At 44.2% G+C, this 118,698-nt stretch overlaps 2 protein-coding genes across 2 annotated transcripts; both read right to left on the bottom strand.

The window, feature by feature from the left end:
* Nucleotides 1–40,798: 40,798 nt before the first annotated feature.
* SOX7 (SRY-box transcription factor 7) lies at nt 40,799–43,692 on the bottom strand. The gene is made up of 2 exons (XM_086624215.1): nt 43,467–43,692; nt 40,799–41,697 (listed from the first exon to the last, which is right to left on the bottom strand). Exons 1-2 carry the CDS (start codon nt 43,690–43,692, stop codon nt 40,799–40,801), a joined length of 1,125 nt encoding a protein of 374 aa, XP_086480341.1.
* A 7,364-nt stretch (nt 43,693–51,056) lies between these two features.
* PINX1 (PIN2 (TERF1) interacting telomerase inhibitor 1) lies at nt 51,057–117,264 on the bottom strand. Its single transcript, XM_086624207.1, has 7 exons — nt 117,243–117,264; nt 111,987–112,096; nt 109,163–109,255; nt 108,343–108,421; nt 104,614–104,703; nt 101,821–101,897; nt 51,057–52,669 (listed from the first exon to the last, which is right to left on the bottom strand). The coding sequence occupies exons 1-7, from the start codon at nt 117,259–117,261 to the stop codon at nt 52,064–52,066; spliced, it is 1,074 nt and encodes a 357-aa protein (XP_086480333.1). The 5' UTR covers nt 117,262–117,264; the 3' UTR covers nt 51,057–52,063.
* Between the last annotated feature and the right edge of the window lie 1,434 nt (nt 117,265–118,698).

The raw sequence follows: 118,698 nt of genomic DNA, 5'->3' as shown, positions 1-118,698 counted from the left end.
TGTATACTCTTTCTCTCTCAGTTTTTCAGTATGTTTGTGAATCTGTTCAACAATGTATCTTCTAAAATCCTTTGAAATAATTTTCCACAGATAAATCTGATAAACAGTAGAAGCAGTCAAGTTTCTTTGGCATTGTGCATTTTGGCCTTTTGTCTACAATTCTTGTGTCATACAGCTGTATACTTATTTCTGCCTTAACATTTGTTCCATTATATCAGAAGACACAATGTCTCACCTGGGGTGACTCTCTCCTTTTGGCTTGGAGCAGTAGGGGAAAAAAAATCGGGGATATTATTCCAGCCTTTTCTTCTTTATTCATCCCAGTTAGCACCAGTTGCCTTTGGGAAGCGATACAGTTGGTTTCTCAATTCATTCTCTAATGTCCAATGTGCCAACATGATCAGCAAAGCTGATCTGTGTGCTTTCCAAATTTTTCAAGGATTCCTCCGTTTGTTCTTTATCAATTAATTTTATTTTTTTTTTAATATAGTTACTTCCTTCCTCACTTTAAATCCTGTCCAAACTACTCTCCTATAGTTTTCTTCTTCAGGAGAGATTTTTTTTTTTTTAAAGACATTAAGTAACTCAGCCAGTTTTGAATCATTGTCTTCTTTTTATTTATTAATGATCCTGCTTTTCCGCTACTTTTGCTCTACCCTCAAAATTTACATCATTATAATTTTACTTATCTTGATTTTAATTCATGTCAGCAGAACCTTGACCTCTCATCAAGGGTAGCATTGCCTACACTTTTAACACAATAAACGTTTCTTTTCTCCATCTATTGAATTGCAGTGCCACATTCTCAGATCAGATGAGCCAGCAGGACTCACTGGAACTCATGAGATCTCTTGGGACTAGCCCTTGCCAAACACCTGCTCCTTTTGGGCACTGTGCAGGAGCATAAGGGATAATGGTTTCTCTCCACCACCAGCTGTGTGACAATGGTGGGTATTTACTACATGTGTGTCTTTTCCCAGATGTGTTGGAGCCGTTCTGGAAGAACAAAGTGTTGTGGCGGGGTAGTATGATTGGGTGGCTTCAAAACTGCTCAACCTCAAACAGGGTTGGAGAGATCTTGTGCAATCAGGGAGCAGAGACAAGGATCAGTCAATGCCTGGGCACCATGGGACAAATATATCCTAGCCAGGCAGGATACTTTGGGCTGGATGTGGATATCTGTAATGTCTCTACTTGAGGCAGTCGTTCCAGGCTTCCTTCAGAGTCACCAGAAAGATGTGTGTCTTTTAGGGCATGTTCATCTCATCCTGAACTGGATGCTTCAGATGAACTCTATCTCAAAACTATTGTTTCTCTCCGCTGTCTGGAAAAGAAATTCAAGGTGATGAATACAGATGGTGACAATAAGGGTGTTTCATCAGATGCGTATCATTCCTTGTGTCCTGTCTCTAAGCTACCAGAAATGAATACTTGAAATGCTAACAAAGGAGGAGGAGCAGGGAGATTCTCCTTAGCTGAAGCTGATACTTCAAAGAACATTTTTAAAAATATTTTTTAAAAAATTGAATGGAAAAGAATGATCATAAATTAATACCTGAAATACTGAGGAAAAGAAAAGAAAGTATTTTCTCCTGGGCTGACCCTTCAAATGGTGTTCCTCTGATATTTTTGAGAGATGAGAAGGTAAAAAAGCTATTTTAAGTTAAACAAAAAAATTTTGCTTGCCTTTTTTTTTCCTTTTTCAAAGCAGCTGAAAGATTGTTTTTAAAAAATGGAAGAAAAACAGAAATTTCAAATTGAAACATTCAAAACTTCGTGAACAGAATGGTTTGAGTCCTTTAAAAGACTCCATATTTTAATCTGACATTAAAAAAAACAGCTAAAAAATCCAGCTGCTGCCTCTCCTCTGCTTGAGCTGCAATCGAGATCCAGCTTCCCTGCATAGCAATGGACACCACGATTGCTGGCCTCAGTCTGCTTTGTGAGAGACTGTGCATTTTCTGCTGCCTTCCCTCCACACGTTCTCTGAATGCCCTGGTACTTCTTCCTCATCCTCGTTCTCTCTCTTGTCATTGTGCTCCCTGTGATGTCAGCTGGTGATATCATTCTCCACATTCTGGAGAATGGGAATGGGTCGTGGCAATCCCAGGCACAAATACAGACTGGGCGGAGAATGGATCGAGAGCAGCCCTGAAGAGAAGGACTTGGGAGTACTGGTGGACGAGAAGCTCAATATGAGCCGGCAATGTGCTCTTGCGGCCCAGAAGGCCAACCGCGTCCTGGGCTGCATCAAGAGGAGCGTGGCCAGCAGGTCGAGGGAGGTGATTCTTCCCCTCTACTCTGCCCTCGTGAGACCTCACTTGGAGTATTGTGTCCAGTTCTGGAGTCCCCAACATAAGAAGGACATGGACCAGTTGGAGAGGGTCCAGAGGAGGGCCACGAAGATGATAAGAGGGCTGGAGCACCTTTCCTATGAGGACAGGCTGAAAGAGTTGGGGCTGTTCAGCCTGGAGAAGAGGAGGCTCCGGGGTGACCTTATAGCGGTCTTCCAGTATCTCAAGGGGGCCTACAAGAAAGATGGGGAGAGGCTGTTCAGGAGGGCCAGTTGTGATAGGACAAGGGGCAATGGTTTTAAAATAGAGGGAGGTAGATTCAGGTTGGATATTAGGAAAAAATTTTTTACCATGAGAGTTGTAGAACACTGGAACAGGTTGCCCAGAGAGGTGGTGGATGCTCCATCCCTGGAGACGTTCAAGGCCAGGTTGGACGAGGCCCTGAGCAACCTGATCTAGTTGGAGATATCCCTGTTCCTTGCAGGGGGGTTGGACTAGATGGCCTTTGAAGGTCCCTTCCAGCCCTAACCATTCTATGATTCTATGATTCATGGTAGCAGGTGTAACTCTCCACTGCTGGGTCTCTCCTACTCTTCCTCCGAGCTCTTTCCCAGATGTGGGGCTGCCAGCTCTGTCATCGCAGTTAAAAGAACACCTCCTTATCTTTCACCACAAACTCCCAGCCCTCCTTGCTGGGAATAACCTGCACTCTTATGACACTCAAAACTCACCACCTCTGTGTCGTGTTCAACACCTACATCTCCTTCACACCAAGCACTCATCCCTGGATTGCTGCCAAATCCTACAGATTCTTGACTGTAATCTCTCCAAAATCTCCTGCCATCCCTTCCTGCTAAAACACCTATCGGTTTCTGAGTTAGCTTATCTCAACCTTCATAAACTTCACCAGCTTTCACAATATTATGCAAGGTCTTCAAAATCCTGCCTGTAAAACTCTTCACTCCCACAACCGGTGGTTTCTCTCTGTTTTTCCATGTTTTTACATTTGCCCTTACCACCCTTAGCAGCTCTGAAGATCTTCACCTTCTCCTTTCTTGCTTCTGCTACTCCTGAAGATTGCCAGGGTTGGCCAATTCAGCTCACACCTTGCAATCCACGGAGCAGTAAGTGTTCAGATATTATGGTAACAGGTGACATGTGAAAGCGTAGGCAGAAATGTAGCCCTCCTTGCTGCTGTACACCTCACTTCCCTGGCCTCATATCCATCCTAAAACCACGTCTTCTAAAACACATGGGAGTTAATGCAAAGCTCATACAACACCGCAGTCATCACTCGGCTCTTCATCACTGCCATTTCCCAGCCTACATCTGATCCTGACCTGGATTCAGATGTGAACACTGTCCCATTTGCCCTGTCTCTCACTCAAAGGCAGATGTGATAAGAAATAGCAAGATTATTTATTAAGAGGCTTTGTGTGCCTTTGAGGAAGCTTAAAGTTATAGCGTGTTGAAGTGGGCAAATGAATCCTCAACAAAAAGGGAAGAGGGCTGGAAAAGTACTGCAAAATATCCCTAGGATTATTTGTGCTGATTTTTTTCCATGGATTGGCCAAATGCCACATTTTTCCTACTTCAGTGTTCACTCTGCCCAAACTTTAATGGTAAGGACACCTGCCAAATGTGCTTATGGGCTTGCTGAGGTGTTCATGGAGGACAAGTCAGAACTACCTCCCTGCAAGACCTCATGGCCAGATCTCAGTGACACAAGATTGGCTTGTGCAGTCAAGAAGCAAGGATGGCACCAGGTGACTAAGCCTGGTCAGCTAATGCAGAAAGAATGCAAATATGAAGAAATCGAGCCACTGAGAAAAAGAAACCTGTGAGCTGTTTGCATGGGATAATTACCGAATAAACTTTGATGCAGCAGTGAATGTTCCTTCAAGTAGGACCCAAAAAAATATTCCACCAAACTGTTTTAATTTATTGAGTCAACTGTAGTGACTGTCAGTTACCTCTTAAGTTTAGGAAATATCTCGTTATTCTTAGGTGCAGTTTTAGTACTAAAAGTTGCTGCAAATGTGTTTCTTCCTACTAACTCCAGATCAAACATCCTAAATTTGCAGTTCAGTAAGTTATTCTTATTACCTACTAGAGTCTTGTTGCTTTGAGACGCACGCTCTGCTCTTCTGTCACTCCCAGTGCCACCCCGTGCAACCCAGCACAGCAGCTGGAGGTTCACAGGCACCTGTACATATGTCTCCATAAGGCAGCAAAGAAGCCATTTCTCACTCTCACAGCTTTACTGATGGCTAATAAAGTCTAAAAACACGTGTTTGTTTAAGGAGTAGAACTGGCACAACGTGACTCTGGGACGTGCATTGGGTCTGTTGAGTAAGCAGATATCATTTCTACAGATTTATTGCTTTGTTGGATTCCAGCAACGCTCCAAGGCTGCTGTTGAGATGGCTGATGGTATTTTGCATGTGTTAGGATATCCACACCACCAGCCAGCACGGGCCCAGGCTTGCTGTCAGGAACAGACTTGCCCACCACCACGCTGTGATCAAGCATGTGTGCACAAAGAGGTCACCTCTGCTCTCTGGGTGCTGTAATGAGAGCCAATCTCTTTTTACCGGGCAATATCGAGGTGCTCCTGCATATGCTATCACCAGAGACCCAAGCCTGGCTCCTTCCAAGCGTGTTCTGGATGCTGATACCCAGTTGAAGCCCAGCACATAGCATGGGTACAAAGCAGGCAGCTTAGGGAGCCTGCAGTGCTTAGGGTTTCTCTCTGTCTCAGAGCTGCATAGATAGACATGATCATGAGTGACGTTCACGGTTCCCAGGGCATCAAAGACAATGGCTAAAAGGGAAACTGAGGTACTGACAGACCAAGTGATTTGCCCAGTAACACTTGCATGGAATCATAGAATGGTTTGGGTTGAAAGGGATCTTAAAGAACAGCCAGTTCTAACCCCCTGCCATGGGCAGGGACACCTTCCACAAGGTGGAAGCCTCATCCAACCTGGCTTTGGTCACCTCCAGGGATCGGGCATCCACAACTTCTATGGGCAACCTGTTCCAGTGTTTCACCATCATCAGAGTGAAGAGCATCTTCCTTAGATCTAATCTAAATCTCCCTTCTTTCAGTTTAAAGCCATTGCCCCTTGTCCTATCACTACACACCGTTGTTAAGAGCCCCTCTCCAGCTTTCACGTAGGCCCTTTAGGTACTGGAAGGCCACGCGAAGGTCTCCCCAGAGTCTTCTCTTCTCCAGGCTGAACAACCCCAGCCGTCTCAGCCTCTGCTCATAGCAGAGGTGCTCCAGCCCTTGGATCATCTTTGTGGCTCTCCTCTGGATTTGCTCCAACACTAAGAACACAACCTTCATCTCCTTGGTCCCAATACAGTGATTGACGTTACCTCATTAAGGCAAAGAGAAAGAGATAAAGCAAATTTCCAAGAAAAGTGCATTGTTTCCCGATGAGCTGTTCTGAAACAAGTGTGGAAGGATTTGCATTGCTATCTTGGTCACCCACCTCCCCTGCTAAGCCTTTAAGTATGTGCAGAACTCTTCTCAAAATCTAGGGCACAAACATCAGTGGAAACTGATGTTGCCTTACCTAAGAAAGTAAGGCAACAAACTTAACCTCCGTGCTCTGCAGGAGGAAGACTGAGGATAACATTGGACAGCCACAAGCCTGCAGGATGCCGACAATTTTGAGATGTTTTGGAGAAAAGCAACAAAATGATTTAGGGGTTGGTTAAATGAAGGAGGGGAAGAAAAAAAAATTGAAAGCGCTAAATATACATTGCTTGGCCAGCTAATGCCCAAGGGAAAATAAAAGAGCTGGCAGGCAGGAGGGATCTGAGAGCCAAGGAAGAAGTAGGATCTCCATTGTGAAGAGCTCTCAGCCCTTGTAAGCGAACAATGAGGAATGACTGCGTGCTGTAAGCCAGGAGATAAGTTAGGCTGAGGGGAAGCTGATGAGTGTAGGCACTACACAAATAGATGAAATCAAGTCCTTTCTGAAGCAACATTTTTGGCACTAGCTGCACCTGGGTCTTGATTTTCCCCTGTGTTTTTCATTCTCTATGTGGTCAAAATGTTAAGGTGTTAATTCTTCCCAGGCATGCAGAGGAACTGCTTAATGTAGAGCAAGAGGGTATAAATAGATGTGATGGGATAAAACTGAGAAAAGGGCAAGTGAGGTCATTTAGATTGGAATGATCTTCAAACGAAGTAGTGGAAGCCCCTTCTCACAAGTGATTTAAAACTACACTGGGGAAAAAAAAATTGTTTTCTGTTTTTAAGTGATAGTAGACTTGGGGTGGGTGGGGTAGGGGGGGGAGAATTGCACTGTGAAGGGAAGAGATTAAGAGATCCATTGTCTATCTCTCCAAAGTGATCTACCTAAGTTGTATAAGTGATATTCTACACTTGAATGTGCAGTTTGTCCCTCTGTTATATTAATGGGCACAAATTAATAACTACAATTTATAGCAATAAAACTCTCTTATTGGCCAATGATTCATGTTTCTCCAAAGCATGATAAGACGACAGTCGTGATTACAAGGAAATAAACTAAAGACATGAGAAAAAAAAAAAAACTATTAAAGCTCCAAAATAGAGCCAAGGGAGATCCAGTGAAGCAGGGGGATGAGGGGAGGGACAAAAAACCAACAAAACAAAAAAAACACAGCAAGAGTTGGAAACATTATCTTGTGCCCTCAGTTGCTGTAAGGAGCAATTTGAGGGAGTAGATGATGTAGAAGATAAATACCAATCAATCATCATCACAAGCAATAATTCATAGTGATTAAAGAGAGGCCAAGAACATACTTAGTTTCAGATGTTCAAAACCAAATACAAATCTTGGTCCCAATCTTACACGAAGAGTCACAGAGATGCAGAAATTTGCAGATCAGGAGTATGAGCCTCTCTTCAAAGGCTCAATGGGTTGCTGACCTCTGACCTCCTGGTAAATTCATATCAATACTCTTCTTCCCTTCCGTGTTAATTCAGCCTGTGGTCCTGACATTACGAGTTTTCTAATACGATGTATAAAGGCCATAAATGAAAGGCCAGGAGCTACGAAATGAAATTCAGTGTCCTGTACTATTCAAGGGGTGAAATTTGATGTTCTAAATGACTCTGAAGTCATCAACTATAACAACTTCTTTTCAGCCTAAGAAATTAATTCTTTTTTTTTAATAGTAATTCACTGAAGAACTGTCAAGGGTTAATGACCTGAGGCTTGTATTAGCCAAAAAACACCAGGCCACTCTTTCAGCTTTTAGTTAGAGAGACTGAGGGGTTGTCAACGAAAGAAAAAGAAAGAAGAAAAATAAAAAAAAAGAAAGGCCTTGCGGGCTATTCAGATCTTACAGAGAGAATCAGAGTAGAAGTTCTGGTTTAAACTCCAGTTGTGATTGTGGTGAAAGTCACAATGTCTCCCATCAGGGAGCGGTGTCGGAGCAAGCCTACGACCAGCCTGGCTCCCTGCCCAGGCAGCACCACTTAAAACGGACGGGAGTCCCCTCTCCGTGCACAGGAGCCCGTACCTTCTCATGGGCTTGATCCACTCAATCTCCTGCTGTCCCTGAATAGCAGCAGAGACTTTGAGCGGCTGCAGCGAGTTATATCAGGAAAACTGAAATCCAGCTCTGGTCAGAAAAGAGACCTGTTTGCTTGGGAAATACCTCAGTAAATATGGAGGCAGAGCCCACTGCGAAGCTTACCAGGAAAGCACAAAAACGGCCTTTGGAAATCTTTCAGGGATAACATCTGCATTGCTCAACAGAGCAAAATGCAGCCACCAGCTATGGCTTGATCACATCAGCAACCTTCCCCCAGAAGCATAACTCTTATTTATCACGGGCATCTATTTCTCCCACACAAACATCAGCCACATCTCACTTTCCTAGTAAGAAACAAAGATGTAAGAAAAAAGGACAAAAGAGCTACTGAAAAAGGCAATCAGTACTACCATCAGACCTCCTGCTGCTGCCTGCTCTCCATCGCTCCGGCATCTTCCTTGTTGCTTCTTTTCCCTGTATTGATTCACCAGCGTATAGAGGGACAGATAGGCAGATTCAACTCACCGCAGCGAAGGTAATCCAGGTACATAGCTTTGCTCGAGTCAATAATCCATCCCAGATCAGGCCTCCCTCAAGCTCTCACAACAGAGATCAAAAAGCCAGGCAGAGAAATCTCCCAGGTTTACGCTTCTCAGTCCTACAAATGAAAGATGGAGCACTTCTCACTCGATGCCTATGCAGGGGGACAGGACCCCACCTTCCTTCCTAAAGTTTTACATCTCTCACCTTCTCACAGCTCTCCCCACCGCCATGTGCTCCTGTGCTCAACCACTTCTCCAGATAAAAAAAACAAACAAGCTCTTCTGCCTCAGGTAGTCACTTGGAATGGGATTAAGACGAGCGGAAAGGAGCTTACAGCTGGGCACCATCTGCAGTGACGGTAATTCATTAATGAGGTTTTAAAGATTTTTTTTTTCTTTCTTGTTCCTCATACAGGTCTGATGACTGAGAAATTTGCATCACTGTGTGCATCGTGGTCTCTGTTGCTTGACTAGCCTGACCCAATGCCGCCTTCTCCTCTGTACACATGTATTTGACTCATGGGCTTGAACGCAGGGGAAAAACTGGCTCCTGGTAGCAAAGGCTTTCTTGCCTTTTCTGATCACAAAACCCATGTTTTAACTCTCCAGTCTGTGATATGTAGCAAATAAATCAGATTAAATGATTGAAAAGGTCTTCCCAGCCTGGAAAAAAACTCATGAATGGCAAAAAGGAAAACTCAGAATCCAGGACAAAGTTTTATATATTCCATAGGAGGATCTTAAAGGGCACCTATAAATGACATGGAATGACAAAAATCACAACCCCACAGAAGCGAGGAGAAACATTATTATTATCATTCATCAGTGGGAAAGAGGCATCTTCAAATTCTGGTAGTTTTTCCACAGTCAGACTAGGTGCAGACCCCAAACGTTCTAACGTCTAGCTCAATACCTTCACTTTAGACCATGCTTCCTTGCCGAAAGACCCTTATGTTTTCTTATATAAAAATGCTGCCTGGTTTGCAAATCTGGTGTTCTGTGCAGTCCCTGTTAATAATAATTCACTCAAAATCTTTCCAGCTCACACTGAGGCCCCATTCCCAGTTCCTTATCCGGGCTTCTTTTGGGTTGGACCAAGAGCATGCAGAGAAGATGGTGCATGGTTAAGCGTCACCTCAACCTTGTACTGGGACACAGCATGGGTGGAAACTACCTGACCGAATATAGGTGTCTACACTACAGACCCTGTGAGATAGCAGCCTACACTCCCTGCTCAGCATGCTCCTCGGGGCACAATTCCTCACACGCTATAGATGATGTCAAAAACAGGTCAGCTGATTCACCCTCGAAAGTGCCTCATTCTCTCCAGGGAATAAACGAAGTCTAAGATGTTAGCTCAGATACTGACCTCTACCTCATAGACATCTAGAGTTAAATGAGATGGGTGTCCACTCTCAGCCTGCCCAGTCATACAGAGCACATGAGGATAAGCACTTTCTGAAAACTCTCTGTATTCCAGAGAGAAAACAGTTAGCTAACTGCAGTACTGAGTAACTATCATCCAGTAATTGCTACTATTCTTTCAGTGGTGGATCATGAATCCTATTTGCAAATATGGCTTCTGTTATGTTTTACCAACAAAAACTTTGGTGATTCCTGTCTAAGTACCTTCTCATTCCACTTTAGATGCAGATCAGCTTCAGCCAGCAAATCTCTAAGAGGGGTTCAATGCTCTGTTAGAACCGAGCCTAAAGACACTCTATGGATGCCTGTGAAATAAGTTAGATTTGCATTGAACTAAGAAATAGTACTGACCTCCATGGAAGTTGGTGTATTTTTTTTTTTTCGCTTGGGGAGGGAAAAATTAGAGAATAAACCTGCAAATTTTGGAATTTCCCCTGGGGGAAGACAGACTCCTCTGAGTCCACTGCTTTAGAATGAGCTGAACCATTTTCCATTGATCACATCTCTTCTAGGAGGAACACCACCATATGCAAAACACATACATATAAGCATAAAGAGTTCAATGTCTGAGTTTATACAAGCAATCCCATCCTTACCCCACATGAGCTGTGGCTGTAAATAAGTAGTCCCAGCAATTACCACCTACCTTCATGTGCTTCTGTTTCTTCTAGGTGAAGGGAGAGAGGGAGAGCCCTCAGCCAGCTCTGGATTACCTTTACAAGTGACTATTGCCCCAGTGACGACAGAGCAGAGGCTGCTTGCAATGTATTATTCAATGGGTGTAACTAGAGCAGAGTCTAATTCTGCATGGTTTGCCCCAAATAATACTCCAAAGGACAAGGTCTCGAGAATAGCTATGTAAAAAATATTTTCTTTTTGTGTGTTATGCTCCTGTCTCCTTCACCCTGTCCCATCTGAAACTTAAATCTGCAGTGATGTTCAAAATAGAGAGGAAAACAGGGCTCGATTCACTTGAGGACTCCACATGTTGCAGGCTGTAACTTCAAGCAGGTGTCATGTTAAATCTCTCAAGGGATTGATTGCTGTGTATCATCAGAATGAGGGGAATCTCTCCAGCTTTAGCCTGCACGATGGCTTCGCAAATTAAAGCTGCACATGATCAGCTTGACCTTATGCTGGAGTTGTTGACTCGGGTTTTTTCCAAAAGAAGATTACACGGTGAGTTACTTGGAGTGGCATTTCCAGCACTTGTCTCCTTTGAGATTGTCTTAATAATTAATTGTTTATTATCATTAATTGCATATTAGCAGCCTCCCTGGCCTATTTTACCTGTAAATCTCCATGCAACTTCAAGGCATTAATGAATATGGACTCACCTGCAGAGGTGGCTGAGGATTTTTTTTATTAAATGTTAAGGAAGAATTCAGGGGAGAAAAGACATTTTGGAAAACTCATTAGGTTTGAGAAAACTCCTGCTGGGAACATTTCTCAAATTCAGGGCTGAACCCTAGTCAAATCTACAGGGGAGAGAAAGCACCCAGGGTGGACAGCTATTAACCCAGATTCAAGCCTTTTTAATAAACTAAGAATCACACTGTAGGTCCCAGCTCCACACCACAGTGGCTGTCCTGACCCTGTCTCCTCTCCAAATAAAGAGTCCTATAAGGTCTTGAGCCCAAGAAAAAGCCACGATGCTCACCTGCATTGAGAGTGAGAGAAAGGCAGACGAAATAACACGTTGAATGTGATGCAGCAGCAGGTCACGCAACAAACCCAGGGGTTCCCTTTTCTAATCCCCTTCCTCTGTTAATAAACTTCTCTTGCCTCACAACAAGAAATTTGGCAAAGGACAGGAGAAATTTGCTGAGTGAGAAACAGGGAGAACCTAAGCTCTTTGACTCTCCTAAAACCCTCCTTACGTTTGGATATAATTAGCACCTGTTTCTAATCCATTATTTAAAGGTTTTACGCTTAACAGCTGAAATTGCCAACGGTGCAGTACAATTGGGGTTACTTTAGGTAAACCACTTACTCCCTGTTCATGAGGGAATATAAGCCAGCACTTCATTTCCAGTTGGTGTTTAGCTTCCTTCTGGGTTGTTCTCTGTTGAATAGGGTTGTGTTTTTTCTATATTGCATTATTTTTACATATAGTAAAAGGAGCTCTGTCCTGGCTTCCTAGAGATATTCATCAAAAGGTAATTGCACTACACAGCAGAAGAGAGGGAGCATAGACCTCTCTGTCTCACTTATCACTTGCTGCTCTCTACCAAAATAATTCCCAGAACTAATAATGCTCATTACAGTTCCTGTGCATATGGTGATATGTCAATATTGTATAATTTTAGACAGACTGCACTTAAGGACTAGTTTGCTCAGATGATCCCAACTGCGAATGACCAACTTCTAGGAGGACCACAAAGCCTAGGTGTTATCAAGACTATATGAGGACCTCTGGAGAGTCTAGAAACTTAGGAAAGAGCTGCTGGCAGACCTCTGTCCTAGCTATAGCATACTGCTCTTTCCCATTGAGACTAAATTTATTTCTTCATCAAATGTCCCCTCCTCCCTCACCAAACACACATCCTGCTTCAACATTGCCGGGTCACTTGAAAAAGCTTTTCATTCACTCCGGTGTTTTATAAAAACAGCAACACCTGAAAACCAAACAAACCAGAAAACCTAGTTTTGCCCTGAAATGCAGTCGTATAAATGCATTAAACCATCGGGGTCAGCATGAGTGAAAATGAAGCTACTCACTTGCCCTCCACTCACTTTCATAAAATGGCTCTGGAGTTGTGCTGCTAGAGGTGATGGAGGAAATTAGCCTTCAGCATCTGAAGGGATTGTCATGTTAGTAATTCAAGACAGGGACAGAAAAAATTAAATTGTTAAAAGGACACAAAGTCAAGCTCATTGGACAACATTTATTACAAGGGTGTTGCTGCTCTTTTTGAACCCAGCTAGTTGGCTTTTCTGAGCTAGGCCACAGGCCATGGCCATGCTGTGTTCTGCTGCCCAACAACACCAAAAAGACTAGAAACATCAAGGTGGATAACGGGGAGGTCAAAACCACAGGTCTCAAAATGCCGATTGCCTTGGAGGTGTTTGACTGTGAGATTACCTTGCTTTGGTCGGTTACAGAGATAAAAGATGGCTGTGGGATGCTCAGGCATTTCCCCAGATCTCACCTTCTGCCTGGGCCCCTCTCTAAGACCAACCCCAGGCTCCCGGTGGGGCCGTGACCACAGTGGGAGGTCTGAGCAGGACCCTCCATCATCAGCAACTCTTCTGGGTGAACCAGAAGGAGAGCTGGAGTTTTGCCAGGCTCTTGCTGGGCTTATCTCATCTCGGCTGGAGCGCAGCCTCTGACATATCTTCACAGCTTCATCTCTTGGGGCTGTGACACAACCGGAAGGAGCCTACCGGCAGATGCATAGGGTGATATCGCTGCCTCAGTCCAACACCCCTGCCCTTACCACGCTCTCTGTGTGGTGGGCTCTGAGATTAGGATCTCAGGTCGGCATTGGGAGGCAGCTGAGGTACCACAACCCGTGTTGGTCTGAGGCGAAGGTCTCTGGTCTTACGGCAGTTACATCTGCAGTGGGTAATGGTGAGGGTTTTCAGGACTGTGTTTATTCACCCTCCAAGGTGCTGTCTCTTGCAATGGACTGTACAATGCAGAGAGGGATGGGTGCAATGCAGAACACAAGGGCAAGAGATGACAGACCTTTCCTACTAATCATCTTGTACCCAAAATCTGTATAAGAGAGAACTGCCTAATATGCTAAGGCATTAACGTATTAGTGCTAAGAGCATTAGGGACTTCATTAGTAACCTCCACGCCCCCACCCACTACGTGACCATGCTTTAAAGGGCTCCATCCTTGCCTGGTCCTTGTCCCTTCCAGCAATCGTGCACCTTCTGCAGCTATAGTAAAATACAGCCATGTGTCAGCAACAAGCTTGATGTCTCCTGTTCTCCTTAGAAGATGCAAGCTCCTAGCAGGAATTAGCTGCTTTGCCATACCATAGCGCTTCCACTTTGAGATCTTGCTTTCAGTCCAAAGACAGTTTCTGCAAAACAGAGATTTTCATGGCTAGGTTTTTTTTTCCACAATTTCAGTTGCATCGGCCTGAATTCAGCCAGCCAAGCTGTAGGCATTCACAGAATGAATGAAGATCTTCCTGAAGGGCTACTTTTGCTGGGAAGAATTCAGGCCATGCAGAGGAGGTGGGGGTAGGAGGCATTGTATGTGGAAAGCTCCTGTATTCTAAGGAGCGATGCATCTTTCTCTAAATCTGAACCTGCAGATTTGACCCCAGTCATATCAGCACACAGGGAAATCTTTCCCACGCATCCCAGGAGCTGCTTGCTACTTTGAAGACTTTGAACTCCAAAAGTGGTGATGGAAATTATATTGCTGAGTAGAACACCAAAAATCTCTGGTGCTCTGCCAGCTGTGTCGCAAAGTCTGAAAGCTCTGGCACATGTCCTTCGACTGGGACACAAACTCTTACTTCAGCTCACCTGATCGGCAGCCAAAGTTAACTAGAGGATGTAGAACTTGAATGCACCAGGCAGCCTTTGGGTAAATGGATCTTCTTGTGCTGGAGAAAATCCTGTGTCCTCTGGGACGTACACACAAATGACCACAGGAGCAGCTATTCTGATAAATATAGGGACTGGGAAGGGAGAGGCATAGGAGGGCAGATAATCTCAGATTTCAGACAAAACCACCACTGAGTCTTTGGTCTAGAGAGGAGGGGTAATGATAAACATGATTTACTCGCTCCAACATTTTCATGGATCAATTTTGGAGATGCAATACTGACACAGAACAGGAAGATGACATCTCTACTAGGAAACTAAGTGGTGCTTGTAGTCATTTTCTCATCCTGAGGCCAATTGTCAGAGATGGCAACGTCCACAGTATTAAATTTCCACCAAAATAAGTTGAGTGCTCCCTAACTGTATGGGAACAGAGACGGCCTTTGGCCCATGCTGTCGCCCAGTCTGAGCCTGGGACTTACTTGGCCAAGACCAAAGCCAGACCTGGGACTGTGCTGCGAATGGTGTATGTAGACAAGTTATTCCATTGCCTGTGCCCTACTGCTAATTAATTTCCCATTCTCAGCATAACCACTTTGCTGGATGCAGAGAGAAGAAAAAGCTGACGCGTAAGAGGAAAGTGAGGAACATGAGGAAGAGGCTGGAGAGGGCTGAACCTCAAGGAAGAGGAAAGATGACTATGGTCAGGCTCTCAAGTGCCAGAGCGGGTGTGAACCAGTGCAGAAATGCCTCCTCAAACAAATCTTGCAGGGGGGATCTTTGCCTACCCACCCTCCAAACTTGATCCTCTTGGAAAAAGTTTTAAGGGGAGAGATTTATTCACAACTCTGGTACTGGGGACATTCCACACATCCAAGAGAAGTGACCTAGATTTCTCCTGGCTGCGTTGGAGAGGGAAATGCCTTAAAACTCCCCAACACAACAACATTACAAGATACACCATATGTCCTTTTGGGATTCAAAATCCAACCCACCAGCTACTTCACTGAACCTCTGCTCTTCTCAGATGCTCTCTCTTTTTTTTCTCCCTCCTATTTTGCTTTACACCATCAAGGACAAGTTTGAATTGATTCTTTTTCCTCTGGAAATAGCCACTAATGGGAGTCAGTAGTTTTCTAACAGGGCACCAGATCTTGGATCTAGATTCCCAAAGCCTCCTGCAGAGCCCAAAGATCCTTCATGACCACAAAAGGAGCCACTGCAGAGGGATGAGGTACAAGCTTTTGCTCGAGCTCCCGGGATGGGAGTACTGCAACTGAGTTTGAGATCTACAGGACATTGCCTGCCTGGATGTCATCTAAAGCAGTGGTGGGGAAGATGGAGGAGCTCCTCAAGGAGATGGAAGGAAATGGAGGGCTGAGCTTGTGTGGTCCAGGATGAGCCGTTTGCCCATTGCGTCTTCCCAGGGTGGGGGAAGCTGAGAGGAAACCAGCACTCCAAGACCAGCAAGCAGGAGAAGAAGTAACCCAAAATGTGCGTTTTTGATGTACAATTTTCATTTGAGCATTCAGTGATTTGTTACACCCATAGTGTGGTGGCTAGTGGGCCAGATTCAGACCATGGGACAGCCTCAGCTCAGGCCCTTTTTGGGTGAGGCAATAGGGGATGCCTTTAGCCCAGTACATGAAACCCACTCTCCCAGCCTATGCATAGCCCAGCACTGACAGCCTCCTCCAACCCATCACAAGTCCCGCACCTGGACTCCCTGCAAAGCACCATCTGACCTCTGCAGCCTGGTCATCCCCAGGTTCATCCCACATACACTTAAGACCTTTCCAAGGTGTCTAAGTAAGGCGTGTCGCAATCTTTGGGTCTTCCCTGCCAATGGAAAGCAAAAGACGCCTCCAGAAAGGTTTTACGTAAAGAATGTGGGATGGTTAGCTCAAAATCCAGGCCATAGCAGGCAGACATTGTTTCAGAGAGGGAGTGCAATCTGTATAGTGTGTAAATACAGGCAGAAAAGTCCATGGTGGTCTGAGAACTGCCCCAGGCTGAGAAAAGCGCAGAAGTGAAGGGTTCGTTAGAGCTGTGGTTGCTGGGGACACCAGGAGCAGTCACGCTCTGCTATGCTCTGGGCACAATGTCTGGGACTGCAGCCCAGCAGAACAAGTCTGGTAGGGTTGCTGGCACGTTCATACCGGTGTGATCGGTATGAAATCATGCCCTCACCCTACCTCCCAGTGAGCTGCTGAAGAGCTTCCCTGTTTTGTAATAAGGATGACAACATCACTCCATCCCCTGCCAAACAGGGATCTGAGTGCACATCCCTGAGTTCCCCAGAGGCCAGCAGGCAAGAGGGGGTCCTGCCCGCGGCTCCTGCCCATGTGGGGTGAAACTGTGCTCACCCCTACTCGTGCCTGTGGCTCGCTGCAGCAAACAACTTTACGCAACACACTCGTACTTGCAGTGCCGAGGTGTGTGAGGATTTGCTCCTTCGTAGGACTGGCTCAAAGGACAGCTATTCAGCTCAGGTGACATGGCTCTGGGCTCTGGCCTCAGGTCTCAGGTTCTGTCCAGACACTTGCCTTGTGACGTCTTTGCCCCAGTCTTTTCAAAGTATCTTTACACCACGTCGGAAGTGAAAAGTTAAGTAAACAACTGAGACTTTGCATGACAGCAAAAAATATTGCTACTGATTTTACTTGTATCTTACGTTGCTTCGAACTTACACATGTTCTTGGGCATCAGGTCTAGGTATCAATTCTCCATCATAATAGATTTAATCTAGAGTTATGAGATTATAGTTGAAGGAGCTACTATGGTTTTACACAATTGAAAATAATCCAGAATTCAACTCCTCACTTGACCCTACGCATTATAATTATGTTGGGTATCACAGTTTGGTCATGAGTGAGAAATTGGCTCTGCAGCTTTGCAGAAACCTGGCTGTGCCACTGCTGCAAACCCCGGTGCAGATGGGTTCTTCCCAGTGAACAAGGGCAGCCTTTACACTTTTCTTCTTCTGAAACCACTGTCTCTGTTAATCCTCCATCTCTGCTACTGTAGGTATGTCACCACCTTGGCCAGCTCTGACTCTTCACTGAAGTGGCCTCATCAACTCTTTAATGAGAGATGTGAAGATTCTTAATAGGGCATTTTATACCCACTTCCAGTAGTGGAGTTCCCTGAGGATCACCAGGAATGCACAGGTGAATATAAGGAGTGAACCCTAAAGCATGTCTGAGTGTGTGTACAGATGACCAGACCACTTACTTGAGTCACCTGCAACTTTGGCTACTAGTACAACTGATGTCAAATTCCTGACATGATTTCTGCACGACCTTGCACCACTCTCACAAACAATTTCCAGGCGTGGATCAGGAGTTCGTACAGGACCACTCTGTTTTGAAGGCTGAATTTGATGGCATGGACCAACTTTATCAGGTGGACCAAAGCCCAGAGAATGGACAAGGCACTGTTTGATTTACAGATATTGCAATAAACTTTTTATGTTGTCTCCGTTGGTTGTGGCTTTGTTGGATATGAATATATTGGTATCTTCAGGGCTTTAACCTGCAACAGCCCCAGCTTGCATTGTCTTAGTGGTTTGGAGCAGGTAAAACCACTCAGTACTTCAGTACTTTGAAGTATCTGCATTGTTATGGCCATTTATAAACATCATCAGGCAGTTTGTTTCTTTCTCACCCCCACTTGCTGCCAAGAAATAAATTAGAGCTAATACTTCCCTTGTTTGCCTATGTCACTTCACACCGTTGGGTGTGTCCATGTGTACTCAGCACAGCTCAGAGCAGTGATGGGCAGTCACCCACTTTAACGGTGGAGCTTGGTGTGAACTTGCTTAAAGCTTCCCTTACACCCAGTGTTGGGAACAGCACCTGCAGCTGGGGGCTTGGCCTGGGCTCTTCACCAATTCACAGAGTGATGCAGTTCAGAAGGGACCTTGGGAGGTCTCTGGTCCAACCCCCCATTCAAAGCAGGGTAAGTCTGAAGTTAGATCTAACTCCGAAGTTATAACATATTGCCCAGGATCATACTCAACTACGTTTTGAGTGTCTCCAAGGGTGGAGATCCCCCAACATCTCTGGGTACTTCCTCCAATTTTTTATTGTCTTCATGGTGGATTTCTCCCACCCTACCCCCTAATGTCTAACTGGGATTTCTGTTCTTGCAATCAAAGTCCATTGGCTCTTTTCCTTTCAGAGTGGACATCCAAGGAGAATTTGACTCTACCTTCTCTATACCCTCCCATTACATACCTGAAGACAGCAATAAGATCCCCCTTAGATATCTCTGCTTAAGGATGAACAAACTCAGTTCTCTCAGCCTCTGCTTGTAAATCCTGTGCTTTGTCCTCGCTAGCCATGTTGATGACCTTCTGCCTGACTTTCTCCATGTCGTCAATCTCCTCCTTGTGGAAAAGGCCAAAACTGGGAAGTCCAAAACCAGATACAGTCTTCTGAATGTGTCTTACAAGTACCAAATACTTCCATACAAAGGAATGTAGGTCTTCTGTTACACTCTATCACACTCCATAAGGTGTCTGAAGGACTATTCTCCTCTTGGCCTGGTTTTCTATCCATCTCCTTCATATTTTAAAGTCTTTCTTAGTCGAACTGATACATGTAAGGCAGGAATCAGACCTAAGCTAAGCGAAGGTGAGGATGATCCCCTTCTCCTTCATGCCTCCAGAGTAAGAAGGATGGAGCAAGTGATGTGAGAAAACAGCAGTAAAGCTGTATCAACGCAGTTCAGCAGGAGATGTCCACCTAACCAGTTGGGTGAAAAAACAGTTATCTGCATATCTCCTGCACTGGATGGAAAGAGGAGACAGAACGCTACTATGGCACCATGTTTTTTTGCATGATATGCTGGTTGGTTTCCGATCTCACTCATCTTTTGGAGGTGTTCCATTTCCACTACACAGGCAAAGAGAGACAACAGGGCTTTGTCCTGATGTCAGAGTAAACCTGTTTGCCCACTGAGGTTTTTCAGGATACCTATGAAATAAAACTATGATGACACCAATGCATAACTCAACACAGAGCTGATGCCTGTGCCTAAACAGTACTTTGATCCTCTCCCTCGCCAAGCCCTAAGCATCATACTGAAGGTGCAGAGCAGAGCTGAAGAGAAGGTAATAATCTACTCTGGATTAGACCCTGCACAGGGAAGCCTGAGCGATTAGATATTTCGATGTTTACAGAGCTGTTTAATCATAAGATAATGCCCAGCCTGTTCACACAAATTAGGGTGGGTCCTGTTTGCATAATGTTGATTTCAGAGGCAAATTAATCTCACAGACAACTTGTTTCTGCTGTAGATTTTATCCATTCAGCACATTTGATATGGGATCAGATCTCGGTCTGATGTAACTGTTGCAGGGTGGATTTTGAGGGGAAGGAAGGAGGAAAAGGGAAGCTCAACCAGAAAGGGAGCTGGACTTTACTGTATAATTGTTCCTGGCTTCCTAGGTGTAGGCAGAACTTAGCCAGGGCTGTAACTTGAAGGAGATCTTTGCTTCTTACTGACCCTTCTGATCAGAGGATGTTTAATAATAATTCATTCTTTATTTGTTTTGCAAGTAATACAACTTCAGTTATGGATCAAACATCCACCCCCAACCCTCCTGTGCTTCTTGCCTCACCGATCTTACCATCTGACTACATATGCATCCATTTATTACTTGCCCAACATTACACAGGATCAGAGCACCAATTTTCAAACATTCCTTTAGAAATAAAAATCTATTCAGGACATCCACCGCTTCTTAACAAATTAATTAAATTTTAATTAAACATCGCTAAGAAATTAAATTTCCCTTTGCAGTCAGCTGGGTCAGGAAGGGCCATGGGGCATTCTGACAAAGTTGCAGCTTTTCTCAGCTTTCAAAAGGGAGGGATCTGTGCAGATTCATTCATAATCAGCCCACTGAATAATGCATGGGATGCTAATGACAGTCCAAAGTCCTCAGAAGGAACCGGAATGTACTTCCACAACTCTTTTGGTTTTGAGAGGAGGAGTGGAGAGGGGAATAATGAAAATAAATTCATTTCAGTTTAAGAAGCTGGGATGGAAAACACAGCTTTCAGGACTTTGTCAGATCCTGACAAATATTTGGTGGAATATTTTTTTTGATATTTCAGAAACTGTCTTCTGGGCTCTCTATTACTACATTTTCTCCCATCTCTCACTGTAGAAGAAGTACTAATACTCAAAAATAAGTCCTGAAATAGCTTGTGCTCTCACACAACCCCCACGAACACAGGGAGCAACGAAGGAGGCAATCAGAAATGTGGGCTACTGAGAGAGGGGGAGGACGCTATGAGGGATCAGGAGCAATGAGACATTGGGAGTTGTAGGGCTCCGAAGAGGACTTGCTCTCGTGTTACCTCTACAAGTCTAGAAATTGTCCCTGATTAGAAGGGGGTTTTTAACAGAAACCCTGAGGCTAATGCCTGGAAACATGGCATATGGCTTTGGTTAAAATGTAGTTCTAAGCCACTGCAATTACTTCATATTCAGAAAGACGAAAGGCTCCTCCTGCCTTAACCTGGTGCAGGACATCTCCAGTGTGAGGGGCTGGAGAAGCAAAGCCAGCTGAAACGCAAGATCTAAACTTGGCAGCAGCCAATGTCTAGATGGATTGGAATGAGAAAGCAAGTGTTCAAGTAGTGGAAACACAACCTTTCTGGTTCATTCTCTGACCTTTACTGTCTTTTTGTGAAGAAAAGGCAAGACAGTACATTTCTGGGATGAAGCTCATTTTAACTGAAGGTTAGAAGAAAGAGGTGAAGGTGTGGCGTTAGGTGAGGCTGTGCTCTCCCTCTCACTCTACCCAAGCCTTGGGAGCAGTGAATGGAGGTGGCAGCAAAACATTGGGTGGTCGGTGGCGCAGAGCGGAGAACGGAGGCAAGTGCAGAGGTCTATGCTGTGAATGGCCAGGACATCAAGAAAGAGGGAATCTGAACAAGACCCACAAAAGTACGTGAAGACCATTTGGCCTGAGAGCAAAATTCTGGTGAGGGAGAAGTGGGGTCAGATGTGTCCTGCAAGTGAAACGTCTTTGGTGGAGAAGCAGGAGGGATTGAGGAGAGCTTGGAGTGTGGGAGAGAAAAGGATGCTTGTGACCACCAGCAAGAGCGACCTATCAAAATCTTCTCTTGAAAAGTGAGTCCTCTCCTCACAATTAAATAGTAGTTGTAATCTTTGGCAAAGTTTTCGGTCTGAGCCATTTAACGCACCTCAACTAATTCCCAGGTTCAGGTCAGAAGTCAACACGGATCAAAAACCATTCCTAAGAGACAGTTTGAGTGGGGCTACCTGATTTTGGAGGCTGGATCATAGAATCGTAGACTCATAGAATCATAGAATGGTTGGGCAATTCCTGTGCACATTTTGGGAGTTCGCATTGATCAGGGCGACTCCCAATAGGCAATGTAGATGAACCACTCTAAAAAGAAGTTTAATATTATGATTATTTGGGCATGGAATGGGCATAATAGTATTTAGATAAGTAATGGAGATATAATTTTGAGTGCATAAGTTTAGGGGGGATAAATAGCAGCCAGTATTTTTTCTGTGGTCCTAAGAGGGTTATCCTGCCATTTTCACTACAAGTGCATTGGCCAATGCTGTGAACAGGGTTGTGTCTAAATTAGAAGCAGGGGATGAATCTCTGGCCTTCAGTTCCCCTGAAATAATATTAGCAATAATGACGACAATGATAAACGGCGGTGACAAATTCTTTCTCCTCTTTCGTCCCCAGATGTTGTGCCTGTTTCAGTGTGGAGCACTGCAGACCTAGTGTTGTACAGGCTTACATTGCACTGCGCACCTCGAACAAATACTGTTCCCAAGACTAGCTGACGCTTGTGTGTCACTGCAATGTTGATAACACACACATTTCATGTCCTCCTTGTTCTACTGAGAAATGTGTGCAAAGCTGCAGGATTTGGGGACTTACTTATATATTAAATGTTTTTTCCTGTAGAATTGCACAAAGGGTGTAGACTCCTCTTTTACGTATTAAGGTATATTTGCAAAAGGTTGGTGTGGCAGTCTGGCACTTTGCACAATAATAGCCTGTTCCTGTTCATCCCACAGGATCCCTGAAGGATTTTCATGCCTAGGCAGGATGAGATGTGCGTAGTCAATTCCTGGTCTCATCCCCCCTAACACCATTCTCATGACATAACTCATTTTTGGACATCCAGCCTGAAGAAAGTCCAGGAGATGTGCCCCCAAGTGAAATCAGTGGGTATCAGGCTCCTGCATCCTTATGTAATTAAGCTCTTTCAGATACTTCCCATCAAAAAGCATTGAGGGAATGATGTACTTAATCACCACATCAGTTTATTCAACACTGCCTCTCTTCAGGTCCCCAATGGGCTTGTCTGTGCTTTTGCCATGAGTTACTGTGGATCTTCCTTCCTAGCCAAACATTTTCATGCTAACAATTTTATCTCCCAAGGCCCAGCCTATTACTACAGTCATTTCTCCCAAAAGATACCAATCTCTCTCCAACTCATTACTGTCACCTTGGAGGAAACTAATAACAGCATGTGTTCACCAGCTTCACAGGATTTTGCAGAGAATAACGGATGGTCCCGGTTTCCTTAAAGGAGGAATTATCGTTCTAGTGCTTCAGACAGGTTAGCCAGAGCTCATTGAGGTTAAGAGACTTGACAAAGGGCATATAGTGATTTGGTGGCAGAAGCAAGACTGTAATTCCAGAATCCTGACTAACTCCATTCATGATTATTGTTTGCCATTAACAAACTCAGACTGCAGAGTTAGGGAGCAGACTCCTGTTTCCCTCCAGCCTCCAAACACATGTAACTCCCACAATTGATTTTTAGAAATATTCCCTAATTCCATAGATGTCATTTTGCAGCTTCTCTGAAACATCCAGCCAAGGCAGCAATAAAGGATTGGACAATATGAGTCATTCTCTCAGTTTAGGTTTTCAGAGTTCATTCTTCAACAAAAAGCTGCTTTTATGAAGGATAAAAAAAATGTTCTTGTAAAAATCTTCATTTTTTTAATTGCAAAACATGTCTTTTCTGATACAGTTTTGCGTTGTTTAATTGAAAACAGTGATCTATCATCAATCTTATATGTTTAGGGAAAATCTCATATTTTTAGTCAATAAAAAAGTTGTTCACCTGAACATAGTAAATGTGTAAATACAGAGTGCTTAAAGAGCCTTTATAATCTTAGAACAGTTTGGGTTGGAAAGGACCTCAAAGATCATCTAGTTCCAACTCCCCTGCCATGGGCAGGGACACCTTCCACTACACCAGGTTGCTCAAAGCCTCATCCAACCTGGCCTTGCACACTTCCAGGGATGAGGCATCCACAACTTCTCTGGGCAACCTGTGCCAGTGCCTCACCACCCTCAGAGGGATGAATTTCTTCCTTACGTCTAATCAAAATGTACCCTCTTTCAGTTTAAAATCATTGCCTCTTGTCCTGTCGCTACAGACCTTGGTAAAAAGTCTCCCACCATATTTCTTATAAGCCCCTTTATATATTGAAAGGCTGCAATAAGGTCTCCCCGAAGCCCTCTGATGGTTTTTGCCTCCAGTTACCTCTTCACAGACTGGGAAAGGATTGTGTGACAGAAACCCCATCTGTTCCCGGCTCTGTCACTGTGATCCTACATCTCGAAACACTATCGGGTTTTAAGGCTCGGAGTATTTTTTATTTAATTTCTTCTCACTCCCCTCAAATATTTCCTATTCAGACAGATGTCATAGGATCATTCTTCAATATTAGAAAACAATCCTGTAAGAAATGTTGGAGTGGGGTATGATCATTTGATATCAAACAGTTTATGAAACAGATGTCCCGGTATTACCCTTTTCTCTATTGTCCATAGAGCCTAACTCTCAAGCCAATGTCTGCTTTATAGACATTAGAGATGAAACTCAACTTACCTACCTTTAGCTGTCTCCGCTGAGATCAAATCCCACACCCAAACTTGGGGAGATAAATAACCTACCCGTTCAAGTTCTTTCCTTCCTCCCAAATAATTCCAATCCTTTAACCTTGTAACATCTTTCAGTGCAGAAAGCATCTCCAGTTTATAGGCTGAGAAACGAGGATAAAAGGAATGCTATGATTTGCCCAGAGTCCTGCAGCAGGTTATGGCATGACCAGGGAGCAGCACCTGAGAGCCTGGCCCATCCTGAGGAATTCTGCGTCATGCAGATGTCATCCTGCGAGGATCTCACCTCAAAGCTCATCTTGCAGATGGGGCATTTCTAATATATCTTGCACACGTAGATGCTCTGGTGTCCAGCTGTATAGTTGTGTGCACACTGTGGCTGTAAGCTCAGAAAGAAGTATTATAGGTGTCTGAATTCAATGAATATAATGGAAAATATCTGAGCTTCACATCTTTGGGACTTCTTCCATGCCTTCAGATTGGATCGATTTAGACAGCCAAAATAGCAGAGAAGGGGGCAATAGATGCAGATAAACAATGTGATTGCAAAGGTCACATTTCCATATCACTTTAGGCTTTTTCTACTTTTTAAAAGCTGAGAGTTTTTGTTAAACCAGAAAGGCTCAGAGTTGGGTGTTTTATATTTTCATTATGTTCTCTGTAATCTACTAAAACTAAATAGACCTTCAAACTGGTAGAATCTGATGATGAGAATGAAGACTAACTTGATCAATAAACTGTTAATTACAGCTAATGGAAAGAAATAAGTACAGTGCATGGAAAAAAATATTCTATTTTCTATGGATATTCTGGAGGAGCTTGGGTATTGTTATGAAAAATCTTATTTTTTAAAATATATGCGTCAGGTCTTTTTAAAAAAATCAGTCAATCTCACTCTGATTTGTCACTCATCATTTTTATTTTTCCTTTATGTACATGGGTCATTAAAGGGGGGAAAAAAGTGAAAAAGTTGTGTAAAATACGTTTTCTTTTTAAGTGTGTTTAAGGAAAACTAAGCTAAACCTAGAATTTTCTTTAAGTTTCATATTTTTCTTTTCCTTAGAAGGATGTTTTCTGCAAGGAAATCATCAATGGAAAATGTTTGACCAGCTGTACTCTTATCTTCAGATCTGGAAACACATGCAATACATGGAAATCCCCACCTCACTTGAAGTTTCAAGGAGGTGACTGGATTTTGCATTCATACTTCTTTTGATATGAGTAAGTGTTTCAGTATTTGCTTTTGTTTGCTACCCATCCACTCCAGTCCAAGGAAAAATACAGGAAAGTTTCCCCTTTTGCCATTAAAGTGCATGATCACCATGCAGGGATCTGCAAAGTCCATGCCTGTTGATTTTTTTACAGTCCCTTGAACAAGGCCTCGGTCTTGGCTCCTTCTTTCGTCTTCAGGGAGTTTTAATCTGGAGATTAACTTCCAGCTGGTAGGAAATAACAGAGACGACCTGGATATATCTCGATATGACTGACCATCAGAGATCAGTCATTTACACTGCTGTTAGCATAGTCCTTGGCTTGGTTTTGGCCTGAACCTGCTGGGCTGGACTCAGATGATCACCAGCTATACGTCAGGAGTTAGTATAGTCCAAGAATCATTTCTGGTAGGTTGTTTAGATGCAGCCACTTTGCTATGGAGCGTGTTTAGCTATATGGACTTCACCAGACTAGGCTACCAAGGCAGAGCAAGGGCACTGGCCCTCGTTAGTCTGCCTGTAAGCAACTCTTTGGGTTCATCATGGACTGGCTTGCTTTCTCTGAGGTTAATGATTCAAGTGCATCTTTGTACCATGGAACAAAGTAGCAGAAGAGTCTTGTTCTCTGGAGAACGTTGTCCTACCAAAAGCCTTGTCCATCTACTTTACTTTTCAAAATCCTATAGACAGAGGGTACGAGGTTATCCTGGACAATCCTTAAACAAGAACTGGTTTAACAGTTCTTTGGAAACAGTAATGTCCCATCCTTTCTCCAGTTTGGGTAGGAATTGCAGGAAATAAAATAATAGTAATAAAGAGTAAGAGGAGATTAAGTTACATTTTCCAGGTGAGTGAACTTCAATTGATGCTAATAGCTACTTTTTTTTCCCCAAAAAAAACAAAGTACCATAATAATGTGTGTTGATAACTGCAGGATTGTTGCAGGGTCATTTAGGCCTGCATTCACTCACCTTCGGGATCATAGCTAAGGTTCCTAAAGTATTTTAGCTGACTAGTCTCTCTCTGGAGTCCATGGAAAGAAGTGGCCTTCTCTGGAAAGCTAGGAAGACCTCAAAGCAGGAGTATCACCCCTTGAAAGAATCTGTTTCTCTTCACTGGGCTGAATCCAAGCCTCAGGAGCCATTAGAATATCTTTCTAGGTCTAGCCATCTCCAAAACCTCCAAGTCTTCCAGGACGTAGTCTCAGCCTGTGAGCTGAAGCTGAGACCGCTCAAGACGAGCATCTTGTGTGATTACTTTCTCAATGTGTACTTCAAACATTTCCACCCCTCTAACAATTCTTGCTGTGCCACAAGAGAGCTGTGGTGGCAGAGCTACACCAGCCTGGAGGTCTGTGTGCCTCTATCTGCCATTCCATTGGAGGATGGAATAGATGTAGAAGTTGAAAAACACCATTAGCACTTTGCTGCCCTGTTGGACATCAGACCCAAAAATGCACCTATGTGCTGCTTCTGCAAAAGACGGTGAGGCTGGACAAGGATAGTATCCTGGAGAAAGTATACATAACACTGGAAGACCCAAGAAAGAAGCTGAACATAGCAGCAAACCCTGCTGCAGTTCAAGTGCAGTACTTGAACCAGACGAAGGGGATTGGAGATGGCTCCAGCCCTCTGCCACCAATTTGCTCTCTACTTTTCTACCTCTTCAATTTTCACCTATGAGACTAAGGGTGAGGATAAGATATGAGACTTGCCTTTGATGCAGAGAAATCTGGCTGTTTTGTTTGCTATCCAAAGCTGTTGAATTTGGAATTCCTGTGTCCCTCTGGTTTTTTTGACAAGTGTCCGTAGTGGGAACTAATCTGCTTGAGGACGAATTCTAATTCCTGGTCACTGCCCCTCCTGCCTATGTCCTGCAATGAGATCATAGTGCAAAATCCTGCTGTTCTTCCAGGAGAACAGCACTTTCAGCAGGAGTGGTGGGCATGGAAAGTCTGTAAGATTTGGGTTTTCTTCATACAGTCTGGACTGGATTGCCACCTCTGGTTTTATTTCATACCTCAGCCATGAAGTGTAGGAAAAATAATAATCACATGTGCAAATAACAATAAAAAAAGAAACCCCAAAGCCTCAGACATACACACATACATACACATGCAGACCTGCTTTGGCTTGCATTACAGGTTCTCAGCCCGGGAGCAAATCACTTGGGAAATTTAATTAAACTTTAATGAGGTACTTTGATTGTTGGGCCGTACGCCTAGTGGAATTAATGTACAATGAAGGGCCGTCTCGTCATGCTGCTGGCAATAGCTGGCAAGTTCATGTAGAGCAGAGCATGCCATCCTCAATCACCTTTTGAACTCAGGTAAGCAGCAGGGAAGAACAACCAGGAAGCTCTAACGGGTCATTTAATTACAGCAGATTCTGTACATGTGAGTCCCATCACAGAATCATAGAACGGTTTGGGTTGGAAGGGACCTTTTAAGATCACCTAGCTCAACCACACTGCCATGGGCAGAGACACCTTTCACTGTTTCAATGCCTCACCACCCTCAGAGGAAAGAATTTCTTCCTTAGATCCATACCTTGAAGAAACTCCCTCTGAGTCGCTTTCGGGACTTTTCAGAAGGTTGAAGAATGGAAAGCAGGCCGAGTGGTGGTCTGTGTTGTGGGTTTCCTCCTCTTCTTTCCCTTGAGTAGGCAGGAGCCTGGATTGGAGGGAGCTCTGGCATAGGAGACCCTGGGAGAGCTGGGTGGTGAACAGGGACCTCCATGGATCCTCCACGGGACCTTGGTGCACAGCTACCCACTAACCGGAGAAAGGCACTATTTTGTTGCTAGTGGAGATGTGGCTTCTGTTTCAAGTGAAGGGTCTATTCAAGCTCTTCTCAGCCACCAAGGAAAGACTGTTTTGTGATTTAATGCCAGTTTGGAGAGGGCCATTCAACCTCAGGAGAGTCCCACCTCCTTCTGCCTCAAAGCTAGGCCTCCATCTCAGAAAAGATCTGTTATAGATGCCATATGCAAGGTTTACAAGGGAGAATCATAGGATAATTCAGGTTGGAAGGGACCTCTGGAGATTTCCAGTCCAATCCCTCCTCTGTTCAAAGCAGGGCCGATTAGAGCAAGTTACTCAAGACCTCGATGAATTGAGCTTTCACTGTCTCCAGGAATAAAGATCTCATGGCCACTGTGGGACTTTGTCTCCAGACTTCACTTCCAGAATTTCACTTGCTGCAACTTGTGATCATTGCGTTTTATCCTTTCCTGCACAACTCTCACAAGGGACTCTCTCCCCGCCTCCTCCCCCCCGCCTCAAAGGTAGCTGTAAGCAGCTACAAGATATTCCCTGAGTCTTGTCTTCTCCAACCTGAGCAAACCCAGATCCCAGGCTCTCCTCATACATGTGTTTCAAGAGGATCACCAGAAAAGATAATCCTCTGCTTGGACCTGTGTCAGTTCATCAGCAAGAAGGAACTCTAAAAAGAGAAGCCCCAGTCTTCCTGCATTTCTATTTACCCCTTTGGAGACTGGAGGATTCATGAAAGAGGTGACTGGTGGCAAAGGTAGAATCCATGCATGAGATTTTCCAGGCTGAGATCCAGACCACCTTTGAGATCCTGGAACTGAGACTCCAGAAGAAGACCTTGAAGCCTTGAAGCCATCTGTTAAGGCAATCCTAGAGAACTCAGTTTAGAAATACAGTCCTGCTCTGTGCTCAATCATGTCAGTGTTATTATCAACAGAGAGAGGCGGGGTACCAGTCAGCATCTTCCTCAGAGCTGTGGAGGGGACAGACATTTTCAGCTTTGGGTCTCACTTGTATCACTGAGACAAGCTCCTGAGAGGACAACTGCATTTCTTTGGAGGCTCAAGTGCAAAGGATTCACAAAGGACTTGTTAATTGTTATGTCATCAGGGATACTCTGGTCAGGGCTCTGGTGTTGCACCGGCCATTGGAAAGTCAGAAGTGAGCTCTGTCTCCTCCTGTCTCTCAGCTACCACAGGCATGTGGAGATTTTGGCATGTCTCAAGGTGGCCAAAACATAATGAAATGTCCTGCTGCTTTGCAGCTTCACCTGGTTCTGCTGTGCACATTACTGTAGATCAACTCCTTATTGTAGATCAGCCCTCAAGACAAGGTCCTTTACTTCCTCTGGCATTTTTACTTCATGCAAATGAACTGGAGCAGTGCTGGGAACATGTCCCAAGAATGTAAATGCTTAACACAAAGCACAGCATGAGCTTTTGAAGCCTAACTGAGACGGGAACAAAACAGAAAGTTTTGTCTGCATGTGCCAAGTGATCATGTACTGTGTTCTTGGAAATCTCGAGGACATCAAACCAGTAGACATATTTCTTGGCATTTCTATAACACCATCCACCCAGTCTTACAAAACTGAGCTGTCAGTGCACTGACACAATGTGATTGGGAGCGACCAACCGTTTCGTGCTCTCCACTCTTTTTTCAGCAAGATCCATGCATTTCTGCTTCTGTTTTCAGAAGACAATACAACTTCTCAACTCTCTGGGCAGTTAAGGATGTAAGGGACTTTGTCATACTCCAGGGTCTTGCTGTGCAGGGTGCTGGATGAATGCAGAACCAAAACCACCTGCCCAGCTTTCCTTTCTCCTCCTAGTGCCAGTGTTTTATGATGCAGCTTTTTACCATCTCTCATCCTATTCAGTGTCCAAACTGGGATTGCTCTACTGGGTGGATCAGCTGTGTGTGATGAAGGAAGACATCATCTCTACGATCCTTGTCTCGTTGGCTGAGGACACAAGAAGATATGAAGTGAATCATGTAGGGATGCTGAACGGGTGTGGATGTTCTTCCTCAGCATTCAGATGGACATGGGCTGCCCTGAAGAACCAGATATGTCTTTACCTCTGCCATTCAGACTGTCCATCAGGGCTGCAGGTGAACTAGCCTGCTGGAGTCATGGGCAGCAGGTCTTTTATTTTCCAGATGCTCAGCTTGTGACCAGGGGCTATAGTGCGAACAGACTCAGTCTACAGTGTAGACTGCCCCTACTGCAGGTGAGAGCTAAGTTGTTGAGTACAGATTGACCAGTGGGCATCCAGCATCCCGAGCTGATGGGTGACTCCTCCATCTCTCCAACATCTTGCTTCACTGGAGTCCAAGGAAATAGCTGAGTTTGTGCAGCACCAGGGTATTGACAAGACAAATTTCAGGAAGGCATCCCTAGCCAAATCCTCTGCTTTTGAAATAAGGCATAGAGAGCAAGAAGAAAATAAAGCCCAGAGCTGGGCTTCAGGTGAAGAGAGAATGAGTATAGCAACTGTTAATTATTGAGAGGCTGTGGTCTAAGTTCAGCCATTTAAATGACACTTCTGCTGCAGTGTTCAAGTTGGGAGCTCTGCTACCCTAGGATCTCAGCGGAGACAGCTGGGCATGTCTAGGAAGTAAATCCTGCCTTAAATCACTGATCAGACTTGCCCAGATCTGTGCAATCATTGAGGAGGGACCTGGCAGGCTAGATTAAATGTAAAACGTTGAGTGAACGCATTCAAATCTGCCTGTGAGCTGAAAGAGGCAGTGCTTCAAGGGGGAGGAAAAAAGTTCACGTGTGATCATGCAATGGGTGCCTTTCGCTGCACGGTCACATCACGGGATCTCCTGCAACTCCAGTTCTCCCACGATGCCTAGCACCCGGAACGAGCAGAGAGGTTGCACAAACATGCTCCAGCCTGGCGTTTCCTAATCCTGGAGCACTCAACTCTTCAACTGTTACACATTTCTTCCATCCCAGTGTGCATGGGGGAGGGAAACGGGCATGTTTTCTAAGGTTGCAAAGAGCCCAACAGACAAACCCACCCAAATCCTACACTCTAACCTTACCCAAGAGCCCCAGCCTGCATCTAAACTCATAAATGAAGAGGACCAGGACCAAGGGCACTCACACTTCTGCAATGACCTTCCAGTTATTTGTAGCATGCTCCCTGGTGTGATTTTGGCCCAGGTTGGGTGTCACTGATGCAACTGATGCCCGGGCAAGGTTCAAGACGAGCAAAGGCCAGGGTCCATTTGCGGTAGGCTGTTTGGGTGCTGTCATTCTCTTTTTGGAGGCTGAGGAGGTTTAGTAGGAAGGATGGACAAGTTGGGCTCAGAGCTGACTTGTTTATTTTTCTCCATGTGAGCCATCAGGATCTTTGGGACCACCATGCCACCAAGGCACAGTAGGTGGCTGTCACCTCTCCCAGGCCAGCTCTGAAGAGGACCCATGGTATGTGCACTCTGCTGAGGCTTCCACTGGTCTGTGCTGACAGCTACAGAAAAGAAAACCAGGGGATGCTGCTTTCTCCAAGCCATGGCTAGTCTGATCTCTGTCTTCTGGCCACTCACAAGCAGCCCAATAATTTCTTCTCCACCTCCATCCATTGGTCTCACTCTTGTCTGTTAACAGCCCTTGGCCCTACCATAAGGTCTGTCATCCCACTTGGGCCAGCTGATCCTGATGCCACTCTTCTCCCTTTTCCAGTCCAGTCTCCACTCCAGAAGGTTCTTTCCATTACTCTGGTCCTTTTCTCCTCCATCTTCTTGTTTCTCATCCAATATTCGTCCTTCCAGTCATGCTCTGCTCCTTCTCAGCCCTACACTTCCTTGCCAGACCATGATTTTTCACACCCATCTCCTCCTTCCTTGGCTGCTTTCTCCAGCATCTTTCACCATCTAGTCCTGTCCTGGACACCCCAACTCCTTGTCCCCCGTCTCGCTCAGACCGGGTCCCACCTCCAGCCTCCCGCTCGCTTCTCGTAGCTCAAGCCACCATTCCCACACTCACCCAGCATCCCTCGCTCTCTCCTCCACCCACTCTCCCCTTGCATAAAGATACTTTAAAGCTGTTGAAACTCAACATCTCACAAGTCTCCCTCTGCAGCACCCACCTCCAGTGCTCAACAAATATTCCTGAAGTGTATAATGAGTAAATCAAGTCTCAGCACTCCCAAGGTGGACTGATACCCAAAGAGGAAGACTGGAGCTCTCCCGACTGGAAAAGAGATGGATAAAGGGGCGGGATATGATATATGGCTACAAAATCATGCACGGCCCAGAGAGAGTAAATAAGGAATGATGCAACTGGGGAAAGACAGCATCAGACAAAGCTGGCAGGCGGCAGGATCAAAGCAACAGGAGGACGTGGTTCTTCACACGGAGCAGGGACGTCATGGGTACTAAAATTTTAAAGCCAGAACCGAGCAAATGCACAGAGGGAAATCCCACTGAGAATGAGTTAAGGCAGAGAGCTCACAAAGTCCTGAGCTGTAGATGGTCTGAAGAGGGAGAGGTGCTGGGGTGTATGGCTCCGCTTGATCACTCTTATACTTATCTTCAGACCTGCATTCCTTACCCTGCCAGAAACAACATCATGGGTTGTATTGGCCTTAGATCTGGCCAGATGTGGCCTCTGTGTGTGTACATATATGTGTGTGTGTGTGTACATATATATGTGTGTGTATACATATGTGTGTGTGTATATATATATGTATATATATGTTGTATCTCCTCTGTGTGTATATATATATCTCTCATGTCTCCTGTAAATGAAAGGGGTAGAATTAGAAATATCAGCCCCTCCAGACCAGAGCTCCTGGAGTTCCTGGCTTCATAGGCAAATTAGATCTCAGGTCTTTGCTGCTCCAGAGGGGTCTGAGTGGTGACAACCCTTGCGGTATCGTGTGATGCTCAATACAAGAAGTCTGGTCTTGACAATAGAGAATCAAATAGGAGGTCCCAGGTCAGGGGTGCCGAGCAGCCTGTTTTAAACTAAGGTTTTCAGCACCCTCCCTGGATTTTGGCCGAGACTCAAAAGGATGGTGTGGAGACTTTTCTCTTGCCAGGCAAGCAAATCTGGCCTTTCCCACTTAGGTGCAGGGAAAAAAGGAAAAAAAAAAACAAACAGCGTTTTGTTTCTCAAAGCAAGAAGATAGGGTGGTGGCAGGGGAGAAGGATTTTTGGTGCCCTTTTGGGCAGGGTAAGGAGTGGGACTTGCCATCCCTCGGCACCCAATGCCACTCTCCCTGGGATGCCAGGAGGGAGCAGTGGGACCGTGACTCAGCACCGGCATGAGCGGGTTTCCTTCCTGCACCGCCAGCCCAGCCTTCTGATGTTTTGTTTGCCGTGAAGCTCTGGGGGCCAAGCAGGAGCTCCTGGAAATCAAAGGGAAAGAACAACATCTTGGGCTCACTGAGGCGGGCTGCGTCCCGGCTGGCCGGGGGATTGAGTGGGAAAGGGAAGATTTTGGTAAAGGGGTCTGCAAGCATGCTTTGCCCAGCTCTTGGATGCTGAGGGAAGAGAGGTGGGAGAGCTGGAAGGAGGGCACGGATCAAGCCCCCAGTGTGAGTCTTCTTAACCCCAAACTCTCCTTGCATGCAGCAATGCTCTTTGGATGCCTTTCAGATGCCGGCAGGAATCCCCATGAGCTCCTCAAGCTCTGAGGAGGAGGAAGGAAAGGGGCTTCCTCCTCCCTCTGTTTTCAGGGTATCCTCCAGTCCTCTCTCTGACCCACTGAGTGGGAAACAGAACCCCCAGTAGACCCTCTTGCATTGAAATAGGAGCAAAGAGAGGTGGGGAGGCAGTTCAGCTCTCCTTAAACACCCTGGACAGGAGATTGCCAGATTTTCCCTGTTATCAGACTTCTCTCTACGGATGCCAGAGGCAAAACTCTCAGTCAAAAGTTGCTCAGTGCCAGCAAAAAATGTCTGTAGGACTCTCTGGTAGTGCCCAGACTCAACTGTTTGGCCCTGGGGCCCCTGGGTTGGTCTGGCTGAATCCAAACCAGGTGACCACATCCAAACTTTCCCTAGGGATGTCCCCACTACAGCCACCCCAGGGCTGGGGCAAGATTTGTTGGCCTGGGCACCGCTGTGCTGGAGACTGTGGTAATTTCACAGTGTGGATGGTAGTGGCTGAGGGCTGGGGACCTTTCACGTCCTGGTTTCTTGACCACTGTGAGCCTAGAGCGGGTCTCTCCATGTCTCTTCCAGCATCCAGAGATGACCCTGAACATGTACCAGCCTTCAGGCAGTGTAGAGGTTTTTGGCTTGAGCCCTGTGGATGGTCCCAGAAGGGTGGCAGGAGCGCAAAAGCTGCCTTCAAAAGAGGAGGGTCTGGCCAGCACTAGATTTTAGTTATTTTTTGCAAAAAGATGAAGATCCCTATCTGTCTCATTCTCTCCTTACCCACTGCACAACCTCTGCCTCCTCCCCAGCCAGCTGGGCACCATTGGGCTGTTAGATCCAACCCTTCCACCATCCTCCCTCTTTCAACAACTCCAACTCCCTGGATGACAGAGGTGGCCAGGAGCTAACCCTGAACCTTCAGCCATGGAGACTGGTGTGGGTGGCCTTAGCTCCTGCCTTGAAGAGGTTCCTGTGACCAAGTCCTTATTGGGGGCTGGATGTCCTCCAGGTGATGTGCTGGATTCGGCCAAGAGGGTTGTGGCCAAGGTGACTCTGGATTGATGCTGATCCTGAGGCCACAGAGTCAAGCTCACACTATCCAGCCCTGGGCTTGTCTCCCCAGCTCCGTCTGCCTTTGCCTTGGCACCATCCCACCCCAGCCCCAGCGAGAACGGAGAGACCCCCACCCGCCCAGCCCATCCTGCCCTTGAGGGCCAAACCCTTCTCCCCGACCACCCACCTCCATTCCCTCACCTCCATTTTCCTATTCCCAGCATTTACCCTCCTGCACATAGCCCTGGGGGAGCCGGAGGATTGTACACAGAGGGAGAAGTTATTTTTCCTTGACATAAACATCCAAGCCTTTCCTCGGCCCCTTCGCTTGAAGCGTGGAGGTAGGACCTGGACTCATAACATCCGGCAGCAGGGGCTGGCCTTATCTGCCAGGAAACACTCAGCTCCGGATACATCCTCCCCTGCTCCCGGCACCCCAAACAGCTCCCATTGGCAGTGCCGGGCAGGAAACCACTCAGCAGCTTGTCTCATTCCCTCCTCTGGAAGGACAGGAGGGAGGGCCTGATTCTGTCCCTCCTTGTTGCCTGCAGGATCAGCCGTGGCTCCCCACGGGGTACAGTGGGGTTCAGAGTCAGGATGGGGTGGGAGCAAAGAGAGCTGGAGGGGGAAGGTGTCTACTCATGAGCGGAAAGAGGTCAACGGTGGCAAAAGGGGATTTTGGAGGAGCTGGAAGTGTCAAGGGGCTCCCCGAGACTCTGCCACTGATTTGCAAGGTGACCTCGGTCAAGTCTCCTCACCTCCTTCTCTGCCTCTAACGCCCTCCCCTGCCTTCTGCTTTGAGAGCAACAGAGGGAAAATAATCATCTCCCAGCTAATCTAGTAGCAGCATCCAGAGCTCTTGCAAGGGGCAGAGACCCCTTGTGATAAGGGCAGAGCAGGTTCTTGGACATGTTCACAGTCTTGGTAAGACCACGTCCAAGTGCTGGGCAGAAAAAGGATGGGAGGGAAAGAAGTATTATCTCTATTGTACAAATAGGGAAACTGAGGCACGGAGCAGCCACCTGGCTGCTTGTCATTAGGGTCTACCCCTGCCCGGTGGCATTGGGACAAGCAGACGTGGCCGGCGGAGCAAGGACGGAGAGGAGTCACCACCTGCTCAAAGGAAATGGCCCATCCTGGGAGGACCATGGCATGACACACACCACAGCTCCCAGCCAGCCCCAATCCCAGCAACGTCCGGAAAGGTGACCTCATCTCACTCCCAGTGCCCAGCACCATGACCTGCACAGCTACAGGGGCCAAGGGCTGGCCAGGGCCACCGGACACCGAGGGCAGAGGACTCACTCCCTGGTCACCTCCTGGCAAGGAGACACCCTTGCCTTGGCCCAACCTCACACCCCGGAGCAGGAGCCCGAATGTGGTGTGAGGTCATTTTATCGCTTCCTGCAGCCCTGATTTGATCTTCCTGCTGGTTCCCAGCCCATCCCAGCCTGGAGAAAGCAGACCACAAACCACAAGGCTCCTCGGCCTTGCGAGTTTGGGATGGGGACGGAGGAGAAACACACCTGATGCAGAACCCACCTCCGCTCGGTGTGGAGACCCCCCCAACATCCATAAACCACCATGGCCATCAGTCCTGTGTGGGGATGTCCGCTTTCCAGGCAAAAAAGGCTCCTTCCCACCTCTGCCAGCCACCCATTTCCTGGCTGATCACTGCAGCAATGCCCTGCATCCCCAAAAAACATGCCGCGAGGTGAGGGCAATAACCCGTAGCGTTGCATTTTCCATCCTGCCGGAGAAAGGTGGATGGCTCCACTCCTGAATTTTGTCTCAGCTGCCGGTGTCCTGGGAGGTGGAAGCCAGCTGCTCCCGGCACTGGGTGTGTGCCCGGATCCGTCCGGCGAGCCCTGGCTCCCAGAGAGCCGCACCTCGCCTTGGCTGCGGCTCCCAACGCCCTCGGGGGACCCAGGCTGTTCCCGACGTGCCGAGAGCACAAGGACACGCTCCCACCTCTCCTCACGTGGCTCCAGGTTGAGCAAGTGGGGACAGGTTCGGCTCGCTGGAGTCTCCATGCATCCCAGCCCGACAGATTGAGATTCATGGAGAGACCCCTTTTTCCTGGAGAAATCAGACTCTGGCCACTGCTGCACGCGCTGCTGGGAGCTCTCAGTGTGGGCTTTGCCTCTGCCAACCCAAGAGAAGCAGGGAAGAGGCTGGTGGGGTGTTCCAGTCCATCCCATCGCTGCTGGGGGCATGGGAACAAGGAGCAGGGTAGGAGGGAGCAGCCAATGTCCTGGCAAGAGAGTCCCATGAGGGGATGAATGCACCAGCCCAGATCAGGCATGCCAGTGGCAATACCCAGAGCTGATCCTGTTGGGGAGCTGGGATGGCCGAGCTCTCCACTGCCTCACCAAGTTTTAAAACTCATTGCACCGTTCTCAGCTGTCCCTTGCAGCAGACCACCCTGGCAGAGCAGGCCACCTGCGGAGCACCCTGGGGTGGGTGTCCCTCTGACGCCCTGGGTGGGTGCCCCTCTAATGAGGGCCTGCTTGGCATGGAGCAGCCCCGTGGGTTTGCTGGTTGAACGGCGGATCCAGGTTTGGACACCCCCACTTGGGCCACTTATGGCACTAATCATTCTTATCCAGCTGGACTGAGTTGAGCTAATGAACTACTAATTAACCACTCAACTCAAGGTACCTATCCTGCCCACAAGAGGCAGGCCATTTCCTCCTGGCTGCGGAAGATGCAACAGCATCCCTGGTGCCGCAGCCCAGGCTGGTGAGCAACAACTGGTGACCCCGACGTGATACATCGATGAGACCCTGGGAAGCTCCGACTCCCTCGCCGAGCCGAGAGCCCTGGCTGCAAAGGAGCCCGAGCCAAAAGAGCCGGAGCCGGGAGCTCGAGCGAGAGTCCTTCGGAGAAGAAGGTAAAGCCGCAAGCCCCGACGTGGTATTTGCGGGAGGGAAGCGTGCTGGAGTTGGATGAATGGGCCGGGTCTCTGCTCACCCTTAAAGCCTTTGTGAAGACAAAAATGCTAAAACAAAAAGGGGGAATTATGGCACTAATCATTCTTATCCAGCTGGACTGAGTTGAGCTAATGAACTACTAATTAACCACTCAACTCAAGGTACCTATCCTGCCCACAAGAGGCAGGCCATTTCCTCCTGGCTGCGGAAGATGCAACAGCATCCCTGGTGCCGCAGCCCAGGCTGGTGAGCAACAGGCCACCCCTCCTGTGAACAATTTTTAATGTGCTGCCAGGGCGGCCGTGAGCATCCTTCGGCCCTGGGGCACCACAGGGGTTGTGGGCAGAGCAGGAGGTGGGAGGAGCAGAACTTCTCCAGCCCTGCTCCTGGCATGATCCCGTGCGAGTCAACGCCGCTGGGCAGAGAGGCCAAAGAGGCTCATGGCACAAAACATCTTGGAAAAGCGACGCTGCCCTAGCCAGGCTGCTGCACTGGCCATCTCAGCACCGCATCAAGCGTCACGCCCTGGTGTGCTGGTGCAAGAGCCACCACGGTCCATGGTGCCAGCAGGACACCTGAAGGCATCCGTTTTGTTCCTCCTAAAAGGGAAACCAGCTGCACATGGCCAAGGGTGGGCTTGGATGCCTGAGCAATGGGCAAAGGAGGAGGTGGCATGGGAGGGCTGTCCCCAAGGGGGATAGGAGTGAAGGACAAAGGACAACGATAAGCACAGAAGAGGGACATGTTGATGCTTCCCCAAATACTCAGCTCAACTCACCTTCTGGGACTGTGGGCTCCCTGAGTCAGAGATAAGTCATTTTTGGGAGGCAAGCCAGCCCAGTTGGGTTGGGTTGCGTTGGGTTGGGTGACCTCTGGAGACTCCTTCCAGCCAACACACATGAGCAGGAATCACAAAGTGTGTTACAAAACTTGCTCCTCCACTTTTCAGGGGCAAGCAGGAGGACACGGCTGGAAGGACACTGCAGGGCTCAACCTCAAGGACCACAGGGACACAGTTTAATTTGATGTCTGGCAAGAGCAGGCTGTGATGTTGGTTCACGGACCACGAGGAGCGACACCTGAAGGCCACCACTCAACATCCACCTACATGACCACCCCGTCATGCAGCATCCCAAATTTGACCCCCCAACTCCATTTCTGAAGGCCTCATCGCCTTGATCTGCATTTGTACCAAGGACCCTTGACATGGCCCTCGCGCTGTGGAGCATCTTAAACGGTTCATCAGCACGAACTGTGGAAGACAACCTTAAATGTGAATAAAACCCACGCTCCAGGCACTGGCACTCACTCCATAAATACGCGATGTTGTTTGTGTTCACCAACACACCAACGGCAAAGCTCAGCCGTGATATCTACATAGGACCTGGAGTTAAAAGGCCATATTATGAGATGGTAAAAGTAGGACAAAGGGCATCAAAGTGACTCGCTGCCCCTGAGACTCCACAAAAAGTGGAGGTACGTGCACATCACACCTCAAGTTGGTTTGTTTAGAAAGCAATCCACAATCTGCAAAGATAACCACAGATCTTTTTTATTTAAAAAAAAAAAAAAACAGAAGTAGAAAAGTTTTGGCTGAAAATGCCAACAAAAACAACAACAACAAAAATTAAAAAAATAGCACTCACCCAGGAAATGTTTCTGTTTTGAAAACTTTGTCAATAGCTACAGCGATTTAAATCATAAAACAATCATCGTATAAAAACATATTTATTTAAATTAAATATTTTATGCAAACTCGTATCTACACTCATTCAAAATGTATAGAGTCATACAAAAAAAAAAAGATGGAATGTATTAGCTTAAAAACCTGTGAAGTTGTGGGGCTTTTTAAGTATTACTTGCAATTATTATTAATACATGTTCGGGACTGAAACCAGAAAATCATAGCCATGCTACTAACTAATCATTACCAAGCGCCGTACAGTAAACACTAAGATTAATCATGTCATATAACTGATTTAAAATAAAGCTTCATCTTTATGAAAAGGAAGAGAACTGGAGCAATACAAAATCCAAGGGGAGGAATAATGGAAGGAATAAATCAATGTACAGCTTTATTACAAGCAATAATACGCCGGAGTTAGAAGAGGCATCGGGCACTGCGGCTCGGAACGTGAAGCGTTCGCCTTCGAAGGACGTTTGATCCAAAAACGTGTCTGCTACATCATCACCTCTTTGCCAAAAGGCTCATCCTAGGACCCGTTCCCAGCCCAGCAGGGAGGGCGGCTCACATCCCGTCCCGTCCCCGTCCCCGTCCCCCTCCCCCCACCCCCTCCTCCCCCCCCCGTTCGGGAGCGCTTTTGCCAGGAGGCCAAGGGGGAGCCATGGAGGGGGGTGGATGGTGGCCAGATCCCGCCTTTCCAAGTGCTATCCAAGTGCATGCACTGGCCCTGCTGTCCCAGCTGGATGTCCCAAGGAATGAAGCCCCCAACTCGTGGTGTGGGGGCAGAGGGATGGGGGGGTTTAACCCCGACCAGTGCGGTCAGGCAGGTCAAGCCAACATCAGGCGCTGTGAGTGGAGCTAAGCACTGCTGCAGACTGTGCGTCCCTTTCCCAAAATCTTCCCTTTTCCCCCATCCCTGCCTTTTCCCCTTCCTGCGACTTCAGACTCCCGACTCCGAAGCAGAGCTGGGGGTGTCCCGAAATGGGGGGCAGCCTTCCCACACTCCCAGGAGCATCTCTGCTGTGGAAGAGGGACTTGGCCAAAAGGCTTTGGTGTTGGGAAATCCAACCCCCCGGACCCGTTGGGAGCAGAACGCCCGAGGCTTTGCACCGGTGGCGAGCCAATGACCGAAATCCTTTACCTATGCCACCGAGGAGACTCCACGGCCCTGGCGGTTCGGACTCGATCACCCTGCAGGGTGGTGAGCGATGTCCCCGAGGAGCAACGCTTCCTAATACTGCGTCGGGTCCTTCCTCGGCCGGTCCAGGCGGCCCCGGCCAGACTTTTAGGAGACGCTGTAGTTATTGTAGTAAGTGGCTGTGGCATCGGCAAGGACGGAGATGAGGCTGGTCTCAGAGGTGTGGGAGCTGCCAGACGCCGGGACATGTCCGTTGACCAAGACCCCGCCGTGGTGGTCACCGTGGCTGGGATTGTTGAGATATTGGTCGAACTCATTGCGGTCCATCTCCCCCAGGAGCTCAGCTTGACTCAGCTGGTCCAAGGTGTCAAAGCCGTGGTGGTCGGGCGGTGGGGATAGCTGGCCCAGATGGGCATGGAGGCTAGGGGGGTGCAGGGAGGGGAAGGCAGGCGAGTAGTAGCTGGGAGGAGGAGGAGGAGGAAGGGGAGGGCAGCTGGAGGCCGAGGGGATCATGCAGGTGGTGGGCTGTGGCACAGGGCTGAGAGGGTGGTGGTTGCACGGGAGGGGGCTGCCTGCGTACTCTGAGGAGTAGGTGGCTCCAGTGAGGTGGGAGCGGTGATGCTCGTCAGGGCAGGGCGAGGAGAAGAAGCTCTGCTCAGGGTCTATGGCATCCAGCGGAGACATCTCCGGGGGGGTGGGCAGCCCGTAGGGGTAGGTATCCATGCTGGTGCTGCTGCTGCTGCCCGCGGCCTCCCGGTATCCCCGGATGGCGGGCAGCCCCGGGCGAGGTGGGTACTCACCCGACCCCTCTTTCTCCTCCACAGCCCGGCTGCAGGGCCGCTTCTCCGGCACCGCGTTTTGGTCCCGCGTCAGGCTGCCCAGCAAAAACCCAGGGTCCACCCGCTTGCAGATCCGCTTGACCTGCTTCTTCCGCCGGGGCCGGTATTTGTAGTTGGGATAATCTTGCATGTGCTTCACCCGCAGCCGCTCAGCCTCCTCCACATAAGGTCGCTTCTGCGAGAGGCTCAGAGCCTTCCAGGATTTGCCTGAAATGGAGAATCAAACTCCCCTTAGCACCTGCGGTGGCCGTATCAGGGTGGGGGAAAGGGGGAAAGGGGAAAGGGAGGTTCCACGTAAAGCTCACAGGGACACAACTCAAGGGCAAGGTAGGCGCTCCCAGTCTCCGAGCCAGCACGCACGGAGGACACATCCTGCAAACCCCACAGGAGGACAAGATGGCAGCAGGAGGGTGAAGAAGAGGGGGACTGAAGCCATCCCAGGTCCTCCAATTGCCCCCTATCCCGAGTCCTCAGACAGGGTGGGTTCAGGGTTAGCTGAGCCTCACCACATACAAATCAGGGCAAATAAACTCCCCAAGCTCCTTGGCCTGATCACACAACACTTCTCTGGGAAGGAGACACCAGCTGCTGAGCAGGGACAGCTGAGGCCATGCCTGGCTGAGCAGGGGGTCAGGACGTGGCGTCCCTGGACGTGTCCCAGCCCGTGCCCTGCCAGGACTCGCACCAGGTTGTACGGAGACCTGGGCACCATGACCTCACTGCTCTCTGTTTGAGATACACACAAAACATCCCTGAGACATGACGGAGAAGCAGCACCGGGCTGGGGGGTTGTATCCCACAGTTAGGCTACTCCAGGCTGTTCCTCAGGGTAGGAGGAGAAATGAGGATACAGATCCAAGCGTTTGATGCCTTCCCATTGCCAAAGAGACAGTAGAAATACCACTAATAAGCTGAGATGCCACATGGCAAAGCAGTGAGGAGAAAACCCAAACCACCAAAGAAAACACTGCAAAACTGCCCAGGGAAACACAAACTTTGGGTAAGAGGCTGGGTAGCAAAGCTGTGTTGCAATTTGGGCAGCTCTTTCTCAGGCTGTTTGGGTTGGTTATTTCTGTTTGCCCTCCTGGTTTCGCATTAAAAATGGGGATTGGGAGAAGGGGGAAATAGCGGATGGGGAGTGGGAAACAAATATCCATTCAAAATGCTTCGCGATCCTCAAAAAGAAACAGAAGAAACCACCACATCCTCGCCATTGCCTGGCCATGCAACACTGGGGTGGGCTGAGTTTGGGGACACAGTGAGACAGCGAAGACAGCAAAATTTGAGGGTCCTTCCTTGCGTTTTATCCAGGGATCCCCGGCACCAGCAGCCCAGGGGTTTGCACCCTGGCAAGGTTTACCCCCGAGAGGTGGCAGGGTGCACACATGGATGCCTGTCCCCTGCAGTAGGGGACACTCAGCAAGCTTTGCACCCTGAGGGGTGGCCGGGTGGGTGCACGCAACCAGCGTGTGGGTCACTGCTGGCGTCTGCACCCTGCAGGGTGGTGGGGTGGGTGCCTGCTCCCTGGGTGCAGGACCCCATTCGGCGTTTCAGCCCACAAGGCAGCCTGGTGGACATTGCCCCAGGGTGCTGGACCCGGGTAACGTGGCCATGTGGGTGCACGGGTGCCCACCCATGGTGTGCTGGACCTGCCTGTATCCCATGGGGTGGCTGGGAGGACGCAGGCACCCCAGGGTGCCAGTGCCAGACCCGGGCAGGGCTTACACCACACGGAGTGCATGGATCCCCATCCCAGCAGGGTTTGCACCCCCAGGGATGGCTGATGGGTGCCCACCCCGGGGTAGTGAATCCAGACAGGGTTTGCACTCCACGGGATGCCCGAGTGAGTGCATGCGTGCCCATCCTGGGGTACTGGATCTGGACAGCGTCTGCACCCCCGGGTCGGCCGGGTGGGTGCACGGACTCCCACCCCCCCGAGTCGCACCCCCCAAACCCCGCACCCCTCCGCTCCTCACCGAGCATCTTGCTGAGCTCCGCGTTGTGCAGGTCAGGGTTTTGCACGGCCAGGCGCTTCCTCTCGTCCTTCGCCCACACCATGAACGCGTTCATGGGCCGGCGGATGCGGCTCTCGGAGCCTTTCTCCCCCGCAGGACAACGCGGGGGCGGCCCCGGCGGCAGCCCCTCGGCCGCGTCGCCCTCCAGCCGCTCCGACCAGGGGTAGGTGCTGAGCAGCGCAGCCATGGCCCGGCCCCGCGTCCCCCCCCCCCCCCGGCCCCAGCCCCGACCCCCGCCCGCCTCTGCCCGCTGCGCTGCCCTCGGGGTCCCCGCGCAGTCCCAGCCTCCTGCCCGGCCTCCCCCGTATTTATGAGCTCCTTGGAAAAAGCCTCCTCCAATGACACCGAAGGTACTCGCTGCTCCTCCTTGTTTGCAAACTCCTGAGCCCCGGCCAGAAGAAAACTTCTCCCCACCCCTCTGCCCGGCACCCCCGGAGGAAGCGGGGAGGCGGGGGGAGGGTAGCACCCCCCAACGACCCCCTCCCTTCTGCTTCCCGCCCCCCCTCCCCTCCCATTATTTTTTTTTTTTAAATCGTTTTGCCCATGAAAGGGGAGTGAGGAGGGAGCTGGAAATGCCCCTGCCACCCCTGCACAGCCCCCGCTGCTCCCCGTACCTCAGAGCCCCTAAAACTTCAAGGTTTGGGAAAGGCAGAAAGGAAGGATGTGAGCACAGAGATTTTCTTGGCATGGCTTGGAAAGAAAAGGAAAATGATCCCAAAAGGAAAGTCTCCATAAAGGTTCCCCCAGCTTCCTCCCCAGGCTTTGGCAAACTGCAGCCTGCCTGTTTGCAAGGGGAAATCAAGGCACGGGTCCTGCAGGCAGGTTTCCCCCCCTTCCCCGCCCCCCCCTACCCCCCCCACTCCCTTTAACCACTAGCCCAGGCTGTGCTTTTCCGCTCTGTGCAGGTTTTCACCCTGTTACCCCAAATTCCCAGGTCCTCTCATATGGGACCCAGTGAACCCATTGGTCAGTGCTTGTCCAGCCTGGTTGGGCTTCTGGTTGAGCTTTGCAGGGGCCACACAGAGCAGGGGATGGGGCTGTGACATCCCCAGTTGGTCCCCACTGTCCATCCCTAGGACACTGGGAGATGGGGGACCAGTCTGGTGCTTTGCAATCTTCTTCTTACTGCTGCATTTTACAGAGTGCTGCCCCATCCTGCAAAGCCACCCCAGCCCAGCCGGGATGGAAGCACCGCTGTCACGCAACGATATTTCCCACTAACCCCAGTTTGGTGCTTACCAGGGTGGGAAAGTCACCCCCGAGAAGCATTCCCCCAGCTAAGACGAAGGATCTCCAGGAAGGTGATGGGACTAAAAATCCCCAGACGGACCCCCTTACTCAGCTCATCCCTTCAACTTGCACCAAGAAATATATTTAGTCACTTGATTCCTTTATGATTCTGACCCCCTGACATGGGCTGCAGGGCCGGAGCGGCTCCACTTTGACTGATTGTGGATTTCCTCTTCGTGTTGCCAGGAAAGCCAGCGGGCCGGGGTGCGAGATGGGACCGCGTTTTCCTTGGGCCGGCCACCGCTGCCCCATCTAACTCACACATGGAGGGGAAAAACCCAGTGCGGATCCCGAGCCAGGGTGTTTGTGCAGGTAGGGAGCGATTCCCACGTGCCTGGGTGTTCCTATTGACTCTTGTCAGATTACAAGTGATGGGGAGAGCGGTATGTAAACGTAAGCTCTGCGGGTTCAGGATCCGCCTGGGTTTCCTGGTCTCTCTCCCTGCTTTGCACCGGAGCGGAGCTGGCTGCCCTGCTGCTTTCTTGGGAGTTACGGAGATTTGGGGGTCCGGAGAGATGGATGCTACCAACTTCACTTGTGACAGGAGCAGCAACTGCCCTTTTTGAGCTTTTCTCCGGGATGGAATTAAAACCCTGCGGAAGCAACACCATTTTCCAAAGGAACTGATTAAATCTATGAAGCTATTTACAAGTGGGCTTGATCAGAGCCGTGTTATCTGGGAATACAACAGGAAGACAACTTCTCTTAAATCTAAAAGGCGCAGGAGATTTCCTGGTCTCGGGACAGATTTATAAACCCTTCACACACACACACACACACACACACACACACGGAGGGCAGCGCAGAGTAACCGCCTTTCATGTGTGTTTTGGAGCCGGGCGCGCTCCTGGGGACGGCCTGTACTGTCCCAGGCGTTACGGAACGGGCTCCTGTTCTCTCCACCGAGTCCCTGTCTCACGCCTTGAAGTGCCGAGACAGGGCAGGGAAAGAGGATGCCAAACCCTCCATCCTGCTCCGAACAGGTCTCCTGGGTGCATTTTGCAGAGGGGAGTGCTGCGGTGGTTGGCAGCAAGAGGCTGGGAAGAAAACCTGTAACCTCCTTTTATTTCCCTTTAGTAGGGGCTGAAGCGCAATGCAATAGAGACCGCTCGAAGATGTGAGGTTTTATTTTGAACACGGTGTTGAGCTGCTCAGTGTTGTTTTTTAACCTTTGGGATGCACAGGGCCTGGATATCATCATTATTATAAAAACACCTCTATACTTGAGGCCCCAGAGGCCAGGAAATTTTTAGTGGTAGTAGTAGAATTTCTCTGCCTCAAGGGGAAAAGAAAAGGAACAGATGGATTTAACTCGAACCCTTTTACACGACACACAGAGGTGCCTCCATCCTGCACTGCCCTTCCGAGGTGCGGTTTGCAGGGTGGGAGGAAAGGTCCAGGGGGAGGATAAAGGGCTGAGCAGGGACACGGGATCTGCGTCCACCTCCCGCCTCTGCCGCAGATGCCTGGAAACTCTCGGAGCAACTCAACGGCTTTTCCTGGTCCTTGCTATTCCCTCTGCATCGTGGGGCTAACATCATCCGCTCTCCCCCAGGAACTGCCAGGGTCAACTCACGTGGCTTTTCATAACCCCCACCTCGAGACACACTGTGAGGCTGCAGGACAAAGAAATACTGCAAAATATTTCTCCTTTGGATTTTCTCCCAGGCTGGAAGACAGCACCTTCCTGGGGGCCCCCATGCTGCATTTTGAGTGCAAACAAGAATAATAAACACTTTTTTAATTTTTTTTTTTCTCCCCCTCTCCTTTAGCACCTGGCATTCTAATTGCATTAGTAAGATGGGTTTCATTCTGCACCCTACCTAAAATGCTGGTTAAACCTGTCCTGTCGGAAGCTCTGCGTTACACAAAGGCAGCTGGGGCCCTGTGAAAATGCCACCTTTTAATTGCAACCGTAGCAGGGCAATTAGCAGCAGCCTGGAAAGACTCATCTTCACTTTTTATGCTTACTTTCCCCGATTTTGGTGCAACGCTTACCTGTATCTGGGGCACAGGAAGAAGCAGAGCTCTCACAGGGCTTGGAGAGCAGGGAAATTATGGCTAAAAGCTACGAGCTAAAATAGACCGAGCAGACAAAGGGTGGAAGAAAGCTTTGTTCTCCCCATTTTCACGGATGGGGAACAGTGGCAGCAACTCCCATGGGTCATGTGGAAAATCCATGACCGATCCTGGCTTTTGTGCCGTATAGGCAGGACCATCCCTGCTCTTTAAAAACATCCCCTTTTGGCATGGATCCAATGTATCTGGCATTTTACTCAGCTTGCAAACGATGGGTCTATTTTCACCAAGTAAGCTCCCCCACCCCCCTGCTTCAGAGCCATTAAAATGTGTGAGAAAGTGCAAATCCTAAATTAGCTCAATATTCACATGTTCCTTAATTATTGATGAAACTCATCTCCCAAGGGCAGTTTTTGCAGAGACAGCTGGGGGTTCCCAGCAGAAGAGCTGGCTCTCAGCGGTGCAGCTCCCAGCTGCTTTGCCACTGGGACAGAAGAACCCACCCTGCCCACCACCCATCCTCCCCAGGTCCACCAGGCTTTCCCCAGGGACCGCTTCTGGGACCGTTTATTTGCTTGAAGAATCCAGAGCTTTCTCCTTACACACCTCACAGTGAAAAATTTAGACAAAAAAAAAAAAAAAAGCAGCTAAAATTTTCAGCACACACACTCATGGTGCTGAGTGTTTCTGCTCTTACTATTTTTAAAATGCAGCTTTAACAGTTACAAAATAAATCTATTTTAGTCCCTTTAGGTTAAAAGGGGCTAGAAGAATTTCCCTCTTACAATTTAATTTTTAAAAATGGGTTAAGATAAGGGGAAAAAAAAAACTTTGAGTGACTTAGAAGCAGAATTTAAGTTCTGACTTGCTGAGAAATTGAGCTTCAATGTGGCATTGGAACAACCTTCTCACTTTTGCCACCACAAAAGTTTGTATTTTTACCACATTCACCAGTCCCACATCACTACAAGTTTGCTTATACAGAGACAACAGCTTTGGTTATTGTCCAAATACTTTGTGAGCTCTGATCCTTCCTGGGGGGGTTCCTCAGCTACTAGCGTTGCACCGTTGAGATTTATAACCCTTTGTGCGTAGCAAACTTTGTACTGCCCAGGAACGAGGAGGAATGAAGCAAAGGACTGCTTCTGCCGCTACCGATCCTCACGCTGTTTGAGGACATGCTAGCCTAAGATCTTTTTTTAATATAGGCGTGATGCTATGCAGTGTTTCCAATAGACTTTGTGTGGTTTTCCTCTCTTCTTGGAGCTTCCTTCCTCCTCTTAGTGCTGGCAGGTTTGGAGGTTTCATGACGTAAATGGTGCCTTTTGAAGGTGGATGCTTCAAGAACTTCAATCTTGTGTGTTTAAACAGGAGAAAATTGGTTAATTACATCGGTGCATTCAGCTAATTTTCTTTGCCGAGAGCTGATTATCTGAATGAAGTCAGCTCCAGAACTACCTTTTGCTTAAAGGAAATCTGCATTAATTGAACACGACGCTGAACTGGACGGGTCCCCAAGTGCGTTTCCTAAATTTCACAAAGCAGCTGTGTCTCAGATGCTATCTAACAGTCTGAAATTCACACAGACATAGGGACAGGCGGTTCTGAAATCTTAATGGGTTGTCTTGAAACTTGGACTTAATAGTGTCACGCATCTATGCTTTGAAATAACCCTGGTTGTCACCTCTTTTTGCTCCATGCTGGTTGTGTGTAAAGCACAAGAGCTAGTTAAGTCTTGGAAAGAAACTCAAGGAACGGTGCCCATTCCCCACATCTGGGTTGACACGCAGTGTGCAACTTCCTGTCCTTAGCTCGATGGAAGGCTCTGCGGAGTGGGACACAGCAAGATCAAAGCAGCTGAAGCCCATAAAACTCATGCAGACAGTGGTAAAATGCTGGTAACGGACTACTTTTCCATGGCCTCTACTTTCTAGGATACAGTTTTTGTGCTTGCAGGTAATTACAAGCACAAAAGTCAGCATATATATTGCTGTTCACAAAATTGCAATGGCAAATCACGTAGCTTGGCATGTAGCAGCCTTTGCACCGACAGTTAATTTCGAGGCTCAAAGCAAAGAACGACACTATATACCTGTGAAGAATGGAAGTAACTCAAGTTACAAGAAACCGTCATCTGCGAAAGGCTCTCAATGCGAAAAGGAAATTTTCTTCTATGTCACTGGTGACCTGGGATTACTAAAACTGAAAACATTTTAATATCTCTGCTGTGTGTGCATCATTCTCGATTTGGAAGTGAAAGCAGAGTGGTGACTCTCATTTTGCTTAGTTTCTAGGTAATTTCACTTGGAGGTACATAATTTTGTGCTGCAATGTGCGAGTACAATGGACAAACAGATAACAAAAGACCCTGCTGTTTAAAAGTCTTATTTTCATAGAAATGAAACCGAGTCATTTCTTTGTGCTTACATTCTGCTAATTTCACCATTTGGGTAATGACGTAATTCTTTTTCTTATGCTTTCTAAAAAAAGACCTTCTTGCCAAACCAGAGTTTGGTTAAAACTGGACTCACAACTCACTATAAACAAAAACCAGAAATTATTACTTTGAAACATGCTCCAGTTGTTTCAATCACCCATCTCACTAGACAGTATCTGGTAAGAAGAGCTTTTTGTCAAGTAACGCCAAGTTGGCTGACCACTAACACACACAGAGCAGCGCGGCTAAATGAACTACTTGTTTCATATGTTAGTCTATTATGATTTTATTTTTTTTCCCCTACAGCCCATATTTTGCATGTGCTATTTCTCTTTGAATTTGAGGCACGTTAAAATCCCACGTTTCCTGGGATAAAATGAAATTCCCACTTCTTCTTGTACAAATAGAGAATCTTCTATTTGTAGGTGATATTTCAATCCCAGACAGATTTAAATCTTAAGTATACTGTACTTAATTGTACTAACACCATAAATTTAAGGATTTATTTCTGGCTTTATTCTTTCTATAACTAACACTGGAATCTGGCCAAACACTCATAAGAATTAGCACACAGAAACTCCTGCAAGATTAATACAGAGAACAAACAAACAAGCCCAGCAGTATTTGGAGAAGGAAACCCTGTTCCTTGACTAGCACCTTTAAAAACTGAAATCCCAGAGAGACTGTAAAGTTCAGCTGCTTAAGAGTTAAAAAAAAACCCCAAACCCTATTGGAAACAGTCAGGCTTTTGGCTTCTACTAATAAACAAAAATCCGAACTCATGGTGAACAAGAAATTAGAAGGGCTGCTTTGCAGGGGACCCACAAAACTTAGGATGCTTCAGTGTAACATGAAAAAATCACTTTGCTGTTGTTTTCCACTGAGATTATTTTTTTTTCACCCCAAGCATGGAGTTTACTCACAGCTCTGTAGCAACCTCATGGTATTCAGTGGTATTTTGTTTAAGGAAGCCAAGGAACAAGCCCAGCATAGCGGCATCATAATGACTAATATTTGTATAGCACTGAAAAGCAAATGCTACAAGGGTTAAAAACTACTGGCATGCCAGCAGTGAAACACAGAGAAAGGCATCTTGTTCTCCCTTACAATACAGTAAAAGTAAAGTAATTTTGCTGCAACTGAAATGAGAACATCCTGAGGACAAGAAAGGTGCAGTGCAAACCAAGATATCTCAAAAAGGAAGAGTTCAGCTGCAACTAAAACATCTGAAGCCATGTGGACTGTGTGCTGCAGACTAAGTTGCTCCCACTGGACAATAAAGGCAGCTTAAGGAAATTTTTTCATATTAACATCTGCATTTTGACAATGTTTTTTCAAACCACGTTAAGCAACTCAACTGAGCTAAGACAATAAAAAAATGTACCCATTTTATTCAGCAGAGCAGGCCAATGGGATGTTTTAGATTTACACTGATGAAACACAGCCAGGCTCCAAGTCAAATGAACAGCTAATGGGTTTGAATTCTGGATTATGCCATGATAACTGGCTGGCTTTCAGGGTTGTGCTCTCAATTTGCTGTGGCCAAGGCGGTATCAGAACTGAATCAAGGCTGGTGAATGCTTCTTCCCATTCCACCGCTTCACTTCCAAGCTCACCCCTCTTCTGACTGACAGCACTTCGCTGAGCAAGAATGAGATGCCAAAACCCATGCCGAGTGTTTAACACCAACGCTGCTGGTGGTAGTGCTGAGTTCCAGCATTACTTGTTTGCAGGTTTACAAAGAGAAACATTTGTAAATTTGGTTATAAATCTAAATTGTAGATTTTCAATATATAAATGGCAATACTAATGCATTTGACCAGCTATGCTTTTAAAATCCGTATGGTCTCCTGATTTCACCGAACACCTTGCTCCATCCAAGACAACTTTTTGAATTCCACTGAAGGTACCGTGAATGTTGCCTGGGAACCAAAGATTTAGGTATGGTTAACAAAGGCACAGCTCCTTTAGCTTTGTTGCAGTTACAATTGCTTGACAGTAGTTAACTACTGGCTAGGAAACAAAGGGAGGTACTTTTATTTCATTCTTTAGTACTGACACTCAGGTGTAAACCTTTAATTAGACTAAGCATTTTGTGAAGAAACAACAATCATTTTATACGTAAAAGGAGATCAATGAAAAAATTAGACAGGACTGTAAAAATTAATGGAAAAATACATACAGCTTTGCAAAACCCCTCCTGTTTCCAGAAGCAGAGCTGGGCTTCCACAAGTGAAAACAACAGTGGCTTTAATAATCAAGGCAGTGGTAGGGTGACTTGTTTTTCCCCCCCTGGGTTGAGAAAAACACAGTCTGTGTGAAGCAGCAGATAGTAATTCACTGGCTTTCATGGTCTTAACCACAGTAATTAAAATAAAGCCTTATTTTGCTTGCTGTTATCTGACTTGAACGGAGTTGCACCAGAGTGAATCAGGGCTGAAGGCAGCATAGGGTTTGCTGTGTTAAAACAGCTCTTGCCAAGCCACTAAGGTGAACCCTCTGCCACAGAGGAAGAGGCAAAGCCTGTTTTTTATCAAGTTTTGCTTTGCAGACGTGGAAGCCTCAGCTCTACACATGGAGACGTGGAGGCCTCGGCCCTACACATGGAGCACTGAAGCTCATGTTGGCCTGTCACCGTGTTCTCCCTTAAAAGAGCTGAATTTAAACGCAGTCTGTGGTTTCAGTTGGAGGTAGAGCAGTGTGCTCGAGACAAGATTACAATGTGATGCCTGGCTGGTGTCTTTACACACACTTCTCCTCTAACATGCTAAAGTTTAAATCACCTCAGAGTCCCAGCTTGATTTTTCAATGGTTAAATGTGCTTGCAGTGCTTCTTATTCTTTCTCTGCGTTTCTTCGATACATTCATCTGTCTCCTCTTTTTGCCTTTTGTGTTTCTTCTTATGACATTTCTTTTGCTTTGCCTCATAGTCCTTTATGCTGAGATCTTCCCCATCAGATATTCCCATATAAATTTCTCCATTGCCCTTATTTTCATCATAACTAATGTTTTCCCCTTCGTGCTGATCTTTATATTTCCTTTTCTTTTTCCCTGGGTGACATTCATTTAATGGAGCATCCAGTTTCTTTCCATTCAAGCTACCTATCTTACACTGTTTCACTTCTGGTTTCTTGCAATGCTCTGTGCTCTCTGCTTCATCTCTCTTCTGCTTCTTCTTTTTCTTTTTGACTTTGGTTTTCAGTTCTTCTGAAGGCTCCAAAGCTTCGTCAGCTGTTGAGCAGGAATTTTCTGCCTTTGCTTCTGTTTCATTCTGGGATCCCTTCAGTTTTGCCATGCGCTCAGCGAAATATTCCTGTACAGTGAGAACACTCTTCACTGTATTGTAACCGTCCTCAGGCTCAGATAGCCAGTGGTTTCTCTTCTTCTCTTCTTGAGACTCAGGATCGGTGATATCCTCCTGCAGGTGAACAAAGAGGAGCAGGAGCAAGAGTCAGAAATAATGTCTTTAAACATAACGTTATTTTTTTTGAACACTAATAAGAAAAACACTTAAAAACCATAAGATGCTTTGAAAATCAGTTGTAGAAGTATAGACTTGGGCAGAAGTGAGAGGCAGCCCTTAATGCAAAAGACAGCAGAGGTTTAGGGAGAAGAGGTGGCAGTATGGAAAGTAGCAATAAAATACAGAACAAGACAATTCTCTGTTGCTTTGAATTTCTTACTGTTTATCTACTCCTGTGCAACTCATGCACATCATGTATAATACTATCATACTTAGTGTATCACACTCACTGTGCAAAGGCACACGTCTCTCCAAGATATAAAACAACATGAAAAATAACACAGTACAATCTATTAGCCTGTGGCATAAAGGAAATCCCATACCTGGAATACCTCTACAGCCAAGTGCAAGAACTTATGATATACGGAGCAATTCAGCATTGATGCATCTCTTCCATCTTATCTGATCTTTAGAAATGTTTGTTTCGTAGCTGGTTTACTGTCATTGTGTCCCAGATGTTGTTATTTAAACACGCTCCATTTGATCATACGTTATCAGATGGCAAAAACAACATCACAGGTTAGATCTTACAAGGCTTCTGCATACACAAAATAAATAGCTGCTGAACTCTAGCTGCAGGTGAATATCTATAAAGAGTCTAGTATCTAGAAAGTAAATCTAACACAAAAAGCAAAGTATAGCTCTAGAGCTGGATGTTATGTATGGCATGAAGAGAATTGACTCTGAAAAAGCAACAAATGCAACACGATGAAAATACATAACTTGTTAAATTATTTGTGACTTAGAAAATAAACAAGGCAAAAAGACAGCTGAAGTTCAGACTGGTTTACATGGATACTGAAGCACTCAAAAATAACCCTTTGTGGCATATCCTTTTGCTTGGCAAAAGTCACAAATGACTCTTGGGAATTGTCCCAAATTTTTCATTGCTTTTTTTTTTTTTTACTGCAGGTAACCAAGCACACTCCCCCTCGATAGGAAAAGTTGAGCAGGTGAGAATTGTGTAGAATCCTTAACAAGATCTGGCCTATAACATGCTTCTTGAACGAGAGGTAATCCACAGCTATTACAGTCAAATGTGGTGAGTACGACAGATACTTCACTGGTTTTCCATTCATCCATGCAGAGGTAAGTAAGAGCATCCGCTTTACCCATGCATCTTGTATGTGAACTTAAGTGACTATAAAATGCAACCACATGAGAGCAGTGATAATTCACACCCACTTTCACCGGCATAAACTGATACACAGGGCAAAGGTCACCAGCAAACTGAGAGATCTAAAACCACTTATCTCAACGCTCTATAGTTATTGCGTGATGGTGTAATAAGTGATCACAGAATCATAGAATGGTTTGGGTTGGAAGGGACCTTCGAGATATCTAGTTCCAACTCCCCTGCCATGGGCAGGGACACCTTCCACTACACCAGGTTGCTCAAAGCCTTATCAAAGTTGGTCTTGAACACTTCCAGGGATGGGGCAGCCACGTCTCTGGGCAACCTGTGCCAGTGCCTCACCACCTTCAATGTGAAAAATTTCTTCCTTAGATCTCATCTAAATCTCCCTCTTTCAGTTTAAAGCCATTGCCCCTTGTCTAGTCACTACACGCCCTTGTCAAAAGCCCCTCTCCAGCTTTCTTGTAGCCCCTTTAGGCACCGGAAGGCTGCTAGAAGGTCTCCCTGGAGCCTTCTCTTCTCCAGGCTGAACAACCACAATTCTCTCAGCCTGTCTTCATAGCAGAGGTGCTCCAGCCCTCTGATCATCTTTGTGGCCTCCTCTGGACTCACTCCAACAGCTCCAGTGAAGTGATCTGGCACTTTACAGGGCATCATTAAACCTGCTAGCTGAAGTGGGGTTTATTAGGGTTTATGAGTAAGGTTTTGCAGGTCTGACTCTTTATGCATCCGTAACATTTACTCACTTGAGCAGGAATGCAAAAATTTGTGTCATTAGTGATGCATTACGAGTAGTGATTTCCTCATACATCTGCTTTCAAGAGAGCTATTCCAGTGGAACGAAAGTAACGCTACACTTGAGATTCCAGTAATGTTTGTGTGGGCACTTATAAAAATTAGGTACTTTTCTTGTAGGAATCCCTTGTACTGTACCTTTCAGGTAAGTTTACGAAGCAACTGAAACTATTTGACTTCTGGCGAAGAAGTCTGCAAAGAGATCTTGAACCTAGGGGATAAAAAAAGCACGTATCTACACACAACTACACACACAGGTTACGTTTGAAAGCAGAGCCGCAGTGTAAGTTTGACAAGACAGAATCCACAGAATAAACAGATTGAGCTACGTTTGTAGTCGCTCTCTTTTTAATAAGATAGACCTCCCAACCCAAGCAAGCAGCGTTAGTGCGGATCGAAAATAGATGCCCTGCTAAAGCAGAGGTAAAACAGGTCACTTTCTTTTCTTTTTCCTTCTACCCACAGCAGGATTTTGACACCTTGTATTGCAAAATGACAAAGTCTCCCAGGTTTTCTGCCGCAGATGCCAGCCAGAACAGTTTCCCTCCCCAGCCCAATATGTAAAACGTACTTGTGACCAGAACACCAATTACCCCCTGGCCAACCAGGAAAGGATTTTCTCATTCCCTTGGTGACTTCAAGTCCTGACAACTTAATTACTGTAATTGAAGGCAAATATTACTTGAACTCTACACATTTCTTTTATAAAATACATTAGGCATTAAAAAAAAAGTTCCTTTGGTTAAGCTGAGGAGTTCAGGAGGTATGCATGATCCCAGAAAATAAGAACCTTGCTCAGAAACTCCTTTATTGATAAGAATTTTAATAACCACGGGCCACTGAACACAGAACTAACAGGGCATGGAGACAAGCAAAGAGGTGCCAACCCTAGAAAACCTCTCAGTTTAGGAAAAGCTTATGTGAAACCATAAATCACCTAGAAAGGCTGTTAAATGCCAGAAGTGTTCCCCCTCCCATGATGTACCTGTCCTAGTAGCCATGGGAACACCGCTGAACTCTAAACATGAGTTTTCTCTAAGCTCTCGACACGAGACTCACAGTTTATTCTGCTTCAAAGGTTTCAAAGAAAAATCAGATCTACACACTTAAATGTGTACTCTGTTGCCGCAACTTCTAAAAATCAATTTATTTCAGAAGATAAAAGACATAACTACTGTCTATGAACTACTCAGGGATATGGTTTAATGGGGGATTAGGGATGGTTGGACTGGATGATCTCTAAGGTCTTTTCCAACCTAAAAATCTATGAAATCTATGAAAGAAACACTCCTGCTCCACTAATGATCACGTAAAAGGAAAAGAGCAATCGCGCTGTAACTGGTGGGAGGCTGAAGATGGGGCTTTGGAGGAGATACCTGTGTCCACACTGTGAGTTCCAAAATTGTCCATGAAATCAGGCTGAGAAGACGAAGTTAGAAGTTGTTGGGAATACTGACCTCTAGGGAATTGGTAGGATGGTCCCAAGCAAGAGAAAAGAACTGCTTGAAACATGGTGTTTATTAAACGTGGAATGAGTAAAAGGAAACAATAGGAAAATTCAAGGAGAAGCTGGGAAGTGCACAGGAAAAGACGAAGGTCAATTATAGCCAGAAGTCCCCTGTAAATATCATCTGTTTATGTAATTAGTTAAATGTATGGAAAATAATTAGAAGCACATAGAGCACCTTAAGTACCATCATTTTTTTTTCTGCCTGCTTTCTTCACTTGAGACACACAATGCTGATTCAATCATTAAGTTAGTACACTAAGCTTAGAGAGTGAACTCCTGGTTCCCTTGATTCCTGCAGGATCAGGATTGCATCTCTAAGGCACCATACTCTCAGAGCACCTTTCAACCACAGTTATTTAGTGAAGAAAAAAATAGAGGATTATGGTCAATTATACAGAGAAAACAATTCACATCACATCGTGAAAACAATCTGGCAACAGTAGAAGCCCAAAGTGAAAAGTATTTAGGCACCTCATGAAATCAAATGAGTTCAAAACCCAACTATCTTGGGAGATTTAAGACCTTTGGTCAAAGAATTAGGCCAAGTGCAAGGTCCTGCATGTGGGTTGGGGCAATCCCAAGCACAAATACAGGCTGGGAGGAAAATGGATTGAGAGCAGCCCTGAGGAAAAGGACTTGGGGGTGCTGGTGGATGAGAAGCTCAACATGAGCCGGCAATGTGCGCTGGCAGCCCAGAAAGCCAACCGTGTCCTGGGCTGCATCCAAAGCAGCGTGGGCAGCAGGTCGAGGGAGGGGATTCTGTCATCCCTCTGCTCTGCTTTCGTGAGACGCCCCCTGCAGTGCTGCGTTCAGCTCTGGGGTCCCCAACATCAGAAGGACACGGAGCTGTTGGAGCGGGTCCAGAGGAGGCCACAAAGATGATCCGAGGGCTGGAGCACCTCTGCTATGGAGCATGCTGAGAGAGTTGGGGCTGTTCAGCCTGAAGAAGAGAAGGCTCCAGGGAGACCTTCTAGCAGCCTTCCAGTACCTAAAGGGGCTACAGGAAGCCGGAGAGGGACTCTTTACAAGGGCATGTAGTGATAGCACAAGGGGCAATGGCTTTAAACTGAAAGAGGGGAGATTTAGATCAGATATAAGGAGGAAATCATAGAATCATAGAATGGTTAGGGTTGGAAGGGACCTCAAAGATCATCTAGTTCCAATCCCCCTGCCATGGGCAGAGAAATCCTCCACTACACCAGGTTGCCCAAAGCCTCATCTAACCTGGCCTTGAACACTTCCAGGGATGGGGCATCCACAACTTCTCCGGGCAACCTGTTCCAGTGCCTCACCACCCTCAATGTAAAAAATTTCTTCCTTATATCTAATCTAAATCAGCCTGTACTTGTGCTTGGGATTGCCCTGACCCACGCGCAGGACCTTGCACTTGGCCTTGTTGAACTTCATGAGGTTCTCACAGGCCCACCTCTCCAGCCTGTCAAGGTCCCTCTGGATGGCATCCCTTCCCTCCAGCGTGTCCACAACACCACACAACTTGGTGTCATCTGCAAACTTGCTGAGGGTGCACTCGATCCCACTGTCCACGTCTCCAACAAAGATGTTAAATAGCACTGGTCCCAGTACTGACCCCTGAGGAACACCACTCGTCACAGGCCTCCACGTGGACATTGAACCATTGACCACAACTCTTTGAGTGCAATCATCCAGTCAGTTCCTTATCCACTGAGTGGTCCATCCATCAAAACCATGTCTTTCCAGTTTAGAGACAAGGATGTCATGTGGGACAGTATCAAATGCTTTGGATAAGTCCAGGTAGATGATGTCAGTTGCTCTTCCCCTCTCCATCAATGCTGTAACCTCATCATAGAAGGCCACCAAATTAGTCAGGCAGGATTTGCCCTTAGTGAAGCCACGTTGGCTGTCACCAATCACCTCCTTATTTTCTGTATGCCTTAGCATAGTCGCCAGGAGGATCTGCTCCATGATCTTGCCGGGCACAGAGGTGAGACTGACTGGCCTGTAGTTCCCCCGGTCTTCTTTTTTCCCCTTTTTAAAGATGGGGGCTATGTTTCCCCTTTTCCAGTCATTGGGAACTTCACCAGATTGCCACGACTTCTGAAATATGATGGATAGTGGCTCAGCAACTTCATCCGCCAGTTCCCTCAGGACCCACGGATGCACCTCGTCTGGTCCCATGGACTTGTCCACCTTCAGGTTCTTAAGATGGTCACAGTCCCGAGACCTCAATTTTTCACATTGAGGGTGGTGAGGCACTGGAACAGGTTGCCCGGAGAAGTTGTGGCTGCCCCATCCCTGAAAGTGTTCAAGGCCAGGTTGGATGAGGCTTTGGGCAACCTGGTGTAGTGGAGGTTGTCCCTGCCCATGGCAGGGAGTTTGGAACTAGATGATCTGTGAGGTCCCTTTCAACCCAAAGCATTCTATGATTCTATGAATTAAAATCCAAAAAGAAAAACTGCATCTGCATGTTACCCTGGCAGGAAAAACGAGATATAACTAATCAGCAAAGACAAAGGTGCCAGTACACAGGGAACAGCAGTAGATTGCAGCTTGGATTAATTCAATGAAGTTTCCCTCCTTTTCAGACTGCAAGTGTTTCTCTCTTAGCACTTAGAAGAATCAAAAAATCTACTATACAGTCTCAGACCTGCCACATATGAACTACAAATACTTAAGTAATTTCACATGCCTTTGCTTCCTCATTTGCAAATGAGGGAGTACCAATTTATAAGCAATTTTGTTAGCTCAAATCCACAAAAATGACACAAAAGGAAAAAAGTACAGATGGGGTGAGCATAAAGGCAGAATAAAGCTAAACTGTAATTTTGGTAGATTCCTACTTGAATTACAGAAAAGGGGGCAGATGAAGTAAACAGAGGCTAAACCTCTAGCCTGAGTTACAAGGCACAAGTTACACGGATCATCCATAGCTTTAAAATGAAACAACCTCTTTCTGCAGTCTGGCTGTTCCACAGTGATTAGCTACTTTCTTGTTAAGAAACCATAAAAATAAGATTAATATAATCCGGTTCTGTTTCTGCTACTTCAGATCCTCACTCCAGAGGTGCGTTGGTATGCCTCTCATGAAGTATATAAAACTTGACAGGCAAGAACTGAGGGCATCCCTGTATCTTTCTAACCCAGGTCTAGCTGTAACAGAGAGAAGCACAGCAGATTACTCATGGAGAGTCACTCTGGAGCTTTGCAGACAAGGATGACAGAGTCTTGCTTTAAGGAGCTGACAACTTAAAGTTAAGTATGAGCATAAACATTTGGATTGGGATCTAACAGGCAAGAGAGTGAACAAAGACTTGTAGCATGATGATTTTAAGCAGGATTAAAATAAATACATGCATAAATAAGGCCACGTACCATCAGTCCTGAAGTCAGTTCTGGCATAAGAACAGGTACCCAGGAGGCTCTTATGTTTTCAATTTACCTGATTAAGATTGGTATACTGCAGACAGCATCTTATGACGAACTAATGGTAACAGACTTCCAATACAGAAAGGGCTGATGCAAAGAGAAAAAAGGGACAATTTTTCCTGTGCTTATGAGGAAGAGGACAAGCAGCAGCAGATGTAAATTACCAACATGAAACTTTGCTAGTAGGAGAAATCTATCAGTACATATGTGAAGCCTCAATAACCACTGGGATGCTCAACCACTGAAAGCAACTCAGACAACTACCAGGAAAGTGTTAGGTAGAGTTAATCCTTGCTTGGAATGGAAAATGGAAGACCTGGAGCCTAGAAGCATCTTCCAGACTTTAAAAACTTAAACAGATACAATTTGACCTCCTGTTAATAAAAGATGGTTTAATGAAAGAGATGAAAAGCAGAAACACTAAGCCTGGAAATAAATGGTATAAATTTAGGTCCCCTGCATTTTCCTTCTTTTGTTGACTCTAGTATTCTAATCGCCACCATACCTCACATAACCATAGTAAGGTTTAATTTTAGTACTATTTATACTGAGTGCCAGTATAGCAAGGAATCCACTTATGGAAAATGGAATGAAAATCCTCAATGTCTAATACCTGGTTGGGCTGTATGACTTGATAGTACTTTTTAAAAGGCTAAGTTCCAATTACCATAGAGAAGTACCTTCCTGTTTGACTCCATTAAAATAAATTCTGTGCTAGAATACATTGAAAAATCAGCTGCTGTCTTGCAGTTGGATATTAACTACTACATTCCACATGAACTATCAGCTCTGCCTCTCACCCAGCAAGGACAAGGAGAGAGGTTAGGAGGTAACTAATGGAAAGGGGACAAGGAAAAAAAAAAACTTTTAAAAAAATCCAACCGTTTTCTCCATGTAATTATGAAGATCCATTTTTGCTACAACTGCCTCCACCTGCAACTACAAAGGAAAAAGCAGTCAGACTGCTCCTCTTGTAATTAAAAATGCTAAGGAATTTTATTATAGTGAATCTCTGCTTAGAGTAATTTTGGGGTTATCCACAGAATGGTTGATTGGAAGTGACCTCCGAAGGTCCCAAGTCCAGCCTCCAGCCTGGAGCAGGACCACTGCCAATGCCAGGCCAGGTCAGCCTTTTCTAGTGGAGTCATGGAAACCTCCAAGGACAGAGGTTCCACAGTCTTTCTGGATACCTGTTCCGATGCGGCACCATATACTAGTGAGCAGGTTTTATTACCACATAACAGCAACTGTTTCATTCTGCTGCATAAATCTATAGGTGCTTGGCTTTCAAGTACATTTACATTGTATCTGCTGACTCCATTTTTTATTTTAGTTTTAAATTCTGCAGTGACGTGTTTCTATTAAAACTGCATTCAAATTCTCCCAGGCTGTCTTGTAATTCTATTTTATATTTTTGCCAAAAGCTCATCCCTCAGCAAGTGGCCAATTTTAGCATTTTCATTTATTCTTATAATTCAAACATTACTACTGCTAAAATAGAAAGCCACCATCTCGCCTGCTGAATGCAATCTCTAGGTATCCAAAATGCCATTTACTTGTCATATAAACAATAGATTTTTACTGTCGTACGACGTATTGGGTCCCAGCCTGTTTCCATCAATGAAACAGGAGCCGCACAATAAGCTGTAACACTCAGCCCGGTTTTGCCTTCAGCCTGAAAATAACAGCGTAACAGGAAGCAACAGGGTTGCAAAAGTGCAACGGATTACATTTTGGCCAGAGACTTGATTACAATGATAGTCATGGGGATTCATTCCAGCTGTCATTATCAGATCCTGGTCAGTCCTACAGTACTACTAACAGTTACACTACCAGCAGTTACAACACCTGTATTTCTAATGTCAGCTTGGGAACCCTGAGACAGAGGGTCGCGCAGAGCACACAAACTTCCTCCTACTGTTCTTACACTTTTCAGGAAAAAAAAAGCATTCGTTTACGTTTTAGCAAACAAAGGCAGCAAGTAATATCCACAAGCAGAAGGCAGCCTGTGAAAGGCTAAGGGAGAATACATATAGTGAGATACAAGAGGTACGGAAGACTGAAGGCATCTAGGGAAAGAGTTAAAAAATCAGCAGACTACAGAGAAGAAAAAAAATCCTTTTCATATCTTGAAAGAGAGACACTTAGATATCCTTGTGACATCTCATTTCACTCTAGCTACACTGCTGAGGCCAGCAAAACCTCTCTTCCTTTGCATTTCCTTGAAAATTACATCTGTGCATTAGACTGAATATAAACAAAACTAAAGGAAGAGATTTCCCCTAGGATCTCTCTATTGGCACGATACAGAGATCCAAACATAGTGACTTCATCTTCCCAGAAGCACCTAAATCAATTCTAACCATTCTGTTCTCACCTTGAATAACAGAGGAAGTATGGTCCGGCAAAACGAGCACAGGACTGGGAAGGTCACATTTCCCAAGTTCTCTTCCTAGCTACAGAACAGAGCTGGTGGGAAACGCTGGAGAAGTTATTCCCTCCAGCTCTGGCACAGGCTACCAAAGCACAAAACATGCCTTATCAACGATACGAAACTCGAGGCAGAGCTAAGAGTTTCATTAAGTGTTTGTAAAGTGCTTTGAGATCCTTTGGAGAGGCATCATGGATGTGGAAGGCCCTACGCAAGCACTGAAATAACCCCCCTTTCCACCCACCTGACACTGCCACGTGGCTACAACACTTAGCAGTGATCAGACGCATCGCAATTTTTATCTGTTCTGTGATATACCCATATATAATCAAACCATCAAGAGACTCTCAAATATATTATTTTAAAGGAGGGGGCAGGATTATAGTCAAATCAGTGCAGACTGTTTTTTTCATCCTGTATCCATACTCTAAATGCCAATGCCTCTGAATGTCTAGGACAGTCATTCCAGTACCATAGATATTATCCATGTGGCAGTAGTACTGTAAGGCACACTCAGAAGTAATCCAAGTCTTCTTCACATAGTAGTTTACTACTGTCATGTCATTCCTTGGGCACTTTTCATTATCCCTTTGTGATGGGTGTGCAATAGGCAGCTGCTGTTAATCCTTTCTAATCAGGACTCAGAAGACAACCCCTTGTTGATTGTTGAGTTCTGGCATTTTTCCTATACCCCACAGATACAGAGGAAAAACTTTAAATTGAAAGAGGATAGATTTCGATTAGATATACTGAAGAAATTTTTTACATTGAGGGCGATGAGGCACTGGAACAGGTTGCCCAGAGGAGTTGTGGCTGCCCCATCCCTGGAAGTGTTCAAGGCCAGGTTGGATGAGGCTTTGAGCAACCTGGTGTAGTGGAGGGTGTCCCTACCCATGGCAAGGACGTTGAAACTAGATGGTCTTTGAGGTCCCTTCCAACCCAAACCATTCTATGATTCTATGAAACTGAATGGATTATATGAGAAGTAACAAGTAGGCTTGGCCAGCCAAACTGTGAGTACAAGCAAAGGTATTAACAAAGGCTGTGGAGATTTAAGATGCCAAGATAAGCCACTGAGAGAAAGGATGCAATAAAAATCATTGGAAGTACCCACAGGAGAGAAAGGAGTTCTGGTAGGAATTCTAAAAGCAAGCACAGTCAGCATCACAGCTTGGCTTCTGGTGGAGGAAACTACACGTACTTTGAAATCTGAAAATGACACCTGCCTATGTAAAACCTCACTTCTATCTCTTTTCTAATAATAAATGTAGAAAGGCATATCTGTGTATAAATAAAGTGCTTCTAGGACCATTTGAAACAGATAATGTAAATGGCCAAACCTTCACTCCCTTCCCCTTCCCCTTAGAAAATGCTCCTCAAAAGGAAAATACACACTTGAAACTCTTCCGCTTCTTTGCTCTGAGAGGGCAATACGCTAGAGAGCTGATCCAGGGACGAAAATCAAGTCAGACCTCTGTGCAAGGGTACAGACATTTCCTGTTTTTCAGCACCAGCAGTGGCTGAGGAGCTGCTGAGAAATACCTTGTGTCACTTTTTAGTCACTTATTTGTTAAGTGTGCCTTCATCACCGCTTGGTTCCTTTTCTCTAAGCAGGTGTGAAGAAGTGTTCGCAGCACAGGAAAATGAATCAGAACATTACAATTTAGAGCAGCACAGACCATAAATATCAGCAGAGCGCTCCTGCCTGAAAGCGTGCAGGCTAAAAGAGAGATGCAGAAAAACAAGACAAACAGCAAGAATGAGAACTGAAATCTGAAATGCAACTGCACGAATGCGTATGCACGTTTTTTTCTTCTCTCCCATCTATAAGGGTCTGAGAAAAGAGCTTGTCCAAGAAAAGGGTTTTATTTTTCAAAGAGTATCACTCATGCAGTGTACCTATAGTTCATGTGGATCTTATTCTGTTTTCAAGAATTTACACTGCACAGCCCTGCAACTACAAGTGAGCCAGGTACAATCTCCCCGCAACCTTCTTTCATAAATTTCTGCATTTTTTCTTCCTCGCTGCCTTCAGTTTTGGTGCTTCCTTGCACAACTATTCTGACAAGTCAACTCCTCAGATCAATTCAAATCAGCACTCATCCTCTCCCCTCACCAACCAACCCAACTCTTTTACACTATGCTTCGTAACGCTGCTCTGTTTTCAAACACAGCCGTAAGTGTTTAACTAACCATATTGCCCACGTCCTACCTTACCCTTTTACTGTCTGGTATGTGTAACATCCTGCTCTTGTTCTGTCCATCATTTTATTGTAAGCTCTCTGGGGAAGCAATTAGCCCACATGTGAGCACTATATAACATAATTAACAAATAATAACCACTGAGAAATGTAGGCCAAAAAAGCAAAGTTATCAGAGCAACATTTCTGCAGAGACTTGTATTGTTCCGTACTCGTTTGCAGTGTTAGCTTCCAAGTTCCTGGAGGCACATATTATACTCCAAGCAGCATAAAAGCAAAGGTGAACACTGTGCTTTAAAGAAGACATAAGATGTTCTGACTTTATTTAGATTTACAGGCTTTGCTATTCTTCCACATTCATTAGCATTACCAGTAGTAAGTATTTACACAGCACACTACAGTTAATAAATTTCAGAATTTGAGGTGAAAGGCTTGTAAATTGCTTCTAAATTAACTTTGGCAACAAGAGTATCAAAGGAAGGAAAGACAGGATGACTGTAACCGCGAGCAAGACGCAACACAAACTTTGTGACATCATTTAGTACAGAAAAACTGCTTGAGGAGGCAAGGACAGCACCTCTGTTATTGGGGATTTATTCCCACACTCCACAACAGCTAGTAGAGAATCACAGCAATTGTTGCTGTCCTAACAGGGAAAGCCTAAAAAGTCCCTCTTATTTCAGTAGGAAACAAAGTATTTTCCATTCCTGAGGCTTCCTACTCTAGAACAGGTATTTCAGCCTCTTGCACACTTGCTAGAAAGTGTAAAGAGCCCTGGGTATTCCTTCAATGCTGCTTCTGTCCCCTTGATACTGAAAAATAAATCTGGCTATTAGGTGCCAAAGCAATTAGACAAAGGTTTCTAATAAGCCTGAAGTAGACTTCCCACTTCATGAGCTAAGGAAGCATAAAGAAGGATGAAAGAAGATAAGGAGAAAGGATCACTTTGAAGTGGTTATTGAGATAAAGAAAGATGGCACTTGGGATATAGAGAGGAGGAATAATGTTCAGGAAAGAAGAGGGAGAAAGTATGTGATTACATCTCCACATTTCTTATCCTTGAGTACATTACCAACAGTGACCGTACTCTGAAATACTGATTTAAGATCCAGCAACAGCTGATCTTGTCTTGAAACACCAAATTAAGGCAGTCTCCACTGAGAACATGACAGTGAACAGAACATTTCAGCCACAAAGCAGGTGGAAAACTTGTCATCAAGCAGTTGGCACTACTTTATGGGTAATCCCTGGTGACTACAAGTGCCAGCAGGACCTATGCAGCCTTGTAGCCTGAGCAACACAGAGCACATATGCTGTGACCTGTAACAAAGATGCTGGCTTTTCAGGGGCAGTTTGTGAAATCTGCCGTCTTTAGCAGAACTTCGGCTCTATCAACCTGCAAAACAACTCATCTGTTTTAACCTACGTAAGTCATTTGAGGAGAGAATAGCTTAGATCAGCATGTACAGTATCTACATTACCAAGGCCTGCTTCAAAGCCAAAGAAAATCTTAACTATCCAAGTGAAGAAGACAGGTCTTGTGCTTCAAAACTGATAGATAATCATATGACGTTGAGACAGTTTGCATCCTCACAGTCAAGGTCTTATCTCAGCTCTTCTGCTCATAGGCAATCCAGTTCTGATCTCCCAAGCGCTAAAGGTGAAAACATTTAGTTTATTTGTGTTTCACATCCATACCTGTCCAGACTGCTCTTGGGTTTACATTATTTTCCTTCCCTGGGAGTAAAGAGACTCTTTCCACCTTCAAATCCCTACTCAGACTTCATTTTCTTCGGCTTGCTTTCCATGGCTGACTCTTGAATTTCTGCTCTGCTTTTCTTGCCTCTCTTCAATTTCTGCACCTTGCAAACCATAGCCTTCATCTCACACCCTTCTTTGCTGCTTCCCTTCCTCCTCCTTTTCTTTTTTTTTTTTTTTTTTTTTTTTTGGTTACGGTTGCTTCTGTAATTTTGACTTTTGACCTGGGTGAGTTTTAAAGACACGTCTTTCATTATGCTAAGTATTAGCTTTATGGTACTGCATAAAGATTTAGTAGTAATGTGAAAAAGGACAATGAGAAAATCCCTGTGCCTCTAATTCCAAATAGATTTCCTAGGATTTTATTATTAACACTTTATGTAATGCCCTGAGGGGACTGAAGTGCTCTATGGTTGCCCAGTGAACCACACAAAACACATAACATGTGCCTCAAGGGACTTGCAGGTTAAAGCTATGAGGGGGTACAAAACAATACAAATAATTGCCAGGTAGGCAATCCCGCAGGCAGTGCATGCGTGTTCCAAGCCGGAACGTCTCCTGGCACAGGAGCTTTGAAAAAGGAGTGAGAATGGGATGCTTACCACAGCTTAACAGCAAACTGCTCCAGGAATAAGCAACAAAATGAAGAGAAGACTCAGGAGGAAATGTCAGATTAAAGGAAAGACCAATTTGTTTCCAATGTTTCATTTGCTCCTAATACTCCAATGTCTACAGCTAGGCAAAGGCAAACAGCATTAAGCCAGAGCTGCTCTCTCCAGTCCCTCAGCCAAGTCGTGGGAAGCTGTTCTCTGGAGAGGGAAGTGGTGTTGGTTGGGGTCTCAAATCCTTAGTGGAAGGCTTGCAGGAGTTCACCTAGATCTCCTGAGTGTACAGAAAGACAGAGAAAATAGATGCCAGACAGCACAGAAATTCTTGCTTTATGTTAAGCACTAAAAGGGTGTAGAAAAAAGAGGGAAAAAGACCCTTGCCCAACAGACCTGAGTGGCCTGGCATTTCGCAAGAGTGCAGAAGCCCATGGCAGGGAGGTTGAAACTAGATGATCTTTATGGTCCCTTCCAACCCAAACTGTTTTACGATTTTGACTACCCCCAATTAGACTTTAACAATCCATCCTTAAAAGATGCTTTCTACTTTTGCTTTACCTTCTTTCAGTCAATCTTCCTACTATCCTGCTCTCCTTTCATAGAATCATAGAATGGTTAGGGCTGGAAGGGACCTTCAAAGGTCATCTAGTCCAACCCCCCTGCAAGGAACAGGGATATCTCCAACTAGATCAGGTTGCTCAGGGCCTTGTCCAACCTGGCCTTGAACGTCTCCAGGGATGGAGCATCCACCACCTCTCTGGGCAACCTGTTCCAGTGTTCTACAACTCTCATGGTAAAAAATTTTTTCCTAATATCCAACCTGAATCTACCTCCCTCTATTTTAAAACCATTACCCCTTGTCCTATCACAACTGGCCCTCCTGAACAGCCTCTCCCCATCTTTCTTGTAGGCCCCCTTGAGGTACTGGAAGACTGCTATAAGGTCACCCCGGAGCCTCCTCTTCTCCAGGCTGAACAGCCCCAACTCTTTCAGCCTGTCCTCATAGGAAAGGTGTTCCAGCCCTCTTATCATCTTCGTGGCCCTCCTCTGGACCCTCTCCAACTGGTCCATGTCCTTCTTATGTTGGGGACTCCAGAACCGGACGCAATACTCCAAGTGAGGTCTCACAAGGGCAGAGTAGAGGGAGAGAATCACCTCCCTCGACCTGCTGGCCACACTCCTCTTGATGCAGCCCAGGACGCGGTTGGCCTTCTGGGCCGCAAGAGCACATTGCTGGCTCATATTGAGCTTCTCGTCCACCAGCACTCCCAAGTCCTTCTCTTCAGGGCTGCTCTCGATCCATTCTCCGCCCAGTCTGTATTTGTGCCTGGGATTGCCACGACCCAGATGTAGGACCTTGCACTTGGCCTGGTTAAACTTCATGAGGTTGACACGGGCCCACCTCTCCAGCCTGTCGAGGTCCCTCTGGATGGCATCCCTCTCTTCCAGCGTGTCGACGGCACCACACAGCTTGGTGTCATCGGCGAACTTGCTGAGGGTGCAAGGTCATCCCTCTGCTAATCCCTCCTGCTACCTGCAGACGCTGGGTGGTCCCTCCATCCTGAGTGGAGCTCCACCAAGTCAGCCAGTCCCAAATCTCGGCAGTGACTCAGCAACGCCAGCTCAGTTTTATGTCTTCCCTTCATTACCCCACACTTATTGCCGTAACAAAAGCAGAGGGGTGGAGCCACGGAGTTTTTAAAGAAGTCATTCCAAGCACAGATGAAGGTCACGGCCTGCTCCAAGGTGCGAGCTAGGTTTTTCATTTAAAAAAGGATAGTTCTACTAACTCTAAGCAATGCAACTTGGCTTCCTGTGGCTTTGCATCTTGTGCTTGGATGACCCCCTATCTAATGAAGTGCAAGTTCTGATAGAAGCTGTTCCTGTGGTTACAGCACTCATAACGGCCTTCCTCTGTGTAGACTCTCTGATGTCTAATAATACAGTTGAACCCAGCAGGGAAAACAACTTGTCCTTCCTCTTTATGTGACCATTTATTTTCACAAAATGTAGGAACCTAATATTTGTAAGGCTGCTGTCTATGTAATGTGGTTGAAATCGGCGAGAGAGGACGGAAGAGACAAACAGAATAAACACATATGCTTAATTGACCTGGAAACCAGGCTAAAAATGAGGTAGCACCTTGAGCAGCTGAAATGATAGCAAACGAAATTCAGCGTTGATAAATATAAAGTAATGCACTCAGGTGAAAGATAACATAACATTATGTAGTATAAAAATTAGGAAGTCAGGACATATTTCAGCAGTCCACGCAGCCTGCTACTGACAGTTTCGCATGTCTCAAATGTGGTATACATTAGTAGTTGGACAACTTTAAAAGCAGCATACCACACAGACAGAAGTTAAAAAGAAAATCCATCTACCGCCCATTAAATAGGTCCAAAGTCCCCAACGGTAAAGTGTGCCAGCACTGCTCACCATTAATGCACATTCATATTACCTTTAAACTGGTTTCTCAAACATATCTCCTTCATTAGAACATGGTTTGTGCTAAAAGGCAGGTGTTGATTTAAGATGGAAGTGAGGCTCAATGAGAAATAGGAAAACAATAACGACAGCATAAATCACGACTAAAGACAACTTAGAGTAACTGGCTGATTTTGTGTTGAAGCAGATGAGAAGCAATCACAGAGTCTGTTCCACCACCTCTGCTGCAGAGGAAATAACCTCTGGAAAAGGGGCAATAACATACAAGTGGAAGTGGCGAGGGTAAGGTGCAGATGGCAACCATTAACGTGACTATTTTTGCAGCCATCGACACTTCTCGAAGAAAAAAAGAATCCATGCTAAGTCATAGGTGGTAAGAAGCCAACACATCACTACAGAGGAGGAATTGTTCAAGTATTATTCTGGATATGAGCATTGCAAATGCAGGCACTAACACCCATGTTACAACCTGTTATCAACCGCAGTGTGTTGAAGGGATTAAAAGCTAATGTCGCACCACCGCTCCTCTTAAAATCCTGTGCCAGGCCAGGGTCTTCCAATTTCTCAGCTTAAACATCCATACAGTTGCAACATCAGACCAACTTTGTTTGTTCCTAATGAAAGAGGTGATTCACTTCCTTTCAAGGAGCTACACTGTAAAATGTTGATTAAAGCACGAACTGGCCCCAAAATTTAAAGCAGAGTAAAAAAGAATACCAAGTGAGGTGTAAAAGAAGATGGGAGTCGAGGGGAAAATCAAAGCAGAAAATTCACCAGGAGGCAGAGATTTTATCAAAGCGATTGGTTCATTAGGCAGCAAATTTGACTGTGCATTAACACTGTGCAGTAGTGTTTTTCGTTAGTGAGTTCTTCAGGGCAGACACCTTTGTCTTTATACTTGTAAAACACCAATTAGTACCTTGGGCAGACTACAAACAAATCAACATTAAAACAAAGCAGTGAAATAGAACCATTTGTATATCCTGTTATGCCTGGAGTCACTAGGACAGATTCAACTCTCTGGAGAGAGACCATATTCTCTTTTCTCTAATAGTCCTACCTGTGTGTGCTGCACGTCTGCAGTAGTTAAAAAGCACAAACTTTGATTTATCTCTCTGCTTTGGTTCAGGAGGAGTTCACCATAGGATGCCGCTCTGGGAATTCTTGTTACACTTTTCAGGTATGTGTATTCAAGCTAGCTTCAAATTAATAAAGGTATAACTGCAGGAGCAGAGCCCTCTGCAAGCTGCAAAGCCCACCCAATGTTGCACAAGGCAGCCCTGTGGCATCACTGCTTTCCCAACATGAAACTAAGGATATCTGTTACACATCCTCTAAAGGGATATGAGCACGTTTAGGAGTTGAAAGTCCTGCTGGAATGGTACTGGAGGACTGTACAAGGTGGAAGGAGCCAGATCTGGCTCAGTCTTGTCCATATGGGTGGACTGGGAAGGGTCCTGGCACAAACGATCTCCAGAAGTGCACAGGGGGTTTTGTCTTGGAGAGAAACAGCTCGTTCACTTTGAAGCAGAGTTTGGGAGTGAATTTACTTATGTGGATGACTGGTCACCAGAACCCAGGAAAGAAAAGGAGGATCAGGTTACATCAGCAAAGCCACACACTAACTCAAAAGAACTTAATCCAAAGCCACCACAAGCTTCCCTTTCACCCTGCGCTACCCAATACAACATCTTCCCCCACTTCTCACACACACTTTCTAAACTGGAAAAGCCATTTAATATTGTTTAAGTTCCTAAAATATGTTCAGAGGAAAGGCCAGATAACAGCAAAAATCTGATGGTTTAGGGTCACGGTAATGGTTAAGATGCCATACTACAGATTCAGAGTCTGAGCCTTCCCCAACTCACACTAAGGGCTCTCCAGGTTGTCCTTGCGCTAAGTAGAAAGACAGTAATGTAGAGTCATGATTAAAAAAGCTTAAAATATGCCAGTCACATCTCTGTCTGGCACGCCAAAAGCTATTAAAACCCTAACGAAGCCTACAAGTAGGAATGCATGATTTGGGGTTTACGATTCCTGGAGCAACCTTAATGTCAAAGGTCGCAAAAGAACAGCAGTCTTATCTCTGTGTCCTACTCCCCATGGAAAAGAAATAATGGTTTTAAATAGTAGTGACAGAGACACAGTTTGAAGAGTTGGAAAAGCCTTCTCACGTTTAGTCGAGTGCACAACAGACTGCAGAGTTTGTGGAGTTCACGTAAGAGAGGCACTCGTTTAGTGTTTTTTTTAAAGCACATCTGTCCAGACTCATGCAAGCAGAGCTCATCCCTCTTAGAGAAAAGGTGATGGATTTGATGAGCCCTTGAGGTCCTTTCCAAACTTACCTCCTATGAAAAGAAATCTAATGCACAGAAATGCAGAAAAAGAAGAATTAGTAATTGCATCCTGTGAGTGAAAAATGGTTCCAGATCACATTGTATCTTGTCCTGAGAAGCTCTGGAGGACTTGGTAACCGAAAAAGGCGAGATTTAGAGATCTCACAAAAGAGTTAAATATTCAAACAGGTAATATCTGAATTTTGAAAGAATTTGGCCACCAGAGCTACTTCCCTGCAACAGTTACAAGAAGCTGCTGCCAAAGTTAACATCAGAAGGCAGATACTGACAGGTTTTGCCCAGTCAGATGCCAGTATTGACACTCATTTAGACATGCCAGTACAAACACGCATAAAAGAACATTTTCTATGGCAACGGCTTCTCAAGTAACTAAGGAATTTACGGACAGTCATGAAATCTCTGGCAGGCAGGTGGAAAGCACTGGGGTTCGCTTCCCAAATGTCCCGGGGCACGGAAAAGCTGATGCGACTCACGTAACAACGGTTCCTACCACGCTGCTGAAGCTTGGGTAGTTTAAGCGATGAGTGACAGCCTCCCCGAGCTGTGTAATACGCAACAGGAATTACTGAAACTTGGGAACGTGTCCTTTCGGACGGTGGCCAAGTGATGTGGAGGATAAGTGATAAATTACAGCTCCAGGTCAGGCTCCTCATGAGAAGACAGAAATTTTTGCAGAACCAACAGCTGCTTGATTTTTTCTTTAGACTCAAAAGCAAATGGCAAGTTTCCTTACACAAGTTACTGACCAGTTGTTAAAACTCAAAGCAATAAATAGTATATCTTCTATGGCAAAGCCTCAAAATGTTTTATCACTGTCAGACCTAAGAAGGATCAAATTATTGTGAAAAACGAAACCTTGCAAATAAATGTGAGTAATAAAGGTATGAATAATGAAGAGTGGGTAGAATTACCATCCAAATTTCTGGCTCTGTGTTTTACACCCCAGTTCACAGTAGACCATCTAACTAGAATAGTGCAACTCTGTGCTAGCGCAGAAGGTAAAACTGATTCAGAGAGAGGACACTGATCTAATTTTGCAAAGTCCAGGGGAAGGGCGAGCTGTGCACAAGGTGCGGTACATTCCCTCGCAGACTGGGATCTTCACACCCAGTGCTCAGACCAGTTTCCAGTTTTCCTGTCTTGAAGAAAAGCGGACGTGGGTGTAAACTGGGAGCTGAACTCTCAGCTCGAGCTGCTCTGCTTCTCAGAAGATCAGCATCAGCAACTAGATGATCTTTGAGGTCCCTTCCAATCCCCTAACCATTCTATGATTCTATCCCTAAATTTGGATTTTGAATGCAAAACTGTCAAAATTTATGCCTTTAGTCCATCACTAGCTTGAAGGCAGAAGAGCCTTAGTCTCAACAAATTTAATCTGTCTCAGATTTGCAGCACTTTAGGAAAAGATTTTGCAACTTTCACCAGCAGTTCTGCTTTTTATTTTTAAAGCAGAGCTGAAAATACTACGAATCCTGGAGAGTTGATAGCCATGGAAGACAGACAACATGAAAGGTTCCAAGATGATTTGTTAAATAGCAGAAGAGAAGGTCTGGATAGGTAGCTGACAGGCTGCTACAGGTGACAGATTAGCCAACTCTACACGGTACAATTCGCATCTGATTCATGGGGACTGGAAGAGAACTAGAAAGTTGAGATTATAATGAGATTAATCATACGACTCTAGGGAACCCATTCATCCCGCTGCTGAAGGGTCCTAGAGCTGCTTTGTACTATCTGAGCTGTGCTTAGGAAGTTATTTGGGGTTTGCTGGGACAGAAACATAGCTGATTGGAAGGAGGGAAGAGATAAAAGTTTGCTGGTTTTCCAATCAAAGCCAGCCCGTATCAAAGTTATGTGACCACGAGCTGAGATTAAGGACTGTAGTAAACCTCAAATTCCAGACTAGAGCTGAAAAGCTTTGAGATTTAATGCTAATAATTCATACAGTGCTCACATTTACCAGGAGTGACTGTTAAAAAAAAAAAATAAAGAAAAAAAATCAATCAATCTGGAGGAACCGTTCTGCATCCTGAAACAAAGGGAAAGGATGAGATCATACCTATTTCTTCAGCCTTCATGAGGTCTCAAAGTTAACCTATGTAACTGATGAGGAGACTCGCATTAGCAAGGCATGCCAGTGTCATAGCAATAAATAAATGTTCAAATAATAAGGCTGCACCTTCAGCTGATGTGGCAGCATGCTACGCTGCTGTCAAACCAGGGCAAACTGCCTTAGTCCCAGGACCTTTGGGTAATTGAAGACCTGGCGCCGCACCTACCTGAAGGTAGACTCCAGAGCACAGCCACTATATAAAGTGTTAGGTTGCCAGGCAGGCAGTTAATTAGAAAAGAAATACTGTGCACTTCCAAATTCTCTTTCCCACTGTGATCTTCTGTGTTGAACTTGGCATTATCATGGAGTTCTTGGGCTGTTCTACCAATAGAGGCACTAAGGCCCGGAAAGCAGTGAAGCAGTTTGCCCCAAGTGGTACAGCACCAATATTTGATGTGAGATTCATGTTTTTTTTTCCTGGATTTCTAGTCCTGGGCTTTGGCCACTGAGATATATTTCCACACGTGGTCAGAAGCAGAGCTGCAAGCTAGGGTTTCTTGTACCTATCTTAATCGTAAAATTAGGAATGAGATCTAACTATTAAGTGTAACAGAAATGAGCTGGTCTAACCAATTTATAAATGTATTTCTATTTTTCCAAGAATTGGTTACTAACCTAGAGTCACAGCACAGACCCTGGCTAAGATCCTGAGGTTCAGTCACACCGAGGCTCAGGCAGTCCTGGTGGAAGGTTCTCTTTGCTCCAATTCACATTCCCTTTGACTTAGACCCTTCATTTCTAGGTCACGTAAAGGCAATACATAAAAGAAAACCTCTGATGTTCGTCTTATAAAGACACTCACTGTCTAAATAACCCCTTCTTTGAGGACAATTTTTGTTTGACCTTCATTCCAAATCCGATCGCACAACCCTGATTTTTATAAAACTCTCTTAGAAAAACCAGTTAAATCTTTTTTTTTTTTTTAAAAAAAACACCTCAATTCACCTTCTGGCAGAAGTCTAAAAAAACAATTAGGAGTCATGCTGAATTTATGCCCTTTGGGGAAAAAAAACCCAACCACAAAACACCACAATGTCTACAGAGACGTCTATTGACCCAGCAGTTATCAGAAATGTGTTGGGTTGGTTGGTTTTTTTTGCTGGCACAAAAACAGCTTTCTAAACTGCCAGTGACCCACTTTCACCTAGCTGGCCTCTGAAGTTGAGAGAAGATTCATACTCTCTAGACATTAGAGGCTCTGTTTGAAGTCACTGCTGTCAGGAGATGGTCAGTTTACGTCTCCTGTCCTAGGACAGGAAAAGGATGCACTCTCAGCTCCATGTGTTGCAGTGAGATAAGCACAAAGATTTCTGTCCTATACCCTTATCAGCTTTTCCTGCAACTCTCCAGAACAGACACCACCAAGACTGGCAGTAAAAATTAAACTTGCTTAAGCAAAAGAAAAAAAGAAAAAAAAAGACAAAGACTCAAGTATTTCTCATAACTGTAATGCAAAAGGTTGAAGTTTTGGGAAGGATTTTTGGGAGCACTGAAAACTACCTAAAATCTTTTGTATCCTCAGTATAAACTGATCTCCTCCAACACACCCAGGATGACTTATATTTGAAACATATCTCACCAGTTAAATAGCAGCCTTTACTATATGAAAGACAGAAATATTCCCCTTGCAAACAAAACCAAATAGCTGGCAAAAGGACATTTCTGGCATATGGAAATTATGTCGATATATAAAAATTTTTCTTCCATGGTTTCCTTTGCTTTTCATTCTGTCTCTGCAGCTCCCTCTCTTCTCTTTAGGTCCAAGGAGGACCTTGGTTTATCTCCTATCTTTGCATCACATGCCCACATATGATTTAATTTATGAGTGCTTCAGTCTCCACCCTGTATAAAACTGGTGTTACTTCTTGCTAAAACATTGTCATCCCCATGTGAATTGGACTCAACATCACAGCAGCACATTGGTCCAATTAAGGGATTTTCCAAAGTTAAAGGTTTCTTTCTAATCTTGTGGAAGATGCGGTCATGCTTCCCAAATTCTCCTCAGATACTAATCTGGTGAGTGGACAGCACTGTCAGGATCATATATCCATGCACATATATGTATGCTGTGTTTTTGACATCTGTTGACACAATTAGTTTCACTTTCCAGGGATGGTGCAAACTTCCTGTGCAGTGTGGGTGCAGGAATCAGACCCCACCATCCCTGGCTTTACACTCATTGCCCAAGTAACAGCAACTGCCATTGACACTTCATCACCCCAACTGGACAGATCTACATCCCAAGTGCCTCTTTAACACACTTCAGGAGGCATCCTCAACTCAGATTTGAACATATAGGTGATAAATACCTATCAGATAGAAACCAAGTTGCCAGTCTCTCTACAAAGTCCCATTTTCACCTACCAACATATATAAAATCAAATACCATCTAGCATATACACAGATATCATTGCCACATGGCATATTTCAGAAACATGAGCAATTGCTCTTATGCTCCTCCTCAGCACTCAATATACATCATTATTAAAATTATGACTGCTGACCATCTATTATTGCCTTTCTGAAGTACCAAAACCCAAACCATTCTTGCCTACAGAAAGGAAATAAAACAGCATAGTCATTTTACACATTTAAACAATTTTTAGAAAATACATCACATTTAATTGCAGCAGCTACTAAACACACCCCATAGAAGTCATGGGGGTGCCATAAAAATGGGGGGAGGACTTTACTGATGTGCAAGGTATCACTGAAAGGCAAGCCACGAGCAAGCTCTTGGGTAGTTCAAGACTCTTGACTTCTAGACTCACTTCTGCTACTGATTTCTCATAGGACAAGGTATTTTGGGTAAAGTTTAAAAGAACAGGCCAGTTTCATTTTTAAAAGCACATGAGATTCTCAAACATATTAACTTTCCAGGTGACTTCAAGACCTACCCTGAATATCTACAAAGATTTAACACCTGGAATTCCGAAATGAACACAAACCACTGCAGCTATAATCCATGTATTGGCTTTTAGTGCAAGCAGGACTTTCTTGTTAGGTAAATAAAGAAGCTTCTAAAATTTTGCTTTTAAAATTAATGTGCGCCTGATACACTTTACCCTTAAACCTGACTGAGTACCCTCATTAAAGTGAAAAAAATACTGCCCTACATCCACCGAATACCACAACTTTGTTACTCTTAGTGCTATTGAGTAAAGTTTTCAAAAGGAAGATGTTGATATATCAGCATTTCTTTACCATTTCTCTTTAAGTTCTACTACAATAAAGAAAATTTACTCACTCGAATCCCCTGCAATAATACGGAAACATGGAAAAGACTCATGATGAAATGATCCTTGGACAAGACAAGAACTGTGGTGATGGCATCAAAAATGTCAAACATTCCTTCAAAACCAAACTGGAATGAAACAAGTATTTTAAGACCCTAATCACATGAAACCAACAACAGCATTAAGCACAGCATTCTGGATAAACCTGCATGTGTGTGTGTGCTTGTGTCCAAGTGTGTTTATCCCTAGATATCAGACAGAACAGGAAAGGAAGAGCTGAAACACTTGTTCAGAAAATCCTCAAAAAGAAAACACAGCCAGGACAAATTTAGAAGCTTTACTTAGCTGTAATATCAAAGGCAGTGTTGACTGTAAAAGCAACCACCTCTCAAGAATGGCAAAATAAACTTACACAAGTCTCAGGAGGAAAACACTGATCAGAGACTGGATATTGTTAACTGCTGCTGTTTTGGTTAAGTGAGGTCCTTTTTGACACTACTAAGATAGTCTTGTCAAAGAACAACAAAAATGAAAAGAAAAAAAGAAAAAAAAAAGACAGACAACAGCCATTTCAGGGGGAATCTGTTTGCCAAAGTCTGGCTTTGAGCTGATGTCTGAAGAAACAAAACTCAGAATGAACTTCCTAAAACTTTTTTTGTCTCCTTTGGAAAAGCAGGATAGGGCCTTTTGCAAATTTCAATAGTCTGACTGGCAACTTGCTTCTTGATCAAAGCAAAAGTCTGAAACACATCTGAACAAGGTTTTCTGAAAAAAAAACAAAAAAAAAATCATTTCATGTTCAATTCAGAAGTTTCCCTAGCAGAAACTAGGCTATTTGAATTTTTTTTGTGGGAAAAAAAAAAGTTTCCATCAAATAAAATGAGCCAAAAGCCACACATTTCAATAACCTCTGTCTTAAAGACATGCAGTTTACACAGATCTATACCTAGTACCTGGATATGACACCAGCGAACTGAAATCACAGTTTGCAACTGTCTTGATTTTCTATACAGTGTAGATTAATTTGCTTATACTACACAGAAGAGGATTTACCTCAGACTCTGAAAAATATCCACATCTCATCTTTTACAGTAAGCATAATCACAAACTTATGCTCAGAAAGGGTGCATTTAGATAGGAGCGTGGCATCCGCCCATCTCTGCCAAAAAAAAGGAAGGGGGAAAAAAAAAAAAAAGAAAATCCTTGAACTTGGTTAGCTACATGCCTTGAAATTGCTGCTACTTCTTCTGGGGAAGTCTACCTTGAGGACTTTGTAAAGGCAACTAAGCATGTATGTCAACATGATGTATACCATCCATCCAATGGATAAAATTGGCTTCGGAATTCACCTTCGGAGTGCCAAACTCCCGCTGTCTAGATATTCAGAAATTTAAGTTATGTCAAGCAATTTCCCTTGGCTTAAAGTAATGCCAGTAGACAGACACTCTGACGCCAAGAGAGGATGATGGCGAGATAGTACATCCCTCTCATTTTCACAAGAACTCGAGGGAACTGCTCTCACATCTTTTACAGAATTAATCAAGATAAGCTAATGTGTGATAACATGTATCTGAAGCGCTCTGAAGGGAAGAAAACCTGAGCAGCTTCTGGCTCTCCAGGATTAACTGTAACAGCTCTCCAAGAAACACAAAGCTTTCCTTTTCTGCCCTGATCCACCCCCAAAACAGAGTTCATACTCTGGAGTCAGAAACGTTGAGGATGAAGGTATAAGGAATGTCACAGGGATGCGATGTGATGGAGAAGCATCTCGTAATGCAGAGGCACTGACATACTATTGATGCTTTTACACCCTGGCACAAGAAGTTTTCACCTGACCTGTAAGTACTCCTCCTACTCTTACACTTAAAATACTCCACAGTAATAACACATAAATGCATACACAAGCCTGGACATTTTGAGGTATTCCAGAAAGGTCTAAGCTATATTTTATTGCTACATTACAAATGTGACACGTTTTACATTAAATGCAAAAGTCAGAAACTATTGGAACATTTGACTTGTGGGAAGGAAACTGGAAAAACATTTTGGTTGCAACCATGTAAACTGGAGTATAAAGAGACTAATATCTCTGCGCACACATGCGCTTTTCTTGATATAAGCCAAGCACACCAAGCGAGCTGTTGCCTTGCCAGTCAGCCTTGCCTTTCATATGATATTCCTTTTTATTCTTCTAAAAGCTCTTTCCATGAAAATAGAATGAAAAGATGAGCTTGACTTCTTTCTTGCTCTGTACCCAAGACGTTGGCACGCCGGTATGCGAGACCAGAAGGTGGGCCATGGGCTGATTGCGAAACCCCCCATGCAATCCGTTTGTGCTCAGCTGACAGGGACGAGTCACTGCACGCAGGCAGATGCAGGCGAGAACCAATTCCCCACAGCAGTCAGTACCTAATTAAAAAGCTAACTGAAACAGTAAAATGAGGGTTTTGTAAGATAATATGGTTTTGCTTACTTCAATATAAACTGCTCTGGTACCTTTCTTGCTCCCAGCTGCCAAACACTTGGAGGTAAGATAGTCCACAGGATGTTTCTCTCAAAGGGGCTATGGTCCTTTGATTAAGAGCTTGAGCAGCGCTGCCTTCCCCAGTGTAATGCAGCAATTAACATAGTTCTCAATCAGCTATCAGTGTCTAAAGACTCTAGTATCTGTGTAGCTTTATTCATCACAAATGAGGCACTCTGCAGATTCAAGAAGTCTTCTGGCCACATGACAGTAACTAACGCGCCAGGAATCACACGCTAGCAAGCAAATATCTGCATCGAGTGCTTTGAAGTGTTCAGAGGGAATTCCCAATGAGCGCAATGAATTAGATCTAATTAATAAACCATGCCAGCAAGACACAGTCTGTGTGTATATTTGTGCTCACAACTGCTTCTAGGCACATACAAGCACAGATGTGGTGGCAGGCAAGTGCCAGGCATGTGTACATTATACACAAGGACATCACATATGAAGAGTTAGATAGCCAAAGGCATCTAAAAATATCACCCAGTGTATTTACAGAAAACACTATTTGAATTGAAAGCTCTCATGCTCCATTTTCTCACCTGCACTGTTCACAAGGTGACATATGTAAGAAGCATCCCTGATGGCATGGATTAATAGAGCAGCTTCAGAGGATGAGTTCCTAGCCAGGTATTTATATCACCTCCCATTGTGAGTGAGCTGACTGTACTTATATAAGAAATGGTAACCCAGAAAAGGCAGAAGTGTCAATGCATCAAAAAATGAAATCAAATAGGAAAAAAAGTTCTAAATTTGTCTGTTTTGTATGCAGACATGTCGGATACGGAATAGCCTTCTAAATGAAAGGTGATTTGACCAGCATATTTCCCCGAGGCATAACTTGCCTCTCTAATAAAACTATAACTTCTCACTGTGCAGTCATGAAAAATACCACCTGAAATAATGCCTATTTCTTTAATCCGGGAATATATGGAAGGATGAAAAAGACATTCCTACACATAACGAATGAAGAACAAAGCAGCACGGATGACATAAAAAACTCTCTCCTTTAGTACTTTAGAGTTATTCTTGCCAGAGACTGATAGTGAAAAACTAACATCTTTCAGCTCCAAGTGTGTTTCAAAATCTGTATTACTGAGAGACAATTTTCAGAGCTAAATACTGAACAGTCACAGGAGTCTACGGGTGCTGGAGAGATTACTAGGACTGAGATCCATAAGAATATTTAGGTGTCCAACTCTTTCGGCACCTTTGTGCTTTTGCATACTGATACCATTTTAACTACGTTGCTCGTTACATTTTACATAGGACTTCCCCTCATGCAGTGAGCAGGACAGGCTTCTTCAGAGACGAATCAGAGGTTTGCTGTGAAGGAAGCAGCACTCTACAGGACCACATCTCATCTGGAGCAAAACACACAGAGCCAAATGAACAAGAGTCTTGTAGTTAAATTAGCTGAATGCTGATCTGAGAAATCAATTCTACCTTGGCCTTGGCCACAGAAGACACCGGTAAGAAGCCATGCCCATAATTTTCTGTTTCTCTTTTTATAAGTGCCTGTCAAAAACCTCAATCTGAAAACCATTCAGAGCTTTTCTTAAGTCAAGAGCAGTAGTACTGTGAATACATGCAACTCTATCATTTGAAGCAATAGGAAAACAAAAGAAAGCTAAGGACTCAGGTATCTCAAGCTGCAAACCTAAAATCAGTAGATGTCTATACTGCAGCATCATACAAAATGGGGCAGCTGCACCCAAGTTACTTCCAAAGAAGAGATCCTGACATGTGCTAGCTTCCTAAAACAGACCAGGGCATTGTATGCAACCATCATCTGGCCAGGGACTGTGCTTCCAGTTTAATAGCAAGGAGAATCAGAGGCCAGTGAACAGGCTGTACCCCAGTCTTTTATGTTTACTATTAAAAAATAGTTTTTGAGCTCTGTTGCCCATCAAAAGATTGAGATTGTATCCTCCCCATCTCATAGCAACATTGTGAGGGGGAAATTCTTGTTCAGCAGACTCCTCCAGATTTTGACTCACTCTCCTTCAGGATAAAACAAACTGTCCTCTACAAGTACCTGATCTCTTCCCCAGACCATAGAGGAAACACTGAAAAGAAAGGATGTAGAGATATTACTGTAGCAAATAATGTAGAAAGCCAGCAAGAATATTCCTAATTCTGTCTTCTGAGCAGCATTTGAATTGTATGTAGTAAATAAAGACCAAAGCCACACCCTAAATGAAAACAAAATACTGAATAGTTGTTCATTATGAGTGCTATTTCCAGAGAACTGAACAGTACATAATTACGTAATTAACATAGAATTGGAGCAAGTCAAGCTACATGATCATTCTCAGATTCAGCATTTCTAGTTTTTTCTGTACTTACACAAATTAGTATTTGAACTAGGTTCAGTATAATACATTCTGTATTGAGAAATTATATTATATAGTGCAGAAAAAGGATGAAATAAACATTAAACTCCTAACTGTACAAGAAGTGCATTACATAAAAGTCTCTAGGAGACACAGTCCGATCCACTTCAACCCACACAGGCTACGGGCACAGCTAACTCGCATCCATACTCAGCAGCCAGCTCAAACTCTGTCTGCAAGAACACGCCATCTCGACCTTCGAAATTCAGTTGACAGCTTAAACATTACATGTGTGACATTCACATGTGTCTTATGTAGGGGAAAAAAGAACCCAAAAATCGATGGTTGTGGGGTTTTGTTTTTTGTTTGGTTTTTTTTTTTCTAACTCAAGTACTATTAAGACAGCCTAATGAAATAACCTGTGAACTTTTTAAAGACATTAGAGAATCCTCTGTTAAAACTTTGCCATAAAAACCCAAGAACAACATCCTCTGCCCCAAACAAATGATGTTAAAATACAGTGCTTATCAGACCAGGCAGTAATTGTGAAACACTTTAGAACTTTTGAGTACAACCAAAGCTGAGTACTAAAAACTAACTGAAAAAAAAAAATACATTGGACTCTTTGACTCTTTCCACTGTGAAGCTCACTTATTTCAAATACTCATAAGTTAAGCGTGCTCTGTTAAGTATCACTACAAACAACGCACCCTGGACTGAAATTTAGGAAGCCACTCTGTATGTTACAGCAGTAATGGTTTTTACAATGAAATATTTCATTGTTTGCCTTATGAATGGATTTTTTTTGCTGAATGCCCCTTCAAGAATCTTCTGAAGACAATGAAATTTTTAGTGTTGTGGTTTCCACTTCAGAATGGACAAAACGCAACTTCTTCAAATAAAGCCACCTATTCCTCCAGGCGATGACATGACCTCTGAACCATCCAGACAGGTGCTGAAATCAGTGTTGCAGGGCTTGCAAAACAGAAAGTCACTTCCCACTCAGACGGTTAAAACCTGTCTAGAGCCTGTTGGACTCCGCAGAGCAACTCGATGCACCAGCAGTTTTGGCAATACACGTTCCCATTTTCACTGTCAAGAACAAGATTAGACCACATTCCTACTAGCCGAGTTTGGCCATGGTAATCTAAGCTTGTGTAACCTCAGGTACAAAGGCAAAAGTACAAAAGCAGCTCCATGAACAAGCATTTGTGGCAGTCTCTACTGAGGCAAGGAAGCTCGTGGCTGCTGGAAGGAAGCTTCTCTGAGACAAGGTCTTCACTGCAAGAAGATCCTGGTGATGGAATCCATCTGTCCAGGAAAATGCAGATCGCCACAATTGTGAGAAAACCACTTTGCATCTTCAAACAGGCCAGTAGTTTGTTCACACATCACCAAGTAAACTAGGTAAAGCAGGAGAGTAAGTTATACTCTTCATTTACAGAGAAAGAAGAATTAAAACTGTATTAAAATGTGTTTATGACTGGCTTTAACAATAATTAGGGGGAGCCCTCTAACCAGAGGACAGGTGCCTAGTCATCTCTTGAATAGAAAGCTAACCAATAATATTAGAATAAAATATAGAAAATCCTCTAATGTTTTTAAATCGCAAGCAACATGACTTCTTGTTATGTGTTTGAAAGATAATCATAATAATAGTAACAGCTTGGATCTCTCCCAGCTGGTTACAGGGTGGGGGTACAGTACACAGCTCTATACACTACAAACCTTTCTCTCCAGCAAATTTAAAAAATTATAGGGGAAAGATACTTCAGTTCCAGTTAGAGCTAGAAATCTTTCCAAATTATTATCTTAGAGAGGTTTTTCTTGGTTTAGAATCTATGCTCCCACGTAACGAGCTCTGAATCAGTCTCACATCTATATTCTCTCAAACACTTGCCGTTCAGGGCAGCCTTGGGAATCCTAGGCAATTAAAACAGCATGCCTCAGTTTCCCCAAGTGGAGACAACCAGCAAATGCGTTAAAGGGATATTGAAGAGTTAATTAGGTAGTGCTTTGCGCATCACAGCTTCACTGTTTCAGCAAGTCTCCAGTAACACCTAATTAACAAATCTCTGATGAGCTGTTTCTTAGAGAGCTCAGCATTGGTGCTCCATGCAAATCTTCTTTAACATGCCAGCCATGCAGCTATGATGCCCCTGCTGCCCCTTGGTGAGGGCACATCATGATTCTTCTGGCTGGCTTTAAGCTGCCATTCATGCCCCCTCTGTCCAATAAAAAAGTTTATTTACTAAACTTCGGAGCGTTTGGTACAAAGCAAAAAACAGCAAGCTACATCAAAGCCTCCCTATTATCACTCCCTAGTGAACTGTGAAAATATAAATTCAAAGCTGACAAGCTAGATAGACTTTTAACTAAAATCTGAGTGCAATTAACTTTAACCATGCCACTCTGCTACTGTACTTCTGGCACCAACATAGAGAAGTGGCCCAAATTCTTCTGAGGAACAGAAAGACCATTTATCTACTATATTTATTCAGGGCAAACCTCCTCCTTTGTGTCAAGCAGGGAATGTAGTGTTGCTGACTGTGACTGGCAGTGATAAAGGAGCTGGTATGATTTTCAAATGAGTAGCATGTCCCGCTTTCCCAAATGTTAGAGAAAAGTGAATAATATGCCCTCCTAAATAAGAACCAGCTACCAATTCAGAGATGCACGCTGGGGAAAAGGTACCTATAAATTACTGGGCATATAAAGCTACAGGCTTAAGAAGGCTTTCTGCTTGGATCTCCTACATAAGTTATTTTTATTTGCAAAAGTTAAAGTGATTCAGAAAGAGGGAGAGAAGGATCATTTGTCTATGGTAAAGTTAGGAAACGGCATTAATTTGCAGAATAATTTGTATATATGTGGTGCCTTCCAAGGTTCCTTGAGGTCCTATGCACATTCTGTGTATGCGACCATTTTAGTAGTACAAAATCTGTAAGAAACTGTCAAAAACATAATGCCTTACCTAAGCGTCCATATGGAAACGAAAATAATATAAAGCTTTTATATATTTGCAACATATGTATATAAATCAAGAGCTTTTAACCCAAAGCTCAAACTTTCCAAACATTTATATTTAGTGGAAGCTTTAAATCTGGAGGCCGAAATCATCATATTCAACAGAATGAGGTGACCCTCAAATACACAAGTCATTCCTTAAGTGGGTTAAATGGCCCTTCACTGGTGCTTTTCTCTTCCTCTGCTTCTTACATGTTACATCACTATATTTAACCTCTCAGCTAGGATTAATCTCCCTCTACTTTAGACATCTACCTTAACTCTGTAACAATTGGAGAATATTGTGTTGCCTGCATCATTATCAGCAGATCTCCACAGCAACAAGACATCCTGAAGGACAAAACAAGAAAGCTAAGTGGGTACCTCTTGCACGACACCCTGAAGATGATTGTGTGTCAGGGCCCTTAAGTGGTATTAAACACCATGACTCTTCCTTGAGAACAATCTCATGTTTTCTTTCAAGGACTTCAGATCAAGGAAGAGAGAGAATTCTCCTACCAGTTTGACAATACAGGTTCCAGAAAAACTGGTTACGAATTAGGATGAAAGGGTTTTGCAGCTTTCAGTTCAACACTTTTAACCATAAAAGGTTCATTTACTTTACTTCATTTGTAAAGTACAAAAAGTACTTTACAGATGTCACAGCAAAATTCTAATATTTTGTTGCCTGACATCAACTTGAGATGATTTTTCCTAGTTACCAACCTTGCAAGCTTCCTCTGCGAGTGCTACCAGTTCCCATCCCTTCAGCCATCCTTGCCACGTTCCCATGCTCTTTCTTTCAAGAAGGTCACCTGTATTTTTTGATTTTGCCCGACAATGGTCCAGGCTCACTGCTAGTCCAAAAGTTTGACAGGTGAACGCTGGCAAATCTTGCTGCAGCAGCTGAAGATGTCAGCTTTGCACATCTCTTTGCTGAAGGTTACTGTCATCCCTGTACAGCAAAATCAGCACTGAAGAACACTGTAAATCACACACTCTACTGCAAAGCCACCTTGCCAATATGTGGCTTAGGCAGACGTATGCTGATTTTCTTCAGCTGACTGCAGCAGGGCAGGTTTCTGGGAACAGAAACATCTCCATAAATCTACCCAAGCTCTTCTGTGCTCAGGTGAAGAGCATTTTGTTCCACTTATAGGAAAGAAAGAAGCTTCAAGACTAAATGAACTTTAATTCTGTAACTGGAACAGTATTTGCAATAGCCCTGCAAGGCTTTAGATATTATCAAGCCTGTGGAGGTTCCAGACTTTGAGGTACAGAAGGCATCTGGGACCAGACAGGCTCTACAAACCATGTTGTGAGTTCTGCCATCCAGGGACAGCTCTGTGGGTTAAAGCAGAGGGGCAGCATCACCACTACACTGGAAGATTCCCAGAAAGCAAACGCAAGCCAGGACTGGGCATGAAGCCCTTTATTGTTATCAGTGTTTTCGTAAAGTCAGTTGCCAGGAGTGACAAACCTCTGTATTCTAGTAGCAAGTGTTAAAATCAGAACACCCAAGACTTTTGTTGCTGAGGAGCAAGGGCTATACCGATGGGCGTCTCTTGGAGACACCCATTTCCCTACGACGACGGAGGAAAAAGGAACAGGCCATATTTTGTGCCTTTGGATGCGATCCATTGCAGTTGCTCCACACAGCATTCCTTTGCCATTTGGTAACTGAGAAACACTAGGCTTATTAAAAGAAAAAAAAAACCAACCCAAAACCCAACAAACCCAACCCTGCAGTGCTCTGGTTGGCAAGTACTGGTCAGAGGAGGTCTGCTGTAAGAAATGAACGTCAGAGAATCAGCAGCCCAAATGATACAGTAAGTACTAGCTGTCAAAACAAGGGCTGCTACTTCACTTGACCAGAAGCAACCATTTATACAAACACTCCTGCAAGGTAGATACTTCTTCACTTCTTGCTTGACCTCAACTTTCCAAGATTCACCAATCTGCAGGGTTACATACCCTCACCCTCAGTCATGCAAGTAACTTGGTGCTCTGGAGCACACTCCCTCCTCCCATCCAGATTTTCTGTAAACAGCCTTGCTTTTGCAGGGACTTCAGAAAAGCCAGAGACAGTCACGCTTCAGGAATCTCTGCAAGTTTAATTAAGTTACAAGGTCCTAAAACCACAATATTGCTTTTCTAGGCACTGTGGCTGTAAAGTTCAAAAGGTAAACAAGTAAGCACATACAGTATACTTCAAACAGCTCCTCTAGTTCTCCAGAATTAACTATGAGGAGAAACTGAACATGTATGATATACTTTGCACTTAAACATTCTCACCATCTAAATATTTCAATGTACTTCATAAAGAACTACATACTTAACATAAATAAGGCTAATACCACCTACACGGGGTATGTGAATCCTCCCTAGATTTAGTGATTGTGAAATTGAGATGCTGAGAAGTAACTTGACCCAAGGCTGCATAACAGGTGAGTGGGACGTTGGTGAAAGGGAACCAAAGAGCCCTGACTACAGGCTCGCTGTGCCTCACCTGGGCAGCATTCCTGGGATCCACTGCAGGGTGATGTCTTCTACAGACAAATCACATGCTCAAATCTAAAGGGGCTGGGAGGGAGGAGTTTAAAAGCTGTGATTAATAGAAGGCTTAACAAGGCATAAGTTAAAATCGGGACATTTTGCCTTCTAACTGCTTAGTGTGCAAGTTACAACAAAAAACTTCCTCTTCCAGTTGCTTGCTGACGTGTAAGATTACACAATTTTCTCTCATCACCTCAAAGTTTGGCCCAGTGTTCTCACTGCTTTTAAGATGAAATGTAAATGAATGCCTAAGCTTTCAGCATTAGCGCAGCCACAGATATTAAGAGGCTGAAATTAGGTCACTTCGGCCAACACTGAACTGCTCCCCACAGAACATTCATTCTTCAATTCGGGAGGAGAAACTTTTTTAGGTAGGAGCAAACTTGAGAACAGGATAACCTGACAGCCATGTGTTTCATTATATCACTGCCCTAGATTCAATCTGAGTAGCACCAGGTTTATATAAGCAGACCTGTATGGTGGTCTTTGTGAAACAATTTGAGTTTTGAATTGATACCATTACTGGACAGATTGAGAACATGGAAAAGGAAGATCTTTAGAAAACTTAATAACCCACTGGGCAAAATGTCTTGGTGTTGTGGGTTAGGCTGACCCTCCCACACAGCCGGTCACTCCCCCCTCCCCCACCCCCAGGAATGAGGGAGAGAATTAAAGGAGAAACGGGAAACCCGTGGGTTGAGATAAGAACAATTTAATACAGATGATTTAATACACAGTGTAGATGCTCACCACCCCCTCGTATGCGAAGCCCGTCTCGTCCCGAAGCTGCAATCCCGGACGAATGCGAGGCCCCGAAATAGAGAGGGGCAGAGAGAGAGAGATAGTTCTCCGACAGTGGGAGTACTGGGAGAGAGAGGGAAAAAAAAAAAGGCAATAGAGCAAAAGCGCAGCAAGCGCAAAAGAGCAAAAGCGGCGAAAGAGCCAAAGCACAAAAGCCCTTCTGTCCGGCTGACCCTCACTTTTATACTGGGCATGACGCTGCATGATATGGAATACTAATTGGCCAGTTTGGCCCTCAATCTTAAGTTCCACCACAAATCACAAGGGGAATCGTGTCCCCCTTGTCCCAGCTATGCACCCCCCTTATCCCGCCGTGCTTCTGCACTCCGGCACACTGAAAAGTCCTTGGAGTTTCACATCCAACCACAAACATCAGCATGCTATCAGCATTCTTCTCAGAGCGAGCCTCTGAGTAAAACCAAAACACGGAGCTCTTCTAGCTGCTAAAAAGAAGAGCTAACCCGGTCCCAGCTAAAACTGGGACACTTGGTTACTAATTGATTGAGGATCTGATACTGAGATGAGCTGAGCCAGGTGAGTAAATAAAGATTTCAAGCTCTAAGATAACTAGAGAATTGTTGGAGGAAATAGCTTTTGCTTGAACGTGACAGCACAGCCCTATAGTTAGCAGCCCTCAACACACTGCACATCAAAACAGAATTCAAGAAGTTGTCTTTCCTGCTTACTATGACACTTTTCATACCAAATTTCTTAGTGTCTTAATACATTAGTAGTTGCAGAGAAATTTCACATCTACTGCTATAGAGGACTTTATAGTTATTTTACTGAATAACAGCTAAACCTAGGACATGCTCCAGGTACCTTGGAGTGTTTGGTACAGGCTATGGTGCTTTTTAAAAACAGTTAAGACCTAAAGCAGTAGATGAGAGGTGGAGAGGATCAACAAAAAAACTCCTGCTTAATTACTTACACAGTTCTCCTTTTTTTTCTAAGAAATATATGAACCATATTCACATTAATGAGACATGAAACAAATATATATACACAAAGGATTACCTGAAATAATAAATAACTAAAATTGGGTGATCTTTTTCCTCATCTAAGATTTTTACTCTATTATGAGATATAGTAGTTTAATCAATAATAATAAAAAAGCACCTGCAAGCTTGCACTTGACTACAAGAAGACGTTTGTAATGATTCTTATTTCTCTAACTGCAAATATTCATTGCAAAACATACAAGTTGACTATGTGAAATGAAAATTTTTTTTAGAAGTTTTCCAAAGAAAATTGATTGTATTTTCTGTGAACTAGAAAGCATTTCCTAATTAGCATTAGCCTTTGACTAACTCGCTGTTCTACAGTAACTTTCCTCTACTCCCAAGCTTACCGAAATTTCTTTGTCAAAAAGTATTGAGAATAAATAATTTTCTTTCAAGTATTGAAGTACTGAGTGACATTTAAATTCTTCAATATTCTGGAAAACAGGATTTTAGGGCAGACAATATTTTTGATCTTCTCTTCATTTGTTAAAAAACAACCTGTAACACAGGTGACACAGGATCTAGTTAACCTGAGCTGGGTTCGATTCTGCTGCTGTCAACAACATGTCCCAGCGCTCAGAAGAAATCAGCTCACGGTGAGAACAGAGCAGATTTAAAATAAACCCCAGAAAAATAGAAATAATAAGAACGAACTAAATAATTAGAACTCTTCAACCCTGCTGATAGCCACACTTCTCATTGTCTGCCCCCTCTATGATCCTTGGTAAAATCAAGGTTTTTTTCATAGGACCTTAAAGTTCAGTGTAAGGGCCATGAAACAGTATTAGCACTTAACTTCAGCTGAGGTAAGTGACAGCTGGTCACCAAAACAAGCCTTGGTGAACCTGGCTCCTAAGGGACATGAGCATTTTCTACCAGCACGTTAAAACTCATCTATGCAGAACCTTCTGGGGGTCCATTGCAGACTGTGCAACAGACTTCCACAGAAACTAATTACCATAAACAGCATCATCTTCTGCTCCAAAGCCAGAGCACACTTCAACTTGTCTTCACTAATACCCACTGGGTTCGTATTACTGAGAGTCTGCCAAATCAAAACACTTGAATGCACAACCTTTCTTTCCCCCAAGGAGAGAAAGAACAAACTACGCACAACAGACAGACGTCACATCCCTTAATCCAGTGCAGGGCAGAGTTCAGATACTGTTATGTGCACGGAAACTTTAGAATCTGTACAGTACAGTATCCAAACATTTTCCAACTCTGCAAATCTCAGGTTTGCTTCAGCTCCCTTCCATTCCCTTTTCTGTTGCTTACTTCAGCTGGTAGATCCTTGCTTCCTTGCTCTCTCTTCTGAACAACAGACAACCTGGCTTAGCAATGAAAATTGGACAATATTAATCCTTAACACCAAACCTGAGGTCCTTTCCCAAAAGCATTCTGTGATGGAGAACAGCAAGTCGTCATCATCATCAAGGTATTGGCAACTGATACATCATTTTAAAGACAACGTTAAAGCAAACAGAGCATGGAAGATACCTACTATCCCACTACAGGATCATTTGCTCCATCATACTCTTGCTCTTATCTTAACTAAGGGATAGGTGCAGTTATTAGCAAATGGTCAAATTAGTGACATTAGTCAGCTGGTCACATTTGCCTGTATATAATATATGGCAACACCACAGTTATTCAAAGGGAACATACTGGGATTGATGACAGTTTGCAGAGTGAGGCTGTAGGGAAAAAACACAGATAATGGATTTCTTGACCTTGTCTTACTACTTTGAGAAAACTCAAATGAGCCCAAATTAACTTCAAATTGCCAAACTCTTCAAACATGTCAGGCAGCTGAAATGAAGTCAGACAGAGGAAGGAGTACCTTATCCACTCTCAAGGTTACCCTGATGGGGAAGTTTACCATTAAGTCATACTCCAGCACTACATACTTCTCCTGATTGGAGAGGGGGGGAAAAAAGCAAATGTTCACAGCTGAAGAAAGAACAATTCAGTAGAGAAGTCGAAATACTGGATTGGAAGTGGAAAAGCTTGTTTCTTTGATTTTAAGCACTTTCTCAGGCTGAATCATTTATTTTGCTCTAACTTCTGGTTTGCTTAACCCGTCTGAACCAACTAGCAGTTTCATAATCAGTTTGATGAGCCAAAATCAGAAGACATCCTTGAAAAAAGGTTAGACACCCTTTAATAACTGCAAGTCAGCAAAAATAAGACTGTGCTATGAACATCCGGTCCTTCTGCAGGCTATTTGAGTGGATCCAGCAGCGTTCTTAGAAGGTAATGAAATGTATTCTGTTCCCTGATTTCTGAAAGAGAACACATGCTGCTCTTTTCCTCTCATTCCCACAGCAGTATTATTGCCACAAGGTACCAATCTCAAATGCCATCTCACACCACCCCTATTCCTTGCACACAGAGGAATAAGCTCCTTTGTGTAAAGGACCACCATCTTGGCTCTGTGCTATACCAGCTGAAGGAAAGAGCATGCAGCACACTTGCACCAGGACACCAGGGAAAGTCACGCAGGTAGCAAGATCATCTCATCATCAAGAACTTGCCCACCTGGCTTTAAAATCAACAGGAAGCCACCTGCTCAGTTCACACTTCCATATACAAATCCTGTTATGATAGGATCAAAACCAAAATGTAGCTTTCCTTGTTTTGAACTACTGCACTGGAATTTTATTTATTTATTTACTTTTAAAGAAAGCTCTTTGATCACACAAATATTTTTAAAAGGAAAATCAAAACAAAGCTGTCCTATAAAAGCGCAGGCCCATGACAAGGGCTGTTTGGGTGGAAGGGATTATATATGACAAAAATAAGGTTAATTTTATTCTCTAGTACCCATACCCATATTCTTAGGTACTGGTGTGATACTTTTTCATAGTATACCCACAGTTAAAAAACAAAAAAAAAAAAGAAAAAAGTCCAATTAGGATTTATTTTGTGCACCCAGTTAAGCAGCTATGCCAAACGTTATTGTTCTGTGGCTCCTTACATGGTTACACTGCTTTAACCCTATTTACACACCTCAAGTATTACAGTGGTTCTGGGTCACATTTTTATGAAATTTCATTTAGAGCTGGATTTCCTCCCTTCCTTTTTCTCTTTTTTTTTTTAAAACAAACAAACAAACAAACACAACTCAGTGAAGAATCCCACTGGGCAACCATCTTTTCAGGATAAGGTGGTATACAGATGACAAAATTCAGCATATAGATGCCAAAAGCCAGTACTAACTGAATCAGGTAAGATGAAATCTTTCACCAACACAGACCTGCATCTTACTTTATATATTTTTCCCAGTTATTTAATTAGACATATTTATAGAGGTCAGCTTTGTTCATGCAGAGCCTGAGGACAGGATACGACCCACTGAGCAGTCTCAGTATATTTAAATGACAAAAAGCTATCAGCCATTCTAATTAGAGACTCACTCAATCTCAACACAAAGCCATGACAACGATTTTCCTCTCGCTTTCTTTAAACTCGAGGGGCTTTTTTTGCAATTGAAAAAACAGAACTACAATTGTAACAAAGTTCTGTTTGGGCTTTTCCTCTTGAAAACGTTCACAACCTAAAAACTCCCACAACGCAAAAAGCAAAGGCAGCAAAAATACACCTCCAAAACTGCAGCGCAGCTTTCACACAAAGTGCAGTTAAAAAATGACTAAGTTTTCTTGATATATGAATTTGTGGGTAAACCATTTATCAATGACCTGTTTACCTGTGCAGCAGAGTCCCTCAAGCCAAGGGCCATGTCATTCCCCTTTGACTGATTAATTAGCCAATCAAGGGATATTTTTCACTGTGAGGCATGATGGTTTATTCCAGCTAATGCATGGTCTCTAATGGTAACACATTAAAGCCAACTCGGCTCTTTAAGCCTATCGAAGTGACCAAAAGGGAAGGTGAGAAGATAAATCAAAAGAGCTCCCCCCAGTTTTGTTTCCATTCTTAACAACCCCCCCAAGGATCTAACACTAGAGGAAAGACTCTTCTCCAATGAAGAAGAAAAAAGTACCGTTTCTTCCAGATCAGGAGATGTTTCCTCCTCTCTCTGCTGATATCTGAACAGTAATAATTTATCCTCAGTTGATTAACAAGGTGCTTATAGAATAGGCAACAAAACATCAATACTTTGCTCTTCCTCCTTTTATCAAAAGCACTGCTAGGACACCATGCTGGGTAAAGTAATTTTTACCAGTGCTACTGCAACAATCTCATCTGCATGGAGAAGTATTAAACGGCCCAAATCAACACCTTGAGCTTAATTCGTTGTTTTTCTGACTATATATGGTGTTGCAAATTACCAGCTCAAAGCAAGAGGGTTTTGGATCCACTCTGTGACAGTCTGTGCTGCCAGAAGATTTGATCTACGTATACCACTCATGTACCCTGAAGAAGTGCAGTTCACACTTCAACTGTACTGTTGTGCTGTCCTCCTTGTAAGTTCATGCCACCAACCTGTCCTGATTGCCCCTCAAGCATGGGCGAAGGCCTTCCACTGCTAATTGCTGGTAGAATCTGGTTTTGGGGCTTTTTTTCTTTTCTCTTCTTTTCTTAGGAAATGATCGTTCTGGCTGTTAAGAGTTCACACTATGCTGCAGAGCAAAATTGGAGAAGCCAAAGAAGTAACCGCAGCATTACAGAAGTAGTAAAAAGCTGCTGCTAACAGTAAATTAGCCTGGAGAAGACTCCAGGAAGACCTTCGAGCAGCCTTTTCCAGTACCTAAATGGGCTACAAGAAAGCTGGAGAGGGGCTTTGGACAAGAGCATGTAGTGATAGGACAAGGAGCAATGGCTTTAAACTGAAGGAGGGGAGATTTCAATTAGAGATGATGAAAAAATTTTTCCCTCTGAGGGTGGTGAGGCACTGGAACACGTTGCCCAGAGAAGCTGTGAATGCCCCATCCCTGGAAGTGTTCAAGGCCAGGCTGGATGAGACTTTGAGCAGCCTGATGTAGTGGAAGCGTCCCTGCCCATGGCAGAGGGGTTGGAACTAGATGATCTTTGAGGTCCCTTCTAACCCAAACCATTTCATGATTTTAATACATTTCACTCGAGTAGTCAGAAGGAAAAAACAAAACACATGAACACACAAACCTAATGATATCCTCTAACAGTAATGCTGCAGAACACAGTGAGCTACCATTGAAGTCATGGAGAATTAAGCCACCGTAAGCTGAGTGTTACCTTTTCCTAGATCACAAGTCTAAAAGTAGTGAGTAAGCCATGCTGGTCACAGTAGCAGTGAACTAAAGGCTGAAAGAAAACTCTCTACTCAGAAGTAGGTTCCTGGGGATATCAAATGCATAAAAGCATCATTATATCATCTTGCAGACTCTGCCACTACGTCACCAGCCTCCTCCCACTAACCAACATTAAAAAGCCAAAAAAGCCTTTGGCCACAAGAACTGAATAGGTTGAGAGGGCTGAGCAGTAGTCACATGTTTACAAGAAGACAGCTTTTGCACTTAAATGGAATATATTCAGAATATAACTTTTTGGACAGGATGCACCTCACTGTTAGATGTACCCTATGATCAGGGAGGAAAGAGGCACGTACATCTTGTGGCTTCATACATCTTTACCATCCTCGGAGTCAGTGAATGTTTCTGTTTGGGCACTTGAGCCTCATCACTATGAGGGGAGTCTGGAGAAGATGCCTAGATCTGCGAATAAAGTCAAGCGGGCTTAAATCTCACCTTTTGTTACCTATGTTTTCCTTCCCTTGGTTCTTGGTAAAATGCTATGTCTACTCTTCCCAGTGACACACAACACTTTACAGCTGTGCTGAAATGGTCAAGTCATTTATAGGAATAGGCACTGTGCAGTTCTACATTTTAACTCCAAATCTGACAAACTCTGTAGCCTAGGGATAATTATAATATCTAGGCACAAGATACTCAGTGCTTCCAAAAACGCAATTATTCTCTCTGACAATAAATGTGTAATAAGAAAGAAGGAAATATGTTAAAGACACTATCTCAGTGTTTTCCTACTGTCTTCCTCCGGAAAACACTGACAGCAATTACATTTTTACTCTGATTTCTTAAGGAAGCAAAGTTTCCACAATCATTCTGCCCAGACCTTTGTCTACATCACGCTCTCCTTTCTCTCCAGTAACTTTTTAATCCAATCTAACAGAAGCTTAGAGATTTCAATACTAAGACTCTCAAATATTTCATGAAAACAGGCAGCTGGAGAGAGAAGGACAACAGACCAACGTGCACATGGACAGGGATTTCAGCATGAGCTCATCTCCTTTAGTCACACAGAATCCAACCACAACACAACCACAGGAAACCAATCTTCACAACTGGAGTCACTCATGGAATAATTTGTTGGGAGATGTTTTACTTAAACCAATTCATCTTTGCCCATTCCAACAGGTCTAAAAGCGTTCAATTCTTTTTTTTTTCTTGGCGTCACTTACTAAGGAGCTGGGATTTCCCTTAAGGGACTCTTCCACTGCCCTGCTGACATCACTGCAAGGAAGCCTGCTGAAGAGTAAGTTTGTGTCTTCCTTTTTCTAATTGAAGTTCTCATCCCCAGTACCATTCCTGGCTTTTGCCTACCCTGATTACTATCCCTTCCCTTCCTCTGTTCCTCCCTCCCCCCAACACCCAGATATTTATAGGCAGAGAGGTCACAATTTTCTGCCTCTTCTCTGAGATGAACGTATCCAGTTCCTCCACTCTCTCCTTCTAGGGCATGCCTTCTAACCCTGTCGACCATTTTATTAAATCGTTTTGGACTCTCTCCAGGTTTTTGATGTCCTTTTTCTGTTCTCCTTCTCAGTCCCAAATACCTCATGCTAGCTGCAGTCTCCAAAGCAGAACAGTGAAAAACCTAAGTTAATTTGTAACTAATTTTTCTCTTCTGCAGTTTTTTGTTTCCCAACAGTGCTGAAAAAAAAAGGAACAGCAAATTAATTTATACACTACCTTTGCAACAGAAACTTCTGTCACGGGTAAAAAAAAAAAAAAAAAACAACAGACTATACTTACAACTTGCTTAAAAGTCACAATTGTGAAACCCACAAACATCAATATCACAATTGGTATTTTGCAGAGAGAAAGTTGAGGTGAAGGGAATTACATCAGTTTACCCATAGCTTCAGTGAGCCCATGGCAGAGCCAGACTTTAATGGATTTTCAGTTATGTCCCTTAAGATTAAGCAACATGCTTTTCTGATAAGTGCTGGGAAATGTAAGTCAGTTGAGGAAGTTCTGCAAAATGTGTCAGAAGACAATTTCCTGATTTTTTTTTTTTTTTTTAAAGTGAAAAAGCAACAGGGTGGACAGTTATATTTCTAATGACTAACACGGAAGAAACCACCACAAGCTCAAGACTTTTGGACTACTTGGATTAGGTGGTTTAAGGGAACTTACGCAGGTTTTCATCCACAAGTTACAAAAATTTGGAGGAAGCAGATTAGTCATCAAATAGCCTGAGACATGGAAGTGAGATGGATGCAAAACATTCAGTTTTCTATGCAACTCAAACAGAGTTATTACAAATGCACCGGCAAATCAGAACTACTTCCCCAGCCCCCAACGTGAAATCAGTGCCAGAATCATGTTGTTCAGCAACCAAGTTGGGACTGTCTGTAACTCATTCCAAAATCCTCAGTCTCACTCAGGAGCATTTTCTCCAGTGATAAGGCTTCATCAGGAAACACAGCTGGATGGAGGAAGGAAATTCTGAGAAGCAAAAAAAATAGTGGGGGTTCCAGGAAGTTCAACCAGATAGGAACTAATGGAATTTGTTTTTCTGTCTCCCCAGCTCTCAGTGTTCCTAAGCAAGTGAGAAAATCAGAGGGAAAGTGGGGGCAAAGAGAGTCTGGCAGATCTTACCCTGCAAAACAGGTCCTCAATGCAGTCTCCAGAGAGCATCATAATTACAATTCAATATTTTCGATCACTTACTCTCCCTGGGAAAAACTGCAAACGTTTTCAATTTAGATCCACTCTGAAGCCCAGGCATTGTCTTCTTCCCTCTGGTTTTTTTTTTTTTTTGACTTTTTTTTTTTTTTAAAAAAAAAGGTCCCTGTGTAGTTTATTAAGGAGGTTTTAGTTGGACACATGATTTATCAAAAATAATTAAAATAAAAAGTATCTCTATGTTTAACATTCAGGAGAATTAAAGGTTGCAAGTGCCTATGATTAAAAACATATATCCCAGAACCATCAAAACAGTAGCTTAAACTAGTATCTCAGTCTTTACTTCTAGAGAAACTCCTTTTGACCCTTAGGGGCAAACAGTACTTCCTTCCATATACTTTGCAATTCCACTCTTTTGCAATCTTTACAATCCTCTAGCCAACTCCCTTTTCCTTTGATAAGGCAGATAATCCAAATTTCAACATCCCCACTTACTGCAGTAGTGCCAGTGAGAGACAAGAGAAAAGATCTGTTAGCCAGATCAGTCCTAGGCTACTGAGACAGTTAAAAAGTGAGTCTGAGACCAGCTCTACAGTTAAGACAGCTCGGACTGAGCCAGCACAAAACATCTTCTGCCAAAGACTACTCCACAGGTCAAGATCATAAAATGATTGCTAATGACTGTACTAGGAAAGACTGAACACAACTAATTGGAACAGTGTCTCTGTGACATATCTGATTTGTTGAGACACCATTTATCACAGCAGCAGTTTAGAGGCAACATTTTTTGACAAGCACTTCAGAAGAGGCAGGATTATCTTGCTGGTCCAGAGACCATGTCACTTAGCCTTGAGCTCTTCCACTAGTTTCCATTCGACCATAAGCACAGATGGAGTTTCCTGAGTTTTGCTTTTTCCTCTCCTTTTCCTAATCTTTAAGAACAGTTTGTTGTAACACCAGCCAACCAGCCAGACCTGGCATGGCAGTGCCGATGAGCATCAATGTAATACCACTGCCAGCACCTACTGCACGTTAGGCCATCTGTAGAAAATAAAAGCTCAAAAGCCATGGATACAACAGCTCTTAGGAATAAGAGAAGCTCTGCAACCACCTCAGATGAAAAACCTGGCCATAATGTCATGAATGGCACACATCCTTAAAACATTTCCATAACTTCCACCATGTCCCTGATGCCTACAGAACCACAAATGATCACTCAGCTGAGCCCATTTACAGTATAAGCTTTCTGTTATTCCAAAGCGTTCCCATCCTCTGCTGCTTAAGTGATCTGTTTCATCCATCCATTGAATTTTGTCACAAGCTTAAATTAGAGGCTTTAAAAGGTAGATAGTCAAAATTCAGTTGGACATGGTCCTGAGTAACTTGCCGTAGCTGGCCCTGCTTTGAGCACGGTGGTTGATCTGGAAACCTCCAGAGGTCTCTTCCAATCTCAGTAATTCTGTGATTCTATGAAAAGCAGTTCCTGCATCTTTCCATCAGGTTATACCCAAGATGGTTCTGACCTTGCTCTGAAACAACTAGAAACATGGGAAACAGAATTATGCTGAATATCTTTGTCAAAAGATGACAACTGTACCGTGAGCTGAAGACAGGTCATTCAGTCCAAATCAAATTTGTACTGAATGTTTCTCAAACTACACCTCTATAAAAAGAGGAGGAATCTAATACCTCAGAAAAAGCCTTAAAGACAGGACTTCATTCTACAGGATCAATACATTACAGGGACATCCTTGTATCATCTCAGTTGCAACTACAGCTGGGAACCTGCAATCAGATTAATTGACAGCAGCAGTTTTGGCATCTGTGTAAGTGTAGAAGTTGTCCTCATCCTACAACTGCTACTAACGGTTGCAGGAGCTGCAATTAATAAGGACTGCAGCCTACCACAGCCTGAAGGCATACCCCTCGGCTCTGATGGACACCAGGACTCTTCCTATGTTATCTCTACACAGGAACAGATACGAACAACTCACTTCCAGGTGAATGACAGTACTTTCCTGCTCCTGTAGTGTGCTCTCTGTCGCATCATGGAAATGTCCAGAGCCTAGGGATTTCAAAACAGACCACAAATGCACACAGAGAAAAGTACTGCAAATCCTCATGGGGCAGTTCCATTTATGTCACCTTAAGGACAAGGCTCTGGAACATGATGGAAAGGGATCATGAGGGTTCATGGGTGCAATGAAATGAAATTGCTCAGAGCTGGAGGGCCCGAGCAATTCATTTTTGTTCTGTGAAAACTCCACAGATCTCTGATCCATGAAGAAAATGGGCGGGTGGGGGGAGGGGCGGGAAGCAATTGTGCTGCCCTCTGGCTTTCTCTCCCTGTGGCTGCTTAGCAGCAGACAGTAGCCAGAAGACTACAATGCAGCTCCAAATTACATTACCTCCTGCCTGTATTTGCATGTGGAGATCTAGGTGCTTAACAGGGAACAGTCTGTGAGTTTTTGCCAGAACCTTGAACCATTAGCTCAGCGTTCAGTGAGGCGAAAAAGGAAGTCTGCACAGTAGCCATCAGGCCAATCACTGCATCGGTCAAGGAATTAGCAAAAGCATGCACAAACTTAAATATACTTCACAAGCAGCCATAAATGCACGTTATATGCAGTGTCTATCAACAAAAGAACAAATGCTCTGCAGGATTAAGTCTCAGAAGCAGCAACAGCACTTTCCAGACTTATTTTTAGTTTCAAAAGATGCAGGACACACGGACAAAACAAGACCAACTATTTGGGACAACTCATGGGTGGGCAAACTCTACTCCCTTAACCATAGCACTGTTGATCTGTATTAAATCCCAGTTTGTCTTGTTTCATATTGATCTGACAGCAAGGGAGCCAAGAAGTAAATCCATGGCATATTTAGGTGATCAGAAGTGTTAATCAAGGGGGCTCCAATGGTGCAACCTTACAGCATTTGAGACCTCTAACAGCTCTCACGGACTTGGAAGTCCTCAGACACTTATTTCAAGACAGCAGTAAGTTAAGATGGGTTCTGTTGTGGCTGATGGCCTCCTCCCAAGCTCCTACCTTTCAAGCCAAACCATGTGACTTGTAACAAAGGTTCATACTGTTTTTCAGTGGCAGACAAGACAGGACAGTTCTTAATTTGTTCAAATTTCTTCTAACCTCCCAGTTTAATTAACTGTAACTGCATTTTTGTAGTTTATAGAACAGTACTCAGAAAACAGACTTCACATTTCTCTTTATCCTACCAATAAATTTAAACCCTACAGCAGATTCACTGAAATTGTAACACCATATGACATAATGGCAAGACCAAATCCTTCAAACTGTTCAATTCAAGACACCCCACTGAAGTATTCTTTATTTTATAGTAAGAGGTTTTTCCAGTGAAGAATCCCCAGTGGATTGCTATTTGTTCTTCACAAGCTCCCTTGTCATTCTGCCTAGAATTTATCATAGAATGACAGAATGGTTTGGCTTAGAAGGGACCTTAAAGATCATCTAGTTCCAACCCCCCTGCCATGGGCAGGGACACCTTCCACTACATCAAGTTGCTCAAAGCCTCATCCAACCTGGCCTTGAACACTTCCAGTGATCGGGCATCCACAACTTCTCTGGGCAACCTGGTCCAGTGCCTCGCCACCCTCAGAGGGAAGAAGTTCCTCCTTAAATCTGAGCTAAATCTACCTTCTTTCAGTTTAAAGCCATTGCCCCTTGTCCCATCCCACACCCTTGTAAAAAGCCCCTCTCCAGCTTTCTCGTAGGTCCTCTTTAGGTACTGGAAAGCTACTAGAAGGTCTCCCCAGAGCCTTCTCTTCCCCAGGCTGAACAACCCCAACTCTCTCAGCCTGCCTTCATAGCAGAGGTGCTCCAGCCCTTGGACCATCTTCGTGGCCTCCTCTGGACTCACTCCAACAGGTCCATGTCCTTCTTTTGTTGGGGGGCCCACCTACAAACTTTGTATTACTTTCACTACTACTCAGGATCTCTTTGCACATGCTTTCCCCTATCCCTCTCTTACCAAAGTTCACAGTGGCCTACAGTGAAGTTATAGAACAATTTTCAAGAGTACTGCACAACCAGCAATGAGCCAAACACATACAGGGTGTTCCAGAAATTTCCATTCAGTTCCAGACCCCATCTTTCCCTCTAGACAAGAGACTTCAGAGACCTCCAATTTATGCTTTCTAGATATTGTCTTTAGCACAGAACTTTTCTGGACACAGTAGTCATGTTGCAGTGTATATACTGATATAGCAGGACTGTTCTCTGTAGGTGCAAAATGCTAACGAATACTAAAATAAAATAAAATAAATAAAAAATAAAATAAATAAAAAATAAAATAAATAAAAAATAAAATAAAATAAAATAAAATAAAATAAAATAAAATAAAATAAAATAAAATAAAATAAAATAAAATAAAATCAAATCTAGTACAAACCTTGATCTCATTGCACAAAGTTGGGGAAGAATCTTCTTGTTAAATATTTATCAGTGTTCAAGCCATCTTTGAATCCTTTCTTCAAAGAGAAGCAAGCCTTTGCAGCGTTCAGCCTTTCCCAATTCTTGCGAAAATAAGGTCAGTATGTTGAGATTTGCTAGCTGCTACTGAATGTCAACTTTTATTTTGGATATTTATGGATCTTCCAGATGAAGCAAAATTTATCTGCTTTGTGATGCGTACTGCCTAAGACTTGTAAAATTAAAACACTGAAGTTTCCTAACTCCAAAGAAGTTACATCACAATAATTTACAAAAATACTATTAAATCCACTTGTATTTCCTAATGGTTCAGAGCACAGCCCTCCACCTGCAGCCTTTATGTAGAAACAACAGTAATTTCACAGACTCCTTTCTTTTGATGGCCATGTAGTAATCTCATTAGCAGAAAGACATTTAAATAAGGTTTTGTTTTATGGGATAATACCCAAGGAAACAAGAGAAAGGTGAAGCCTCTTGTTTACCTTTGTCTTCATGCTCTTCTGTCGCTTCCCAAATATGCAGGACAGATCATCTTCACTGCGCGAAGAGAGATCCTTACCTGAAAGGGGTAAAGGGAGAAAAAAAACATCTCAATCTTCACATCTAGTGATTACAGGTACATTTTGATAAGAAAAACTGTAACCCATGGAGCTGGAGAAACTGGTTTTGGAGGTGAAAAGAAATCAGGAGGAGAACATTAAAGACACTAAACAAAGGCTGACCATAGCTCCCACATATGGTTGGAAACGCGTGTGCATAGAGGGAAAGGCTGGTGAGGGGACAACCACAGCCTGCTGGTGTATGCCCACAGGGAAACATAAACCAGCAGCTTGTTTTCCCCACCTGACACTGCAGTTGTCACAGGAAGATGAGGGAAGCCACCTGCACTACGCTGAATGGAAAGAAGAGTTGTAACCTCCTACACACAAGAAAAATTTGAGGAGAAACTGCTCATCTTTAGATTCTCCTAAGAATGCAACATCTCTGACAGTTAAGAAGTTATAGCTCCTCCATACAGTGAAAAAAAGAATATCTGTCTTTACTCAGCGGTAGTTTTTCTTTGATTAATGAAATTGCTTCTGAAAAGCAAAACCTTCATCTCTGTGACACACTGGATTATTTCAACTTAAAACAATTTCAAGGGTGAAGCAAAGATTTCCCTGAGTTCCAGCAGGACCACTATTGCCATCTGACTGTTGTGTGGCTAGCTGAATATCAGGCATGGAGCAGGAAGGGGGAAGTAAAGGGGTGTGATGTGATATTCTGAGATATCAGTAAAAGTTTAGCCAATTTCATAGTGCAGAAGACTTTATATTGAGTTGTCCACAGCTTGTCTCAGAAAATTATTTAAAAACAACTCAGCAAAAGTTAAAGAAACAAAATCAGTTCAGATAGGTCAAGTGATAGCACTCAGGAGCATGCAGGCGTCTTATCTTACTCCACCCAACTGTTTGAGTTCAAAATCACTGACCTCAAAATGAAACTAAATACTTGTAACGGATAAAAAAAAAAAAAAATATCTGACTATTCCACCTGTTTCTTCTTTTCAGGATCCTTAACGGCCCACAGAGGGTAAGCATCAACCTAGAGAAGAAAGCGTTACCTAACTTTCTGGTGTCTCACTGTGCAGCCTCTAGACGTCTTTTCCCAAGCAATGCGGATGAGATTGGTGGCTGTTTCCAGCTTTATCTTGGCCAAGGCTTGGAACATGAGATTTACTTACATTCCTGCTGTTCCTCCTCTCACCCTGTGCTTTCTTTCCATGTCTTCCCCCCACAAACGTATCCTCCCTTTTCTTCCGTTTTCTAATAGAAAATCAACTTAGCTGGCATTCTAAATCTTTTGCAGCATCACAGTGGAACAGCTACTAGAAAAGCAATTGAAATCACTGTCTTAATCTCATATGGGTGTGTATTTCCCAGATCCAAGCATGGCTGCTAAGGCTATGCATGGTGCCTATGTTCCTCCAGCAGCGAGGCTACAAAATAGCACCAGAAACAGAAGCTGCATTTTCTATCGTTGCTGCTCCCTTCTCCCGCTTTTGTGTGAGCTCGCCTTGTTTAGTCTAAAAGGAAGCAGGACTGGACTCAAACAACGAGGGCCACAACAACATTAGCCTTTCTCAAATAACTTTTCCTCTTTCCCTGAAAAAGGACAATTTCCCTGTTTTAGATCACAGAGGGTACAATCAAACAGGGACCTACCTTATAGAAATACTGCAGCCAAACAAATAAGGTATATTGTTAATATGAAAGCCTTGCTCCATATTTTACATACTCTTTTTTTCTCTATACTTAGTAAAAGGTTAAATCCAAATCAAAATAAATCCTCTTTGGTACTACCTCATACAGGCCTTGGCCTCTGTACTTCAAGCCCTGTACCAATTTAATCATTTAATGTCATAAAGCGGGCAGGGTCATGTTAACGCGTTTGACTTCCAAGCTGAATTATTTAATTAAAAAACCTGAACCCCAGTATCAGAATTTGGCCACTAATCAGACGTCAATTACTTCTGTTTTAGCAGAGGCATTTGTTATCAGAAAACATCAAACAGACCTTTAACTACAATAAATCAGCCATTCGTGGAAGCTGACTCTATCCATACACTGAAACACACATGTACACACACCATGTGCTCATGGGTGTGCAAAAGGGAACGCAACCAACAGAGAAACAGAGTATGGGATCGAACAACATCCAAGTGCCAAAAACAGGGATGGCTGAAATAACGTCATCACTCTAAGAAATTACTAAACTCCACGAGTCCTTGAATATAGTTTCTGTGGCCACCCACTGCTGTCCTAATTTATCCAATAAAGCATCTGATAGATGTAAGAGGGCTTTCCTCTTCCTGCATTCAGGTTTAATCTCATCACTGATCTTATCCACATGATCTCTTAGCAGAGGTTATCAGAGATCGCAGAGGATAGCGCGCTGCAGATGCCCAAGTAACTGTTATCACCTTTGCCTCCCCCTCTCAGCCCCTGCCCACGCACAGATCACTCAGAATACTCACAGTTCCTTTATTCAGCTGATGGTTCCTTCAGACAGAGATTGTTTTATTCAACAATATCAGCCTGAAGCCATTCAAAATTGTCCAAAACAAAGAGGAACAGCGTATTATAGCTTTAAGTAAGTTGCTGTAGGGGGTATTTCTAAATCAAGATTTTACTTGCCAAATTTAGACCCCGGAAGGCAACACATCATCTTGACATGTTGTGGGTTTTTTTTTCTAATCTTGGCTAGAGCTTATGAAACAACAAAACTCCTCTTACCTTTTGCAAACTTCATATAATGGACACGTTTCTTGGAAGATTTGGATTTTTCTTCGAGGCTGAATGTCTTCTGATTATTCACTGAAGACTCTAAAAAAAACCAACCAAACAGGTTTCAGCTCTATTAGAGGAATTCTAACCACCAAGTTCAAACATCAGCGTATTTAACTTTCTCTTTCAAGACCAAGTCTCAACAACATATCACAACATATTACTGAAGGAAGCATGGTTAAGTTTTGTCCGAGACATGTTACTGCTTGATTTTCTTTGCCACATCCTCTTCCTTTCCCATTTCCAATCTAAGATAATTTGAAAAGGCAGATCCAGGTACTCCAGGTCAAAGGCAAAGTCTAACCTAACACCATTTCTACAGTAAGAAAAGAAAAACAGGTCAGGGTTTATTGTGCTGTTCATTACAAATTACCTCCAGTGCCGGAGTCTGAGAAAGATTTAAGAAATACTACAAAATAAAATACTCAACCTGAATGGGTAGAAAGAAAAAGGGGGAAAAAAAACATCACACAGACAGGCTTTCCACTTCTAACACTACATGACGCGCCTCTTAGCCAGATGTAGTCTGATACGTCAGTGTAAAGAAATTAAATGGTGGCAGAGCTTTTCTGTCCCTGAGGCCAGCTAGAATAAATAGTCATATCCATATTATTTAATATTCCTAGCTTCCAGAATAGAGACTGCATCTAAACTGTCCACTGGGAATGATCTCTGGGGTCAGCTGAGTCCCATATTCACTCAGGAGCTGCTTGGAAGAATGTTAGCTTGTGCAGATCTAAATCATGTGAAGGATTAGTCTAACTATGTAACAGTAATTAAATACAAGTTCCTGTGCTGTGGCAGGTTATTTTACTGGTACAGATGTATTCTTTGCATCCAAAAAGCCTGTTAATTTACAAGAAATTCTCAGGAGGTAACCTGCTGTCCAGTTAATAACCACTTTATTGGTTCTGTCCTGAAAGGAAACAGGAACTATGGGATTCTCTGCTCTGTAACTCTAGAAAAGGCCACTCTGGTGAGATGTCTTTTTTCCTTTCAGTGGCAAGTGGGATGGCTAGAGAAACCAATTCATACCCCGAGGGCCAATCTGAGTCACTTTTTTCATACGATCCCACTCCTGAATGCTCTGTAAACCAAGCTTTTCTGACAGTGGAATTACAGCACTTTGCTGTTTGATAAGTAGTGACACCTGATGATAGAGTCATTGACCTAAAAATGAAATCTCCAGCTTGCAGTGGGAGAGCTGACTACCAGAAAGCAGTCCGAGACCTACTCTTCCATTTACACGCTAAGCCCTAACAAGAAGAGGAAGGACTAGCAAACCCCGTTTCAGACAGAGTTTGCAGTCAACTTGAAAATTCTCAATAAAAAGGGTCTATGGGGAAAGTAAATGTCACAACCAAAATATCCTGACCAGAGATGAGGCACTTTGAGTCTGCTCTCCGATCCATTTGTACCGAAGGGAACGTCACACAGCAAAGGATTTCCACAGGGTTTCCTCCTCCACTTAATCCTTACAACGATAGGGGCAGCAGCACCGCCTCGTGCTTTCCAGGAGGAATGTCACTATCGAAACCTGCTGGCACTTGCAATGGACATCCCTGTGTCTTCTAGTGACCAGTAAATCCCCTGACAAACTGAGCGAATACTGCAGGAATATTAATGTGCTTTTTAAAGCAATTTAGTCATTAGAAATAAAACCATGTGTCATTTCTATAGCAAATCGGATACAGATCAATATTCCAAAGCGCATTACAGACACAGCCAGCCTCATTTTGCAAATGGGAAAGGGACACAGCCACCATCACTTAGTATCACAGCAAGAGAGTCAGGAATCAAAACTCCTCACTAGGTGCTCAGCTAGAAAAAAAAAAGAAAAGAAAGCTAAAACTATGTACATAGAGGGTATCTGAAAGTTGGCATACTAACAAGTACAGGGCCCTTCCTTCCCGATCTCTAATTGCAATCCAACTCTGGCAACTACAGCAGTTATTTAAGAACAATGAAGTTTTTCAGCTGACTTTTAATGCAATTTGAAACTGGATGATAGCCAATAACGTAACATTTGATCCTGTAGCACAGCTGCAGGCAAAGTTATCTAGATGGGTTCTGCCAGCTTAAACAATTGCTAAAAAAACAAGTTTCAGAGCAATGATTGCAGTCCGCAAATCACCAAACGCAATTCTGACCAGGAATTTTCAATGCGCACTTAAATTTGTCCTCAGTGGTTGAAAACTCTTGTCCTAGCTCCTAAAAAGAGCAAGGAAAAATAACTGAATAAAACAGGGAGAAAGACGCTTTTCGGTGGCCACTTTGCCTAAGCACAGATGACCCAGGGAATGCTGCAGACTTAGCAACAAGACAGCCTTGTTCAATGAACCTGCCTCTCTGCTGACTCACTGTGTCCCGGGGCAAGTCATTTCAGCTCTCCGCTCATTAGCTTGCAGGTTTCCCACCAGTTACACCTAACTGATCTTCCCATGGCTCAAGTTGGAACTTGGGAAGGATTCAGTTATAAAGGTAGAAAGGAACTTCTGGAATTTCCCTATGATACGCTATTCTACCTCTCGAGGACTTTAACTACAGTTCCTAGCACTGTGTGGCCTCAAACCATGGTTTGGTTAGGGCTCCAACACACAAGGATAACTTACACAGGAATTAAAAAAACTGCACCAGGTTCACAATTTTAATCTTAGTTCTCTAAGATGAGAAGGCAAGTTTGATCCTTCTTGCTCACTGATTTTCCTCCTCTTTCTACCTTTCCTCTCCTAGAAAGCCTTCTGTGCTCAAATGTGAAGAATGAATGAACTAACAGTTGCTAAATTCACTCAGCTGGCAATTCAGCCACTAGCAGCACAGCAGGTTGCTGTGTCCAAACAGAAGCCCTTGGTTTAACAACACTCCACAGACAGTTGTTTAGATATACGATCAGAGTTTAAACTTGAGTCTAACTAAAGGAGAGATGATAAACCATTTGACGTATACAATTCTTTCTGTAAGCTCACACCCACCAGTTTTGTATAACTTTATTTTTACAAACCAAGGTCAGACTGTACACAGCTTTTCAAAATTACAAGACTTTATAAATAGCCCTTTTGGGAAAGTTGTGTAGCTTCCACACTTGTCTGCTCTACATCAGGGCTACAAAAATCACATTATACCACACTCAAAACAGAGATGCATAACTCTGAGTCAAAAGTTAAGAAGCAGCTCTCTGAGGACAGGAAAAGTAGGTATTTAAGAAATCACCAGAGCATGGAAGCCAGGCGTGACAGTTCATTAGTAAAAGGAAGGCAAACACATTGCAATAGTGGTTGTGTTGTGAACCTTCATGCTGGCTCTGGTTGTTTCACAAAGAAACAAGTGCTGCTGTAGTACATCCCAGCAAAAGGTCCACCATGTTGTGGCCTGGGACAAAATAAACAGGTTCAAAATTTGGTGTTTGCTTTCCCCAACAAAAAGCCTTTAACAGAGGCCTGACCGAGAGCAAAACCGATCCACTAACACCTACATAACCAGGCAGACAAACTTGAGCATGGCCATAGATGGCAACATGTCTTTCAGCTCTCACTGATTTTGAGGGAGAAGGGGGAGTTGTCACCCTCAGCAAGGAGACTATCAGCAGCCCAAAGGACTGGGCCTCAGCTAGCCTTTTAAGACAGAGAATGGAAACTCTGCTAAGCTTCCAGCATCTGATCGTGCAAAGCATGAACCTACCTGTTTCACCCTGTCCATGGCAATCATTCAGTTCAGCCAGAAGCTGGTTGAAGTCATCCTGATGAGCAATCCAGTTGTCCTGTAAATATCATCCACGTGAATAAAAGGCAAAAGTCTTCAGAACTACCAGAAGTTTTGCTAAAACAGATATTATGACTCTGCACTCTAAGAAGTAACTTAATTATATATACTCAATCCTTGTTGTTGCGAGGGACACTCGGAAGCTCCACAGGTGGCAACGCAAACGACAGCTCTCTACAGCTGCTCCAAAGTGCAGAAATGATAAGGTTTGCGTTTGTAAGTCCTTAAACAATACCAAGCTGCTGCTGGCTCTGCGTGTCCCCCGTCTGCGCAAGATGTTTTCAAAAGTAGGCAGGAAATACTAGTGTGATTTCTTCCAGCAACAAAGTTACTTAAGATGTTGATTATGAGACAAGCACCTTTAGGATCATGTTCTGCTCTGCCTATGTACTTGAACTCCGGTCAGAAAGGTGACTGTACTGGGAAGATGGAGAAGGCAGAAAAGCTAAGCAGGGCAGAAGACACCAGGAGAAAACAACTATTTCAGTGATTTGCTTGGAAGCAAAAAAGTCTCTGAACAGCCTGCTCCCAGAATTCAGTGTAATCTTTCCAAGCAGATACTTACTCCTAAAACACTCAAAAAAGCAGAACTAAACTCCAGGTCAAGAGTTTCTGTAGAGACATTCACATAGGTACATGCTACCACCAGATGTGACAACAGATTTCAGTAACGTCTCATTACAAAGATTGTGCTTTAGCTGAACAGGGAGCCATTTCCTTACCTGGGTCTAGTGCTCACCTCGTAATTGATGGTTGCTCCTAACCCCAGCGTGTTGTTTTTCACCTGAACCTTGATATGTTCTGTGTTTCCTTGTTCCTGAGCCCCAAGACCCTAAGGAGGATTTAAGGGCAAAAACGTAAAGATTTTATAGCAGTGATTAAGCAACTACAGCTTTTGTTCTGTAAGACAGTTTGCAATGAAATATAGCAAGAAACCAAAACTTACTACTTATTTGCTTGCCTGTAACTGAATTCATTCATAGGCATTAGCACACATGAGATATTAAGTTTTTTTAATTTACTACTTAAGCCTCCAGCAAAGTAGACACTAAAATAGCAACAACATTAAGTAGTTGGGTGATTAATCAGGAAGCCACCTGACATTCCTAGGCAAGTCCAAAGTGTTTACAATTTTAAAACAAGACACTACATAAAAAGAACATGCCTCTCACCAAAAATACCTCCGTCATTGGGAAGGCAGCTGCGTGACTACTGTAAGACAGATGCCACACAGAATGTACAACACAGAACAAAGTTATATGGGAGGGAAGTGAGGGAGGGTGGGGGGAGGATCAAACTGGAGCTAGAGGATATTAAGAACTTCTTCCATCTTATTCAGACTCATAATTTGACAAAGATATTGGAGCAAAGAAACGTTGGGTTTGTCTGTCCTAAAAATCATAATCATTCAAATCTGGGAAGCAATCTTTAGGCCCAGAATTATCCTTAATTGTAAGATCACGGGAGGGAGGAGAAGACAAAGCACTTAGTTTAAAACTATAATCCTGGTATCTTATCTACCTGCTTTTTCCTAATCTATCAGCAGCAACAACTCATCAGCTAAGTGTGTGACAATAATAAACATGTATGTGGTGGAGTAGTAGAGAGGAGCTCTGTGGATAGATCCTGGACATAGCTAATAATTGAAGCAATGAGGCATATTTGAAAAAGGCTGTTGCAATTCCGCATCCAGTAGAGTTTATTTGGTCTGGGGTGGAAACTTCTGCTAACCAGAAAGTATGGAAGCGAGCAGGACACTTGCTTAGGCATCCTGCTGTGACCCAATTCCAATACAACTAATAACAAGACTAGCGTAAGCAGATTAAATTCACTGCACAGATGGGCTTTTGCCCATTAATTTGATCAAGCTCAGGTTCCATTCGTCTGAGTCTGTAGTGGAACGGAGACATAAACTCTTCTCGTACAGCTATAACTGTTGTAAAGGAAGATCCAGCAGCTCAAGTAGGAAACTTATTGCTGTGAAGAAGATGGGGAGAAGACAGACAGAAAACATGAGACCTTCCTTTCACACCCTGATACAAACAGTGTTTGTAACGGCAAAGGTGTTATCTATGATCAGAGGAGCTTGCTGCCTAAAATACAATCAGAACGTTTAACAGCATTTTTTCTACTCTGGTTTACATATCTATTTTAATCTTACACACATAAAACACCTATGCACACAATTTACACAAGACAGTACTCCAGCTCCGTACTTTTAACAGTCTGGTCTAAAGCCCAGTGAAACCAATGCCAGTTCCTTGAGTTCAGCAGCCTTTGAATCAGCAACGACTGCTTGTTCGTGAACTAAAGGCAGTCAGAAGCCAGATTTATATGTGCTAACTGTAAGTCAAGCAATGCAACAGAAAGCCATACTGAGAAATCCAAGAGTAGGCTTATTTTTCTAAGTTTTAACGCGTTCACAGGATTAAGATTGTTCTAATTTTATTCCTCGTAAAAAAAAAAAAAAGGCTGGGAAAGGAAATCTAGGAAAAGAATTAAATAAATATTGTGGGAGGTTTGCATGAACTCATTTTATTAAACACATTGACACGTAGGCCCAAATCTCAGCTTTGCTGAGGCACCTTTGTGGAAGTTAAACTGCTTTTAAGGAGCAGCTGAGAAGTCTGCAGCTGTCTGCACTGACCTAGAGACTATTCTTAGAGCCAGAAATCAGTCACCTCACCCCACAGGTATAGGTTGGAGTTGAGAAGGAATACAGCTCACATAACACTGCATCAGGGTCTACAGCACAAGTCTTACGAGGAGCGGCTGAGGGAACTGGGGTTGTTTAGCCTGGAAAAAAGGAGCCTCAGAGATCTCATTGCTCTCTTCAACCACCTGAAAGAAGGTTGTAGTGAGGTGGGGGTCGGTCTCCTCTCCCAAGTAACAAGCGACAGGACAAGAGGAAACAGTCTCAAGTTGCCCCAGGGGAGGTTTATGTTGGATATTATGAAAAATTTCTTCACCAAAAGGGCTGTCAAGGACTGGAACAGGCTGCCCAGGAAATTGGTGGAGTCATCATCCCTGGAGGTACTTAAAAGACATGTAGATGTGGTGCTTAGGGACACGGTTTAGTGGTGGACTTGTCAGTGTTAGGTTAATGGTAGGACTTGATTATCTTAAAGATCTCTTCTAACCTAAACGATTCTATGATTTTGGCCATTCAAGGAATAAATAGATCAGAAGTAACCTTTAAAAACAGGTAAAATATTAAAGCAGGTCCTGGAGTTGCTTTAAATAGTACCAAAAGCCAGTGAGAGAACTGAGGGCATAAAGGCAAGTCAATGCCTTTAACTATCACTTAATTTAACGTGCCAACTCCTGCTTTCGCTTGGCGACACTACCTTGTCAAAGAGAGAAGAGAAAAATTGGAAAGCAAGACAGGCACAAGCAAGCAAGTATCTTTGTAACAAACTGTAGAAATCTAACGTTGCTCCAATACTCTGTACATTTAAGAGAATAAATCAAACAGAAAAATCATGGCTGTTTTAAACACTGTGATCAAGAGTACCCCAGCACTCTTCCACCCTTGAGCTATATAAATCTGCTTTAGATCATACCTTTCCTTTTGACCAGCCCATCTTTTCCAGCATCTTCTGGCCAAACTTAGATTCATCTTTACTCCAAGCACTATTTCGTGGATCCACAGACCATTTCTGCCTTCTACGGGCTACAGCAAGAAGGAAAAATTCAAACAGGCTCTATTTACATTTCCACAGTGTTCTTAGTATTTTATCAATTAAAGAAAGACTCTTTGTTGTGAAAAAAACCCAGAACTTGTGCCAGATCAAACATATTTTGGGGATTTAATTTAATTTAATACAAACCTTACACTGCAAAAAAAAAGTCCAACGAAAATTTTAATTATTAATGTGAAGAATGTCAAAGTAAAATTGCTATGGAAGTTGTCATCCCTAAGGATGGGCTGCAATTCAGGGAAGGCTTTAAGGATTACCACTTAGGTGTACAGGCCTAAATTCCATATTTATTTCAACTCTGGTTTACATCTGGCTTCAAGATGAAATCTATAGGGGATGAGACTTCAGTGCTGGCTTTCCCAGTTCTGGACAATATCCACTGGCCAGTCTTCCTTTTAACCAGAACACAGAAGTTTTAATATTTGCTTTCGTAACAAAAGCCAAGTCAAAAATCAAACACAAGTGACCAGAGAAACTGAATTACAGAACACAAACCAGTGAGATTTCAGCTTTTGGATTTGACACAAAATGGTTTATTCGGAAACTGAAAAGTCACCGGAAATTATTGCAGGTGTTAAGAGATCCAAACGAGAATCAGGGTTCCTTTGTCCTATGCAGACTACTAAAGAAACTACAGTCCCCCAGGCCCACGAGCGTGCGTTCGCCTCTATCATCAGGAATAGCTTCACTGAAATCAAGGAAGAAAAGCCAGCACAGTTAACCAGCCACTTCAAGTGTGCACCTAAACATACGCAGGAAGACAACTTAAGTAAACAAGACAAACAAAGAACGGGAGACAGGAAGATTACAAACTTCATTAAACACGATGGGAAACAGTGGATCAAAAATGACCGATTAACCCAAGGCCATACAAAGTCAGCGAGAAGCCAAGTCCACGGAGGCACTTTCAACATAATCAGGAAGTTATCTTTCCCTAAAATGCAACACTTAGGATTTGGGCCAGCGGGACAGAATATCACAGGGATGTTTGACTCATTTTTTTTGTCCAGTTTTGTTTCGTTCTTAAAGAAGAACGAGTACTGTCAGAATGCATGATGGTGGCTTTTTTTAAACACACATCCGAAGCTTTGAAGCTCAAAATAGGCGCTGCGTGGCAGTCCCATAAAAAGTAATAGTCTGATAAAGAATTTCATAAAATTCCAAACAGTCCACAAAAAAAAATTTTACAGTAGGTTAAATGACTGAGTGTTGTGAAAGGAATGGATGCAGCACTCGCTGGGCTCACTTCTCTACAGGAAAGCAACAACTTATTTCCAACAGGCAGCCTTCAGAGAAGCCCCTACTACAAGCCATGCCCATGCTGCTAATAGAAGTGCCACTGTGGACTGTGATTGTAAACATCCAAGCAAATTAAGGTTCCCTACTGCCCCACTGAGAACAAAAACTCTGGCACCTTTAGTAATGTGGCTCACTTCACTCATTTATTGAGTTTTTTGAACCACTGACCTATGAATCTAGTAATCAGCAATCTGATCTAGTGGAAGGTGTCCCTGCCCATGGCAGGGGGGTTGGAAGTAGATGATCTTTGAGGTCCTTTCCAACCCAAACCATTCTATGGATTTGGGACAATTAACATGCTTTGTCATATTCCTTCACTCAAGATGCAAATGACTTCTAAGGACCCAGCGGTTTGTGAGGGGAATGAATTAAAAAGCTATCAAGTTGGCAGCAAAAAAGAAGTTCTATAAAAACATGGAATACCTTGGCTGTTGCTTATGTGAAACAAACAGCTGACAGTGAAACAAACAATATAAAGGACAATAAAAAGCAGCAATTTAATAGAGGTTATGCTGCCCAGTCGAGCAGCAGCCCTCCTTTTTAATCATATTTCTTAATTCGTCCCTTTGTTTAAAAACTATAGATTAACATCGACTTCCCCTCACTCAGTCACCAAAAACTGGATGGTCAATGCCTTTTTTAAAATCTAACTATAACAACATTTTAAGTATGCCCAAACTCTGTTACGCTCTCTGTAACTAGTTCCCCGGGTAGTCACTTTGCAAATCCCAAGAAATTAAATTCAATGCAATTTTTACCACTGTGAAGCTACTGTAGGTATCTAAGGACCTGTCTACACAGCAGAGGTAATCCATGTCAACGGAGTGTGAGAATTTAACTTCCAAATTAAGTTGTTTGATGCAGTTCAACTAATGTACTTTAAAAGTTAATTTCTATTAATTTTCCTGCCTATCTCTCTGTAGAGGAGCTCTAAGATACTTCACTCCCAGGAGGACCTCAGTAAAAAAACACAAGGGCACCTAACGCAGAGATTTCTCAAGCATGGAATTTTAAGAGATCTTCCCTTTTCCTGCACTTTTACTCTAAGTATTTCAAACCTCAGAACTAATGTTATGAAATTAATCCTCACATTTCTGCCAGGTTAACACACTCGTATTTTCAAATATGGTAAGCTAGACACAGGAAAACAAATGAACTTGCTCATATCTTTAGAGAAGTATTTAAGAAAGCCAGGAACAACTTCATGCCACATACAGCAACCATAAAAATCATCTCTCATCTCCAAACAAACAATAAAAAAGACTGTTTAGTCAATGATTTATCAGAAATATTTGTTCATTGACATCTTAAGAGCAAGAAAGGAAAATACATACTATATTCCAGTTAAAAAACTCAGCTCAGAAGTTAACACCAATCTTCTGGGCTGCTCATAAAATGATGCTGGAGACAGTAATGCAACTCTAGGCAAGCAGCACCATCCAGTGGAGAAAAGTGTCATTTCTTTAGATCTTCACTCAGATATCCTATGATTTGAAAAAGATCAATTACTAAACCCTTTTATCAAGATTAATTCTGTGCCTAGAGTCTGTGTTTAACTATGATTTCTGAGGGTTTCTATCAGTTCCCATCCAAACCCCTGCTGTGTGCCCATACATGGTGATAACATGGAAAATAATAAACAGGTTAAATTTCTCAACCAAATGAAAAAAAATATACTGCCCACAGAAGGGATTTTATTTTTAATCCAAGCTATGAAACCCATCATTAACATATACTTTTTTTTCCTGATAAGCACCAATAAGATAGACAGTGAACCAAAGTTTATTTAAAAAATTAAAAACAGTTTAAAATAAGTGAAAAAGAAAAGCTAACTCTGGCCATTTCTGCATTTGATATCTTTTTTAAAAAATTTACACTACACAAGCATAGAATGATCAAATTTGTCCTTTCTCAGTCTAGTTCACAGCATCATAAAAGTTGGAAGGACTTCTCAAGATCATCTACCTCAACTCCCTGCCTAAGCAGGTTGTCCAGCATCGCGTCCAGTCTGGTTTTGAACATTTCCACAGACTACTATTCCACAGCCTCTCTGAACAATTCACTCCAGTATTTGGCCACTCTCACAGCAAAAAAAGATGGAATTTCTTGTGGTTTAATTTGTACTCGATGCTTCTTGTCCTGTCTCTGGATACCACTAAGAAGTTATTTTAAGTCTCTGAAATTCATGTGCTTTCACAGCTGTAGCAAAACCAATTAACCTCCCTTCCCAACTCTTCTTTAGGATCATCAGAACTCGATCCAGAACTGCAAACAGTAATGCACGTATATAACATGGCTTCACAACTACAGCTGCAGCTGAAGGTGATGACCAAAGGCATGCAACTCTGCAGAGGTCGCTCTCAGCAACTAGACTAGTTTTTTAAGGCAACTGATTTCAGAACTCCCTACATACAGAAGTGAACTTAACACAGCATTACACTACCGAAATGTGAAGTGTCACATTAAAATAAATTCTGAAAAATGGTGCCAATAAAGTTTGGATCTGAAATAATCAGAAAATTACATATATAAATGCATTTTGTTTTCTTCAATTTAATCTGTATTTTCCACTGGAAATCACATATTCTAATTAGCCATTATACTTAGGACGACTTTTCCTGCAGTCAAGCAAACAAATTCATTAAGCCTTGTGCTCTCCTGTAAAGGGTGTCCTGACATCAGTAACCTTACTGGAAACACCTAAGGACATTAATGATAATCATACATAAATATAATAGCCCTGTTAACATAAAAGTCTACAGTTGAGAAGCTGAGTCTTTCTACTTGCATACAGTTTTACAATTACTAGAAAAGGCTACTTTACAGAAATGCATCTTTAACTTGGAAGAGAAGGCAGAAAAAGTTTTTAGTTCCCACTTTGGCCAGCCCTGAGAGAGTTCTGTTTCCTGAGCTGAAGAGCTTTACCCAAGAAAGACTTATGAGTCAGGATACTCAAGCAATGCTTTCATCAATTCTTTTAGATATTGGGAGCCCAAGTCCTCAATCGCCTCAAGAGATGAAACTCTGTTTGATTCCAATATCAGAAAAAGGTTAAACACAATTATCAGGTCCCTGCCCACGGCAGGGGGGTTGGAACTAGATGATCTTTAAGGTCCCTTCCAACCCAAACTGTTCTATGATTCAAAAATTATTCACTCAGCAACACCCTTACACAAAAGGCCTAAGACAACCACATGGTCTTATCCCGAGTTCTCCCTGTTAGTTCAGTGGATTTACTTGCCTTTCCTGAAGCACCTGCCCCAAATCCCTTCCATCCCACTCTCACCTTTTCCACCCCGGAATTTAGCTGATCTCTGGAGTTCGCGGAACAGACAAGAGAGCAAGCTAAGCTCAACTGCTAACTCCGGGTGCGATCAAAAGACGGAGGCCTACGTGCACACAGCTCTGCTGAGTCCTGCACGCAGCAGCCGACACCCCAGCCCCGGCCCCGAGGATACCCCCGGAGCGGGTACCCGCTCTCTAACACGCCACCGCAGACGCAGCACCGAGGCGCTGAAAGATCACGCCGGCCCTAAAGGCGTCCGAGAGACACCCCGCCGCTCTCGCCCGCACGCCGGGAAGCGGCAGAGCCCCGCCAGCCCGTACGCGGCCACCGCGGGGCCCCGCCACCGCACGCACCGCCACCCTCAGGAGGTCAGCGCGGCCCCCGCCCCACCGACGCGGGCGGTGGAGGGTGCCCTGCGGTAGCGCCCGGGCCGCCCCTCAGGATCACAGCTCTTCCCCCAACACGGTCCGCTCCCGAGGGCGCCGCGCCGAGCCCCGCCGGCGCGGTTCCTCCCCGCGGGGAGCAGCACTCACGCTCCGCCAGCATCGCCATCTTGGGGGCCTTCCATCACTCCCTGGCGCGTGGGGAGGGAACGCCACGGCACCCACACCCCCCGAGAGGGGCTTTTGTCACGTCGGGCGCAGAGAAAGGCGGCGAAAGAGACGCCTGATTGAAAAGGCTAGAAGCACGCCAGCGCAGCGCCCACCCTAGTGGAAACAGAGGGTAGAAGCCTGAGAGAATTCTACTAAAGATCTCAAGAGACGTGTCGGGTTGCACGTGGGCTACGCTCGAGCGTTTCCCTGAGGATACTGCACAGGCGCTTTTGCGGGCAGCGGAAGGGCGCGGGGGCGGCAGCGGCCGCCTGTGTCTCCACAGAAAGGGCGGGCTGGTGCGGGGGGCGCGTGGCGGCGTTCCTGGGGAGCTCCGGCGTGTTTCGGAGCTGCTGAAGCTGCTGCGAGGGGTCGGTGGGGCCCCGCAGGGCGTTCAGCCGTCCCCGCAGGCGAAGCTCGGGGCTATTTCGCGGTCTCCGCAGGCGGAGCCCGTTGAGGGAGAGGGGAACGGGTAGAGCAGCGCTCGCCGTTGCCTCGGGGTGTGTGGTTGAAAATAAGAGGGCACGTGTCTGAATCCTAGGGGGGATGGGTGTCCCTCAGTTTCCCCGAATCTGTCCCTCTTGTGTGAGGCGGAAGCGGCGGGCGGTGGGGGGCCTCGGGCGCCGCGTGCGCCATCCTCTGCCTGTGCTCTGGTAACAAACCCGAACTTCATCGTCGTGTCCCAGGACGGCTGTTGGTGTGTAGCTGGTCAAAGGGTTCTCACAGCAGCGGCCTGAAGACTCCTCAGGCAAATTACATCTTTATTCTCCTTTTTCATAGATTTCTAGGTTGGAAGAGACCTTAGAGATCATCCAGTCCAACCGTCCCTAATCCCCATTAAACCATATCCCTAAGTAGATCATCCACCCTATTCTTAAACACATCCAGGGATGAGGACTCAACCACCTCCCTGGGCAGCCTATTCCAGTGGCTGGCAACCCTTTCAGAGAAGAAATACTTTCTAACATCCAACCTGAATCTCCCCTGACTAAGCTTATACCCATTTCCTCTTGTTCTGTCACCCATCACTAATGTAAAGAGCCCTTCCCCTACCTCCCCACCACCCCTTCTCAAGTATTTGTAGGCTGTAACACTTGTTTCAAGTGTTTTTAAGATTCTGTGAGGAACCCAGATCTTGGTTCCTATAGTATCAGCTCCATGCCTCTTGCCTTACCCACCTTAGATGTGGGGAAAAATATATTTTCCTTTCTGCAACAAATTCTGTGTGTTTGAAGGCTGAACACAACCCCTCCTTGATGTTCACTTGCGGAATCAAACTGCTACTAGTAGCCTTGCAGTCTCTTCTTGGTTTCGAGTCCTTTTTTGTTCGTGTTTTCTGGTTTGTTTAGCCGCTCTTCAGTTGTTCCGTGTTTCATTTGGAGTATAGCAACCAAAACAC

The sequence above is a fragment of the Tauraco erythrolophus genome, chromosome 2 (assembly GCF_009769465.1).
Source record: "Tauraco erythrolophus isolate bTauEry1 chromosome 2, bTauEry1.pri, whole genome shotgun sequence".
Taxonomy (NCBI): Eukaryota; Metazoa; Chordata; class Aves; order Musophagiformes; family Musophagidae; genus Tauraco; species Tauraco erythrolophus.
This window is presented reverse-complemented; position numbering and strand designations above follow the sequence as displayed.

What these genes read in the sequence shown, in the direction of transcription:
- PINX1 (XM_086624207.1), bottom strand. An exon ending in CCATGGACAGGGTGAAACAG is followed by an intron (nt 104,704 to 108,342) that starts GTAGGTTCATGC and finishes GGTTTTTTTTAG; the next exon opens with AGTCTTCAGTGAATAATCAG. An exon ending in TTATATGAAGTTTGCAAAAG is followed by an intron (nt 101,898 to 104,613) that starts GTAAGAGGAGTT and finishes TACCCCTTTCAG; the next exon opens with GTAAGGATCTCTCTTCGCGC.
- SOX7 (XM_086624215.1), bottom strand. Translation starts at nt 43,692, where the DNA reads ATGGCTGCGCTGCTCAGCACCTACCCCTGGTCGGAGCGGCTGGAGGGC. An exon ending in GGAGCTCAGCAAGATGCTCG is followed by an intron (nt 41,698 to 43,466) that starts GTGAGGAGCGGA and finishes TCTCCATTTCAG; the next exon opens with GCAAATCCTGGAAGGCTCTG.